Consider the following 144,179-nt stretch of genomic DNA (forward strand, 5'->3'; position numbering starts at 1 on the left):
TTGGATACTGCTGTGGCCCAGGAGGGACCAGGATGTCACCACTTTGATGAGGAGACAGAGGGAGCGCCCAGCAAGTCAGGGAGCCCTCGCATTCCGTCGACCCACGGGAGATTTCTTCAGAGCTTCCTGTGCAGAAAGGAGGCAGGCTACTCCCAGAGCATGCACCATCAGGAAACAGGTGAGAAAGCGGCAGGATCAGCGATACAAGGTTGCAGTAGTCGTCTTTGCTACTTTGTTGCGGTTTTGCAGCGTCCTGAGCAGTCAGCGGTCGATCCTTTAGCAGAAGGTGAAGAGAGAGATGCAGAGGAACTCTGATGAGCTCTTGCATTCGTTATCCAAAGAATTCCCCAAAGCAGAGACCCTAAATAGCCACAAAAGGAGGTTTGGCTACCTAGGAAGGAGGATAGGCTAGTAACACAGGTAAGAGCCTATCAGAAGGAGTCTCTGACGTCACCTGCTGGCACTGGCCACTCAGAGCAGTCCAGTGTGCCAGCAGCACCTCTGTTTCCAAGATGGCAGAGGTCTGGAGCACACTGGAGGCGCTCTGGGCACCTCCCCTGGGAGGTGCAGGTCAGGGGAGTGGTCACTCCCCTTTCCTTTGTCCAGTTTCGTGCCAGAGCAGGGCTGGGTGATCCCTGAACCGGTGTAGACTGGCTTATGCAGAGATGGGCACCATCTGTGCCCATCAAAGCATTTCCAGAGGCTGGGGGAGGCTACTCCTCCCAGCCCTGACACCTTTTTGCAAAGGGAGAGGGTGTAACACCCTCTCTCTGAGGAAGTCCTTTGTTCTGCCTTCCTGGGCCAGGACTGGCTGGACCCCAGGAGGGCAGAAACCTGTCTGAGGGGTTGGCAGCAGCAGCAGCTGCAGTGAAACCCCGGGAAAGGTAGTTTGGCAGTACCCTGGTCTGTGCTAGAGACTCGGGGGATCATGGAATTGTCTCCCCAATGCCATTGGCATTGGGGTGACAATTCCATGATCTTAGACATGTTACATGGCCATGTTCGGAGTTACCATTGTGACGCTATACATAGGTAGGGACCTATGTATAGTGCACACGTGTAATGGTGTCCCCGCACTCACAAAGTCCGTGGAATTTGCCCTGAACAATGTGGGGGCACCTTGGCTAGTGCCAGGGTGCCCACACACTAAGTAACTTGGCACCCAACCTTCACCAGGTGAAGGTTAGACATATAGGTGACTTATAAGTTACTCAAGGGCAGTGGTAAATGGCTGTGAAATAACGTGGACGTTATTTCACTCAGGCTGCAGTGGCAGGCCTGTGTAAGAATTGTCAGAACTCCCTATGGGTGGCAAAAGAAATGCTGCAGCCCATAGGGATCTCCTGGAACCCCAATACCCTGGGTACCTCAGTACCATATACTAGGGAATTAAAAGGGTGTTCCAGTATGCCAATGTGAATTGGTGAAATTGGTCACTAGCCTGTTAGTGACAATTTGGAAAGCAGAGAGAGCATAACCACTGAGGTTCTGATTAGCAGAGCCTCAGTGAGACAGTTAGTCATCACACAGGGAACACATACAGGGCACACCTATGAGCACTGGGGCCCTGGCTGGCAGGGTCCCAGTGACACATACACTAAAACAACATATACTGTATACAGTGAAATATGGGGGTAACATGCCAAGCAAGATGGTACTTTCCTACACAACCCCCCCCAAACGAAGGACAATAAGACTAGCCATGACCTGATGAATTCTCTAGAGGGATTCATTCCCACTCCTAAACCTCTATCAATGCAGAGACTCCTTAAACCCTTCCAGTTAAGGTGGTCATAAGCTGAGCTGACCAAGTTAGTAGAAGTTCCTACATCAGACATGATAGAAAAGGTTTAGGGACAGATAAAAGAGAGAAAATGTTTCAGGACTTTTTAAGGAAACAGAAAAAAAACTTTTTCAACTTTTTAGAATCTTTTTGAAAGTTTAGGAGTACTTTTCAGCACTTAGCAGATAGTGTAAGAGAAGAAAAGCAAAACTTTTTGGTTAGGTGTACATACACTGAACTTGTTTGTATATTATTCTCTTATGAAAAGTACAATATGACAAAGTGGTAAGTAGTTACAAGTACTTATCCCACCGCTGCACAACCAATGTAGGAGGCTGGCCTGGCTTGTAGTGGGTACCAAGGGGTACTTACACTCTGTGCCAGGTCCAGTTATCCCTTATTAGTGTAGAAGAGGTGTTTCTAGCAGCTTAGGCTGATAGAAGGTAGCTATAGCAGAGCAGCTTAGGCTGAACTAGGAGACATGCAAAGCTCCTACTATACCACTGGTGTCATATGCACAATATCATGAGAAAACACAATACACAGATATACTAAATATAAAGGTACTTTATTTTTATGACAATATGCCAAAGGTATCTCAGTGAGTACCCTCTGTATGAATATGCCAAATATACACAAGATATATGTACACAATACCAAAAATATGCAGTAATAGCAAAAGGAAGTAATGCAAGCAATGTAAAACTACAGTAGATTGCAATAGGAGCACATAGGTATAGGGGCAACACAAACCATATACTCCAAAAGTGGAATGCAAACCACAAATGGACCCCAAACCTATGTGAGCTTGTAGAGGGTCGCTGGGGCTGTAAGAAAACAGTAAGGGTTAGAAAAATAGCCCACCCAAAGACCCTGAAAAGTAGGTGTAAAGTGCACCTATATTCCCCAGAGAGCACAGAAGTCGTGATAGGGGACTTCTGCAAAGAAGACCAACCCCAGCAATGCAACCAAAGTGGATTTCCGGAAGAGAGTACCTGTGGAACAAGGGGACCAAGTCCAAGAGTCGTGACAAAGTCGAGTTTGGGCAGATGCCCAGGAAATGCCAGCTGAGGGTGCAAAGAAGCTGCCACCGGATGGTAGAAGCTGTGGATTCTGTAAGAACGAAGAGGACTAGGAACTTCCCCTTTCGAGGATGGATGTCCCATGTCGTGAAGAAGCTTGCAGAGGTGTTCTCACGCAGAAAGATCGCAAACAAGCCTTGCTAGCTGCAAGGGTCGCGGTTAGGGTTTTTGGATCATGCTGTGGCCCAGGAGGGACCAGGATGTCGCCACTTGGATGAGGAGACAGAGGGGGTGCCCAGCAAGTCAGGGAGCCCTCGCAGAAGCAGGCAGCACCCGCAGAAGTACCGGAACAGGCACTTGCAAGAGGAGTGAACCGGAGCTCACCCAAAGACACAAAAGGGAGTCCCACAACGCCGGAGGACAACTCAGGAGGTTGTGCACTACAGGTTAGAGTGTCGGGGACCCAGGCTTGGCTGTGCACAAAGGAAATCCTGGAAGAGTGCACAGGAGCCGGAGCAGCTGCAAATCACGCGGTACCCAGCAATGCAGTCTAGCGTGGGGAGGCAAGGACTTACCTCCACCAAACTTGGACTGAAGAGTCACTGGACTGTAGGAGTCACTTGGACAGAGTTGCTGAGTTCCAGGGGCCACGCTCGTCGTGCTGAGAGGGGACCCAGAGGACCGGTGAAGCAGTCTTTTGTTGCCTGCGGTTGCAGGCAGAAGATTCCGTCGACCCACGGGAGATTTCTTCAGAGCTCCTGGTGCAGAAAGGAGGCAGGCTACCCCCAGAGCATGCACCATCAGGAAACAGGCGAGAAAGCAGCAGGATCAGCGATACAAGGTTGCAGTAGTCGTCTTTGCTACTTTGTTGCGGTTTTGCATGCGTCCTGAGCAGTCAGCTGTCGATCCTTTGGCAGAAGGTGAAGAAAGAGATGCAGAGGAACTCTGATGAGCTCTTGCATTCGTTATCCAAAGAATTCCCCAAAGCAGAGACCCTAAATAGCCAGAAAAGGAGGTTTGGCTACCTAGGAAGGAGGATAGGCTAGTAACACAGGTAAGAGCCTATCAGAAGGAGTCTCTGACGTCACCTGCTGGCACTGGCCACTCAGAGCAGTCCAGTGTGCCAGCAGCACCTCTGTTTCCAAGATGGCAGAGGTCTGGAGCACACTGGAGGACTCTGGGCACCTCCCCTGGGAGGTGCAGGTCAGGGGAGTGGTCACTCCCCTTTCCTTTGTCCAGTTTCGCGCCAGAACAGGGCTGGGGGATCCCTGAACCGGTGTAGACTGGCTTATGCAGAGATGGGCACCATCTGTGCCCATCAAAGCATTTACAGAGGCTGGGGGAGGCTACTCCTCCCCAGCCCTGACACCTTTTTCCAAAGGGAGAGGGTGTTACACCCTCTCTCTGAGGAAGTCCTTTGTTCTGCCTTCCTGGGCCAAGCCTGGCTGGACCCCAGGAGGGCAGAAACCTGTCTGAGGGGTTGGCAGCAGCTGCAGTGAAACCCTGGGAAAGGTAGTTTGGCAGTACCCGGGTCTGTGCTAGAGACTCGGGGGATAATGGAATTGTCTCCCCAATGCCAGAATGGCATTGGGGTGACAATTCCATGATCTTAGACATGTTACATGGCCATGTTCGGAGTTACCATTGTGACGCTATACATAGGTAGGGACCTATGTATAGTGCACGCGTGTAATGGTGTCCCCGCACTCACAAAGTCCGGGGAATTTGCCCTGAACGATGTGGGGGCACCTTGGCTAGTGCCAGGGTGCCCACACACTAAGTAACTTAGCACCCAACCTTTACCAGGTAAAGGTTAGACATATAGGTGACTTATCAGTTACTTAAGTGCAGTGGTAAATGGCTGTGAAATAACATGGACGTTATTTCACTCAGGCTGCAGTGGCAGGCCTGTGTAAGAATTGTCAGAACTCCCTATGGGTGGCAAAAGAAATGCTGCAGCCCATAGGGATCTCCTGGAACCGCAATACCCTGGGTACCTCAGTACCATATACTAGGGAATTATAAGGGTGTTCCAGTATGCCAATGTGAATTGGTGAAATTGGTCACTAGCCTGTTAGTGACAATTTGGAAAGGAAAGACAGAGCATAACCACTGAGGTTCTGGTTAGCAGAGCCTCAGTGAGACAGTTAGTCATCACACAGGGAACACATACAGGGCACACTTATGAGCACTGGGGCCCTGGCTGGCAGGGTCCCAGTGACACATACAACTAAAACAACATATATACAGTGAAATATGGGGGTAACATGCCAGGCAAGATGGTACTTTCCTACACAACCCCCCCCCCCCAAACGAAGGACAATAAGACTAGCCGTGACCTGATGAGTCTTCATTGTCTAAGTGGAAATATCTGGAGAGTCCATCTGCATTGGAGTGGGTACTCCCAGGTCTATGTTCCACTGTATAGTCCATTCCCTGTAGAGATATGGACCACCTCAACAATTTAGGGTTTTCACCTTTCATTTGTCTTAGCCAAAGTAGAGGTCTGTGGTCTGTCTGAACAATGAAGTGAGTGCCAAACAGGTATGGCCTCAACTTTTTCAGTGCCCAGACCACAGCAAAGGCCTCCCTCTCTATGGCAGACCAACGCTTTTCTCTAGGGGTCAACCTCCTGCTGATAAAAGCAACAGGTTGATCCTGGCCCTCAGAATTGAGTTGTGATAAGACTGCCCCTACCCCTAATTCAGATGCATCAGTTTGAACAATGAATTTCTTGGAGTAACATGGGCTTTTTAGGACAGGTGCAGAGCACATGGCCTGTTTCAGATCCTCAAACGCTTTCTGACAGTTAGCTGTCCACAATACCTTTTTAGGCATTTTCTTTGAAGTGAGGTCATTAGGAGGGGCTGCTATGGAGCCATAGGGGGTCATTCTGACCCTGGCGGTCATTGACCGCCAGGGCCAACGACCGCGGGAGCACCGCCAACAGGCTGGCGGTGCTCCCAAGGGCATTCTGACCGCGGCGGTACAGCCGCGGTCAGAAACGGAAAACCGGCGGTTTACCGCCGGTTTTCCGCTGCCCTGGGGAATCCTCCATGGCGGCGCAGCTTGCTGCGCCGCCATGGGGATTCCGACCCCCATACCGCCATCCTGTCCTTGGCGGTTTTGGCCGCCAGGAACAGGATGGCGGTAAGGGGTGTCGTGGGGCCCCTGGGGGCCCGTGCAGTGCCCATGCCAATGGCATGGGCACTGCAGGGGCCCCCGTAACAGGGCCCCACCATGATTTTCAGTGTCTGCCATGCAGACACTGAAAATCGCGACGGGTGCAACTGCACCCGTCGCACCCCTTCCACTCCGCCAGCTCCATTCGGAGCCGGCATCCTCATGGAAGGGTGTTGCCCGCTGGGCTGGTGGGCGGCCTTCTGGCGGTCGCCCGCCAGCCCAGCGGGAAACCCAGAATACCCGCGGCGGTCTTTTGACCGCGCAGCGGTATTCTGGCGGCTCCCGCAGGCCCTGCGGTTACCGCGGCCGGCGGGAGTCAGAATGACCCCCATAGTTCTTTATGAACCTCCTGTAATACCCAGTGAGGCCTAAGAAGGCTCTCACCTGGGTCTGAGTTGTAGGGGGAACCCAATCTATGATAGTTTGGATTTTCCCCTGAAGTGGTGCAATCTGTTCTCCACCTACAAGGTGTTCCAGATAAACCACTTTCTCCTGCCCTATCTGGCACTTTGAAGCCTTGACAGTGAGGCCTGCCTTTTGCAGGGCCTCCAAAACTTTCCATAGGTGGACCAGGTGATCATCCCAGGTGGAGCTAAAGACAGCTATGTCATCTAGATATGCTGCACTAAAAGCCTCCAACCCTTGCAGGACTGTATTCACCAGCCTCTGAAAAGTGGCAGGTGCATTTTTCAAACCAAAGGGCATTACTGTGAATTGGTAGTGCCCTCCAATAGTCGAAAATGCAGTTTTTGCTTTAGCATCCTCTGATAACTTGATCTGCTAATACCCTGCAGTCAAATCAAAGGTGCTTAGATACTTGGCAGATGCCAGTGTATCTATTAGCTCATCTGCCCTGGGTATAGGTTGAGCATCAGTTTTAGTTACCTGGTTGAGACCTCTGTAATCTACACAAAATCTCATTTCCCTTTTCCCATCTTTGGAATGAGGCTTTGGTACAAGTACCACAGGAGAGGCCCATGGACTATCAGAGTGCTCAACCACTCCCAGTTCAAGCATTTTCTGAACCTCTTGTTTTATGCAGTCCCTGACTTGGTCAGGCTGCCTATAGATCTTACTTTTGACAGGCAAGCTGTCTCCAGTATCTATAGTGTGCTCACACCAAGAAGTGGTACCTGGCACAGTAGAAAAGAGTTCAGAAAACTGACCCAGGAGATTTATGCAGTGGTCTTTCTGCTTAGCAGTAAGACAATCTGCCAAAACTACACCTTCCACTAGAGCATCTTGTTCTGTAGAAGAGAAGAGATCAGGGAGAGGGTCACTCTCTTCTTCCTGTCCTTCATCTGTTGCCATGAGCAGGGTGAGATCAGCCCTGTCATAGTAGGGTTTCAGGCGATTGACATGGAGCACCCTAAGGCGACTCCTGGCAGTGCCCAAGTAAACCAAGTAGGTGACTTCTCCCTTCTTTTCAACAATAATGTGGGGTCCACTCCATTTGTCTTGGAGTGCTCTTGGGGCCACAGGCTCCAAGACCCACACTTTCTGCCCTGGTTGGTACTGAATCAGATCAGCCTTCTGGTCATGCCATTGCTTTTGGAGCTCTTGGCTGGCCTGAAGGTTTTTGCTGGCCTTTTTCATATACTCAGTCATTCTGGATCTTAGGCCAAGTACATAGTCAACTATGTCTTGCTTAGGAGCTTTTAAAGGTTGTTCCCAACCCTCCTTTACAAGTGTTAGAGGACCTCTTACAGGGTGCCCAAATAGGAGTTCAAAGGGGCTGAAGCCCACTCCTTTCTGGGGTACCTCCCTGTAAGCAAAAAGGAGGCAAGGTAACAGGACATCCCATCTCCTCCTGAGTTTTTCAGGGAGTCCCATTATCATTCCTTTGAGAGTTTTGTTAAATCTCTCAACCAGTCCATTTGTTTGTGGATGATAAGGTGTGTGAATTTGTATGTTACACCACATTCCTTCCACATGGCCTTTAAGTATGCAGACATAAAGTTGCTACCCCTGTCTGATACCACCTCTTTTGGGAAACCTACCCTGGAAAAGATTCCCAGGAGGGCCTTTGCCACTGCAGGAGCTGTAGTGGTCCTTAGAGGAATTGCTTCAGGATATCTGGTGGCATGGTCCACTACCACCAAAATAAACCTATTGCCTGAAGCAGTAGAAGGGTCAAGGGGTCCAACTATGTCAACCCCCACCCTTTAAAAGGGAACCCCAACCACAGGCAGTGGAATAAGGGGAGCCTTTGGGGTTCCACCTGTTTTGCCACTGGCTTGACAGGTGACACAGGACTTACAAAATTCTTTTGTGTCCTCTGACATTCTAGGCCAATGAAACAGGGGGACAAGCCTATCCCATGTTTTCATCTGCCCCAAATGTCCAGCCAAGGGAATGTCGTGGGCTAGAGTTAGGAGGAACTCTCTGTATTGCAGGGGAATAACCAATCTCCTGGCAGCTCCAGGTTTTGGGTCCCTTGCCTCTGTATACAAGAGGTTGTCCTCCCAGTAAACTCTGTGAGAGTCACTGACATCCCCGTTTTGCTGTTTGACAGCTTGCTGTCTTAGACCCTCTAGTGTGGGACAAGTCTGCTGTGCCACACTCAGCTCCTCCCTGGCAGGCCACCCTCCACCCAAAAGCTCAGCAGTGTCTGCTTCCAGCTCCTCTTATGAAGGTTCTGCACAGGGGGGAAATTCTTCTTCCTCAGAAGTAGAATCCTCTGTAGATGGAGGGATAGTAGGTAGTGATTTACCTTTACTGACCCTAGCTTTAGGGAGCACTTGGTCCATTGTTCCAGGATCCAAGTCACACTGTCCTTTTTGCTTTTTGGCCTGAGCCCTGGTCAAAGCAAAAATATGCCCAGGAATGCCCAGCATTGCTGCATGAGCCTCCAACTCCACTTCTGCCCAAGCTGATGTCTCTAAATCGTTCCCTAGTAGACAGTCTACAGGTAAATCTGAGGCAACCACAACTTTCTTTGGACCAGTAACCCCACCCCCCCAGTTGAGATTCACAACAGCCATGGGGTGGCTAAGAGTGTTGTTATGAGCATCAGTAACTTGGTACTGGTGACCAAGTAGGTGTTGTTCAGGGTGGACCAGTTTCTCTATTACCAAGGTAACACTGGCACCTGTGTCCCTGTAGGCCTGAACCTCAACACCATTTATTAGGGGAAGTTGCTTGTACTTATCCATATTAAGGGGACAAGCAACCAAGGTGGGCAAATCAATGGCACCTTCAGAGACTAACACAGCTTCTGTGGTCTCCCTAACAAGACCAACCCCAACTAAATTACCAAAAGTGAGCCCAGCTACTCCCTTGGATTGGCTATTAGTAGGTTTGCTCCCCCCACCCCCTAGGGGCACTAGGTGTAGCAGTAGGGGTTGTTGTAGTGGGAGGCTTGGTGCTTTTCTTTGGACAACTGGCACCTTTTACTTTACATAAATAGCACCATGGTTTCTTTACTTGATTTGAAGAGGATTTGGACCCACCACATCCACCAGAGTGTTTTTGTGGGCCTGATGAAGACTCATTTTTAGATTTGTCCCCACCCTTGTCTGAAGACTTACCATCCTTCTTCTTGCCATCCTTGTCACCCCCTGTATGAACTTTTCTGTTCACTCTTGTTCTGACCCATTTGTCTGCCTTCTGTCCCAATTCTTGGGGAGAGGTAGGATCAGAGTCCACTAGATATTGGTGTAACAAGTCAGACACACAGTTATTAAGAATATGCTCTCTCAGGATCAGATTATACAGGCTTTCATAGTCAGAAACTTTACTGCCATGTAACCACCCCTCCAAGGCCTTCACTGAATGGTCAACAAAGTCTACCCAGTCTTGTGAAGACTCCTTTTTGGTTTCTCTGAACTTAATCCTGTACTGTTCAGTGGTTAAGCCATAACCATCCAGGAGTGCATTCTTTAAAACTGTAAAAGTATTGGCATCACTTTCCTTCATAGTAAGGAGCCTATCCCTACCCTTTCCACTGAAAGATAGCCATAGGATAGCAGCCCACTGCCTTTGAGGGATCCCCTGTACAACACAGGCCCTCTCAAATGCAGCAAACCACTTGTTAATGTCATCCCCCTCCTTGTAAGCGGGAACTATCTTATGCAGATTCCTAGAATCATGCTCTTTCACAGGATTACTATCTGTAATACTGCTGCTGCCACCATGGGGTCCAAACCCCAGCCTCTGCCTTTATTTTTCTAAGTCTAAAGTTTCCCTGTCTAGAGCCAGCTGTTGCTGTTTAAGCTTCAGCCTGGCCTCTTCCACTCTCAACCTATTGAGCTCCCTTTCTAACATTCTGTCATCAGGGTGGGTGGGTTGGGCATGCTTAGACACAGAAGAATGGTGTGACTGGACAGAGGGATAAATGTCCCTAACAGTTGGCACTCTAACAACTTGACCTTCAGGAATTATAATCCTACTGTGATGAGAACTCACATTAGTACCAGTTATGCTAGGTGGTCTGCTAAGGGGCAAGTTGGCAAGAATACCATCTAACATTCTTCCTGGGGCTACCCCAGAATCAGAGTGTGAACCATCTGCTAACTTCTCAACTGATGTGCCAGCTAAGGCCTCATCATTTTCAATGAGCATGTTAATCAACAATTCTCTAGAGGGATTCTTCCCTACCCCTAAACCTCTATCAATGCAGAGACCCCTCACACCTTTCCAGCTAAGGTGGTCATAAGCAGAGCTGATCAGATCAAGAGTAGGACCTGTACCAGACATGATAGAAAAAGGTTTAAGGGACAGAAAAAGAAAGAAAGAGTTTCAGAACGTTTTAAGGAAACAGAAAAAAAACTTTGTCAACTTTTTAGAAACTTTTAGAAAGTTTAGAGGTACTTTTCAGCACTTAGCAATAGAGTAAGAGAAGAAAAACAAAACCTTTTGGTTAGGTGTACATACACTGAACTTGTTTTGTATATTTTTCTCTTATGAAAAGTACAAAATGACAAAGTGGTAAGTAGTTACAAGTACTTATCCCACCGCTGCACATCCAATGTAGGAGGCTGGCCTGGTTTGTAGTGGGTACCAAGGGGTACTTACACTCTGTACCAGGACCAGTTATCCCTTATTAGTGGAGAAGAGGTGTTTCTATCAGCTTAGGCTGATAGAAGGTAGCTATGGAGAGCAGCTTAGGCTGAACTAGGAGACATGCAAAGCTCCTACTATACCACTGGTGTCATATGCACAATATCATAAGAAAACACAATACACAGATATACTAAAAATAAAGCTACTTTATTTTTATGACAATATGCCAAAAGTATCTCAGTGAGTACCCTCAGTATGAGGATGCCAGATATACACAAGATATATGAACACAATACCAAAAATATGCAGTAATAGCAAAAGTAAGTAATGCAAGCAATGTAAAACTACAGTAGATTGCAATAGGAGCACATAGGTATAGGGGCAACACAAACCATTTACTCCAAAAGTGGAATGTGAACCACGAATGGACCCCAAACCTATGTGAGCTTGTAGAGGGTCGCTGGGGCTGTAAGCAAACAGTGAGGGTTAGAAAAATAGCCCACCCCAAGACCCTGAAAAGTAGGTGTAAAGTGCACCTATATTCCCCAGAGAGCACAGAAGTCATGATAGGGGAATTCTGCAAGGAAGACCAACACCAGCAATGCAACCAAAGTGGATTTCCGGATGAGAGTACCTGTGGAACAAGGGGACCAAGTCCAAGAGTCACGACAAAGTCGAGATTGGGCAGATGCCCAGGAATTGCCAGCTGAGGGTGCAAAGAAGCTGCCACCGGATGGTAGAATCTGTGGATTCTGCAAGAACGAAGAGGACTAGTAACGTCCCCTTCGGAGGATGGATGTCCCATGTCATGAAGAAGCTTGCAGAGGTGTTCCCACGCAGGAAAACCGCAAACAAGCCTTGATAGCTGCAAGGGTCGCGTTTAGGGTTTTTGGATGCTGCTGTGGCCCAGGAGGGACCAGAATGTCGCCATTTGGATGAGGAGACAGAGGGGGCACCCAGCAAGTCAGGGAGCCCTCACAGAAGCAGGCAGCACCCGGAGAAGTACCAGAACAGGCACTTGGAAGAGGAGTGAACCGGAGCTCACCCGAACACACAAAAGGGAGTCCCACAACGCCGGAGAACAACTCAGGAGGTTGTGCACTGCAGCTTAGAGTGTCGGGGACCCAGGCTTGGCTGTGCACAAAGGAAATCCTGGAAGAGTGCACAGGAGCCGGAGCAGCTGCAAATCACGCCGTACCCAGCAATGCAGTCTAGCGTGGGGAGGCAAGGACTTACCTCCACCAAACTTGGACTGAAGAGTCACTGGACTGTAGGAGTCACTTGGACAGAGTTGCTGATTTCCAGGGACCACGCTCGTCGTGCTGAGAGGGGACCCAGAGGACCGGTGATGCAGTCTTTTGTTGCCTGCGGTTCCTGGGGGAAGATTCCGTCGACCCACAGGAGATTTCTTCAGAGCTCCTGGTGCAGAAAGGAGGCAGGCTACCCCCAGAGCATGCACCACCAGGAAACAGGCGAGAAAGCGGCAGGATGAGTGATACAAGGTTGCAGTAGTCGTCTTTGCTACTTTGGTGCGGTTTTCAGGTGTCCTGAGCAGTCAGCGGTCGATCCTTTGGCAGAAGGTGAAGAGAGAGATGCAGAGGAACTCTGATGAGCTCTTGCATTCGTTATCCAAAGAATTCCCCAAAGCAGAGACCCTAAATAGCTAGAAAAGGAGGTTTGGCTACCTAGGAGAGAGGATAGGCTAGTAACACAGGTAAGAGCCTATCAGAAGGAGTCTCTGACTTCACCTGCTGGCACTGGCTACTCAGAGCAGTCCAGTGTGCCAGCAGCACATCTGTTTCCAAGATGGCAGAGGTCTGGAGCACACTGGAGGATCTCTGGGCACCTCCCCTGGGAGGTGCAGGTCAGGGGAGTGGTCACTCCCCTTTCCTTTGTCCAGTTTTGCGCCAGAGCAGGGCTGGGTATCCCTGAACCGGTGAAGACTGGGTTATGCAGAGATGGGGACCATCTGTGCCCATCAAAGCATTTCCAGAGGCTGGGGGAGGCTACTCCTCCCCAGCCCTGACACCTTTTTGCAAAGGGAGAGGGTGTAACACCCTCTCTCTGAGGAAGTCCTTTGTTCTGCCTTCCTGGGCCAGGCCTGGCTGGACCCCAGGAGGGCAGAAACCTGTCTGAGGGGTTGGCAGCAGCAGCAGCTGCAGTGAAACCCCGGGAAAGGTAGTTTGGCAGTACCCGGGTCTGTGCTAGAGACTCGGGAGATCATGGAATTGTCTCCCCAATGCCAGAATGGCATTGGGGTGACAGTTCCATGATCTTAGACATGTTACATGGCCATGTTCGGAGTTACCATTGTGACGCTATACATAGGTAGGGACCTATGTATAGTGCACGCGTGTAATGGTGTCCCCGGACTCACAAAGTCCGGGGAATTTGCCCTGAACGATGTGGGGGCACCTTTGCTAGTGCCAGGGTGCCCACACACTAAGTAACTTGGCACCCAGCCTTCACCAGGTGAAGGTTATACATATAGGTGACTTATAAGTTACTCAAGTGCAGTGGTAAATGGCTGTGAAATAACGTGGACGTTATTTCACTCAGGCTGCAGTGGCAGGCCTGTGTAAGAATTGTCAGAGCTCCCTATGGGTGGCAAAAGAAATGCTGCAGCCCATAGGGATCTCCTGGAACCCCAATACCCTGGGTACCTCAGTACCATATACTAGGGAATTATAAGGGTGTTCCAGTATGCCAATGTGAATTGGTGAAATTGGTCACTAGCCTGTTAGTGACAATTTGGAAAGCAGACAGAGCATAACCACTGAGGTTCTGATTAGCAGAGCCTCAGTGAGACAGTTAGTCATCACACAGGGAACACATACAGGGCACACTTTTGAGCACTGGGGCCCTGGCTGGCAGGGTCCCAGTGACACATACACTAAAACAAAATATATACAGTGAAATATGGGGGTAACATGCCAGGCAAGATGGTACTTTCCTACACTGGTCAGACCAGACGTTAAAATGAGGCCCACACACCAGTATTTAATTTAAGGAACACATACAGAAGGAGAATTGGCAACCCCCTGGAGAACATGGAACTTTTAATGCTCCAGCTTGGCACACAACACAGATGACAGTGATGACAACAGGTCCCACCAGCACCAATGCAGTAACCCCAAACACCACCACAGCAGCCACAAAGGCAGTGTAGAAAGCGAGAGGAGATATTTCAACAGCGCACAACCATCCTTGCCCTCGGAAACAAGATGTCATCAGAACCTACCGTTTGAAGTGAGAGTCCATTGTACACCTGCTGCACCACATTGCGCCAGATATCAATGGTGTAAACTCTAACAGCCATTCCACCTATGACCAAACTCCTGGCCGTCCTCCATATGCTGGCGTCAGGATCATTCTAGACTACAGGCGCACAAGTGGCTGGCATCTCCCCTCCATCCTTCTTGGCCTACCTATCAAAGGTTCTGGACGCAATCATCTCCATCACACCCCACCACATCCGCTTCCCCAACAACCAGCAATCGCAGCAGGAGACCAAGCAAGGTTTCTACCAAATTTCTGGTTTCCTGCTTGTGCTGGGTGCACTGGACTGCACCCAACTTGTGCCACCCGCTGCAACAGAACACCTCTACAGGAACTGGGAACACACCCATTCTATAAATGTGCAGGCCATTGTGGACCACCTTGGGTTCATCAAAAGCATTCTAGTCAAATTTCCTGGCAGCGTCTATGATGCCTACATATTCCTGCACTCCACCATCAGTGAGGGGTTCCAGGATGGGCAATACGGTAATGGGCTGCTCGTAGGTAAGCCACCATACAATCATTACACAGACAAAACACCAACCTTGTAGGACAAACAATACATACGCCACACTAAACATACATAGACGGTGGAACACAGATGTACAGGCAACAACACATTGTAGGAAAGTACCATCTTGCCTGGCATGTTACCCCCATATTTCACTGTATATATGTTGTTTTAGTTGTATGTGTCACTGGGACCATGCCAGCCAGGGCCCCAGTGCTCATAAGTGTGTCCTGTATGTGTTACCTGTGTTATGACTAACTGTCTCACTGAGGCTCTGCTAATCAGAACCTCAGTGGTTATGCTCTCTCATTTTTTTCAAATTGTCACTAACAGGCTAGTGACCAATTTTACCAATTTACATTGGCATACTGGAACACCCTTATAATTCCCTAGTATATGGTACTGAGGTACCCAGGGTATTGGGGTTCCAGGAGATCCCTATGGGCTGCAGCATTTCTTTTGCCACCCATAGGGAGCTCTGACAATTCTTACACAGGCCTGCCACTGCAGCCTGAGTGAAATAACGTCCACGTTATTTCACAGCCATTTTACACTGCACTTAAGTAACTTATAAGTCACCTATATGTCTAACCTTTACCTGGTAAAGGTTGGGTGCTAAGTTACTTAGTGTGTGGGCACCCTGGCACTAGCCAAGGTGCACCCACATTGTTCAGGGCCAATTCCCCGGACTTTGTGAGTGCGGGGACACCATTACACGCGTGCACTACATATAGGTCACTACCTATGTGTAGCTTCACAATGGTAACTCCGAATATGGCCATGTAACATGTCTATGATCATGGAATTGCCCCCTCTATGCCATCCTAGGCATTGTTGGTACAATCCCATGATCCCACGGGTCTGTAGCACAGATCCGGGTACTGCCAAACTGCCTTTTCAGGGGTTTCACTGCAGCTGCTGCTGCTGCCAACCCCTCAGACAGGTTTCTGCCCTCCTGGGGTCCAGCCAGGCTTGGCCCAGGAAGGCAGAACAAAGGACTTCCTCAGAGAGAGGGTGTTACACCCTCTCCCTTTGGAAAATGGTGTGAAGGCAGGGGAGGAGTAGCCTCCCCCAGCCTCTGGAAATGCTTTCATGGGCACACATGGTGCCCATTTCTGCATAAGCCAGTCTACACCGGTTCAGGGACCCCTCAGCCCTGCTCTGGCGCGAAACTGGACAAAGGAAAGGGGAGTGACCACTCCCCTGACCTGCACCTCCCCTCGGAGGTGCCCAGAGCTCCTCCAGTGTGCTCCAGACCTCTGCCATCTTGGAAACAGAGGTGCTGCTGGCACACTGGACTGCTCTGAGTGGCCAGTGCCAGCAGGTGACGTCAGAGACTCCTTCTGATAGGCTCCTTCAGGTGTTGCTAGCCTATCCTCTCTCCTAGGTAGCCAAACCCTCTTTTCTGGCTATTTAGGGTCTCTGCTTTGGGGAATTCCTTAGATATGAATGCAAGAGCTCATCAGAGTTCCTCTGCATCTCTCTCTTCACCTTCTGCCAAGGAATCGACTGCTGACCGCGCTGGAAGCCTGCAAAACTGCAACAAAGTAGCGAAGACCACTACTGCAACTCTGTAACGCTGATCCTGCCGCCTTCTCGACTGTTTTCCTGGTGGTGCATGCTATGGGGGTAGTCTGCCTCCTCTCTGCACTAGAAGCTCCGAAGAAATCTCCCGTGGGTCGACGGAATCTTCCCCCTGCAACCGCAGGCACCAAAGAACTGCATCACTGGTACCCTGGGTTTCCTCTCAGCATGATGAGCGAGGTCCCTTGAATCCAGTAACTCTGTCCAAGTGACTCCCACAGTCCAGTGACTCTTCAGTCCAAGTTTGGTGGAGGTAAGTCCTTGTCTCCCCACGCCAGACTGCATTGCTGGGAACTGCGACTTTTGCAGCTACTCCGGCCTCTGTGCACTTCCGGTGGAAATCCTTTGTGCACAGCCAAGCCTGGGTCCACAGCACTCAAACCTGCATTGCACGACCTCCTGAGTTGTCCTCCGGCGACGTGGGACTCCTTTGTGTAACTTCAGGTGAGCACCATTTCACTCCTCTTCGTAGTGCCTGTTCTGGCACTTCTGTGGGTGCTGCCTGCTTTTGAGAGGGCTCCTCGTCCTGCTGGGCGCCCCCTCTGTCCTCTGACGCAATTGGCGACATTCTGGTCCCTCCTGGGCTACAGCAGCATCCAAAAACCCTAATTGCACGACTTGCAGCTAGCAAGGCTTGTTTGCGGTCTTTCTTCAGGAAAAGACTTCTGCACGTCTCTCCACGGCGTGGGGCATCCATCCTCCAAAGGGGAAGTCTCTAGTCCTTGTCGTTCCCTGCAGAATCCTCTGCTTCTACTGTCCAGTAGCAGCTTCTTTGCACCCACAGCTGGCATTTCCTGGGCATCTGCCCATCTCCGACTTGCTTGTGACTTTTGGACTTGGTTCCCTTGTTCCACAGGTACCCTCGTTTGGAAATCCATCGTTGTTGCATTGCTGATTTGTGTCTTTCCTGCAGAATTCCCCTATCACGACTTCTGTGCTCTTTGGGGAACTTTCGTGCACTTTGCACTCACTTTTCAGGGTCTTGGGGTGGGCTATTTTTCTAACCCTCACTGTTTTCTTACAGTCCCAGTGACCCTCTACAAGGTCACATAGGTTTGGGGTCCATTCGTGGTTCGCATTCCACTTTTGGAGTATATGGTTTGTGTTGCCCCTATCCCTATGTGTCCCCATTGCATCCTATCGTAAGTATACATTGTTTGCACTGTTTTCTAATACTATACTGCATATTTTTGGTATTGTGTACATATATCTTGTGTATATTTGCTATCCTCATACTGAGGGTACTCACTGAGATACTTTTGGCATATTGTCATAAAAATAAAGTACCTTTATTTTTAGTATATCTGTGTATTGTGTTTTCTTATGATATTGTACATATGACACTAGTGGTACTGTAGGAGCTTCACTCGTCTCCTAGTTCAGCCTAAGCTGCTCTGCTAAGCTACCATTATCTATCAGCCTAAGCTGCTAGACACCCTATACACTAATAAGGGATACCTGGGCCAGGTGCAAGGTGTAAGTACCCCTTGGTACTCACTACAAGCCAGTCCAGCCTCCTACATTGGTTGTGCAGCGGTGGGATAAGTGCTTTGTAACTACTTAGCACTTTTGTCATTGTACTTTTCATAAGAGAAAAATATACAAAACAAGTTCAGTGTATGTACACCTAACCAAAAAGTTTTGCATTTCTTTTCTCACTTCTTTTCTAAAAGTGCTGAAAAGTACCTCAAACTTTCTAAAAAGTTCTTTAAAAGTTTTAAAAGTTTTTTTTCTGTCTTTCTAAAAGTTCTGAAAAACTTTTTTTTTCTCCTTTTCCTATCACTTAAACACTTTCTAAAATGTCTGGCACAGGCCAAACTGTTGATCTGTCCAAACTTGCTTATGATAACCTTAGCTGGAAAGATGCAAGGAGTCTCTGCATAGAAAGAGGTTTAAGTGTAAGGAAGAATCCCTCTAGAGAACTGTTGGTAAATATGCTTGTTGAACAGGATAAGGTCAGAGCTGGCACTCCTGTGGAAAAGTTAGCTGATGGTTCCCACTCTGATTCTGGGGCACCCCTAGCAAAAGATGTGGGAGGGAAACTTCCAAGCCTGCCCCCTAGCAAGCCACCTAGCATAGCTGGTACTGATGTAGAGTCACACCATACTGATAGTGTTGTCTCACATCACAGTAAGAGTATCCCTTCTCATCATAGTAGAAGTGCTGTTTCTGTTAGTCAAGCTATTAGGGTGCCTCTGTTAGGGCCAGGTCTCCTTCTGTTCTATCTCAGCATACTTCTGTCTCTAGACATGCCTCACCCACCCACCCTGATGACAGAGTGTTAGAAAGGGAGCTCAATAGATTGAGAGTGCAACAAACCAGACTGAAGCTCAAGAAGCAACAGCTGGATTTGGATAGGCAGTCCTTAGAGGTGGAAAGGGAAAGACAGAAATTGGGTTTAGAAAACCATGGTGGCAGCAGCAGTATTCCCCACAGTCATCCTGCAAAAGAGCATGATTCTAGGAATCTGCACAAGATAGTTCCCCCTTATAAGGAGGGGGATGACATTAACAAGTGGTTTGCTGCACTTGAGAGGGCCTGTGTTGTACAGGATGTCCCTCAAAGGCAGTGGGCTGCTATCCTATGGCTATCATTTAGTGGAAAGGGTAGGGATAGGCTCCTTACTGTAAAAGAAAGATATGCCAATAATTTTGCAGTTCTTAAGAATGCACTCCTGGATGGTTATGGCTTAACCACTGAACAGTACAGGATGAAGTTCAGAGAAACCAAAAAGGAGTCTTCACAAGACTGGGTAGACTTTGTTGACCATTCAGTGAAGGCCTTGGAGGGGTGGTTACATGGCAGTAAAGTTACTGATTATGAAAGCCTGTATAACTTAATCCTGAGAGAGCATATACTTAATAACTGTGTGTCTGATTTGTTGCACCAGTACCTGGTGGACTCTGATCTGACCTCTCCCCAAGAATTGGGAAAGAAGGAAGACAAATGGGTCAGAACAAGGGTGAACAGAAAAGTTCATACAGGGGGTGACAAAGATGGCAACAAGAAGAAGGATGGTAAGTCTTCTGACAAGGGTGGGGACAAATCTAAAAATGAGTCTTCATCAGGCCCACAAAAACACTCTGGTGGGGGTGTGGGTCCAAATCCTCTTCAAATCAAAACAAAGAAAACAAACCATGGTGCTATTTATGTAAAATAAAAGGCCATTGGACAACAGATCTCAGTTGTTCAAAGAAAAGCACCAAACCTCCTACCACTACAACCCCTACTGCTACACCTAGTGTCCCTACTAATAGCAGTGGTGGTGGGAGCAAACCTACTAATAGCCAATCCAAGGGAGTAGCTGGGCTCACTTTTGGTAACTTAGTTGGGGTTGGTCTTGTTAGGGAGACCACAGAGGCTGTGTTAGTCTCTGAGGGGGCTATTGATTTAGCCACCTTAGTTGCTTGTCCCCTTAACATGGATAAGTACAAGCAACTACCCCTAATAAATGGTGTTGAGTTTCAAGCCTACAGGGACACAGGTGCCAGTGTTACAATGGTAATAGAGAAACTGGTCCACCCTGAACAACACCTACTTGGTCACCAGTACCAAGTAACCGATGCTCACAACACACTTAACCACCCCATGGCTGTTGTAAATCTCAACTGGGGGAGGGTTACTGGTCCAAAGAAAGTTGTGGTTGCCTCAGATTTACCTGTAGACTGTCTACTTGGAAATGATTTAGGGACATCAGCTTGGTCAGATGTGGAGTTGGAGGCCCATGCAGCAATGCTGGGCATTCCAGGGCATATGTTTGCTTTGACAAGGGCTCAGGCCAAAAAGCAAAAAGGACAGGGTGACTTGGATCCTGGAAGAATGGACCAAGTGCTCCCTAAAGCTAGGGCTAGTAGAAGTAAAGCACTACCTACTATCCCTCAATCTACAGTGGATCCTTCTTCTGAGGAAGAGGAATTTCCACCCTGTGCAGAACCTACACCAGAGGAGCTGGAAGCAGACACTGCTGAGCTTTTGGGTGAAGGGGGGCCTGCCAGGGAGGAGCTGAGTGTGGCACAGCAAACCTGTCCCACACTAGATGGTCTAAGGCAGCAAGCTGTCAAACAAGCAAATGGGGATGTCAGTGACTCTCACAGAGTTTACTGGGAGGACAACCTCTTGTACACTGAAGCAAGGGATCCAAAACCTAGAGCTGCCAGGAGATTGGTGATTCCTCAGGAGTACAGAAAGTTCCTCCTAACTCTAGCCCACGACATTCCCTTAGCTGGACATTTGGGGCAAATGAAAACTTGGGACAGGCTTGTTCCCTTGTTTCATTGGCCTAGAATGTCAGAGGACACAAAGGAATTTTGTAAGTCCTGTGAAACCTGTCAAGCCAGTGGCAAGACAGGTGGCACTCCAAAGGCACCCCTTATTCCACTGCCTATGGTTGGGGTTCCCTTTGAAAGGGTAGGGGTTGACATAGTTGGCCACCTTGACCCTCCTACTGCTTCAGGCAATAGGTTTATCTTGGTGGTAGTAGACCATGCCAGCAGATATCCTGAAGCAATTCCTCTAAGGACCACTACAGCTCCTGCAGTGGCAAAGGCCCTCCTGGGAATCTTTTCCAGGGTGGGCTTCCCAAAAGAGGTGGTATCAGACAGGGGAAGCAATTTCATGTCTGCTTCCTTAAAGGCCATGTGGAAGGAGTGTGGTGTGACATACAAGTTCACTACACCCTATCATCCACAAACAAATGGACTGGTGGAGAGATTTAACAAAACTCTCAAAGGCATGATTATGGGACTCCCTGAAAAACTCCTCAGGAGATGGGATATCCTTTTACCATGCCTCCTTTTTGCTTACAGGGAGGTACCCCAGAAAGGAGTGGGCTTCAGCCCCTTTGAACTCCTATTTGGACACCCTGTGAGAGGTCCTCTAACACTTGTTAAGGAGGGTTGGGAACAACCTTTAAAAGCTCCAAAGCAAGACATAGTGGACTATGTACTTGGCCTCAGATCAAGGATGGCTGAGTACATGAAAAAGGCCAGTAAAAACCTTCAGGCCAGCCAAGGGCTCCAAAAGCAATGGCATGACCAGAAGGCTGTTTTGGTTCAGTACCAACCAGGGCAGAAAGTGTGGGTCTTGGAGCCTGTGGCCCCAAGAGCACTCCAAGATAAACGGAGTGGACCCCACACAATTGTTGAGAAAAAGGGTGAAGTCACCTACTTACTTGACTTAGGCACTGCCAGGAGTCCCCCTAGGGTGCTCCATGTCAATCGCCTGAAACCCTACTATGAAAGGGCTGATCTCACCCTGCTCATGGCAACAGATGAGGGACAGGAAGAAGAGAGTGACCCTCTCCCTGATCTCTTCTCTTCCACAGAACAAGATGCTCTGGTGGAAGGGGTTATACTGGCAGATTGTCTTACTGCTGAGCAGAAAGACCACTGCATAAATCTCCTGGGTCAGTTTTCTGAACTCTTTTCTACTGTGCCAGGCACCACTTCTTGGTGTGAGCACACTATAGATACTGGAGACAGCTTGCCTGTCAAAAGTAAGATCTATAGGCAGCCTGACCATGTCAGAGACTGCATAAAACAAGAGGTGCAGAAAATGTTAGAACTGGGAGTGGTTGAGCACTCTGAAAGTCCATGGGCCTCTCCTGTGGTACTTGTACCAAAACCTCATTCCAAAGATGGAAAGAAGGAAATGCGGTTTTGTGTAGACTATAGAGGTCTCAACCAAATAACCAAAACTGATGCTCACCCTATACCCAGGGCAGATGAGCTCATAGAAACACTGGCATCTACCAAGTATCTAAGCACTTTTGACTTGACTGCAGGGTATTGGCAGATCAAATTATCAGAAGATGCAAAAGCAAAAACTGCATTTTCAACCATTGGAGGCCATTACCAATTCACAGTAATGCCTTTTGGATTGAAAAATGCACCTTCAACTTTTCAAAGGTTGGTGAATACAGTCCTGCAAGGGCTGGAGGCTTTTAGTGCAGCATATCTGGACGATATAGCTGTCTTTAGCTCCAGTTGGGATGATCACCTGGTCCACCTATGGAAAGTTTTAGAGGCCCTGCAAAAGGCAGGCCTCACTATCAAGGCTTCAAAGTGCCAGATAGGGCAGGGGAAGGTGGTTTATCTGGGACACCTGGTAGGTGGAGAACAGATTGCACCACTTCAGGGGAAAATCCAAACTATTATAGATTGGGTTCCCCCTACTACTCAGACCCAGGTGAGAGCCTTCCTAGGCCTCACTGGGTATTACAGGAGGTTCATTAAGACCTATGGTTTCCTTGCAGCCCCTCTTAATGACCTCACATCCAAGAAAATGCCTAAAAAGGTATTGTGGACAGCTAGCTGTCAGAAAGCTTTTGAGGAGCTGAAGCAGGCCATGTGCTCTGCACCTATCCTGAAAAGCCCCTGTTACTCCAAAAAATTCATTGTCCAAACTGATGCATCTGAATTAGGGGTAGGGGCAGTCCTTTCACAACTTAATTCTGAGGGCCAGGATCAACCTGTTGCTTTTATCAGCAGGAGGTTGACCCCTAGAGAAAAGCGTTGGTCTGCCATAGAGAGGGAGGCCTTTGCTGTGGTCTGGGCACTGAAGAAGTTGAGGCCATACCTGTTTGGCACTCACTTCATTGTTCAGACAGACCACAAACCTCTACTTTGGCTAAAACAAATGAAAGTTGAAAATCCTAAATTGTTGAGGTGGTCTATATCCCTAAAGGGAATGGACTATACAGTGGAACATAGACCTGGGAGTACCCACTCTAATGCAGATGGACTCGCCAGATATTTCCACTTAGACAATGAAGACTCATCAGGTCATGGCTAGTCTTATTGTCCTTCGTTTGGGGGGGGGTTGTGTAGGAAAGTACCATCTTGCCTGGCATGTTACCCCCATATTTCACTGTATATATGTTGTTTTAGTTGTATGTGTCACTGGGACCCTGCCAGTCAGGGCCCCAGTGCTCATAAGTGTGCCCTGTATGTGTTACCTGTGTTATGACTAACTGTCTCACTGAGGCTCTGCTAATCAGAACCTCAGTGGTTATGCTCTCTCATTTCTTTCAAATTGTCACTAACAGGCTAGTGACCAATTTTACCAATTTACATTGGCATACTGGAACACCCTTATAATTCCCTAGTATATGGTACTGAGGTAACCAGGGTATTGGGGTTCCAGGAGATCCCTACGGGCTGCAGCATTTCTTTTGCCACCCATAGGGAGCTCTGACAATTCTTACACAGGCCTGCCAATGCAGCCTGATTGAAATAATGTCCACGTTATTTCACAGCCATTTTACACTGCACTTAAGTAACTTATAAGTCACCTATATGTCTAACCTTTACCTGGTAAAGGTTGGGTGCTAAGTTACTTAGTGTGTGGGCACCCTGGCACTAGCCAAGGTGCCCCCACATTGTTCAGGGCCAATTCCCCGGACTTTGTGAGTGCGGGGACACCATTACACGCGTGCACTACATATAGGTCACTACCTATGTGTAGCTTCACAATGGTAACTCCGAATATGGCCATGTAACATGTCTATGATCATGGAATTGCCCCCTCTATGCCATCCTAGGCATTGTTGGTACAATCCCATGATCCCACGGGTCTGTAGCACAGACCCGGGTACTGCCAAACTGCCTTTTCAGGGGTTTCACTGCAGCTGCTGCTGCTGCTAACCCCTCAGACAGGTTTCTGCCCTCCTGGGGTCCAGCCAGGCTTGGCCCAGGAAGGCAGAACAAAGGACTTCCTCAGACAGAGGGTGTTACACCCTCTCCCTTTGGAAAATGGTGTGAAGGCAGGGGAGGAGTAGCCTCCCCCAGCCTCTGGAAATGCTTTCATGGGCACACATGGTGCCCATTTCTGCATAAGCCAGTCTACACCGGTTCAGGGACCCCTCAGCCCTGCTCTGGCGCGAAACTGGACAAAGGAAAGGGGAGTGACCACTACCCTGACCTGCACCTCCCCTGGGAGGTGCCCAGAGCTCCTCCAGTGTGCTCCAGACCTCTGCCATCTTGGAAACAGAGGTGCTGCTGGCACACTGGACTGCTCTGAGTGGCCAGTGCCAGCAGGTGACATCAGAGACTCCTTCTGATAGGCTCCTTCAGGTGTTGCTAGCCTAACCTCTCTCCTAGGTAGCCAAACCCTCTTTTCTGGCTATTTAGGGTCTCTGCTTTGGGGAATTCCTTAGATAACGAATGCAAGAGCTCATCAGAGTTCCTCTGCATCTCTCTCTTCACCTTCGGCCAAGGAATCGACTGCTGACCGCGCTGGAAGCCTGCAAAACTGCAACAAAGTAGCGAAGACGACTACTGCAACTCTGTAACGCTGACCCTGCCGCCTTCTCGACTGTTTTCCTGGTGGTGCATGCTGTAGGGGTAGTCTGCCTCCTCTCTGCACTAGAAGCTCAGAAGAAATCTCCCATGGGTCGACGGAATCTTCCCCCTGCAACCGCAGGCACCAAAGAACTGCATCACCGGTACCCTGGGTCTCCTCTCAGCACGACGAGCGAGGTCCCTTGAATCCAGCAACTCTGTCCTAGTGACTACCACAGTCCAGTGACTCTTCAGTCCAAGTGTGGTGGAGATAAGTCCTTGGCTCCCCACGCCAGACTGCATTGCTGGGTGCCGTGACTTTTGCGGCTACTTCGGCCTCTGTGCACTTTCGGCAGAAATCCTTTGTGCACAGCCAAGCCTGGGTCCACAGCACTCAAACCTGCATTGCACGACCTCCTGAGTTGTCCTCCGGCGACGTGGGACTCCTTTGTGTAACTTCAGTTGAGCACCCTTTCACTCCTCTTCGTAGTGCCTGTTCCAGCACTTCTGTGGGTGCTGCCTGCTTCTGAGAGGGCTCCTCGTCCTGCTGGTCACCCCCTCTGTCCCCTGACGCAATTGGCGACATCCTGGTCCCTCCTGGGCTACAGCAGCATCCAAAAACCCTAACTGCACAACTTGCAGCTAGCAAGGCTTGTTTGTGGTCTTTCTTCAGGAAAATACTTCTGCACGACTCTCCACGGCATGTGGCATCCATCCTCCAATCGGGAAGTCTCTAGCCCTTGTCGTTCCTACAAAATCCTCAGCTTCTACTGTCCAGTAGCAGCTTCTTTGCACCCACAGCTGGCATTTCCTGGGCATCTGCCCATCTCCGACTTGCTTGTGACTTTTGGACTTGGACCCCTTGTTCCAAAGGTACCCTTGTTTGGAAATCCATCATTGTTGCATTGCTGATTTGTGTCTTTCCTGCAGAATTCCCCTATCACGACTTCTGTGCTCTTTGGGGAACTTTAGTGCACTTTGCACTCACTTTTCAGGGTCTTGGGGTGGGCTATTTTTCTAACCCTCACTGTTTTCTTACAGTCCCAGCGACCCTCTACAAGGTCACATAGGTTTGGGGACCATTCGTGGTTCGCATTCCACTTTTGGAGTATATGGTTTGTGTTGCCCCTATCCCTATGTGTCCCCATTGCATCCTATTGTAAGTATACATTGTTTGCACTGTTTTCTCATACTATACTGCATATTTTTGGTATTGTGTACATATATCTTGTGTATATTTGCTATCCTCATACTGAGGGTACTCACTGAGATACTTTTGGCATATTGTCATAAAAATAAAGTACCTTTATTTTTAGTATATCTGTGTATTGTGTTTTCTTATGATAATGTGCATATGACACTAGTGGTACTGTAGGAGCTTCACTCGTCTCCTAGTTCAGCCTAAGCTGCTCTGCTAAGCTACCATTATCTATCAGCCTAAGCTGCTAGACACCCTATACACTAATAAGGGATACATGGGCCTGGTGCAAGGTGTAAGTACCCCTTGGTACTCACTACAAGCCAGTCCAGCCTCCTACACACATATGCTACATGCCACACTACACCTCATTCATTGTGCATCACACACACCCATATTTACATAATTCAACCACAACCTGACTAGCACACCATATGAAGGACAGGTGGAGCTATGTATTCTTTGCCATGAAAAGCTAGGCCTCAACCATCACAAGTGTCCACTGGTTGATAACTAATTACTGATCCCACACATATAACACCTAACAATTAATAGCTCAGCTATGAGATTGGCATTGGCCATGTCAATGTAAAGAACAATGCACAGCCCCACATTTGCCGCACAGGAGCAATAATGACTAGGGCGCCATCATTGCCTGACTACAACCCTTCTACACAGTTGTATGCCATTGAATGTAACAGTCATATCAAACATGTTGTGGTCGATTGTATGTACCTAGTTTATGACTTGCACACTTACATCTGATTTCTCTGCACAAATGTACCACTTCAAATGTACAGGCCTGATATTGTATATCAGAGTATGCACAAAAGTCTTCTTTATACTCATGAAAATGTATTTGTATCACATGATCATACAGAGACTCAAATGACCTTCAGATGTGTTTCCACATACGGATCATAGGTGGCACTGATATGACTTGCTAAAAGTACTACCACAGGATGGATAGGAAAAAAACATTTTCCTGTTAGAAAAACCATCACCCACCAAGATTACCCCTTGGTGCATGCTTCATCATTGAGTTTCTTCCCGTTCTGCTATGGAGCGGGGCATGCTACGACCTACAAGATACATGGGAGCACTGATGTAGTCTCTTCAACGTGAATCACAGGAGGGATAGGAGTGGTGGGGGGTCCTCAGTGAGTTAAAAATACCTGCCTCCTAGTAATTTCAATGATTTAATCGATCTCTTGGAGGTGGTATGATTAAAAAGGGTGCTGCAGAAGTGGGGGATGTAATGTACCTGACTTCCTAGTCTACATGTTTCAGAGCCTTACTCCTAGGCTCCTCTTCAGGACCAAGGTGGACTCCCTGGTACCACTCTTTGTTTGACTACCTCTAATGAAAGCATAAATAATACATGTTCTGTGATATGGTGCAAATCACCTAACTAATGTGGTGCCAAAAGGTGATACATATAGTTTATGGTGTCCGTCATTGATGTCTGTAGAAATACAAGATAGGCATAGTTATCATAGCCCCCATTTGTATTGGGCCACTATACATGTTGTTTGTGTGTGTGGTGTAAATTTTTAGCTAACTGCACCCCACTTGTGGAAAACGGCACTAGCGAATATCAGGAATGAGAGACCAAAGTACTCTCAAAATTGTAATTGTAATTGTCATTGTATTTATATAGCGCTTACTACCCCTGAGGAGGCGTTGAAGCGCTTTTCAGCGAGTAGCACGCTACTCCGGAACCCAAAAGGAATTAGTGGTGGATTAGTATAGGAAAATATGAGCTCAGTTTTAGTATTTTTATGAGTTAATTTGAGCAGAGGATATGTGAGTTTATTAGGTGGTTTGACTTGAGTAATGGAGGGATAGAGGAGGGAAGAAGCCAAAAGTGTTCATTGGGAGTTTATAGTAATAGGATGAGTCTTTGGATGAGTAAAGGAGAGATGGAGGAGGGAAGAGTCTGTGGAAAATGTTAGGTAGATCATAGTAGCAGGAGGGGTTTTGGATGAGTCAAGGTGAGATAAATGAGGGAGAAATTATTAGGGTTGTTTTAGAGATCATGGTAGTAAAGTGAGGTTTGGGTGAGCTAGATGTGGGAGAGGAGGGAGGAGCCTAGGCAGGGTTATTTTGGAGATGAAAGTAGTAGAATGGGTTTGGGAGGAGTCAGAGTGGAGATGGAGGAAAGATTGATAGATACATGACATATCTGTGATATTTTTATTCAATATTTTATTTTTCTTTAATTTATTTATTTATAATTTGAGCTTTATTTATAGATTTTGGTTTTATTTATACACACACATGTGTATATATGTATATATATAGATATATATATATATATATATATATATATATATATATATTCACATACATACACATATTTAATCGTGAGTAAATATACGCTTGTTAAACAGGTTTAAAGAGTATGAGTGTAGTTTATTGTTATGACATAGTAGCGATACATATTTCCTAAAGAACTATACATATCTAGAATATACACATTTTCAGATTTAAAACGTTTATCAACATAGGCATACACGGTCCATTGCTGTTTTAATATGGTGGTTATGAAGCAAAGAGCCAACTCTTGAGTAGTCTTCTGAAGACAAGATAGTTGTCAGTCAGTCAAAAACTTTATTCGGCAATTGCCATAAAAGTGCAAACCAAGACACATTTACCAGTCTGTAAATAATATAAGATAAAATAAGACTTAAAACCATTACTAAAAACACCGCATGAGCATCCAAGATAGTTATCTGTGGATCTTATATTTGGGAGTAATGAATTCCATAGTTTGGCTGCTTGAACTGAGAAGGATGTACTACCTTTAGTCTATTTCTTGTATGGTGATGTTCTAAGGTGGGGTGCCAATCTTGAGCGGAACTTTCTTTGTTGAATGTATTTGGTTTTTTAGTTTCTGATAAATACGGTCCTGTTCCATGTATAGCTTTGTGGATTCAACAATACAAGACCACCAAATAGCACACGTGGTGCATGCGTAATCTACTTGGTAGTATTTCGACTCTCATATCACAGCTCCTCCCGGAGGGGGGTGTGCTTGTAGTCACACTGTAAAGATTTGGCAAAGTTTCGTATCTGTAGTGCGATGTAAACAATGTTCAAAAGGCACTTACTTCCTCAAAGCGACACTCCCGCTCTGTACCTAATGCTCACCTTCCCGGGGTCAGAATCTTGAAAGCTCACATGAGAGCTGAGTTTAAATGTGCATCAGCCCTTGCATCTCGGCACGCTAAAGCGTGCAGCACTAGACCGCTAACTTCCCCAAGATGGAGTCCTCCCGTGGAACGAAGGGGGGTCCGCAAGGACCCTAAAAGTATGTATTCCCTGTGAGCGCCTGTAATTGAACAGAGGCCATTGGTGCTTCAGGGGCTTACAGAGGCAGAACTGGGGATTCCCATATCGTTTTGATAATTACTTGGGAGTTTCTTTCTTGTGTTTTACAAAGCGTTACTCGTTCCCTTCTTACAGTGATGGTGATGTATATGTGAGTGGCTAATACTTATTGATGAGGGTTAGCTCTTTGTGACACTATGGAATGTAAAGGAGTGAGATGGACATAGGACCTTTTGCGCTGCCTCAGTGTACCATTCATTTTAAGAGATGTGTATCCGACTAATGATTAATGTGATGTTAATACTTCATCAGCTGTCTCTAAGGTATGTTCTCATTGAGGCCAATTTGATGTGTGCGTAATGTATAGACTCATCGTTGTTCTTTTTCGAACGGTGTAGATTCATAATTAATCTCTTTATGGTGTTCTAGGATAACCCACTGGTATTCCCCCACTGTGTGTGCTTTCTCTTTGAAATGAGTGGATATTTTAGTCGTAGCCCATCCACATCTCAGGTTACTACGATGTTTGCAGATGAGAATCTTAACCTTGCGGGTGATCATCACCACATAATGTAGGTTGCATGGACAAGTGACCATGTATACTGCTCGCTGAGTGCTAAAATTGGAGAAGTCTCTAATATTCAATGTTGTGCTGTTGATAAAGGTGACCTGTTTAGTGACCTTTGTTAGATGGCACGCATTACAGTTCCCACATGGATAATGTCCATTGGGTAGTGGTAGGTAGTTGACATCTTCTGATTTACTACAAAGATGGTGTGGGCGAGTGTGTAAAAGCATATCTCTAAGTCTCTTTCCCCGTTTATGTGAAAAAATGGGTTTGGGAATATTTAATGAGCCACTATGGAGGATGCGCCAATGTTTGTTGATGATCTTGCTTCCTTGATTGGAGGCTATGTTAAATGTTGTGATACATATTGGTCTTTCCCCCTTCAGTTTTTGGTTCCAGAAGGGCATCTCTGTTTTTATTGAGAGCTCGCTTCATGGCTCGGTTGATTTTTCTTGGGGGGTATTCCCTAGTCTCCAGTTTAGATGCTAGACTCTGGGCTTGTTTTTTGTAATCTGATATCTCTGGGAAATTGTAGGAAAGAACCATCTTGCCTGGCATGTTACCCCCATTTTTCATTGTATGTATGTTTGTTTTTGCCTATGTCATGGGGATCCTGCTAGCCAGGACCCCAGTGCTCATAAAGTGTGCCCTGTATGTGTTCCCTTTGTGGTGCCTAACTGTATCATTGAGGCTCTGCTAACCATAACGTCAGTGTTTGTGCTCTCTCTGCTTTTAAAATTGTCACTGCAGGCTAGTGACTAATTTTACCATTTCTGATTGGCACACTGGAACACCCTTATAATTCCCTAGTATATGGTACCTAGGTGCCCAGAGTATTGGGGTTCCAGGAGATCCCTAGGGGCTGCAGCATTTCATTTGCCACCCACAGGGAGCTCAGACAATTCTTACACATGACCCCCACTGCAGCCTGAGTGAAATTACGTCCACGTTATTTCACAGCCATTTTACACTACACTAAAGTAACTTATAAGTCACCTATATGTCTAACCATCACTTAGTGAAGGTTAGGTGCAAAGTTACTAAGTGTGAGGGCACCCTGGCACTAGCTAAGGTGCCCCCACATTGTTCAGGGCAATTTGCCCGGAATTTGTGAGTGCGGGGATACCATTACACATGTGAACTACATATAGGTCAATACCTATGTGTAGCTTCACAATGGTAAGTCCGAACATGGCCATGTAACATGTCTAGGATCATGGAATTGTCGGGGAGGACAATTCCATGCATCCCTGGGGCTCCACCCTGGACCCCGGGTACTGCCAAACTAGCTCTCTGGGGTTTTCTCTGCAGCTACCGCTGCTGCCAACCCTCAGACAGGTTTCTGCCCCCCTGGGGCCTGGGCAGCCAGTCCCAGGTAGGCAGAACAAAGGATTTCCTCTGAGAGAGGGTGTTACACCCTCTCCCTTTGGCAATAGGTTAAGGTCCTGAGAGGAGTAGCCTCTCCTGGCCTCTGGAAATGCTTTAAAGTACACAGATGGTGCCCTCCTTGCATAAACCAGTCTACACTGGTTCAGGGATCCAACAGCCCATGCTCTGGTGCGAAAATGGACAAAGGAAAGGGGAATGACCACTTCCCTGTCCATCACCACCCCAGGGGTGTTGCCCAGAGCTCCTCCAGTGTGTCCCAGACCTGTGCCATCTTGAATCCAGAAGTGTGAGGGCACAATGGAGACCTCTGAGTGGCCAGTGCCAGCAGGTGACATCAGAGACCCCTCCTGATAGGCTCTTACCTGGTTAGGGAGCCAATCCTCATCTGAGGGCTATTTAGGGTCTCTCCTGTGGGGTTCTCTTCAGATGCAAGAGCTCACCAGAGTATCTCTGCACTTCCCTCTTCGACTTCTGCCAAGGATCAACCGTTGACTGCTCCAGGACTACCAGCAACATTGTAGTGCCTCATCCTGCCAGCTTTCTCAACTGTTTCCTGGTGGTGCATGCTCTGAGGGCTGTCTGCCTTCACCCTGCACTGGAAGCCAAGAAGAAATCTCCTGTGGGTTGACGGAATCTTCCCCCTGCCCTTCCCCCGGCCCTTCCCCCACAAATGGTGCTTAGGGCCAGGGCAGAAGCCCATTCTGATGAGAATGTTGAGGAGGAGGGTCCAGAGGATGGCCCCTGAAAGGATTTTTTGCCATTAGTGGAGGTTGTTACCACTGTGATTGTGCCCCTTGCAAACCAGGGAGCAGTGTCTTTGATCAGGGCCTGACCGCAGAGGAAAGGAGAGAGACTTACAAATGGCAAGGTTGAAAATTGAAGCTCATCAGGAGGAGAGGAGGGAGGGCAGAAGCAAAAGCAGATGAGAGAGGCTCGGGTGAAAATAAATTGTTATTGTCTCATGAACTGAGTCTCAAGGAGCTGGAGATCAAGGAAAGACAGTCTGAGTCAAGCAGTGATGGTGGCAGCATACATTCAGGACCTGTTGGGGAGAAAATGGTTTGTATACCCAAAAGTGTGGTGTCAAGTTATGTGGTGGGAGATGACATTGATAACTGGTTGGCCACCTATGAAGTTGCATTAAGGGCTCATGGGATCTTTGAGGAGCAATAGGGGGCAGCCTTGTGGTTTTATGTACAAGCAGTGGGGAGGGACACACTCCTTACACTAGATCCACATATTCAAAATGTATATGCATCCATGAAAACCAAATTACTGGGCAAGTTTGGGTTGGCTCCTGAAAAATACCGTCAGAGGTTTAGGCACAGCACCAAACTTTCCACACAGACTTGGGAAGACTGTTTTGATTTCTCCAAAAAGGCACTGAACGGATGGGTGCGGGCAGCAAAGTAAATGATTACAAAGGATTACATGATTTGATTCTGAGAGAGCATATGCTCAGTATTTGTTTTCCAGCACTTAATAGACAGTAAGCTGACTGATCTCAGGAGGCTTGCTGAGGAGGCAGACCTGTGGGCTACCACCAGAGTGTCCAGAAAGGTATCTGGGGTACACCCAAAAAGGTGGTCAGGGTTCCCACCAGATGAAAGAGGAGGTAAACAGACTTAAAGATAAGGAACTCTGAAAAGGCCCCCACTCCAGACCAAGATTGAAACTATTAAGGCCTGGCAACCACCAAGAACACAGACAGAGGTGATAGCCTTTTTAGGCCTCACCAGCCAGTTCTGTAGATTTGTCAAGGGCTATGGATCCAGTGTGTCACTGTAGGAGGCTGGCCTTGTTTCAAATGGGTACCTTGGGTACTTACACCTTATACCAGGTCAAGTTATCCCTTATTCATGAGGTAGTAGTGTTTTAGCAGCGTAGGCTGTTAGAGGTAGCTATAGCAGAGCAGCTTAGGCTGAACTAGGAGACATGCAAAGCTTATGCAATACCACTTAAATTTACACAGTACTAATACACAAGCAAAGACAATACTCAGTGTTACCAAAAATAAAGGTATTTATTTGGGTGACACAGTACCAAAAATATCTTAGAGACAATACTCTTTCTGGAAGTAAGTATTATACACAATATATACACTAGACACCAAAACTAGACAAGTAAGTAGTCATAGAACAATGCAAACAATAGGAAATGCTTTAGATTGCAATGGGAGAAAATAGGTCTAGGGGCAACACAAACCATACACTAAGAAAGTGGAATGCGAATCACAAATTCCCCCCTAGAAAAGTGTAGTGTGTGCAGAATCACTGGGAGGGTAAGAATACAGTAAAAAAAAAAAATTCCCAGAGCCCAGAAAAGCAGGCGTAAAGTAGTGCAAGTTTCCTTAGGACACACTGCACATCATGATTGGGATTTTGCAGTAACCAACCAAGTCTGCAAACAACAACTGCTGGATTCCTGGACCTTAAGACCTGCAAGAGAAGGGGACCAAGTCCAGAAGTCAAAAGATGTTCCAGGAAGGGCAGGAGCCCCTGCCAACCCAGAAGAGGGTGGAAAAGAAGAGTCCCTGGTTAGTTGAAGACTGCAGAAATGCACTGTAACCCTAGGAAGATGTCAGTGCGTTCATGCATGATGCAAACGATGTCCCATGAAGTGGACATGGATGCAGATGTAATTTTGTGTTGTAAGTTGCCAATAATCCTTGGTTACGACAAAAGTGCATTTTGCGTCAAAATGGTGCTGGATGGACCCAGGAGAGGCCAGGGGGCCTCAACTCTGTGCGAGGATTGAAGAGGGAGCTCTCAGCACTGTAGAGAGCCCTAAGGATGCCAGACAGCACCCACAGGAGTCCCAGGACACAGGGACAAAGGAGGTGCAAAACGTGGTTGGTGCAGCACAACAAAGGAAGGTCCCATGCCGCAGGAGAACAACTCAGTGAGTTGAGCATCACAGGATGGAGCGCTGGGGACCTGGGCCAGGCTTTGCACAAAGAGATTTTGCAAATAGTGCACAGAGGCCTCAGGAGGTGAAGAAGACGCAGTACACAGGGGAAGCGTCGCTTTCAGGGAAGGCAAGGTCTTACCTCCTCCAAATTGTGTCAGTTGGACCTCAGGACAGTGTATTTCGATGGGTTCCACCCTCTGTGTCCTTAGGATCACGCTTGTCACTGTGAGAGTAGTCCAAGGGCACTGGCCGTCACCTTGGAAGGTACCTGTGTGAGCAGGAGAGTGACTCCGTCACCCCACGAGAGATTTCTTCGGTCCTTCTGGTGCAGGATGAAGACAGTGAATCCTCAGAGTGTGCACACCGTGGAAACTGTTGCAGTTGCTGGCTGGAGCTGAAGTTGCAGAGGAAAAGTATCACTTGTGGATACTTTGTTGCTGTTACAGCAGTTTCTGGAGCAGGCTGCTGTTGATCCGAGGTCAGAGGATGAAGTCGTAGTTGCAGAGGATTCCTGAAGGAAACATGCAAGCAGAATCTGAAGAGAACCCACAGGAGAGACCCTAAATAGACCTGCTGGCACTGGCCACTCAGAGCCCTCCAGAGTGCCCCCACACCTTGCAAAGCAAGATGGCCAAAGTCTGGGACACACTGGAGGAGCTCTGGGCACCACTCCTGGGGTGGTGATGGACAGGGGAGTAGTCACTCCCCTTTCCTTTGTCCATTTTCACGCCAGAGCAGGGGACAAGGGGTCCCTTAACCGGTGTAGACTGGTCTATGCAAGGAGGGCACCATCTGTGCCCTTCAAAGCATTTCCAGAGGCTGGGGGAGGCTACACCTCCCCATTCTGTAACTCCAGTTTCCAAAGGGAGAGGGTGTAACACCCTGCTCTCAGAGAAAATGCATTGTTCTGCCTTCCTGGGACTGGGCTGCCCGGACTCCAGGAGGGCAGAACCCTGTCTGTGAGGTGGCAGAAGCTGTAGCTGTAGCTGCAGTACAAGTGTCTGAGAGCTAATTTGCCAGTACTGGGGGTCCATAGTGGAGCCCCCAGGATGCATGGAATTGGCTCCCCAATTCTAGATTTGGAATGGGGGAACAATTCCATGATCTTAGACATGTTGCATGGCCATATTCGTAATTACCATTGTGAAGCTACATATAGGTATTGACCTATATGTAGTGCACGCTTGTAATGGCGCCCTGCACTCAAAAAGTCCTGGGAAACGGCCCTGAACTATGTGGGGGCACCTTTGCTAGTGCAAGTGAAGGTTAGACATATAGGTGACTTATAAGTTACTTAAGTGCAGTGAAAATGACTGTGAAATGATGTGTGGGTTATTTCATGCAGGCCGCAATGGCAGTCGTGTGTAAGGGTTTGTCACAGATGGACACAGCGCCAGCGTAGCGACCAGAAATTCAACGTACAGCCCACTGGATCGACGCACAGCCGAGCCGGAACGGCACAGCTACACTTCCAGAGACGAATCGGCGCAGCACCTGCCGTGCAGTAGATATTTTCACGCAACGCCTGAACAAAGTATAGATTTGTTTATGCAAGGAGGGCACCATCTGTGCCCTTCAAAGCATTTCCAGACGCTCTGGGAGGCTACCCCTACCAAGCCTGTAACACCTATTTCCAAAGGTAGAGGATGTAACACCCTCCTCCCAAAGGAAATGCTTTATTCTGCCTTCCTGAGACTGAGCTTCTCAGACCCCAGGAGGGCAGAACCCAGTATGTGAGGTGGCAGCAGGTGTAGCTGCAGTGCAAGGGTCCATGGTGGAGCCCCCATGATGCATGGCATTGGCCCTCCAATTCCAGATTTGGAATGGGGGAACAATTCCATGATCTTAGACACCTTACATGGCCATATTCGGAGTTACCATTATGAAGCTACTTTTAGGTATTGACCTAAATGTAGTGCACGCATGTAATGGTATCCCCATACTTATCAATTCTGGGGAATTGGCCCTGGACAGTGTGGGGGCACCTTTGCCAGTGCAAAGGTGCCCTCACATTTAGTAACTTTGCACCTAGCCTTCAGTAAATCGAGGTTAGACATATAGTTGACTTATAAGTTACTTAAGTGTAGTGAAAATGGATGTGAATTAGTGTGTGCACTATTTCACGTGGGCTGCAGTGCCAGTCCTGAAGAAGGGTTTGTCTGAGCTCCCTAAGGTGGGCAAAAGAAATGCTGCAGGCCATAAGGATCTCCTGGAACCCCAATGCCCTGGGTACCTAAGTACCATATACTAGTGACTTATAAGGGGGGTCCAGTGTGCCAATTGGAATTGGAATTGGAATATGAAGTCACTAAACTATACTATACTAAACTACAGTGACTAATTATAAGCAGAGAGAGCATATGCACTGAAGTTCTGGTTAGCAGGACTTCAGTGACACAGTTAAGCACTACTGACAACACACACACATTAGGCCACAAACTATGAGCTCTGGGGTCCTGACCAGCAGGATCAGAGTGAGACAGGCACATCATACTGACAAACAAGAAGAAATTGGGGGTAACATGCCAAGAAAGATGGTACTTTCCTACTGTTAGTGTTAGGTTAGTGTAGGTATGTAGTTTAGATAGGATACGTGGTTTTGGGGGGTGGGTTTTTACTTATTACTATGTGTTACTAGTTTGGTGGGTGAGTGGGGTGTCATGTTTGGCTATATTTGTGTGTTAAAAAAATAAGAAAATATATATATATATTTTTTTAAACTACAAAAAAATATTTGTTTACATTTAGTTAGTATATGTGTAGCAGAGGTATATGCTCTCCTGCATGTGTCTTGGAACTTAAAGTGGTGGGGAGGCAATGTGTGTGGTATTAAATGGGTTAGGTAAGGTTAGCATAGGGCAGTTAGCTGTTAGTTAGTTGGTTGTTGGTTAAGTATAGTTAGAATAAGTTAGTTTAGGTTAGGATTTGTTTTCTTTCTTTCTTTAGTTTAGTTACATATTTAATAAACATTGTTGGGTACTCCTGTACTTTTTGTGTCATAAGCTTGTGTCTCAGGGTCTTCCCATGAGTGCGCAGTAGAAAACTGTGTGTTGGCCTAGGGATTCCGTCCTGCCTCCAAATCCCTCTCTTGACATGTTCATCACCTATTTACAACTGAACTGTCATACTGGAAGCAACAACACATCTACTTGTCCATGCATCTGCCATCCAGTGTACCCACCACTCAAGGTGACTATGTTTAATTTGTATTGGACAGGTAGGTGCGGTAATTCAGTAGTCAGTGTTAGGGTACTGTGAAGGAATGTTGGATACTGTAGCACATCTGAAAACAGCCTACATTTAAAATCTAACCTGCTAAACTGACCAGTGGCAATCACAGATGAGATTAAGTACCTCTCTCTCACAGCAATGTGTTCTACTGGTACTCCAGGCTGATGATATTGCCCAGGAACTGTTTCACAGCCATTCCTGCCATATTTAGTGAGTGAAGCATAGATGTGTTCTACTATTTTTACATACTCTGTGAATATCTTGTAGGGGATCATACCAGCATTGACATTTATCATATAGGAACCTTGTGTGTAGTTATGCGCCCCATATTCCTGCACCCTCGTACTGACACTCTGTGACTAATGACATGGTTCCACACATCACAATTCCTAAGTGCAGTAGATGCGTCACAATACACAAAGAAATGCAGTTTGTGTAAGAGGTGTTTATAGTGTAATAGTAAAATATTTACAATTTCCAGGTCAGTGACTCCATTAGTGAACTCCATACAATTGTGACACAACACAAGTCCAGGGTTGAGGGGTATGTCATGGGACATGCATGGGTAAAGTTTCATTAAGTTTGGAGGAACATGATTTGGCAATTTGTAGGTGAGAGACAATGACATTCCATAGCAGACAGGTCAGAGGTGTGTCTTTGAAGAGTGCACATATCCAACTTTGCTAACACTGGCATGATTTCAAGCACAGGACAGAGGAAAACACTGCCCATGTTCCATGGTCTGGGGCTACCAGGAACTCTTACGGATAAAGATGATCTGTTCCACATCTTCATCCTCCGATGTGTGTGGTATCTCCTCTGCCCTTGATGGTGGTGGTGGAGAGGTAGAGAGGGCCACACACACACTTCGGTGGTTGGAGTACCAATTCCTGGCAGCTACCATCTGTTACACTGCATATGGTATCACTGCACAAGGAGGAACTGTTGTTTTTTTAGTATAGCAGCAACATCCGGGTAGTAGGCAGGCATGTCTGCCCTGAGGGAGACCAGTTCCCACTGCGTGGAGTCCATTTTGTTTTCAAGCACACTGCTGCCAGTTTGGGAGGGCAGTTGTTGTGGCATCTCCCTCATGGCCACAGCTATGTCCCTCAGACACTGCTGGACTCCATACAGTAGGGAGTGTGTGCCTCATTTGGCTGCAGTCTGTTCATTGGCCGTGACAAGGCACGTACGCATATCCTCTAGGCTGGCTGCCACAGTCTCCATCCCCACCCGCACCTCCTTGGCCAGCTCCTAGTAGGTTCTTACCACTGTCCAATCAAAGCTGGTCCCTGGGTCCTCGGAGTCCTCAGCTGTGTTGGTGCTGGCAGGTCGTACTATTGATGTGGTGGGTGGGACATCTGCGACGGCTGGTACATCATGCATCCTCCTTGTGACTGGAGGTGGTGTCTGGAGGGATACGTGGACATCTTGGAGGGTCTCTTGGCTGATGGTTGTCAGCTGGTCATCCAGGAACTCCACGCATGTACCTACGCCTTGATAGTGCCATGCACCATAACACATACACAACGAGGACACATGTCAATCACCAGGCATAAATACCTACATGTACACATGCAGCACATGGGATGGATGGCATGTATAATGACTGTGCCTCTGGTTGTTCTACACAACATCCCTTGCATATGGTCATACTAACCCTAACAACATGACAAAGACTTCAAAGACTAGGTAGTCAGTTAGTACCATTCCTGGGGTAAAGTCTTGGTGGTGTCCCTTGCCGTAACACCTTGCAACTGCCTTGCCTCATTGCCCAAACACATGTGTACTGCATCTCACAGCACACAATTCATTGCAACCGTCCCAACAGTACCCAGACATGTGCCGTAGAACCACCATCCCGCACATTGACAACACATCCACATAAGGCAGCTACCACTCCATCATGCAATCAGCATGCCCCTGGGTGCAGGGAATAATTAACTGAACAGGTGATGGGGTTATAGCACGCTGATCTTGCATCATTGGTAACATGCCACTACCCAGACAAACTAAACTGGTGTAGTGTTAAACAGCACATCTTGATGCTGAACAGAAATGTGCCACTACAGAAAATATGTACAACAGATAGCAAACAGTAGGTCACAACAGTCACATCCCGAGCCTGCAACTACTCTGACACAACTATGTTGGACACATATGAAGGGGGAAATAAACACACAGATACAACTCATGGGATATGACTGTGAATATATTGGCATTTAATTCCACATCAATGTGTGGGGGATGGTGCATGGGCAAGTCCGGTGTTGGTAAGACTGCCAGTGCAGTGTACCCTTTGCGGTTGGCATTATGAGTCACACATTGGGATGGTGGGTGGAAATCTGTCTGCTCATGGTAGCTCTGTGGGGCACTTAGTACAACATTGTTGATAGATCAAAAAGAGTCAGTGCCAGTTTTGGGGTGCACTTGGTGTGACAGGACACACTGCACTTGGCCCTGCAAATCAGGCAGTAGATAGGGCAAAGGGACATGCCATGGGACCCCTTACACTGCCCATGCAAGGTGCGTGGGCAGTGCAGGGGCACCCAGAGGCACACCATACACATCACCACCAACCTTTGCACTGGGGTTTCACCGCCATTCAAAGGCGGGTGGAAATGTGGAAACAGACCTGGAGGTTAGCGTGGAACGTGATTCTTCTCTGGTGTCACAGGACAGCTGGCGTTGCCAGTCTGTAAGCTGCTGGAAACCAGCCAGTGCCAGGCCATTGGCCCATGGGGCATTCCCCATTGACAACAGTTGCCACAACCACCTGTGCTGTTGGGGCTGGTCAAATAGACAATGGCAGTCAGGTGCCCATAGGGCTGACGCACTTGAAATGGGGGACCAGTATGACTATCTGCACAATCACCATCAAACTAGCTTCAGAGCCTGACCTAAGCTCAACTCCTGTTAACTGGCTATGTCCATAGACCCACTTACCATCAGACCCTGTCACATACATAATGATGTACACAGCAAAAAGCTTATACCCATGCTTGTCATTCCGGGCTTTACCCCTGTTCCTGTGTCAAATAAGCTGCACTGCCACCATGCTGCATCTCATGTGTCATAGTGCAAGGAGGGCTACATAGAGGGCAGTGTAGGAGGATGGCCTGGCTTATAGTGGGTACCTTGTGGTACTTACACATTGTGCCAGGTCCATTTATCCCTTATTAGTGGATTAGAAGTGTTCTAGCACCTTAGGCTGATAAAGGTAGCTATAGCAGAGCACTTAGGCTGAACTAGGAGACATGCAAAGCTCCTACTATGCCACTTATATCACTTAGCACTATATCATAAGAAAACACAATACTCAGAGTTACTAAAAATAAAGGTACTTTATTTTAGTGACAATATGCCAAAAGTATCTCAGAGGATATACTCCCTTAGGAGGAAAGTAATATACACAAAATATACACACAAACCAAAATCAGATAAGTAAACAGTTAGAAAAGTAGTGCAAACACTGTAGAACATAATAGAATGCAATAGGAGACAATAGGCCCAGGGGCAACACAAACCATATACTCCAAAAGTGGAATGCAAACCACGAATGGACCCCAGGCCTAGTGCAGTGTGTAGATGGTTGCTGGGTGTGTAAGAAAACACTATAGGTGTCCAAAATACCCCAACCCAAGACCCTGAAAGGTAGGAGTAAAGTTACCCTACTACCCCAGAAAGACAGTAAAGTCGAGATAGGGGATTCTGCAAAGACAACAACTGACTGAAAAGCACAGAAGATGGTTTCCTGGACCTGAGGACCTGCAAAAGAAGGTGACCAAGTCCTAGAGTCACACAAGTGTCCGGGGGGGGGGGGGCAGGAGCCCACTAAATCCCGGATGAAGGTGCAAAAGGGCTGCCTCTGGGTGGAAGAAGCCGAAGATTCTGCAACCACGGAAGGTGCCAGGAACTTCTCCTTTGGTCAAAAGATGTCCCACGGCGTGCTGGAGGATGTAGAGTTGTTTCCAAGCAGCAGAAAGTCTGCAAAAAAGCCTTGCTAGCTGCAAGAGTCACCAATGAAGGTTTTGGGTGCTGCCAGGGCCCAGGAAGGACCAGGAGATCGCCCCTTGGAGGAGGAGACTGAGGGGGTGCTCAGCCACACAGAGAGCGCACACAGAAGCAAGCAACACCCGCAGAAGCACCTGAACAGGTCTTCAGAAGACCTGAGCATGGCGGTTGCCTCAGCACAACAAAAGAGGGCCCACAGAGTCGGAGTCCAACTCAGCAAGTTGAGCAATGCAGGGCGGAGTGCTGGGGACCTGGGCTAGGCTGTACACAAAGGAAGTCTTGCAAAAGTGCACAGAAGCCCTAGTAGCTACAGTCCACGCAGTACACAGGATTACTGTCTGGCGTGGCGAGGCAAGGACTTACTTCCACCAAATTTGGACAGAAGGGCCACAGGACTGTCTGAGACACTTGGACCCAACTCCTGTGTTACACGGACCATGCTCGTCAAGAAGAGAGGGGACCCAGGGGACCAGTGATGCAGAAGTTTGGTGCCTGCGTTGGCAGGGGGAAGATTCCGTCGACCCATGGGAGATTTCTTCTTGGCTTCCAGTGCAGGGTGAAGGCAGACAGCCCTCAGAGCATACACCACTAGGAAACAGTTGAGAAAGCCATCAGGATGAGGCGCTACTTGCTACTATGTTGTGGTTTTGCAGGCGTCCTGGAGCAGTCAGCGGTCGATCCTTGGCAGAAGTCAAAGAGAGAAGCAGAGGAACTCTGGTGAGCTCTTGCATTCGTTATCTGGTGAGAAACCCACAGGAGGGACCCTAAATAGCCCTCAGAGGAGGAGAGGCTACAGAGAGAGGTAAGCACTTATCAGGGGGGGTCTCTGACGTCACCTGCTGGCACTGGCCACTCAGAGGTCTCTATTGTGCCCTCACACTTCTGCATCCAAGATGGCAGAGGTCTGGGACACACTGGAGGAGCTCTGGGCACCTCCCCTTGGGAGGTGCTGGTCTGGGGAGTGGTCACTCCCCTTTCCTTTGTCCAATTTCGTGCCAGAGCAGGGCTGGGGGATCCCTGAACCAGTGTAGACTGGCTTATGCAAGGAAGGCACCATCTGTGCCCTTCAAAGCATTCCCAGAGGCCAGGAGAGGCTACTCCTCCCAGGTACTTCACCCCTGTTTTCAAAGGGAGACGGTGTAACACCCCCTCTCAGAGGAAATCCTTTGTTCTGCCTTGCTGGGACTGGGCTGCCCAGGCCGCAGGGGGGCAGAAACCTGTCTGAGGGTTGGCAGCAGCGGTAGCTGCAGAGAAAACCCCAGAGAGTTAGTTTGGCAGTACCCGGGCTCTATGCTGGAGCCCCGGGGATGCAGGAATTGTCCTCCCAATACCAGAATGGTATTGGGGTGACATTTCCATGATCCTAGACATGTTACATGGCCATGTTCGGAGTTACCATGGTGACGCTACATATAGGTATTGACCTATATGTAGTGCACACGTGTAATGCTGTCCCCACACTCACAAAGTCCGGGGAATTTGCCCTGAACAATGTGGGGTCACCTTGGCTAGTGCCAGGGTGCCCTCACACTAAGTAACTTTGCACCTAACCTTCACTAAGTGAGGGTTAGACATATAGGTAACTTGTAAGTTACTTAAGTGCAGTGTAAAATGGCTGTGAAATAACGTGGACGTTATTACACTCAGGCTGCAGTGGCAGTCCTGTGTAAGAATTGTCTGAGCTCCCTATGGGTAGCAAAAGAAATGCTGCAGCCCATAGGGATCTCCTGGAACCCCAATACCATATACCTAGGTACCATATACTAGGGAATTATAAGGGTTTTGCAGTGTGCCAATCAGAATTGGTCAAAATAGTCACTAGCCTGCAGTGAAACTTTTAAAAGCAGAGAGAGCATAAACACTGAGGTTCTGATTAGCAGAGCCTCAGTGATACAGTTCAGCACCACACAGGGAACACATACAGGGCACACTTTATGAGCACTGGGGTCCTGGCTAGCAGGATCCCAGTGACACAGGCAAAATCAAACATACATACAGTAAAAATGGGGGTAACATTCCAGGCAAGATGGTACTTTCCTACAACCCCACCCCCAAACGAGGGACAATAAGGCTAACCTTGCCCAGATGAGTCTTCATTGTCTAAGTGGAAATATCTGGAGAGTCCATCTGCATTGGAGTGGGTACTCCCAGGTCTACGTTCCACTGTATAGTCCATTCCCTGTAGGGAGGTGGACCACCTCAACAATTTAGGGTTTTCACCTTTCATTTGTTTTAGCCAAAGTAGAGGTTTGTTGTCTGTCTGAAAAATAAAGTGAGTACCAAACAGTTATGGTCTCAACTTTTTCAGTGCCCAGACCGTAGCAAAGGCCTCCCTCTCTATGGCAGACCAGTGCTTTTCTCTAGGGGTCAACCTCCTGCTGATAAAAGTAACAGGTTGATCCTGGCCCTCAGTATTAAGCTGAGATAGCACTGCCCCAACCCCCAATTCAGAAGCATCAGTATGGACTATTAACTTTTTGGATTAGCAAGGGCTTTTTAGGACAGGTGCAGAGCACATGGCCTGTTTGAGCTCATCAAAAGCTTTTTGACAGCTAGCTGCCAACAATACCTTTTTAGGCATCTTCTTACTAGTGAGGTCATTAAGAGGAGCTGAAATGGAGCCATATGTCTTAATAAACCTCCTATAGTACCCTGTGAGGCCTAAAAAGGCTCTCACCTGGGTTTGATTTGTAGGGGGAGCCCATTCCATAATAGTCTGGATCTTCTTCTGCAGCGGTGCAATCTGTTCCCCACCTACCAGGTGGCCCAGGTAAACCACTTTCCCCTTCCCTATCTGGCACTTTGAGGCCTTGATAGTGAGGCCTGCCTTTTGCAGGGTCTCCAAAACTTTCCACACGTGGGCCAGGTAATCATCCCAGGTTGAGCTAAAGACAGCGATATCATCTAGATATGCTGCACTAAAAGATTCCAACCCTTGCAGGACTGTGTTCGCCAACCTTTGAAAATTTGCAGGTGTATTCTTCAGACCAAAGGGCATAACAGTGAATTGATAGTGCCCTCCAATGGTTGAAAATGCAGTTTTGGGTTTAGCATCTTCGGATAATTTAATCTGCCAATACCCTGCAGTTAAATCAAAAGTGCTCAGATACTTGGCAGAAGCCAGTGTATCAATGAGATCATCTGCCCTCTCTATAGGGTGAGCATCTGTCTTGGTTACTTGGTTGAGCCCTCTCTAGTCAACACAAAACCTCATCTCTCTTTTTCCATCTTTACTGTGAGGTTTTGGAACAAGCACCACTGGACTGGGCCATGGGCTTTTTGAAGGCTCAATCACTCCTAATTCTAAAATTTTCTGAACCTCTTTTTTAATGCAGTCCCTGACATGGTCAGGCTGCCTATAAATCTTACTTTTGATAGGTAAACTGTCTGCAGTATTGATTGTATGCTCACACCAAGTAGTGGTACCTGGTATCAGTGAAAAGAGTTCAGAAAAATGACTTAAAAGATTTATACAGTTATCTTTCTGCTCAGCAGTAAGACAATCTGCAAGTACTACTCCCTCCACTAAGCCATCAGCTTCAGTGGTGGAGAAGAGATCAGGGAGAGGGTCACTCTCTTCTTCCTGCCTCTCATCAGCTGCCATGAGCAGGATGAGATCAGCCCTGTCATAGTAGGGTTTTAGCCGGTTGACATGGAGAAATCTAAGGGGACTCCTGGAAGTGCCCATGTCTACCAAGTAGGTAACCTCACCCTTTTTCTCAACAATTAGATGGGGTCCACTCCATTTGCCCTGGAGTGTTCTTGGGGCCACAGGCTCCAATTCCCACACCTTCTGTTCTGGGTGGTACTTGGTCAGGATAGCCTTCTAGTCATGCCATTGCTTTTGCAGCTCATGGCTGGCCTGAAGGTTTTTACTGGCCTTTTTCATGAACTCAGCCATTCTTGATCTTAGCCCAAGTACATAGTCCACAATGTTCTGTTTAGGAGCTTTTAAAGGTTGTTCCCAACCCTCCTTCTCAAGAGCAAGGGGACCTCTCACAGGGTGCCCAAAGAGGAGTTCAAAGGGGCTAAAGCCCACTCCTTTTTGAGGTACCTCCCTATGAGCAAAAAGGAGGCAAGGAAACAGGACATCCCATCTCCTTCTGAGTTTTTCAGGGAGTCCCATTATCATACCTTTATGAGTTTTGTTAAACCTCTCAACCAGACCATTTGTTTGTGGATGTAGTGAACTTGGATGTTACACCACACTCCTTCCACATTGCTTTGAGGTATGCAGACATGAAGTTACTACCTCTGTCTGACACCACTTCCTTAGGGAAACCCACCCTGGAAAAGATTCTTAGGAGGGCCTTTGCCATTGCAGGATCTGTAGTGGTCCTTAAGGAGATGGCTTCAGGATACCTAGTGGCGTGGTCCACTACCACAAGGATAAACCTATTGCCTGAAGCTGTTGAATGGTCAAGGGGGCCAACTATGTCAACCCCTACCCTTTCAAAAGGGCACCACAACCACTGGAATTGGAATTAAGGGGGCCTTTGGAGTGTTACCAGTCTTGCCACTGGCTTGGCAGGTCACACAAGAGCAACAAAACTCTTTGGTGTCCTCTGACATATGAGACCAGTGAAACAGAAGAACAAGTCTGTCCCAAGTTTTACTTTGGCCCAGAATTCCAGCCAAGGGAATGTCATGTGCCAAGGTAAGAAGAAACTCTCATGAATTGCAAGGGGATGACCAATTTCCTGGCAGCTCCAGGTTTAGGGTCCCTTGACTCAGTATACAGGAGGTTCTCTTCCCAATACACCTTATGGCTATCACTGACATCCCCATTCTGCTGCTTGACAGCTTGCTGTCTCAAACCCTCTAGTGTGGGAGAGGTCTGCAGTGCCACACTCAGCTCTTCCCTAGCGGGCCCCCTGCACCCAAAAGGTCAGCAGTGTCTGCTACCAGCTCATATGGTGTATGTTCTGCACAGGGAGAAGATTCCTCTTCCTCAAAAGGGGAATCTTCTGGTGAGGGAGGGATAGTGGGTAAGGATTTACCCTTCCTACCCCTAGCTTTTGGGAGCACTTGGTCCATTGTTCCAGGATCCAAGTTTCCCTGTCCTTTTTGCTTTTTGGCCTGAGCCTTTGTTAAAGCAAAAATATGCCCAGGAATGCCTAGCATTGCTGCATGAGCCTCCAAGTCCACTTCAGCCCAAGCTGATGTTTCCAAATCATTGGCTAGTAAGCAATCTACAGGTAATTCAGTGGCTACCACAACTTTCTTTGGACCAGTAACCCCCCCCCCCACAGTTAAGATTCACAACAGCCATGGGGTGGCTAAGTGTGTTATTGTGAGCATCAGTCACTTGGTACTGCTGACCAAGTAGGTGTTGATCAGGGTGAACCAGTTTCTCTATAACCATAGTTACACTGGCTCCTGTGTCCCTGTAGGCCTCAACCTCAATACCATTAATTAGGGGTAGTTGCTTGTACTTACCCATATTAAGGGGACAAGCAACCAAGGTGGCAAAGTCAATGCCACCATCAGAGACTAAAACAGCCTCTGTGGTCTCCCTAACAAGACCAACTCCAACTACACTGCCAATAGTGAGCCCAGCTACACCCTTGGATTGGCTATTTGTAGTAGACTTCCCACCACCATTGCTATTACTAGGGGCACTAGAGGTTGCAGTTGGGGTTGTGGTAGTGGGAGCCTTGGTGTTTTTCTTTGGACAAGTGGCATCACTTGCCCTATGGCCTATTACTTTACATAAATAACACCATGGCTTTTTCTGATTGTGAGAAAAGGATTTGGACCCACCACCCCAGAGGATTTTTGTGGGCCTGATAAAGACTCAGAATGTTTTTTATATTTGTCCCCACCCTTGTCAGAAGACTTACCGTCCTTCTTCTTGCCATCCTTGTCACCCCCTGTATGAACTCTTCTGTTCACTCTTGTTCTGACCCATTTGTCTGCCTTCTTTCCCAATTCTGCGGAGAAGTCAGATCTGAGCCTCCCAAGTACTGGTGCAACAAATCAGACACACAATTGTTAAAAATATGCTCTCTCAGGATTAGATTATACAGGCTTTCATAGTCAGTCACCCTACTGCCATGTAACCAACCCTCCAGGGCCTTCACTGAACAGTCTACAAAGTCTGTCCAGTTTTGAGAGGACTCTTTTCTGGGGTCTCTGAACTTAATCCTGTATTGTTCAGTGGTTAAGCCAAATCCATCCAAGAGTGCATCTTTCAAAACTTTGTAGTTATTAGCATCACTTTCTTTGACAGTAAGGAGCCTATCCCTACCCTTACCATTGAAAGATAGCCAAAAGACAGCAGCCCACTGGCTTTGAGGGACCAACTGTACCATACTAGCCCTCTCAAGTGCAGCAAACCACTTGTTAATGTCATTCCCCTCCTTGTAAGGGGGGACTATCTTATGCAGGTATCTGGAATCTTGCTCTCTAACAGGATTACTATCAAAACACTGCTGCTCCCACCATGGGGAACTAACCCCAACCTCTGCCTTTCCCTTTCCACATCCAGAGATTCCCTGTCTAAGGCCAGCTGCTGCTGTTTAAGCTTCAGCCCTGCCTCTTTCAACCTCAGCTTTCTGAGTTCCCTTTCCATTAAGGTATCCTCAGGGTTGGAGTCTTGGGAATTCTGAGACACAGAAGAAATGTGGGAATTGGCAGAGTTGGACCTGTCCCTAACTGACTGGCCTTTAGGAGTAAAAGGTGCCCTACTAATGTGTGACCCCCTCCTACTACCAGTGTCACTAGATGGCCTGTTAGCTGACAGGTCCTTGGAAGAAGCCTCCCCAGCATCCTCAGGGGACTCCTCTGAGTCTAGCTGGGTATCCCCCTCCTCTACCTCCTGATCCCGGGATGGGGCAGACTGGTTCTGGTCACTTTCTAGGAGAAGGCTTAGGAGAAGATCTTTTGTAGGATTCTTACCAATTGCTAAACATCTTTCTATGCAGAGAACACTCAAACTTTTAAAAGTTTAGATTCCCATATGTTGCCTGGAAAACTTCGGAGTAAGCACTACTTCAGACATGATAGAAAAGGTTTAGGACAGAGAGAGAAAAAGGTTTTGGAACTTTTAAAAGAACAGAAAAAAAAACTTTTTCAAACTTTTGAAAGTTTTCAGAAACTTTTCAGAAACTTTTTGGAAAGTTTTAGAGAAGGAAAGTTAAAACATTTAGGTTACTGTGTATATTCTGAAGTATTTGGTATATGTTTTTTCTTATGAAAAGCACCAATGACAAAGTGGTAAAGCAGTTACAAGTACTTATCCCACCGCTGCACCACCAATGTTGCAGGCTGGCCTAGCTTATAGTGGGTACCTTGTGGTACTTACAACTTGTGCCAGGTCCAGTTATCCCTTATTAGTAGATTAGAAGTGTTCTAGCAGTTTAGTCTGATAGGGGTAGCTATAGCAGAGCAGCTTAGGCTGAACTAGGAGACATGCAAAGCTCCTACTATACCACTTATATCACTTAGCACTATATCATCAGAAAACAGAACACTCAAGAGTTTCTAAAAATAAAGGTACTTTATTTTAGTGACAATATGCCAAAAGTATCTCAGAGGATATACTCCCTTAGGAGGTAAGTAATATACACAAAATATACACACAAACCAAAATCATGTAAGTAAACGGTTAAAAAAGTAGTGCAAACACTGTAGAACACAATAGAATGCAATAGGAGATAATAGGCCTAGAGGCAACACAAACCATATACTCCAAAAGTGGAATGCGAATCACAAATTGACCCCAGACCTAGTGTAGTGTGTAGAGGGTCCCTAGGAGTATAAGAAAACACTAAGGGTGTCCAAGATACCCCACCCCAAGACCCTGAAAAGTAGGAGTAAGTTTACCCTTCTACCCCAGAAAGACAGTAAAGTCGAGATAGGGGATTCTACAAAGACAACAACTGACTGCAAAGTACTGAAGACGCATTCCTGGTACTGAGGACCTGCAAAGGAAGGGGACCATGTCCAAGAGTCACACAAGTGTCCAGGGGGGCAGGAGCCCACTAAACCCTGGAAGAAGGTGCAAAAGGGCTGCCTCCGGGTGGAAGAAGCCAAAGATTCTGCAACAACCGAAGGTGCCAGGAACTTCTCCTTTGGTTGGAAGATGTCCCACTGCGTGCTGGAAGATGCAGAGTTGTTTCCACGCACAAAGAGTGCAAACAAGCCTTGCTAGCTGCAAGAGTCACAATTGAAGGTTGTGGGTGCTGTCAGGGCCCAGGAAGGACCATGAGGTCACCCCTTAGAGGAGGTGACAAAGGGGGTGCTCAGCAACTCAGAGAGCCCATGCAGAAGCAGGAAGCACCTGAACAGGTGTTCAGAAGATCTGAGCATGGAGGTCATCTCAGCACAACAAAAGAGGGTCCCACGGAGTCGGAGTCCAAATCAGCGAGTTGGGCAATGCTGGACGGAGTGCTGGGGATCTGGGCTAGGATGTGTACAAAGGAAGTCTTCCAAAAGTGCACAGAAGCCTTTGCAGCTGCAGTTTACACAGTACATAGGATTACAGTCTGGCGTGGGGAAGCAAGGACTCACTTCCACCAAATTTGGACAGAAGGGCCACTGGACTGTCGGGGACACTTGGACCCAACTCCTGTGTTCCAGGGAGCACGCTCGTCAAGATGAGAGGGGACCCAGAGGACTGGTGATGCAGAAGTTTGGTGCCTGCGTTGGCAGGTGGAAGATTCCGTTGACCCACTGGAGTTTTCTTATTGGCTTTCAGTGCGGGGTGAAGGCAGACATCCCTCAGATCATTCACCACCAGGAAACAGTCGAGAAAGCCGGCAGGATGAGGCGCTACAATGTTGCTGGTAGTCTTCTTGCTACTTTGTTGCCATTTTGCAGGCGTCCTGGAGCAGTCAGCCGTCGATCCTTGGCAGAAGTCGGAAGAGAGAAGTGCAGAGGAACTCTGGTGAGCTCTTGCATTCGTTATCTGGTGAGAAACCCACAAGAGAGACCCTAACTAGCCCTCAGAGGAGGATTGGCCACAGAGAGAGGTAAGCCCCTATCAGGAGGGGTCTTTGGCCACTCAGAGCTGTCCATTGTGCCCTCACACCTCTGCATCCAAGGTGGCAGAGGTCTGGAACACACTGGAGGAGCTCTGGGCACCTCCCCGTGGGAAGTGCTGGTCAGGGGAGTGGTCACTCCCCTTTCCTTTGTCCAGCTTTGCGCCAGAGCAGGGCTGGGGAGATCCCTGAACCGGTGTAGACTGGCTTATGCAAGGAGGGCACCATCTGTGCCCTTCAAAGCATTTCCAGAGGCCAGGATAGACTACTCCTCCCATGCCCTTCACACCTATTTCCAAAAGGAGATGGTGTATCTAGGCTGCCCAGGCCCCAGGGGGGCAGAAACCTGTCTGAGGGTTGACAGCAGTGGTAGCTGCAGAGGAGACCCCGGAAAGTTAGTTTGTCAGTATCCGGGCTCTATGCTAGGAGACCCGGGGATGCATGGAATTGTCCCCCCAATACCAGAATGGTATTGGGGGTGACAATTCCATGATCCTAGACATGTTACATGGCCATGTTCGGAGTTACCATTGTGACGCCACATATAGGTATTGACCTATATGTAGTGCACATGTGTAATGGTTACCATGCATTCACAAAGTCCGGGGAATTTTCCCTGAACAATGTGGGGTCACCTTGGCTAGTCCCAGGGTGCCCTCACACTAAGTAATTTGCATCTAACCTTCACTAAGTGAGGGTTAGACATAGAGGTGATTTATAAGTTACTTAAGTGCAGTGTAAAATGGCTAAGAAATAACATGGACGTTATTTCACTCAGGCTGCAGTGGCAGTCCTGTGTAAGAATTGTCTGAGCTCCCTATGGGTGGCAAAAGAAGTGCTGCAGCCCATAGGGATCTCCTGCAACCCCAATAAGCTGGGTACCTAGGTACCATATACTAGGGAAATATAACGGTGTTCCAGTGTGCCAATGAGAATTGGTAAAAGTAGTCACTAGCCTGCAGTGACAATTTTAAAAGCAGAGAGAGCATAAACACTGAGGTTCTGATTATCAGAGCCTCAGTGATACAGTTAGGCACCACACAGGAAACACATACAGGGCACACTTTATGAGCACTGGGGTCCTGGCTAGCAGGATCCCAGTGACACAGGCAAAAACAAACATACATACAGTAAAAATGGGAGTAACATGCCAGGCAAGATGGTACTTTCCTACAGGGAGGATATAGGTGTGTAAGAAGGCGAATCCACCTTCACAGATAGAAGATGAAATGGAACTCTGCTATGTCCATGAGTGCTATACAAAGTAGCACACATACATAAACATCAACATGTGGAGCTATCAATGGTAACAAGATCAAAGGTGGTCATTACAACATTGGTGGTAAAAGCCGCTTACCGCCGTGCAGAAGACCGCCAACACACCGCTACGGCCGCGGAATTCCACTACGGCCATTATGACCCAAAGGCCGGAATCCGTCAAAATCTAGACACCCACACAAGTCCGCCACACCAAAGGTCAGTGATAAACTGGCGATAAGAAATCCTCCACCATCATGCCAACAGGAATACGCCCACACTATCACGACCCACGAATCCACGCAGCGGTCTTTCAACCGCGGTATTCCATTGGCGGTACACAGCGATGCGCTCAAAATACACACTCATTTACAAAACACATCCACATTGGACAATTTGAAATACACACACCTGATACACATACACACACCCAATACAATATAAAACACACACCCACATTACCCACAAACCCCTACGACAACACTTGCGACAGAAGGCCAGAGAGAGACACCACCATCTACAAACGAGCATCTCAACACCATCACCCACATAACATCTACGCACCTCACACAACACACCACTAAATGTCACCCCACACATCACAACACACACCACCTCACACATCACCCATACCACCCCATGGCACCACAAAGACACCCCAGGTTCTCTGAGGAGGAGCTCAGGGTCATGGTGGAGGAAATCATCCGGGTAGAGCCACAGCTATTCGGATCCCAGGTGCAGCACACCTCCATAGCTAGGAAGATGGAGCTATGGCGAAGAATCGTGGACAGGGTCGATGCAGTGGTACAGCACCCAAGAACCAGGGATGACATCAGGAAGAGGTGGAACGACCTACAGGGGAAGGTGCGTTCCGTGGTCTCAAGACACCACATCGCGGTACAGAGGACTGGCGGCAGACCCCCACCTCCTCCCCCACAACTAACAACATGGGAGGAGCAGGTCTTGGCTATTCTGCATCCTGAGGGCCTCGCAGGAGTAGCTGGAGGAATGGACTCTGGTAAGTCAAATCTTTACTACTATATCCCCCCACCCTACCTGCATGCCATCACATACCCCCACTCTCGCCCTCACCCCCATCACTCCTACTCCTCACACATGTCCCAATATCACAACTCACCCATCCCAAACCCAAGCCCTGCATGCAACACCAAAGCATGGACATGCATCACCAAAGCATGGCCACTGCACATACCCATACACCCCCTAAACCATCATCACACAAGGTCCCACAAAAGAATGCAAGCACTGGGGTACACGGTCACCCACCCATTGCACACCATGGCATACACACATGCAATAATCATGCATTTAACCCCCTGCAGGACCCCTACCCAACGTCACCGGACAGGAGGGTCCAGACATTTCCACTCCACCCACAGGAGAGGTCCACAGTGATGACAGCACCTCCGTCCAACTGGATCTAGACGACCAGCCCGGCCCATGTGGGACCTCGGGACAGTTAGTTCCCCTCTCACTGGCACAGGCCACTACAGGGCTTCCCCCCTCTGGAAACACCAGCACAGCACCCACCCAGCGGGCCCATACCTCTGTCCCCAGGACACATCAATTAGCAGTGTGTCCACCACTACAGGGAACCCAGGATAACCCACCACCCCAACAACAACAGGGACCTGGGGGCTGTGGCAGTGGGCACATGGTTCAGGGGAGAGAGCCACAGGAACACAGGGGAACTGGGAGGGCTGCTGTGAGACAGGGGAAGGACAGGCCCAGGGAACCCACTCTCCACAAGGCCCCCTCCAACATCATGGGAGCCTACCACCTTTCCCAGGAGACGATGGCAACGGTACTGGCTAAGTTTCAGGAGACCCAGCGGCTGCAGGGGGAACAGTATTTGGGCTTCAGGGAGGAACTCAAATCCATCAATTCCACCCTGGGCCCCATTGTAGGGGTGCTGAAGGAACTCGTCAACACCAGGAGGGACACTGTGGCACAACAAGGGGCCCCTGATACTAGCCTGGATGATTGTAGGAGGCTGGACTGGCTTGTAGTGAGTACCAAGGGGTACTTGCACCTTGCACCAGGCCCAGTTATCCCTTATTAGTGTATAGGGTGTCTAGCAGCATAGGCTGATAGATAATGGTAGCTTAGCAGAGCAGCTTAGGCTGAACTAGGAGACGAGTGAAGCTCCTACAGTACCACTTAGTGTCATATGCACAATATCATAAAAAAACACAATACACAGTTATACTAAAAATAAAGGTACTTTATTTTTATGACAATATGCCAAAGTATCTTAGAGTGTACCCTCAGTGAGAGGATAGAAAATATACACAAGATATATGTACACAATACCAAAAATATGCAGTATAGTCTTAGAAAACAGTGCAAACAATGTATAGTTACAATAGGATGCAATGGGGACAAATAGGGATAGGGGCAACACAAACCATATACTCCAAAAGTGGAATGCGAACCGCGAATGGACCCCAAACCTATGTGACCTTGTAGAGGGTTGCTGGGACTATTAGAAAATAGTGCGGGTTAGAAAAATAGCCCACCCCAAGACCCTGAAAAGTGAGTGCAAAGTGCACTAAAGTTCCCCCAAGGACATAGAAGTCGTGATAGAGGAATACTGCAGGAAAGACACAAACCAGCAATGCAACAACGATGGATTTCCAGTCGAAGGTACCTGTGGAACAAGGGGACCAAGTCCAAAAGTCACAAGCAAGTCGGAGATGGGCAGATGCCCATTAAATGCCACCTGTGGGTGCATAGAAGATTCTACTGGACAGAAGAAGATGAGGTTTCTGCAGGAACGAAAAGGCCTAGAGACTTCCTCTTTGGAGGATGGATCTCACACGCCGTGGAGAGTCGTGTAGAAGTGTTTTTCCGCCGAAAGACTGCCAACAAGCCTTGCTAGCTGCAAATCGTGCGGTAAGCGTTTTTGGATGCTGCTGTGGCCTAGGAGGGACCAGGATGTCGCAAATTGCGTCAGAAGGGAGAGGGAACGTCGTGCAAGACAAGGAGCCCTCTCAGCAGCTGGTAGCACCCGGAGAAGTGCCAGAAACAGGCACTACGAGGATGCGTGAAATGGTGCTCACCCGAAGTTGCACAAAGGAGTCCCACGTCGCCGGGGACCAACTTAGAAAGTCGTGCAATGCAGGTTAGAGTGCCGTGGACCCAGGCTTGGCTGTGCACAAAGGATTTCCACCAGAAGTGCACAGGGGCCGGAGTAGCTGCAAAAGTCGGGGTTACCAGCAATGCAGTCTGGCGTGGGGAGGCAAGGACTTACCTCCACCAAACTTGGACTGAAGAGTCACTGGATTGTGGGAGTCACTTGGACAGAGTTGCTGGATTCAAGGGACCTCGCTCGTTGTGCTGAGAGGAGAACCAAGGTACCGGTGATGCAGTTCTTTGGTGCCTGCGGTTGCAGGGGGAAGATTCCGTCGACCCACGGGAGATTTCTTCGGAGCTTCTAGTGCAGAGAGGAGGCAGACTACCCCCACAGCATGCACCACCAGGAAAACAGTCGAGAAGGCAGCAGGATCAGCGTTACAGAGTTGCAGTAGTCGTCTTTGCTACTATGTTGCAGTTTTGCAGGCTTCCAGCACGGTCAGCAGTCGATTCCTTGGCAGAAGGTGAAGAGAGAGATGCAGAGGAACTCGGATGAGCTCTTGCATTCGTTATCTAAAGTTTCCCCAGAGACAGAGACCCTAAATAGCCAGAAATGAGGGTTTGGCTCCCTAGGAGAGAGGATAGGCTAGCAACACCTGAAGGAGCCTATCAGAAGGAGTCTCTGACGTCACCTGTTGGCACTGGCCACTCAGAGCAGTCCAGTGTGCAAGCAGCACCTCTGTTTCCAAGATGGCAGAGGTCTGGAGCACACTGGAGGAGCTCTGGACACCTCCCAGGGGAGGTGCAGGTCAGGGGAGTGGTCACTCCCCTTTACTTTGTCCAGTTTCGCGCCAGAGCAGGGCTAAGGGGTCCCTGAACCGGTGTAGACTGGCTTATGCAGAATTGGGCACATCTGTGCCCATGAAAGCATTTCCAGAGGCTGGGGGAGGCTACTCCTCCCCTGCCTTCACACCATTTTCCAAAGGGAGAGGGTGTAACACCCTCTCTCAGAGGAAGTCCTTTGTTCTGCCATCCTGGGACAAGCCTGGCTTGACCCCAGGGGGGCAGAAACCTGTCTGAGGGGTTGGCAGCAGCAGCAGCTGCAGTGAAACCCCAGGAAAGGCAGTTTGGCAGTACCAGGGTCTGTGCTACAGACCACTGGGATCATGGGATTGTGCCAACTATGCCAGGATGGTATAGAGGGGGCAATTCCATGATCATAGACATGTTACATGGCCATATTCGGAGTTACCATTGTGAAGCCACATATAGGTAGTGACCTATATGTAGTGCACGCGTGTAATGGTGTCCCCGCACTCACAAAGTCCGGGGAATTGGCCCTGAACAATGTGGGGGCACCTTGGCTAGTGCCAGGGTGCCCTCACACTAAGTAACTTTGCACCTAACCTTTACCAGGTAAAGGTTAGATATATAGGTGACTTATAAGTTACTTAAGTGCAGTGTAAAATGGCTGTGAAATAACGTGGACGTTATTTCACTCAGGCTGCAGTGGCAGGCCTGTGTAGGAATTGTCAGAGCTCCCTATGGGTGGCAAAAGAAATGCTGCAGCCCATAGGGATCTCCTGGAACCCCAATACCCTGGGTACCTCAGTACCATATATTAGGGAATTATAAGGGTGTTCCAATAGCCAATGAAAATTGGTGAAATTGGTCACTAGCCTGTTAGTGACAATTTGAAAGAAATGAGAGAGCATCACCACTGAGGTTATGGATAGCAGAGCCTCAGTGAGACAGTTAGGCACCACACAGGGAACACATGCATATAGGCCACAAACTTATGAGCACTGGGGTCCTGGCTAGCAGGGTTCCAGTGACACATAACAAACATATTGAAAACATAGGGTTTTCACTATGAGCACTGGGCCCTGGCTAGCAGGATCCCAGTGAGACAGTGAAAACACCCTGACATACACTCACAAACAGGCCAAAAGTGGGGGTAACATGCTAGAAAGAGGCTACTTTCTCACAATGATGAACTGCCCACCACCTCCACCGGTGCTAGTGGACAGGAGGCACCGCCACAGGACCACCACACCAGCACCCCACCCCCTGCAGAGGGAGAACCACCCCGCAAATGGTCCCTGAGATCCAGGACAAAGACAGAGAACGAAGCCAAGACCCCCACCAAGAAATGAGAGCACCCAGATTGTCATCCATTTTTCCCACCTTGTCACCCTGCCGATACTTAAACTGCCCCAGCTCCACTTCCTATGCCCCTTTGGACAATGCACCTGTGAGACTAAGAAACTGGACTCTGCCATGGACATTCCTCCACCATCACCCCTCACCGTTTTACCACCCCCTCCAATATTGAGCACTTAAATAAACACCCATACAGCACAAAAAAATCTGGAGCCTGTCTGTGATTTCAAAATAGTGTATTAGCAAGTACAGTGCCAAAATACTCTTTCAAATGTAATGTCAACATACCTATGTCACACAGCTCTAGTCCATGAGGAAACAAAGCAGATGTCACACAGTGGGACCCACATCTGTGAAATCGAAAGGGAAAGTGACAGCTCAGTGACCATAAACTGGGTGAAAATGACAGACAGTAGAGAGGTAGTAGATTTAAATTAGATGTAGCAGGCAGGTTTGTCTTCTTACCTGTGTCTCACTGGAAGCATTGCAGGATCACCGTGTTCCTGATGTTGATGTCCTCTTCTTCTGCTTCCTCGTCTTCACCGTCCACAGGCTCCACAGCTGCTGCAACACCTCCATCTGGACAATCCTCCTGCAGAAAAGGCACCTCTCGTCGCAAAGCCAAGTTGTGAAGCATACAGCAGGCCACGATGATCTGACATACATTCTTTGGTGAGTAGAATAGGGAACCACCTGTCATATGGAGGCACCGGAACCTGGCCTTCAGGAGGCCGAAGGTCCTCTCTATAATCCTCCTAGTTCGTCCACGGGCCTCATTGTAGCGTTCCTCTGCCCTTGTCGTGGGATTCCTCACTGGGGTCAGTAGCCATGATAGGTTGGGGTAACCAGGGTCACCTGCAAATGTCGAGGGACAACTGTTAGACACACACTAACTCAGAGGGACATCCACAGACCCAGACAACTATTCCCACTGATTTGGGTCCATGTGCTCACGTAATAGCCACACCCGGTGCCTCTGGAGTTGCCCCATCACATAAGGGATGCTGCTATTCCGCAGGATGTAAGCGTCATGCACTGAGCCAGGAAATTTTGCATTAACATGGGAGATGTACTGGTTTGCCAAACACACCATCTGCACATTCATGGAATGGTAACTCTTCTGGTTTCTGTATACCTGTTCACTCCTGCGGGGGGGGGACCAAGACCACATGTGTCCCATCAATGGCACCTATGATGTTGGGGATATGTCCCAGGGCATAGAAATCACCTTTCACTGTAGGCAAATCCTCAACCTTAGGGAAAACGATGTAGCTCCGCATGTGTTTCAGCAGGGCAGACAACACTCTGGACAACACATTGGAAAACATAGGCTGGGACATACCTGATGCTATGGCCACTGTTGTTTGAAAAGACCTACTTGCTAGGAAATGGAGTACTGACAGCACCTGCACTTGAGGGGGGATTCCTGTGGGATGGCGGATAGCTGACATCAGGTCTGGCTCCAACTGGGCACACAGTTCCTGGATTGTGGCACGATCAAACCTGTAGGTGATGATCACATGTCTTTCCTCCATTGTCAACAGGTCCACCAGCGGTCTGTACACCGGAGGATGCCGCCATCTACTCACATGCACCAGCGGACGGTGCCTATGGAGGAGAATAGCGAGCAGAGAGTCAACCAACTCTGAGGTATGTAAACACAGCTTACTCTGAAAATATTCAGAAATATAATTTTGCCTAGGTATGTGTGACGCAGTCAAAAATAAAGCCATGTGGGCCCCTGAAATGGTGGCTGCCTGACCTGTAAGGTGGGACAAGGGGATATGAGGTAACTGCTCTGGCATTGTACACCGTCGCGGTAGGCGGTCGAAGACCGCGGTGCAATTCTGCATTGGTTAACATTGGACCCTATGGGTCCCAGGAGCCAATGACGATGTATGCCGGCGGTGACGGTACGCACCGCCGCGGAAGTGACCGCCATTTTCTCTCTGTTCAATCACTCGATACCCGATCTTCGACAGGAGAGGACCTACACTGCAAGTGCTGCTGTGACCTCAGTCTGGAAGAGACAATGGCTCGTGTGTCTGGGGAAAGGGCCCCTGCCTTCAGCACGGAGGAGTTGGAGAAACTCGTGGATGGGGTCCTCCCCCAGTACACGCTACTCTACGGTCCTCCAGACAAACAGGTAAGTACACTGTGAGCATGCTGTATGGGCAATGCTTGTGTGGAGTGGGGTGGATGAAAGATAGGGGGGGTGAGAATGAGGCGTGAATGAAACGACGGTGAGTGCATGTGCGTCATGTCAAGGGTAGGGATGCAGTCCAATGACTGTGACGGTGCAGTTGGTAGTTACTACTCTTTTTCCCCTGGACAATTCCTGTAGGTCAGTGCCCACCAGAAGAAGGACATCTGGTGTGCCATTGCCAAGGAATTCCGGACCCTGGGGGTCTACCACAGACGGAGCACCCACTGCCGGAAAAGATGGGAGGACATTCGCCGCTGGAGCAAGAAGACGGCGGAGGCCCAGCTGGGGATGGCCTCCCAACGTGGGAGGGGTGTCCATCGAACCATGACCCCCCTGATGTTCAGGATCCTGGCGATGGCGTTCCCAAAGTTGGATGGATGCTTGAGGGCATCACAGCAGCCACAAGGGGGTGAGTACACTCTCATTCGGCTGGTTCAGCACGCATTGTAGGTGTCTGGGTTGGGTAGGTGGGCTGTGGGTTCCCTTAGGCCAGGCCGAGTTTGGTTGTTAAGTTCCCTTCTTCAGGCAGGCCCTGTGGCACCCCACCCCACCTGTGTACAGTGCCAACTACACCTAGTCAGGCTCCTGTGACATCCATGTGTGCAGAAATCGGCCATAGCCTTGTAAACCATGTCCCAGGGATTGAATAGTGGACCCCAAGTGCGCGGCGTAGTGCAGGGGGCTTCTGTGTCTGTCGTGTTCACCAACGGTAGCAGTATTGCATGCACTCAACATGTCTTTCTTCTGTCTTCCACCACCCTTTTTGTGGTCTCCCTGTTCTTGTGTGTATTAGCATTTTCAGGCGGAGGAGCAGTGGCACCAGAGCAGGAGGGAGTTGCATCCCACATGGCCCTGGGGGGAGAGACTACGCACTCCGAATTCACCAGTGGGACGGAGGGCGAGGGGAGCTCCGCGGTGGGGACAGGAGCTGACACCAGTGAGACGGACTCCTCCTCGGATGGGAACTCCCTTGCAGTGGCAGCACTATCTGTGCCCCCGCATCTACAGGTACAGCCGCCACCCCACCTACCAGCACCGCCCTCCCAGCAGCCTCTCAGCTTTTGTCCCGTGCCCGCTCACCCAGGAGGGTGGGCATCATCTTCGCCCCAGGCACCTCAGGCCCTGCCCCAGTCACCCCTGCTTCACTCAGTGAGGAGGCCATTGACCTCCTCAGGTCCCTCACTGTTGGGCAGTCTACCATTTTGAATGCCATCCAGGGTGTAGAGAGGCAGTTGCAACAAACTAATGCATTCCTGGAGGGCATTCACTCTGGTCAGGCAGCCCTTCAGCAAGCTTTTCAGACTCTGGCTTCAGCACTGATGGCAGCAATTGTCCCTGTCTCTAGCCTCCCCTCTCCAACTTCCTCCACCCACACCCCTGTACCTCAGCCTATCCCAAGCACACCATCAGACCAGCATGCACACACCTCAACACACAAGGGAAGCTCTGGCAAACATAAGCACCACACATCCCATAGGCACTCACGCAAGCATCAGACCCATGCAGACACACCAACATCCACTGCCTCCACTGTGTCCCCCTCCTCCTTGTCTCCCTCCTCCCTCCCTGTCTCGTCTCCACTCACACCTGCATGCACTACATCCTCAGCCACTACGTCCATCACCAGCACAAACACCACCACACCCTGCTCATGTGTAGTCATCACCCCCACTACCATTCACACATCCCCTGTGTCCTCTCCCAGTGTGTTTGTGAGCCCACCTCCCAAGGTACACAAACGCAGCCGCACACCCACCCAACAGCCATCCACCTCACAACAGCATCCAGCCCATGCACCTTCACCCAAAGTCACCAAACGTACACCTCCTACAACCACTACCTCTTCCTCCACTCCCAAACCCCCTCCATCTACCTGTCCCAGTGTTCCTAAGAAACTTTTCCTGTCCAACATTGACCTCTTTCCCTCACCTTCCCCACCCCTTCAGTCTCCTAGGGCCGGACTCACCAGGTCTCAACCTAGCACCTCAGCCACAACATTGGCGGGACCAGAGGTGCCAGTAGTCACGGGATTATGGAGTGCACCAGGCAGCAGGGCAGCCAGTGTGGCAAGGAGCCACAGCACAGACAGTCCCCCACCTGTCAAGCATCAAAAGTTGGCCAGTGCCCTGTGGGAGAGGGGAAAGAAATCAGCCACCATAGCCGCTCCCAGGGGTCCAGTTAGGAGTGTGGAGACAGCTGCCACACCATCCAAGGTGGGGAAGGGGCACAGTAAACCCGGCAAGACTGGGAAGATCAGCAAAGCGGACAAGACCGCCAGCAGCCCCACTGCCACAGACAGGACCGCCAGCAGCAGCCACACTGCTCAGGAGAAGACCGCCAGCAGCAGCCACACTGCCCAGGAGAAGACCGCCAGCAGCAGCCACACTGCCCAGGAGAAGACCGCCAGCAGCAGTCCCGCTGCCCAAGAGGCGACCGCCAGCAGCCACACTGTCCAGGAGAAGACCGCCAGCAGCAGCCCGCTGCCCAGGAGGCGACCGCCAGCAGCCCGCTGCCATAGACAGGACCGCCAGCAGCAGCCACACTGCCCAGGAGAAGACCGCCAGAAGCAGCCCCGCTGCCCAGGAGGCGATCGCCAGCAGCCCTGCTGCCACAGACAGGACCGCCAGCAGCATCCACACTGCCCAGGAGAAGACCGCCAGCAGCAGCCACGCTGCCCAGGATGCGACTGCCAGCAGCCCCGCTGCGACAGACAGGACCGCCAGCATCAGCCACACTGCCCAGGAGAAGACTGCCAGCAGCAGCCCCGCTGCCCAGGAGGCGACCGCCAGAAGCCCCGCTGCCACAGACAGGACCCCCAGCAGCAGCCACACTGCCCAGGAGAAGACTGCCAGCAGCAGCCCGCTGCCCAGGAGGTGACCGCCAGCAGCCCCGCAGGCCAGGACAAGACCGCCACCAGCTGAACCGCTGCCAAGGACACCACCGCCAGCAGCCCCACAGGCCAGGACAAGACCGCCACCAGCTGAACCGCTGCCAAGGACACCACCGCCAGCAGCCCCACAGGCCAGGACAAGACTGTCACCAGCTGAACCGCTGCCAAGGACACCGCCGCCACAAGCACCGCTGCCAAGGACACCGCCGCCACCAGCACCACTGAACAGGACAAGACCGCCACAAGCTCCGCTGCCAAGGACACCACCGCCACCAGCACCGCTGAACAGGACAGGACCACCACAAGCACCCCTGAACAGGACACCGCCACCACCAGCACCGCAGGTCAATGAGCGCCAAAAGCTCTGACACTACTGAGACCGCCACGAGCAGGATGAAGCACTCTGGGCACAAAGCTCCCTCCAGAACCAATGGAGAAGAGCATCCACTACCTCTGTCCTTGGCAGGATGAAGCACTCTGGGCACAAAGCCCCCTCCAGAACCGGTGGAGAATGTTATCCACTTGAGAGACTGTGGCTTTGAACTCCGCAGGATTGAACAGTGGGCAACCCACCCACTGTAGAGACTTGTGAGACTGTGGCTATGCACTCCTCAGGATTGAACAGTGGGCAAAACACCCACTGTAGAGACTTGTGAGACTGTGGCTTTGCACTCCCCAGGATTGAACAGTGGGCAAACCACCCACTGTAGAGACTTGTGAGACTGTGGCTTTGCACTCCCCAGGATTGAACAGTGGGCAACCCACCCACTGTAGAGACTTGTGAGACTGTGGCTTTGCACTCCACAGGATTGAACAGTGGGCAACCCACCCACTGAAGAGACTTGTGAGACGGTGGCTTTGCACTCCCCAGGATTGAACAGTGGGCAACCCACCCACTGTAGAGACTTGTGAGACTGTGGCTTTGCACTCCCCAGGATTGAACAGTGGGCAAACCACCCACTGTAGAGACTTGTGAGACTGTGGCTTTGCACTCCCCAGGATGCAGCAGTGGGCATGGAGCCCCCTCGTGGATCTGGCGTTGTGCACTCAACCGGCTGAGGTGCCCCCCATCCCTTCCCCCTGAGGTGCCTGTTTTATTTCCAACTGATGCCCCTGCAGTGTTCTCTCCATCTTGTTTGGGTGTTGAGTGTGGGCCTCGACCATGCCTTTTGGGCCCAGTGATCCATGGACTATGATGGTGGAATCCCTTGGACTTGTGTTCTTGATGTATATAATTGTATATAGTATAAATGTATATATTTGTAAATATTTTTGTTGTAGGTAATTGAATATATCACACTTATTCGACTCATTTCCTTTTGGCCTTGCATTCTTCCAGGTGGGGTTGGGGGTTGTAACTGTTATGTGTCAATATGTATTAGCGTGTGTGTTGTAGTGGTTGAGGGTGGGGGTGCGGGTGTTGCGTGTGTGTTTCACTGTTTCTTCCCTCCACCCTCCCCTGTGTCGTAGGTGCAGTACTCACCGTTGTCTTCGCCACCGGCGTTCGTGCTCCTGGTAGAGGAACAGGAAGATAAAGGCTGGCAGAATCTGGAGCTCCAGTTCCATGGCGTCCTGATTCCTCGTGGGGTGTGTAGAGGTGAGCGTTTTCCCTTCGAAGTCCTGTTTCCGCCGTATTTTTGTTCGCGGTGAATCCGCCCCAGAAAAGGTGGCGGATTGGTGGGTTGTAATAGTGTGGGCGGTACATTGTCCTCTGCCTGTCTGTTGGCGGTTACCGCCGCGGTGTTTGTTTGTACCGCCGTGGCGGTAGGAGTGTTAAAGTGGCTGTCTATGTTGGCGCTTTTCGCCACGGTTGTAATCCAAAATATTTTACCGCCGGCCTGTTGCCGGTTTTACCACGCTTTAACACCGACCTCTAGGGTTGTAATGACCCCCAAAGTGTCCTGGCAATGCCATCCCTGGGGTGGTGCAAGGTCTCAGCACTGCATTGGTGTATATGAAACATGTAAGACTGGGACAGGGGAAAATTGCCATGTGTGATGCTGTGGCATCAGCACAGCAACACCTATTGCAAGGCCTCACCATGCAAATGGAAGGATAGGGAGGGTTGATAACGACAAGATGGGGTCAACCCACAAAAAGGATATACATCACACGTAGAAGATATTACACAGCCAATTAAACCATCTGGGCTTCCCTTCATGTGACATGCAGGTGGGGCATAGGGCTGGTAGACTGCAACCATTATGTACAGTAAACAAAGTTTGGGAACTAAGATGACAATGAGCCTCCAATAGCAAGTCAGTGACATCCCAACTGCCACAACAGAGATAGACTGATTTTACACCATCTGATTGTGGAGGATGATGGCTCTCCTGCGGATCTGCCTGTCCTATAGTACCCCAATGACCTGGATGACCAGCTGACACCCATCAGCCAAGAGACCCTCCAAGAAGTCCTCAAATCCTCCAGACACCACCTCCAGTCTCAAGGAGTAGTATTAATGTAGCAGCCCTCCCAGAGGCCCCACCTAACACCCCAATAGTATGACCTGCCAGCACCAACACAGCTGAGGACTCTGGGGACCCAGGGACCAGCACTGAGAGGACAGTGGTAGGAGTCCAGCAGGAGCTGGCCAAGGAGGAGCAGGTGGGGATTCAAACTATGGCAGCCAGCCTACAGGTTTGCACACTAGCATCATTATGCCACTGAACAGACAGCAGCCAAATGAGGCACACACTCCCCAATGCATGGAGTCCAGCAGTGTCTGAGGGACATAGCTGATGCAATGATGAAGAGGCCACAGCAACTGCCCTCCCAAACTGGCAGCAGTGGGCTTGAGGACAAGCTGGACTCCGTGCACCGGGAAGTGGCTTCCCTCAGGGCAGACATGGCTGCCTACCACATGGATGTTGCTGCTATCCTAAAAAATCAGAAGCTCCTCCTTGCTGCAGTGATGCCATAGGTAGTTCCACGGATGGCAGCTGCCGGGAAATGGGAGTCCACATCTCCAACCACTGAAGTGTGTGTGGCCCCTTCTACTTCCCCACCACCACCATCAAGGGCAGAGGAGAGACCACACACATTGGAGGATGAAGATGTGAAACAGATCATCTTCACCCGTAGGAGTTCCTGGTAGCACCAGCCGATGCCACATGGGCAGTGATTTTCCTTTGTCCTGTGTGTGACATCATGCCAGTGTTAGCATAGTTGTATATAAATGCACTCTTCACTGACACACTGTTGACCTTTCTGCTATGGGCTGTAATTGTCCCTCTCTTTTCAATTGGCAATTCATGTTCTCATGCATTGAACAACACTCTACCCAGGCATGTCTCAGGACATGTCCTTCAATCCTGGACTTGTGTTGTGTCACAATTGTATGGATTTCCCTAATGGGGTGACAGACCTGGATATTGTAAATATTGCACTACGTCACTTGTAATAAACACCACCTCCACAACCAGCATGTCTTTGTGTTGTGACACATCTACTATGCTTAGGAATTGTGATGTGTGTTACGTCTTTAGTCACAAAGTGTCAGTACAAGAGTGCAGGAATATTGTGGCACATATCTATGTACAATGTTCCAACATGATGAACAACGATGCTGGTCTCATCCCCTACAAGCAATTCACTGAGTATGTCAAAATTGTTGAACACATGTATGCTTCAGCCACTACATATATCAGGAATGGCTGTGAAACAGTTCCCGGGCAATATCGTCAGCTGTGAGTACCAATAGAAGGTATGAAACACAGCTACTTAAATTCATCTGTAATTGCCAGTGGTCAGTTTAGCATGTCAGAATGAAAATGTAGGCTGTTGCCAGATGTTCCACAGTGCCCAACATTCCTACACAGGACCCAAACAATGACAGCTGAATTATCACACATACCTGTCCAATACAAAGTTAACCTAGTCACCTTAAGTGGTGGGTACACTGGATGGCAGATGCGTAGACAAGTAGATGTGCTGTAGCTGCCAATGTGACGGCTCAATTGTAAACAGGCAATGAACATGTCAAGAGAGGGATTTGGAGGCAGGACGGAATCCCTAGGCCAACACACAATTTTCACTGTACACTCATGGGAAGACCCTGAGACACAAGCATATGTCACGCGAAGTAAGGGAGTACCCAAAGATTTTTAATAAGAATAAAACTAAAGGAATAAGAATGAAGAAAACCTATCCTAACCTAACCTTTCCTAACTATACTGAACTAACAACTGACCCTAACTACCCTATGCTAAATTTACCTAACATGTTTAACAACACACCCTAAACATTGGCCCCCACCTCCCTTATATTACGAGACACATGCAGGACAACATATACTAAACTACACATCTACTAACTAAGTGTAAACAAATATATATTTCTTTAGTATTTTTTTATTTTTTATTTTTATATATTTTCTTTCTAAACCCACCCGCAAACCCACTTATCCTAACTAAGCAACTAACCTAATCTAACATGACATTAACCCCCTAAAACCCACTATAAAACATTAAACCAAATGAGGAGGGAGGGGACAGAACTGTGGAACTAGGGGTCACAGTCACAAAGCCTATTACAGCTGTGCCCTCTTCAGGTTTTTTTTGATGAACTTAAGTCTTTTTGTGTTTGCTGCCACCTCCTTCTCCTGGCTTTCCAACTTTTTCAGGACCAGTGTTATCCCTCTATATGATCATTTTCATCTCTATGGCAGCAGGTGGTATGTGCTGTGGTACCGACGTGGCTGGTGTTACAGCCAGGGCTGTAGTGGTGATGGCAGCTGTGCCCCCCTGCACAGCTGTGGAGCTTGGTCCTCTCTGTGTGGCCACTGCCAGAGTGGATCCCCCTTCGGTGAATGCCCACCATTCCCCAGTGGATCTCTCTCTGCGATAACAGCGTACCATCCTCCGGAACCCAGATTCCACTGCCAGGATGTGTCTATAGCGGACTGCCCTCTTCTGGAATGCCCTCAGTTCCTCATTGTTCATGTTGGCAGCTGTTAAATTGAGACAGGCAACCATCAGTGTCAGCATTGTGTGGAGTATGTAAAGATTATTAGCTAACACTCTACATCTAATTGCACATGCACTCCAACTCACACTCCGGAAAAGACAATGACCCTGATAAATACAACAACAATGCTAACTTAGCATCATTTCATTGACAATAAAGCGACGCACAACAAGATTAGGAACCAAACCAAATTAGATGTGCATTGATTTTGTGCCATGTGTAACAATGCAAAGGCAGCATCAACTTCACATAGATCAGGCCCAAATTTCAACATCTGTGTCAGTTTTCAACCATACCTCACCAGTAACTTGAATATGTTCCTGAGACTATAGGATGCAGCTGGTAACCATAAAAGGTCAGTGTTGATAGGTACGCATGCAAGCCCGATCAATATGACTGTCACCTACACTGTGAGCATCACATCTACCTACAAATTTGTTGTTCCTCTCCCCCTGTGCCTAAGGGGGGATGGCCATGCAATCCATCATCTCAACTGTCCTGGTCATCCACCAAGGCATGCCCAGTCATACATGGAGTCAGGGGTGGACCATATGTTAGGAAGGCTGCCAACTGGTATCCATTGGTCTATCACATCTATATTCATGTGTCTAGGTGTAGACACCCATCAATACTTGATCTGCCAATACAATTCCTTACACACCCATATTCATGCCAGCGCATGTTTGGCTTTGACCTATTACATTCCACATAAGTGTTACGTAAATGGAGTACAAAGTATGGAGCACCATGCTGGGGGACAATTGCCCACCCAGTCCTACATATACATTATAATACAGGGATGCACCAAATTGTGTTCAAAATGGTTCATCACTGTGTTGTGAGAATGACGGTGTGTCCAAGTGCCAATATTCTCACAGCGTTGCACTTCTTAGTCTCATATGGCCTAAATGTGGTTTGTCATCACCTTGTTTACACAATGCTGCCCATTGAGTACCATGAGCCTCACAAGATATGACTCTCCCCGTGTATGGGGAACCATTAAATGGGACATAATGTCACCATCCAGCCTACTTACATATATGATCATTTGACAGCTCATCACATCTGGCATTGTGTGCAACACACTTGACTCACTCATACCAAACCCTCAATTACTACACAGGACAGACATTAACATGCTTATTGGATACATCTACGTCTTCAAATCTTGCCACTTCACTGATGGTGTAGGGGAGGTCCACCTGTAAGATATGGATGGAAAACCATGCTTAGAGTCATAGCACTGTCACTACTGGTGGACAACATATTTCAGTGTGTAATATTTTAGAGAAGTGAGCAAGTTATCCTGGTGTAAAACAGTGCAACAGACACATGTAGGAAAGTACCATCTTGCCTGGCATGTCACCCCCATTTTTCACTGTATATATGTTGTTTTAGTTGTATGTGTCACTGGGACCCTGTTCTCCAGGGCCCCAGTGCTCATAAGTGTGCCTGAATGTGTTACCTGTGTAGTGACTAACTGTCTCACTGAGGCTCTGCTAATCAGAACCTCAGTGGTTATGCTCTCTCATTTCTTTCAAATTGTCACTGACAGGCTAGTGACCAATTTTACCAATTTACATTGGCTTACTGGAACACCCTTATAATTCCCTAGTATATGGTACTGAGGTACCCAGGGTATTGGGGTTCCAGGAGATCCCTATGGGCTGCAGCATTTCTTTTGCCACCCATAGGGAGCTCTGACAATTCTTACACAGGCCTGCCACTGCAGCCTGAGTGAAATAACGTCCACGTTATTTCACAGCCATTTTACACTGCACTTAAGTAACTTATAAGTCACCTATATGTCTAACCTTTACCTGGTAAAGGTTAGGTGCAAAGTTACTTAGTGTGAGGGCACCCTGGCACTAGCCAAGGTGCCCCCACATTGTTCAAGGCCAATTCCCCGGACTTTGTGAGTGCGGGGACACCATTACACACGTGCACTACATATAGGTCACTACCTATATGTAGCTTCACAATGGTAACTCCGAATATGGCCATGTAACATGTCTATGATCATGGAATTGCCCCTTCTATGCCATCCTGGCATAGTTGGCACAATCCCATGATCCCAGTGGTCTGTAGCACAGACCCTGGTACTACCAAACTGCCCTTCCTGGGGTTTCACTGCAGCTGCTGCTGCTGCCAACCCCTCAGACAGGCATCTGCCCTCCTGGGGTCCAGCCAGGCCTGGCCCTTGATGGCAGAACAAAGGACTTCCTCTGAGAGAGGGTGTTACACCCTCTCCCTTTGGAAAATGGTGTGAAGGCAGGGGAGGAGTAGCCTCCCCCAGCCTCTGGAAATGCTTTCTTGGGCACAGATGTGCCCAATTCTGCATAAGCCAGTCTACACCGGTTCAGGGGACCCCTTAGCCCTGCAATGGCGTGAAACTGGACAAAGGAAAGGGGAGTGACCACTCCCCTGACCTGCACCTCCCCTGGGAGGTGTCCAGAGCTCCTCCAGTGTGCTCCAGACCTCTGCCATCTTGGAAACAGAGGTGCTGCTGGCACACTGGACTGCTCTGATTGGCCAGTGCCACCAGGTGATGTCAGAGACTCCTTCTAATAGGCTCCTTCAGGTGTTAGTAGCCTATCCTCTCTCCTAGGTAGCCAAACCCTCTTTTCTGGCTATTTAGGGTCTCTGTCTCTGGGGAAACTTTAGATAACGAATGCAAGAGCTCATCCGAGTTCCTCTGCATCTCTCTCTTCACCTTCTGCCAAGGAATCGACTGCTGACCGCGCTGGAAGCCTGCAAACCTGCAACATAGTAGCAAAGACGACTACTGCAACTCTGTAACGCTGATCCTGCCGCCTTCTCGACTGTTTTCCTGGTGGTGCATGCTGTGGGGGTAGTCTGCCTCCTCTCTGCACTAGAAGCTCCGAAGAAATCTCCCGTGGGTCGACGGAATCTTCCCCCTGCAACCGCAGGTACCAAAAAGCTGCATTACCAGTCCCTTGGGTCTCCTCTCAGCATGACGAGCGAGGTCCCTCGAATCCAGCAACTCTGTCCAAGTGACTCCCACAGTCCAGTGACTCTTCAGTTCAAGTTTGGTGGAGGTAAGTCCTTGCCTCACCTCGCTAGACTGCATTGCTGGGAACCGCGACTTTTGCAGCTACTCCGGCCCCTGTGCACTTCCGGCGGAAATCCTTTGTGCACAGCCAAGCCTGGGTCCACGGCACTCTAACCTGCATTGCACGACTTTCTAAGTTGGTCTCCGGCGACGTGGGACTCCTTTGTGCGACTTCCGGTGAGCACCGTTTCATGCATCCTTTTAGTGCCTGTTTCTGGCACTTCTCTGGGTGCTACCTGCTGCTAAGAGGGCTGCTTGCCTTGCTCGACGTTCTCTCTCTCTCCTGACGCAATTTGCGACATCCTGGTCCCTCCTGGGCCATAGGAGCATCCAAAAACGATTACTACACGATTTGCAGCTAGCAAGGCTTGTTGGCAGTCTTTCGGCGGGAAAACACTTCTGCACAACTCTCCACGGCGAGTGGGATCCATCCACCATAGAGAAAGTCTCCAGCCCTTTTCGTTCCTGTAGAAACCTCAGCTTCTTCTGTCCAGTAGAAGCTTCTTTGCACCCACAGCTGGCATTTCCTGGGCATCTGCCCATCTCCGACTTGCTTGTGACTTTTGGACTTGGTCCCCTTGTTCCACAGGTACCCTCGACTGGAAATCCATCGTTGTTGCATTGCTGGTTTGTGTCTTTCCTGCAGTATTCCTCTATCACGACTTCTATGTCCTTGGGGGAACTTTAGTGCACTTTGCACTCACTTATCAGGGTCTTGGGGTGGGCTATTTTTCTAACCCTCACTATTTTCTAATAGTCCCATCGACCCTCTACAAGGTCACATAGGTTTGGGGTCCATTCGTGGTTCGCATTCCACTTTTGGAGTATATGGTTTGTGTTGCCCCTATCCCTATGTGTCCCCATTGCATCCTATTGTAACTATTCATTGTTTGCACTGTTTTCTAAGACTATACTGCATATTTTTGGTATTGTGTACATATATCTTGTGTATATTTCCTATCCTCTCACTGAGGGTACACTCTGAGATACTTTGGCATATTGTCATAAAAATAAAGTACCTTTATTTTTAGTATAACTGTGTATTGTGTTTTCTTATGATATTGTGCATATGACACTAAGTGGTACTGTAGGAGCTTCACTCGTCTCCTAGTTCAGCCTAAGCTGCGCTGCTAAGCTACCATTATCTATCAGCCTATGCTGCTAGACACCCTATACACAAATAAGGGATAACTGGGCCTGGTGCAAGGTGCAAGTACCCCTTTGTACTCACTACAAGCCAGTCCAGCCTCCTACATTGGTTGTGCAGCGGTGGGATAAGTGCTTTGAGACTACTTACCACTCTTGTCATTGTACTTTTCATAAGAGAAAAATATACAAAACAAGTTCAGTGTGTGTACACATAGCTAAAAAGTTTTGCATTTCCTCTTTTCACTCTTTTCTAAAGTGCTGAAAAGTACTTCTAAACTTTCAAAAAGTTCTTAAAAGTTTTAAAAGTTTTTTTTTCTGTCTTTCTAAAAAGTTCTGAAAACTTTCTTTCTCTTTTTCTATCACTTTAACTCTTTCTAAAAATGTCTGGCACAGGCCAAAATGTTGATCTGTCCAAACTTGCATATGACCACCTTAGCTGGAAAGGAGCAAGGAGTCTCTGTGTAGAGAGATGTTTGAGTGTAGGGAAGAATCCTTCCTTGGAACTGTTACTTAACATGCTTAGAGAACAAGATAAGGCTAAAATTGCCCCATCTGTTGAAAAAGTAGCTAATGGTTCCCAATCTGATCCAGGGACTCCCCCAGGAAAAAGTTCAGGAAAGAAACTTCCTAGCCTGCCCATTACTAGACAGTCTAGCATAGTTGGTAATGATGAAGAGCCACACCATACAAATAGTGTTGTCTCACATCATAGCAAAAGCATTTATTCTCACCACAGTGGTACTGATGTTTCTGTTAGCCAAGCTGTTAGGGTGCCCTCTGTAAGGGACAGGTCTCCTTCTGTTCATTCCCATCATACCTCTGTATCTAGGAATGTCCCTCCCACCAACCCTGATGACAGATTTTTAGAGAGGGAACTCAATAAGTTGAGGGTGGAACAAACCAGACTGAAGCTTAAAAAGCAACAGCTGGATTTGGATAGGCAGTCTTTAGAATTAGAGAAGAAAAGACAGAAGTTGGGTTTAGAAACCCATGGTGGCAGCAGCCGTATTCCCCATAGTCATCCTGCAAAAGAGCATGATTCCAGGAATCTGCACAAGATAGTTCCCCCTTATAAGGAGGGGGATGACATTAACAAGTGGTTTGCTGCACTTGAGAGGGCCTGTGTTGTACAGGATGTCCCTCAAAGGCAGTGGGCTGCTATCCTATGGCTATCATTTAGTGGAAAAGGTAGGGATAGGCTCCTTACTGTGAAAGAAAGTGATGCCAATAATTTTACAGTTCTTAAGAATGCACTCCTGGATGGTTATGGCTTAACCACTGAACAATACAGGATAAAGTTCAGAGAGACCAAAAAGGAGTCTTCACAAGACTGGGTTGATTTCATTGACCATTCAGTGAAGGCCTTGGAGGGATGGTTACATGGCAGTAAAGTTACTGATTATGACAGCCTGTATAACTTGATCCTGAGAGAGCATATTCTTAATAATTGTGTGTCTGATTTGTTGCACCAGTACTTGGTGGACTCTGATCTGACCTCTCCCCAAGAATTGGGAAAGAAGGCAGACAAATGGGTCAGAACAAGGGTGAACAGAAAAGTTCATACAGGGGGTGACAAAGATGGCAACAAAAAGAAGGATGGTAAGTCTTCTGACAAGGGTGGGGACAAATCTAAAAATGAGTCTTCATCAGGCCCACAAAAACACTCTGGTGGGGGTGGTGGGCCAAAATCCTCCTTTAATCAAAACAAAGAAAAGAAACCATGGTGCTATTTATGTAAAGTAAAAGGCCATTGGACAACAGATCCCAGTTGTCCAAAGAAAAGCACCAAGCCTCCTACCACTACAACCCCTACTGCTACACCTAGTGTCCCTACTAATTGCAGTGGTGGTGGGAGCAAACCTACTAATAGCCAATCCAAGGGAGTAGCTGGGCTCACTATTGGTAATTTAGTTGGGGTTGGCCTTGTTAGGGAGGCCACAGAGGCTGTGTTAGTCTCTGAGGGGGCTATTGATTTAGCCACCTTAGTTGCTTGTCCCCTTAATATGGATAAGTACAAGCAGCTACCCCTAATAAATGGTGTTGAGGTTCAGGCCTACAGGGACACTGGTGCCAGTGTGACTATGGTCATAGAGAAACTGGTCCACCCTGAACAACACCTACTTGGTCACCAGTACCAAGTAACCGATGCTCACAACAACACACTTAGCCACCCCATGGCTGTTGTAAATCTCAACTGGGGGGGGGGGTTACTGGTCCAAAGAAAGTTGTGGTAGCCACCTATTTACCTGTAGACTGTCTACTAGGAAATGATTTGGAGACATCAGCTTGGTCAGATGTGGAGTTGGAGGCCCATGCAGCAATGCTGGGCATCCCAGGGCATATTTTTGCTTTAACTAGGGCTCAGGCCAAAAAGCAAAAAGGACAGGGAAGCTTGGATCCTGGAACAATGGACCAAGTGCTCCCTAAAGCTAGGGCTAGTAGAAGCAAACCACTTCCTACTATCCCTCCCTCTACAGTGGATTCTACTTCTGAGGAAGAAGAATTTCCACCCTGTGCAGAACCTACACCAGAGGAGCTGGAAGCAGACACTGCTGAGCTTTTGGGTGAAGGGGGGCCTGCCAGGGAGGAGCTGAGTGTGGCACAGCAAACCTGTCCAACACTAGAGGGTCTAAGACAGCAAGCTGTCAAACAGGCTAATGGGGATGTCAGTGACTCTCACAGAGTTTACTGGGAGGACAACCTCTTGTACACTGAAGCAAGGGATCCTAAACCTGGAACTGCCAGGAGGTTAGTGATTCCTCAGGAGTACAGAAAGTTCCTCCTAACTCTTGCCCACGACATTCCCCTAGCTGGACATCTGGGGCAAATGAAAACTTGGGACAGGCTTGTTCCCCTGTTTCATTGGCCTAGGATGTCTGAGGACACAAAGGAATTTTGTAAGTCCTGTGAAACCTGTCAAGCCAGTGGCAAGACAGGTGGCACTCCAAAGGCACCCCTTATTCCACTGCCTGTGGTTGGGGTTCCCTTTGAAAGGGTAGGGGTTGACATAGTTGGCCCCCTTGACCCTCCTACTGCTTCAGGCAATAGGTTTATCTTGGTGGTAGTGGACCATGCCACAAGATATCCTGAAGCTATTCCTTTAAGGACCACTACAGCACCTGAAGTGGCAAAGGCCCTTCTGGGAATATTTTCCAGGGTGGGCTTCCCAATGGAACTAGTATCAGACAGGGGAAGCAATTTCATGTCTGCATACTTAAAGGCCATGTGGAAGGAGTGTGGTGTAACTTACAAGTTCACAACACCCTATCATCCACAAACAAATGGACTGGTGGAGAGATTTAACAAAACTCTCAAAGGCATGATTATGGTTCTCCCTGAAAAACTCCGCAGGAGATGGGATATCCTGTTACCATGCCTCCTTTTTGCCTACAGGGAGGTACCCCAGAAAGGAGTGGGCTTCAGCCCCTTTGAACTTCTTTTTGGACACCCTGTTTGGAGTCCACTCACACTTGTAAAGGAGGGTTGGGAACAACCTTTAAAAGCTCCTAAGCAAGATATTGTGGATTATGTACTTGGCCTCAGATCAAGGATGGCTGAGTATATGAAAAAGGCCAGTAAGAACCTTCAGGCCAGCCAAGAGCTCCAGAAGCAATGGCATGACCAGAAGGCTGTTTTGGTTCTGTACCAACCAGGGCAGAAAGTGTGGGTCTTGGAGCCTGTGGCCCCAAGAGCACTCCAAGATAAATGGAGTGGACCCCACACAATTGTTGAGAAAAAGGGTGAAGTCACCTATTTAGTTGACTTAGGCACTGCCAGGAGTCCCCTTAGGGTGCTCCATGTCAACCGCCTGAAACCTTACTATGACAGGGCTGATCTCACCCTGCTCATGGCAACTGATGAGGGACAGGAAGAAGACAGTGATCCTCTACCTGATCTCTTCTCTTCCACAGAACAAGATGCTCTTGTGTAAGGTGTAGTTTTGGCTGATTGTCTTACTGCTGAGCAGAAAGACCATTGCATAAATCTCCTAGATCAGTTCTCTGAACTCTTCTCTACTGTGCCAGGTACCACTTCTTGGTGTGAGCACACTATAGATACTGGAGACAGCTTGCCTGTCAAAAGTAAGATCTATAGGCAGCCTGACCATGTCAGGGACTGCATAAAGCAAGAGGTGCAGACAATGTTAGAACTAGAAGTGGTTGAGCACTCTGAAAGTCCATGGGCTTCTCCTGTGGTACTTGTACCAAACCCCATTCCAAAGATGGAAAGAAGGAAATGCAGTTTTGTGTAGACTATAGAGGTCTCAACCTGGTAACCAAAACTGATGCTCACCCTATACCCAGGGCAGATGAGCTCATAGATACACTGGCATCTGCCAAGTATCTAAGCACTTTTGATTTGACTGCAAGGTATTGGCAGATCAAATTATCAGAAGATGCAAAACCTAAAACAGCATTTTCAACCATTGGAGGACATTACCAGTTCACTGTAATGCCTTTTGGATTGAAAAATGCACCTGCCACTTTTCAGAGGTTGGTGAACACAGTCCTGCAAGGGCTGGAAGCTTTCAGTGCAGCATATTTGGACGATATAGCTGTCTTTAGCTCCAGCTGGGATGATCACCTGGTACACCTATGGAAAGTTTTGGAGGCCCTGCAAAAGGCAGGCCTCACTATCAAGGCTTCAAAGTGCCAGATAGGGGAGGGTAAGGTGGTTTATCTGGGACACCTTGTTGGTGGGGAACAGATTGCACCACTTCAGGGGAAAATCCAAACAATTATTGATTGGGTTCCCCCTACTACTCAGACTCAGGTGAGAGCCTTCCTAGGCCTCACTGGGTATTACAGGAGGTTCATTAAGAACTATGGCTCCATTGCAGCCCCTCTTAATGACCTCACATCCAAGAAATTGCCTAAAAAGGTATTATGGACAGCACACTGTCAGAAAGCTTTTGAGGAGCTGAAGCCGGCCATGTGCTCTGCACCTGTCCTGAAAAGCCCTTGTTACTCTAAAAAATTCTATGTCCAAACTGATGCATCTGAATTAGGAGTAGGGGCAGTCCTATCACAGCTTTATTCTGAGGGCCAGGATCAACCTGTTGCTTTTATTAGTAGGAGGTTGACCCCTAGAGAAAAGCGTTGGTCTGCCATTGAGAGGGAGGCCTTTGCTGTGGTCTGGGCACTGAAGAAGTTGAGGCCATACCTGTTTGGCACTCACTTCATTGTTCAGACAGACCACAAACCTCTACTTTGGCTAAAACAAATGAAAGGTGAAAATCCTAAATTGTTGAGGTGGTCCATATCCCTACAGGGAATGGACTATACAGTGGAACATAGACCTGGGAGTAGCCACTCCAATGCAGATGGACTCTCCAGATATTTCCACTTAGACAATGAAGACTCATCAGGTCATGGCTAGTCTTATTGTCCTTCGTTTGGGGGGGGGGTTGTGTAGGAAAGTACCATCTTGCCTGGCATGTCACCCCCATTTTTCACTGTATATATGTTGTTTTAGTTGTATGTGTCACTGGGACCCTGTTCTCCAGGGCCCCAGTGCTCATAAGTGTGCCTGAATGTGTTACCTGTGTAGTGACCAACTGTCTCACTGAGGCTCTGCTAATCAGAACCTCAGTGGTTATGCTCTCTCATTTCTTTCAAATTGTCACTGACAGGCTAGTGACCAATTTTACCAATTTACATTGGCTTACTGGAACACCCTTATAATTCCCTAGTATATGGTACTGAGGTACCCAGGGTATTGGGGTTCCAGGAGATCCCTATGGGCTGCAGCATTTCTTTTGCCACCCATAGGGAGCTCTGACAATTCTTACACAGGCCTGCCACTGCAGCCTGAGTGAAATAACGTCCACGTTATTTCACAGCCATTTTACACTGCACTTAAGTAACTTATAAGTCACCTATATGTCTAACCTTTACCTGGTAAAGGTTAGGTGCAAAGTTACTTAGTGTGAGGGCACCCTGGCACTAGCCAAGGTGCCCCCACATTGTTCAAGGCCAATTCCCCGGACTTTGTGAGTGCGGAGACACCATTACACGCGTGCACTACATATAGGTCACTACCTATATGTAGCTATACAATGGTAACTCCGAATATGGCCATGTAACATGTCTATGATCATTGAATTGTCCCCTCTATGCCATCCTGGCATAGTTGGCACAATCCCATGATCCCAGTGGTCTGTAGCACAGACCCTGGTACTGCCAAACTTCCCTTCCTGGGGTTTCACTGCAGCTGCTGCTGCTGCCAACCCCTCAGACAGGCATCTGCCCTCCTGGGGTCCAGCCAGTCCTGGCCCAGGATGGCAGAACAAAGGACTTCCTCTGAGAGAGGGTGTTACACCCTCTCCCTTTGGAAAATGGTGTGAAGGCAGGGGAGGAGTAGCCTCCCCCAGCCTCTGGAAATGCTTTTTTGGGCACAGATGTGCCCAATTCTGCATAAGCCAGTCTACACCGGTTCAGGGGACCCCTTAGCCCTGCTCTGGCGTGAAACTGGACAAAGGAAAGGGGAGTGACCACTCCCCTGACCTGCACCTCCCCTGGGAGGTGTCCAGAGCTCCTCCAGTGTGCTCCAGACCTCTGCCATCTTGGAAACAGAGGTGCTGCTGGCACACTGGACTGCTCTGAGTGGCCAGTGCCACCAGGTGACGTCAGAGACTCCTTCTGATAGGCTCCTTCAGGTGTTAGTAGCCTATCCTCTCTCCTAGGTAGCCAAACCCTCTTTTCTGGCTATTTAGGGTCTCTGTCTCTGGGTAAACTTTAGATAACGAATGCAAGAGCTCATCCGAGTCCTTCTGCATCTCTCTCTTCACCTTCTGCCAAGGAATCGACTGCTGACCGCGCTGGAAGCCTGCAAACCTGCAACATAGTAGCAAAGACGACTACTGCAACTCTGTAACGCTGATCCTGCCGCCTTCTCGACTGTTTTCCTGGTGGTGCATGCTGTGGGGGTAGTCTGCCTCCTCTCTGCACTAGAAGCTCCGAAGAAATCTCCAGTGGGTCGACGGAATCTTCCCCCTGCAACCGCAGGTACCAAAAAGCTGCATTACCGGTCCCTTGGGTCTCCTCTCAGCACGACGAGCGAGGTCCCTCGAATCCAGCAACTCTGTCCAAGTGACTCCCACAGTCCAGTGACTCTTCAGTCCAAGTTTGGTGGAGGTAAGTCCTTGCCTCACCTCGCTAGACTGCATTGCTGGGAACCGCGACTTTTGCAGCTACTCTGGCCCCTGTGCACTTCCGGCAGAAATCCTTTTTGCCCAGCCAAGCCTGGGTCCACAGCACTCTAACCTGCATTGCACGACTTTCTAAGTTGGTCTCCGGCGACGTGGGACTCCTTTGTGCGACTTCGGGTGAGCACCATTTCACGCATCCTCGTAGTGCCTGTTTCTGGCACTTCTCCAGGTGCTACCTGCTGCTAAGAGGGCTCCTTGTCTTGCTTGATGTCCCCTCTCTCTCCTGACACAATTTGCGACATCTAGGTCCCTCCTGGGCCATAGCAGCATCCAAAAACGCTTACTGCACGATTTGCAGCTAGCAAGGCTTGTTGGCGGTCTTTCAGCGGGAAAATACTCCTGCACGACTTTCCACAGCGAGGGGGATCCTTCCACCAAAGGGGAAGTCTCCAGCCCTTTTCGTTCCTGTAGAAACCTCAGCTTCTTCTGTCCAGTAGAAGCTTCTTTGCACCCACAGCTGGCATTTCCTGGGCATCTGCCCATCTCCGACTTGCTTGTGACTTTTGGACTTGGTCCCCTTGTTCCACAGGTACCCTCGACTGGGAATCCATCGTTGTTGCATTGCTGGTTTGTGTCTTTCCTGCAGTATTCCTCTATCACGACTTCTATGTCCTTGGGGGAACTTTAGTGCACTTTGCACTCACTTTTCAGGGTCTTGGGGTGGGCTATTTTTCTAACCCTCACTATTTTCTAATAGTCCCAGCGACCCTCTACAAGGTCACATAGGTTTGGGGTCCATTCGTGGTTCGCATTCCACTTTTGGAGTATATGGTTTGTGTTGCCCCTATCCCTATGTGTCCCCATTGCATCCTATTGCAACTATACATTGTTTGCACTGTTTTCTAAGACTATACTGCATATTTTTGGTATTGTGTACATATATCTTGTGTATATTTCCTATCCTCTCACTGAGGGTACACTCTGAGATACTTTGGCATATTGTCATAAAAATAAAGTACCTTTATTTTTAGTATAACTATGTATTGTGTTTTCTTATGATATTGTGCATATGACACTAAGTGGTACTGTAGGAGCTTCACTCGTCTCCTAGTTCAGCCTAAGCTGCTCTGCTAAGCTACCATTATCTATCAGCCTATGCTGCTAGACACCCTATACACTAATAAGGGATAACTGGGCCTGGTGCAAGGTGCAAGTACCCCTTGGTACTCACTACAAGCCAGTCCAGCCTCCTACAACACACCACTGCAAACACACAATGACACTGACACTCAGGTGAGTGAGAGCCACACATATGCACACTTACACTGGGCCTGAGACTCATGTAGTGCTACACCAGTGCTTCAGGCTTGTCCTGCAAGGCACCCAGAGGCACTTTGTGATGGACATGTGACTCAATTATTAGTTTGCAATGATCATGCGTTGAGTAATCCAAGACTGATGTGGCAAAGTTGCCTGATGATATCAAATGCCCCATTTACAGTGCCCCCTAAGGCGGGTAAGCTCCCTTTGATAACGTGATGGCAGGGATCATGTGAGTGAAATTATGACAATGTAGCGCTATACATGCATTGCCCTACTTTGTTGACACAATCCAGTTAAATATGGTAGGCTGGTGGTGTCTTGGCATATCATACATGACACTATGCCGGGGCGCAGGTATCTCCATGGCCCATGAAATGTGTGACTTAGTGATGGTTGTGCATGACTCACCAGCCATCTGACCTGCATTCGTATTATGGTAGGACATGTGAACTCCATGTCTAGACTGGCACAGCTATGCTTCATTCTGGTTGCATGCAACCTGTCCCCATGCATTGCATGCACCACTCCAACACATCTGCTACTGTCATTCAAGAGTGGTGAACAGTAAATAGTATGCCAATGGGAGACTCACCAACAGGGCCACCGATCACCACACCAAGATGATCAAACAAATCCTGCTCCCTGTCCACCAGATCTGCCCAGCGATACTTCAGCTGCTGCTCATTCCTGGTGCTCTGAAATACCCTCTTCAGGTGGTGGAGCAACTTGCCCCACCACAACCACCTCGCCTCGGTCCAGTAACCTCCAACATCAATAACAGGTAGTGGGCTACCAGCCACAATGAAGCCACCTAACTCCTTCTCTCCCATCCTTGTCAACATCCTCATACCAGACATATTATCCAGGTACAGGTTGATGACAACAGCAATCAAAATGAATATAAAGGATACTTAAGGCCCAATAATTAATCCCAACTTACCCAACTTAACAACAATCCCTGACAGACACCCCACAGTACAAGTACAATTATAGACAAAAAACACACACATTTACAGACACTGGGACAAAGTACAGACAAAAATAGAAAAAACACAACAGGAGGGACACCACAAGCTACAAAACGCAGGAAAATCACACCACCAACTCCAGGACACAACCACACAGTCAAAAGAGGCACAAACTGTAATGAGAAAGTGAGAGTACACCCACTGTACCATGCCTGTAAACAGGATTTCCTATTACATCACTTCCTGTCCCCGTGCATCACATTTTCTGATATGGGTGTACCTATTTGACGCCTGTGATATTTGCATGAATGTTTTGAAAGCATGACCTATGTGTGTCGTTTTTATTGACGCATTACCTTTATGCGTAAAATTCACTGAAAATCAGCATTGAGAAGAGTGCAAAGGTGGAATTCACGCGAAGGGCCCAAGTGTCATATACTTTGCGTTTGCAGATGTTTTAGACGCATTTGCGTCAATTGTTTTGACTCAATTCCTGATTGCGTGATTTTGTTCCATTGTCTATGGATGCCCCGTGTATCAACATACAAATGAAATGGACTCTGGTACAGTGTGGCATATTGTACATGGCCACATGTGGTAGTCCATGCAACAATGTGATGAGGGTGTGATTGGTCTGTTACACCGATGTGTGTGTTCCAGAGTCAACAACATGCAAATAGTTGCACATCGTGCATATGTATACATGTGTGAAAACAGTGTATCCACATATGTATGGCTGTCAGTACAGTAAAAGAGTTCTGGTTTCTGATTGTGAATTGTGTTTACTTATGTGATGTGTGCAGTTGTCTTTCAGAGCATAACATTTAAGGCTACATACACAGCTCAGAAATTGTTGATGATGGCTGATCAATCCTACCTTGGAAATGTTAGCCGACAACTGTCTCGCTATGTGGATTTTGAGTTCATGGTGACTTGTGTGTTGACTACACTTATGTCTGACATATGTACATATTTGGTACATACTTTGATTGACACACTCTGCCTGCATTCCTCCCATATTATGTTTTGTTCACAAATGTTCGATTAAACTCATTACATTTAGCAAGGGTTCTTGTTTTTGTGTGCTCGTCCTGCATCCCTAGCTGCATATGTTCTCATCCATACTGATGTGCATTCCACAGACGTGTCCATGCAAAGTGTGAGGTTATGTGTACCCTGTGTCAGGATTGGGCCACATGGCAGTGGCAGGACTGATTGCCGTGGATGTACTGCGCAGGCCCAAATACTTCCCTTTCATGTCGTACCTGGGCTAATCATGATGACCATTGTTACCAATGATGTCCCCTCCTTGTCACACATGCTCCATGCAGCCATTGCAACTCTCACACTAAGTTCTGACAGTGGTCTGTTCCAACATTACTGTCTTTCACAATTTTGACATCCCCTGCCTCATTGTGAGGCCCTTGTTTCCTTCCTATTTCCCTCCTAATTGGACATTTTGTACTTGTGTGTGATGAGCTATTGCTGTACAAGTTGGCAACGTGGATGTAATTCATTTGTTGTGGTCCATGGATTGTGTCCTTCACTTGTCACACATGAGGCTATTGTGATGTGTGTGATGGTAGCAGTACAATCTTACGCATCACATGTGATGTTGCAACACTACTTTTCAGTTTAGTATTTTTAATATACTCCCTGAGGTTAGACTCACAACCTATATTGTCCATCCATCTATATGTCGTGGAGATTGAAGAGACCAAAGCAGGAATTGGTGTAAAAGTGAAGTATTTATTTACAAAATTGACAAGTTGATTTAAGTGGTTCTTAAGTGAAAAGGTTCTCAACTATGTGCTGTCTGCGTTGTGTCCCAGCAGCTGTGTTTTGCTGTTCCCCATCCATTTCTACACCACCATCCTCCTCCTCCTGCTCAGGCAGGTTATCAACCTGGTCATACATAATCCTGAGGTATATGTTGTGGAGATTGAAGAGAGAAGGGTCTAGCGTCAAAATATAAATATGATGTTGTATTTGCGCTGTATTAGCATTAAAAAAGTCGCTAATTCAGCGTAAATAGAGTATAAATATGTCTCTAAATGTTTTCTTGTTTCAAAAGCATGTGCTGCTTACATCTGCATGCAAGTCCCATGAGCTTCAACTTACGAAAATTCAGAAAATTGTAGCTGCTCACCTGTGGTTTATCTTGTCATTATTGACATTCATGTATATATGTTCTAATTATAGCTTTTTAGTGCTTTTATGTTTTTATTGTTAGGCTTTTTGCCACCTTTGAACCAGCAAGGGGAATCCAGCAGCCTCATTAGAATAATGAGAGCCCAGTGACAATTTCATGATAAATTATAAGATCAATCAACATATGGGGACTGATATAGAGTATGGTGGATGCCAGATATCACATTCACCCTGATTACCATTTCCATAAGACATAATGGAATTGTAATACAGTGGATTGAATAGCCATCACATTTGTGAGAGACTAACCTCCTCTGCCAAACTCTAAATCAGGCCCATAGTCTATATTGCTTGGGTAATTGTCTCTTCTAAAAGTCGATTTGGCACATTGGTCTGATGGAGAGCATTCATTGCAGGCTCTTAGGCTTTAGGTCCGTGGAAGCTTTGCCAGTTTTAAAGTGGTTTCACTTATCACCTTTCTTCTTTGTTTAAATAGGGAAAGTACTCTCCAGATCTTATCTTCTTCTCTTGTGAATTCCACCATAAGAGCAAAGGGATCAAAGAATTATTGAAATTTCCCATCATGATCTCATTCCTTTGTGATATTATCTAGGGTTTTTAGTGTCAGGTATTCTTTATTATGTGATGAAATTCTAATATAAAAGTTTGCTAAAATGTATGGATTCCCTGGTTTATGTATCAATCTAAGAGTCTCATTATGAGTGTTGTGATTCGAGGGCTGCCACACTCGCTTTGACGGCGGGACAACCACAACTTTGGCAGTCCGACCACCCAATTACAACCCTGGCAGGCAGACCTGCTAGGGATCCGCCATCGCTGGCCTAATTATGATTCTGGTGGTCACTAGACCGCCAGACTCATGGTGGCAGTCTGGGCCGTCGCTGCAATGGCAGTCTGAACGCCACATTACGACCTTGGTGGTCCGATCACCAGGTACCGCCCTCTCAACATCAGTGATCCAGACTGGCTGACAGTGGGTGCAGGTTGCAATCAGCCAGGGCAGTGTTGCACCCAGCACCGCCTGGTGATCACAACCCGGTTCTCTGCCAGCCTTTTCATGGCAGTTTCATTGCCATGAAAAAGCTGGCAGACAACAGTTGCAGGGGGCCATAGGGGGCCCCTGCACTACCCATGCCTGTGGCATGAGAGTGCGGGTTCCCCCTCCCCATAACCCTGGTAATGTGCACTATCTATTGTGCGGACAGTGCACATGCGGGGAGCAGCATTGCCGCAGGCTTGATCACGAGCCAGTGGCAATGCTGCTGCCACATTCTCGCTGGGCTGACCGACAGAAATCTTGGTTTCTGAACCTCAGTCCAGCTGGAAACTCATAATGGGGCTGGTGGGGAGTTCACCGCTACAGGCACCCTTTCAGGAGTTTGGCGGACAGGTGTTTATAGTATTTCAGAGTATTTTCCTTTGGGATCATGGATGGCAGTAGGATCATACTTGGGGCTATCTGGATGTTAGTGGTTCTCAACAAAAAAAACATTCATTGAAATATTATCAACTGCCTCGGCTAGTGCTTTTGACCCAGCATCAGTAGTTGAATATTTCACTCTAGACTTGTTTGCAAATCAAATCAAATCAAATCAAATCATTAACATTTATAAAGCGCGCTACTCACCCGTGCGGGTCTCAAGGCGCTAGGGGAAAAGGGGGGGTTATCGCTGCTCGAACAGCCAGGTCTTTAGGAGTCTCCGGAAAGCGGAGTGGTCCTGGGTGGTCCTGAGGCTGGTGGGGAGGGAATTCCAGGTCTTGGCCGCCAGAAAGGAGAAAGATCTCCCACCCGCTGTGGAGCGGCGGAGGCGAGGGACAGCAGCGAGTGCGAGGCCAGAGGAGCGGAGGAGGAGGGTGGGGACGTAGAAGTTGAGGCGTCTGTTGAGGTATTCCGGTCCCTTGTCGTGGAGGGCTTTGTGTGCATGGGTGAGAAGTCGGAAGGTGATCCTTTTGCTGCCTGGGAGCCAATGCAGGTGTCTCAGGTGTGCGGAGATGTGGCTGCTGCGGCGTACGTCGAGGATGAGGCGGGCCGAGGCGTTTTGAATGCGTTGCAGGCGATTTTGGAGTTTGGCTGTGGTCCCGGCGTAGAGGGTGTTGCCGTAGTCCAGTCGGCTCGTGATGAGGGCGTGGGTCACGGTTTTTCTGGTGTCGGCGGGGATCCAGCGGAAGATCTTGCGGAGCATGAGGAGGGTGAGGAAGCAGGCGGAGGACACGGCGTTGACTTGCTTGGTCATGGTGAGAAGAGGGTCCAAGATGAAGCCGAGGTTGCGGGCGTGGTCTGTGGGGGTCGGTGCGGTGCCGAGGGCCGTGGGCCACCAGGAGTCGTCCCAGGCGGACGGGGTGTTGCCGAGGATGAGGACTTCCGTTTTTTCAGAGTTCAGCTTTAGGCGGCTGAGCCTCATCCAATCTGCGACGTCCTTCATACCCTCTTGTAGGTTGGTCTTGGCGCTGGCGGGGTCCTTGGTGAGGGAGAGTATAAGTTGGGTGTCGTCGGCGTAGGAGGTGATGATGATGTCGTGCTTGCGTATGATGTTGGCGAGGGGGCTCATGTAGACATTGAAGAGTGTCGGGCTGAGTGATGAGCCTTGAGGTACGCCTCAGATGATCTCGGTGGGTTCTGAGCGAAACGGAGGGAGGTAAACTCTTTGGGAGCGGTTTGCGAGGAAGGAGGCGATCCAGTCCAGGGCCTGGCCTTGGATCCCGGTGGAGCGGAGGCGGGTGATTAGGGTGCAGTGACAGACGGTGTCAAAGGCAGCCGAGAGGTCGAGAAGAATGAGGGCGACTGTTTCACTGTTGTCCATCAGGGTTCTGATGTCGTCTGTGACTGAGATGAGGGTGGTTTCAGTGCTGTGGTTGGTTCGGAATCCGGTTTGTGAGGGGTCGAGCAGGTTGTTGTCTTCCAGGAAGGTGGTCAGCTGTTTGTTGACGGTCTTCTCTATTACTTTGGCTGGGAAAGGCAGAAGAGAGATGGGGCGGAAGTTTTTCAGGTCGCTCGGGTCAGCCGTAGGTTTCTTTAGTAGGGCGTTGACTTCGGCGTGTTTCCAGCATTCGGGGAAGGTAGCAGAAGAAAAAAAAGAGTTGATGACGGTCTGGAGGTGCGGGCGATGATGTCGTCGGCTTTGTTAAAGATGAAGTGCGGGCAGGGGTCCGAAGGGGCGCCGGAGTGGATAGAGTTCATGATGGATTTGGTTTCTTCCGTGTTGATGTGGGTCCAGTTTTTTAGGGTGATGGCCGGGGATGCGGGTTCGGTGGTGTTTGGTTGGGTCTGGTGTCCGAAGCTGTCGTGGAGGTCGCTGATCTTGCGATGGAAGAAAGTGGCGAGGGATTCGCACAAATCCTGTGAGGGCGTGACGGTGTTGGCGCTGGGGTTGGAGAACTCCTTGACGATGCTGAAGAGTTCTCTGCTGTTGTGGCTGTTTTTGTCCAGTCTGTCGGTGAAAAAGTTCCTTTTGGCAGCGCGGATCAGGTGGTGGTGTTCGCGGGTAGCGTTCTTGAGGGCGGTCATGTTGTCAGCGGTGTGGTCCTTGCGCCAGGCTTTCTCAAGGGCGCGACAAGTTTTCTTTGATTCTTTGAGGGTGTCAGAGAACCAGAGAGGTTTTTTGGTGTTGGTCTGTCGATGCATGCGTTTGAGGGGAGCAAGGTTGTCTGCGCAGTTGGAGATCCAGTTTGTGAGGTTGAGGGCTGCGTCGTTGGGGTCGGTGGTGAGGGTGGGTTGGTTGGCGGCGAGTGCGGAGAAGAGTTGCTCTTCAGGGATCTTGTTCCACTGTCGACGAGGAATGGGTTGAGTGCGGAGGTGGCGGGTCTCGCGTCGGAATGTGAAGTGGACGCAGCTGTGGTAGGTCCAGTGTAGGGCGGAGGCGTGGCTGAAGAAGACGTGTTTGCTGGCGGAGAAGATAGGGTCGAGCGCGTGTCCGGCGATGTGGGTGGCGGTGTTCACCAGTTGTTTGAGGCCGAGGTTGTCGAGGTTGTCGAGCAGGGTGGTGGTGTTGGGGTCGTTGTTTTGTTCCAGATGGAAGTTGAGGTCGCCTAGGAGGATGTAGTCCGGTGAGGCGAGGGCATGCGGGGAGATGAAGTCGGCGATGGCGTCGCTGAAAGGGGCGTGTGGTCCGGGAGGACGGTAGACGAGGGATACTCTGAGGGTGGTCCTCGGGTCGGTGCGAATCTGAAAATGCAGGTGTTTAGCGGCGAGAGGGGTGTCTTCGGTGGAGGTGGTGACGCTGATGGAGTCTTTGAAGACGATGGCGATACCTCCTCCTGCTTGGTTGGTGCGGTCTTTCCTGGAGATCTTGTAGCCTTCGGGGATGGCGGGTGGCGATGTCTGGAGCAGAGGAGGCGTTCATCCAGGTCTCCGTGATGAAGGCGACGTCCGGTGCTGTGGAGTCCAGGAGGTCCCAGAGTTCAACGGCGTGTTTGTGGACGGAGCGAGCGTTGACTAGGATGCATTTGAGGTGGTTGATGACGCGTGGGCTTGTGGTCGTGGTAGTTGCGTGGTGGAAGATGCGTTTGCAGGAGTTGCAAGCAAAGAGTCCATGGGTGCGTTTGGGGTGAGCTTGGAAGCAGGTGTTGGAGCGTCCTGGGTTGAGGGCATGGAGGGTGGTGGTGTCGTAGCAGATCAGCGGGGCTTGGGAGAGCTGGGACCAGGGGTCGTGGCGCTGGGCGCGGGCCAGGCGCAGACGGGCGCAGACGGGCTTGCCTCTGGTGCGCCTCTGGCGCGATCGCGCAGCGGCCGCCATATGAGGTAGGAGGGGGGGAGGGGTCAGTTGGGGGCGAATGGGAGCTGGGGGGTGGGGGCGTGCAGGAGGTCGCGGTGGGAAAGCGCGAGGGGTGGGACAGGTAGAGTGAGAAGAGCTGGGGGAGGGGGGTTTAAGGGTGGAGGGGGGTGAGTGTTAGGAGGTTTAGGAGATTAGGGAGAAAGATAGGAGTAGGGTTGTGAAGATAGGGGAGGGGGGGTTGTAGAGGTGGGTGAGGGTGAGAGGTAGAGTGAGAGGATAGGAAGATAGGTAATAGAGGGGGTGGCGGGAGGGGGGGAGAGATAGAGAAATAGATAGAGAAAATAGGTAGATAGAGAAATCGATAGATAGAGAAATAGATAGAGAGATAGGAAGATAGGAGGAGGTGGAGAGTGAGGGAGTTAGATAGTGGGATAGAGAGATAGAGAGATAGGTAGATAGGAGGAGTGAGGGAGGTAGATAGTGAATGGGTTAGATAGGGGAGATAGAGGGGGGATGCGAGTGAGGGAGGGGGATGAGGCAGGAGCAGGAGGGCAGGCACGGGGAGAAGAAGACGGAGGAGGCAGAAGAGCCGAAGGCAGAAGACAGAAGACCAGAAGACCGGAAGAACAGAAGAACAGAAGAACAGAAGACCGGAAGGACAGAAGACCGGAAGAACAGAAAAAGAGGAAGACCGGAAGAACAGAAGAAACACAGAAGAACACAGAAGAACAGAGAAGAACACAGAAGAACACAGAAGAACACAGAGGAACACAGAAGAACACAGAAGAACACAGAAGAAGATACAGAAAACGAAGAACAGAGGGCAGAAGACCACAGAAGAAGATGAGGAAGAGGAGAAGAAGAGAGAAGACGGGGAAAAGAAGAGTACAGAAGAAGATTACAGGCGAGGAGCGAGGAGGAAGAACAGAGAAGAAGAAAAGAAGAAAAGAAGCAGGAGAGAGGGTGAGTAGCGCGGGGCAGAGCGAGGGGCTGGGAGGTGGGGGGTACTTACTGTGAGGTGGGTCTCAGGAACTCAGGAACCTGGAGGAGCTGGAGGAGCTGCAGCGGCAGGGGGAGCGACCTACCCTTGGGTCAAGGGTCTCTACCACTGTCGCGCAGCGGCCGCCATATGAGGTAGGAGGGGGGGTGGGGTCAGCTGGGGGCGAATGGGAGCTGGGGGGCGGGGCGCGCAGGAGGTCGCGGCGGGAAAGCGCGAGGGAGGGGGGGACAGGTAGAGTGAGAAGAGCTGGGGAGGGGGGTTTAAGGGTGGAGGGGGGTGAGTGTTAGGAGGTTTAGGAGATTAGGGAGAAAGATAGGAGTAGGGTTGTGAAGATAGGGGGGGTTGTAGAGGTGGGTGAGGGTGAGAGGTAGAGTGAGAGGATAGGAAGATAGGTAATAGAGGGGGTGGCGGGAGGGGGGGAGAGATAGAGAAATAGATAGAGAAAATAGGTAGATAGAGAAATCGATCGATAGAGAAATAGATAGAGAGATAGGAAGATAGGAGGAGGTGGAGAGTGAGGGAGTTAGATAGTGGGATAGAGAGATAGAGAGATAGGTAGATAGGAGGAGTGAGGGAGGTAGATAGTGAACGGGTTAGATAGGGGAGATAGAGGGGGGGATGCAGTGAGGGAGGGGGATGAGGCAGGAGCAGGACGGCAGGCGCGGGGAGAAGAAGGCGGAGGACGCAGAAGAGCCGAAGGCAGAAGATAGAAGACAGAAGACCAGAAGACCAGAAGAACAGAAGAACAGAAGAACAGAAGAACAGAAGACCGGAAGAACAGAAGACCCGAAGAACAGAAGAAAGAAAGACTGGAAGAACAGAAGAAACAAAGAAGAACACAGAAGAACACAGAAGAACACAGAGGAACACAGAGGAACACAGAAGAACACAGAAGAACACAGAAGAAGATACAGAAAACGAAGAACAGAGGGCAGAAGACCACAGAAGAAGATGAGGAAGAAGAGAAGAAGAGAGAAGACGGGGAAAAGAAGAGTACAGAAGAAGATTACAGACGAGGAGCGAGGAGGAAGAACAGAGAATAAGAAAAGAAGAAAAGAAGCAGGAGAGAGGGTGAGTAGCGCGGGGCAGAGAGAGGGGCTGGGAGGTGGGGGGTACTTACTGTGAGGTGGGTCTCAGGAACTCAGGAACCTGGAGGAGCTGGAGGAGCTGCAGCTGCAGGGGGAGCGACCTACCCTTGGGTCAAGGGTCGCTACCACTGTCGCGAAGCGGCCACCATATGAGGTAGGAGGGGGGGAGGGGTCAGCTGGGGGCGAATGGGAGCTGGGGGGCGGGGGCGTGCAGGAGGTCGCGGCGGGAAAGCGCGAGGGAGGGGGGGACAGGTAGAGTGAGAAGAGCTGGGGGAGGGGGGTTTAAGGGTGGAGGGGGGTGAGTGTTAGGAGGTTTAGGAGATTAGGGAGAAAGATAGGAGTAGGGTTGTGAAGATAGGGGAGGGGGGATTGTAGAGGTGGGTGAGGGTGAGAGGTAGAGTGAGAGGATAGGAAGATAGGTAATAGAGGGGGTGGTGGGAGGTGGGGAGAGATAGAGAAATAGATAGAGAAAATAGGTAGATAGAGAAATCGATAGATAGAGAAATAAATAGAGAGATAGGAAGAAAGGAGGAGGTGGAGAGTGAGGGAGTTAGATAGTGGGATAGAGAGATAGAGAGATAGGTAGATAGGAGGAGTGAGGGAGGTAGATAGTGAACGGGTTAGATAGGGGAGATAGAGGGGGGGATGCGAGTGAGGGAGGGGGATGAGGCAGGAGCAGGAGGGCAGGCGCGGGGAGAAGAAGACGGAGGAGGTAGAAGGGCAGAAGATAGAAGACAGAAGACCAGAAGACCGGAAGAACAGAAGAACAGAAGAACAGAAGAACAGAAGAACAGAAGACCAGAAGAACAGAAGACCGGAAGAACAGAAGAAAGGAAGACCGGAAGAACAGAAGAAACACAGAACAACACAGAAGAACAGAGAAGAACACAGAAGAACAGAGAGGAACACAGAGGAACAAAGAAGAACACAGAAGAACACAGAAGAAGATACAGAAAACGAAGAACAGAGGGCAGAAGACCACAGAAGAAGATGAGGAAGAAGAGAAGAAGAGAGAAGACGGGGAAAAGAAGAGTACAGAAGAAGATTACAGACGAGGAGCGAGGAGGAACAACAGAGAAGAAGAAAAGAAGAAAAGAAGCAGGAGAGAGGGTGAGTAGCGCGGAGCAGAGCGAGGGGCTGGGAGGTGGGGGGGACTTACTGTGAGGTGGGTCTCAGGAACCTGGAGGAGCTGGAGGAGCTGCAGCGGCAGGGGGAGCGACCTACCCTTGGGTCAAGGGTCGCTACCACTGTCGTGCAGCGGCCGCCATATGAGGTAGGAGGGGGGGAGGGGTCAGCTGGGGGCGAATGGGAGCTGGGGGGTGGGGGCGTGCATGAGGTCGCGACAGGAAAGCGCGAGGGAGGGGGGGACAGGTAGAGTGAGAAGAGCTGGGGGAGGGGGGTTTAAGGGTGGAGGGGGGTGAGTGTTAGGAGGTTTAGGAGATTAGGGAGAAAGATAGGAGTAGGGTTGTGAAGATAGGGGAGGGGGGGTTGTAGAGGTGGGTGAGGGTGAGAGGTAGAGTGAGAGGATAGGAAGATAGGTAATAGAGGGGGTGGCGGGAGGGGGGAGAGATAGAGAAATAGATAGAGAAAATAGGTAGATAGAGAAATCGATAGATAGAGAAATAGATAGAGAGATAGGAAGATAGGAGGAGGTGGAGAGTGAGGGAGTTAGATAGAGGGATAGAGAGATAGAGAGATAGGTAGATAGGAGGAGTGAGGGAGGTAGATAATGAACGGGTTAGATAGGGGAGATAGAGGGGGGTATGCGAGTGAGGGAGCGGGATGAGGCAGGAGCAGGAGGGCAGGCGCGGGGAGAAGAAGACGGAGGAGGCAGAAGAGCCGAAGGCAGAAGATAGAAGACAGAAGACCAGAAGACCGGAAGAACAGAAGAACAGAAGAACAGAAGAACAGAAGCCCGGAAGAACAGAAGACCCGAAGAACAGAAGAAAGGAAGACCGGAAGAACAGAAGAAAGACAGAAGAACAGAGAAGAACAGAGAAGAACACAGAAGAACACAGAGGAACACAGAGGAACACAGATGAACACAGAAGAACACAGAAGAAAATACAGAAAACGAAGAACAGAGGGCAGAAGACCACAGAAGAAGATGAGGAAGAAGAGAAGAAGAGAGAAGACGGGGAAAAGAAGAGTACAGAAGAAGATTACAGATGAGGAGCGAGGAGGAAGAACAGAGAAGAAGAAAAGAAGAAAAGAAGCAGGAGCAGGAGAGAGGGTGAGTAGCGCGGGGCAGAGCGAGGGGCTGGGAGGTGGGGGGTACTTACTGTGAGGTGGGTCTCAGGAACTCAGGAACCTGGAGGAGCTGGAGGAGCGTTGGTGTATGATGGATACTTATGGACTGATTGGAATAACATAGTTTCAGACTGAAGGGTGTCAAATTGAGTTGAACATACACTGTTAGATAATATTTACACATTATCCATGTCGCAGGAAGTTACATATTCAACCATAATTTCCTACTAAGTTGTTGATTGGCCTGTTGGCTTATTTTTTTTTATGTTTTAGCACCTGATTTAGAACTTAGTGGAAGGGTTACTCCATCACAAACATGACATCATATTACGATGTCCATCGGATATAATTGTATTGTGAAACAGCAGACGGGATATCCCTCATGTTTGTGATGGAGTAACCTTATCCACCAAACTCTAATCAGGCTCTCAGTCTTTTTCATAAAGATTTCAGCATTCTTTCTCCCTCTAATTTCAATCTAATTGTGTCTTCAATGCATATTCTACTTTTTCTTTTAGGCCATCCATATTCCTAACTGTGCAGTTTAAGCTGTTTCTTTGAGAGGTATCACCTGTAGGACAAGTAGCTGCTTTTCGTTTCCCCAGTAAGGTTTACAATGTTTTTACAGAGACAAGTATACAAAGTCACAGTACCTTGACTCCTTGGGGAGTTAGTGAATACCTTTGACCTCATGAACTAGAGCCCTGCCTTATCCTGGCTTTGACTAGTACAGTGGGACCTGTCTTTAACTTGTGCTTTGCCCTGGGTGTGGCCTGCATCCATCCCGCTTAGCGGGTGTTGTGCTGACAATTTGTACCACTATGCCATCCTCCCCCTTAGCCCCTTCTCCTAATAATTAAGGTCTCCTAGGACTATAAGTCCCTAAGCAGAAAAACAGGATTTGCCACAATATAAACTCAATAGTCTATCAATATTTTCTTCCTGCTCCAAGAACCTTTTCCTTGTTGTTCACCCATTGCTTGTCACACATTGTTCTCCATCCTTTTGCCACTTCCTAGGATGGAGAAAATGCATTTTGTAACTGATGTCATAAGCATGGCTGTCATCTCTATCTCTTCTGTGTACAATAGCTTGGTTTTCCATGTGTTTTGAATACTATGATTGTGATGCCAGGGGCTACTAGCACCTGTGTATCCCACAATATTGAACCTTGATTTCTTATAGTGCAGTGATCTTTTGCATTGGCTGACAGGGAATTGAACAAAATATTGATTAAAAAATATTGAGAAACCAAAATATTGTGTCAAAAATATTGAGAAGTACAAATATTGTGGATAGGAATATCAAGAATATTGTTTTAAGTGTTGCTTATAATATCAGTTAAAAATGTCATATTTGAATAAAATATATTTTGTGTTATTTTATATGTATTTTATTGTAATGTGTTTGACCTTATGTGATTAGTTATTTTTTTTGTGTGTGTTTAATAAGATAATTTATTAATTGAAAAGTTAATTTTTTTAATTTCAATTGTAGTAGTGTGTAAAATTAGTGCATTTGTTATTTCTTTTTAGTAGAAGGATGTTGGGTCTTTAGTGGATAGGAAAAGTCAATGTTTTAATTTAAATGCAATATACTGTATATATTTTTTTTCAAAGCTAGACAAATTTATATGGTAAAAATAGGATCGTTATTTTTCAATTATTAAACTTTCAATAAAAACATGTGTTTATACATTTTAATGTAGTGATACATATAGGCGGTCATTACAACATTGGCGGTAAAAGACGCTTACCGCCGTGCAGAAGACTGCCAACACACCGCCGCGGCCACGGAAAACCGCCACAGCCATTATGACCCACAGCACGGAATCCGCCAAAATTCAGACACCCACACAAGTACGCCACACCAACGGTCAGTGATAATCTGGCAAAAACAAAACCTCGACCGTCACGCCAGCAGAAATATGCCCACACTATCACAACACATGAATCCACTCAAAATACACACACATTTACAAAACACAGCCACATTGGACAATTCGAAATACACACACCTGATACACATACACACACCACTCCCACACACCCAATACAATATTTAACACACACCCACATCACCCACAAACCCCTACGACCAAAAATCACGAACGAAGGCCAGAGAGAGACACCACCATCAATAATACTAGCATCCACAGGCACACAACACCATCACCCACATAACTTCCACGCACCTCACACAACACACCACTACATATCAGCACACTTATCACCACACACACCTCCCCACACATCACCCACACCACCCCATGGCACGGCAAATACACCCCAGGTTCTCGGAGGAGAAGCTCAGGGTCATGCTGGAGGAAATCGTCCGGGTAGAGCCACAGCTATTAGGATCACAGGTACAGCACACCTAAATTACAAGGAAGATGGAGCTATGGTGAAGAATAGTGGACAGGGTAAACGCAGTGGGACAGCACCCAAGAAATCGGGAAGAGGTGGAATGACCTACGGGGGAAGGTGCATTCTGTTGTCTCAAGACACCATCTGGTGGTTCAGCAGACTGGCGGCCGACCCCCACCTCCTCCCCCACAACTAACAACATGGGAGGAGCAGGTCTTGGCGATTTTGCATCCTGTGGGCCTCGCAGGAGTAGGTGGAGGAATGGACTCTGGTAAGTCAAATCTTAACTATTACATCCCCCACCCTACATGCATGCCAGCACATACCCCCACCCTCACCCTCACCCCCATCGCTCTAACTCCTCACAAATGTCCCAACATCACAAACCACACATCCTAACACCAAGCCCTGCATGCAACAACAAAGCATGGACACCCATCACTAAAGCATGCCCACTGCACATACACATACACCCCCTAAACCATCATCACACAAGGTCCCACACAGGAATGCAAGCACTGGGGTACACGGTCACCCACCCATTGCACACCATGCCACAAACATATGTAATAAACATCCTTTTCTACCCCTGCAGGACCCCTACCCAACGTCACCGGACAGGAGGGTCCACACCACCAACCGAAGAGGCCCACAATGATGACAGCACCTCTGTCCAACTATATCTAGATGATCAGCACGGCCCATCGGAGACCTCGGGACAGTCGGTTCCACACACCCAGTAACAGGCCACCACAGAGCTTCCCCCCTCTGGAAACACCAGCACAGAACCCACCCAGCGTGCCCATACCTCCGTCCCCAGGACACGTCAATCAGCAGTGTGTCCACCACTACAGGGAACCCAGGCTAACCCACCACCCCAACAACAACAGGGACCTGGGGCAGTGGTAGTGGGCACACGGTCCAGGGGACGGAGGCCCAGGAACACAGGGGAACTGGGAGGGCTACTGTGCAACAGGGGGCGGACAGGCCCAGGGAACCCACTCTCCACAAGGCCCACTCCTCCATCATGGGAACCTACCACCACTCCCAGAAGACGATGGCAACGGTACTGGCCAAGTTTCAGAAAACCCAGCGCCTGCAGGAGGAACAGTATATGGGCTTCAGGGAGGAACTCAGAACCATTAATTCCACCCTGGGCACCATCGTAGGGGTGCTGAAGGAAGTACTCAATCCCAGGAGGGACACTGTGGCACAACAAGGGGCCCCTGACACTAGCCTGGATTTGAACTGCCCACCACCTCCGCCGGCGCTAGTGGACAGGTGGCACTGCCACTGGACCACCACACCATCACCCCACGCCCTGCAGAGGGATAACCACCTCGCAAACGTTCCCTGAGATCCAGAAACAAGACAGAGAAGGATGCCAAGACCCCCGCCAAGAAATGAGACCACCCTGATTGTCATCCTACTGTCCCACTTTGTCACCCTGTCCATACTTAAACTGCCCGAGCTCCACTTCCTATGCCCATTTGGGCAATGCACCTGTGAGGCTAATAGACTGGACTCTGTCATGGACATTCATCCGCCATCACCCCTCACCATTTTGCTACCCCCTCCAATTTTGAGCACTAAAATAAACACCCTTAAAGCACAAAACAATCTGGAGTCAGTCTGTGTTTTCGGAATACTGTATTAGCAATTACTGTGGCAAAAAGCTCTTTCATTTGTAATGTCAACATACCTATGTCACACAGCTCTAGTCCACGAGGAATCAAAGCAGATGTCACACTGTGGGACCCAGATCTGTGAAATCGTAAGGGAAAGTGACAACTCAGTGACCATACACTGGATGAAAACGACAGACAATAGAGAGGTAGTAGTGTTTAAGTACATGTGGTAGGCAGGTTTGTATTCTTGCCTGTGTTTCACTGGAAATATTGCTGATCACTGAGTCCCTGTTGTCCATGTCTTCTTCCTCTGCTTCCTCGTCTTCACTGTCCACAGGCTCCACAGCTGCAACAGCACCGCCATCTGGACCATCCTCCTGCAGAAAAGGCACCTGTCGTCGCAAAGCCAAGTTGTGAAGCATACAGCAGGCCACGATGATCTGGCACACCTTCTTAGGTGAGTAGAAAAGGGATCCACCTGTCATATGGAGGCACCTGAACCTGGCTTTCAGGAGGCCGTAGGTCCGCTCGATCACCATCCTAGTTCACCCATGGGCCTCATTGCAGCGTTCCTCTGCCCTTGTCCTGGAATTCCTCACAGGGGTCAGTAGCCATGACAGGTTGGGGTAACCAGAGTCACCTGCAAATGGCGAGGGACAACTGTTAGACACACACTAACCTGGAGGGGTATCCCCAGACCCAGACAACCATTCCTACTGACTAGCTTCCAGGTGCTCACCTAATAGCCACACACGGTGCCTCTGGAGTTGACCCATCACATAAGGGATGCTGCTAATCCCCAGGATGTAGGCGTCATGCACTGAGCCAGGGAACTTGGCATTCACATGGGAGATGTACTGGTCGGCCAAACATACCATCTGTACATTCATCGAATGATAGCTCTTCCGATTTCTGTACACCTGTTCACTCCTGTGGGGTGGTACCAAAGCCACATGGGTCCCATCAATGGCACCTATGATGCTGGGGATATGTTCCAGGGCATAGAAATCACCTTTCACTGTAGGAAAGTCCTCCACCTGAGGGAAAACGATGTAGCTCCGCATGTGTTTCAGCAGGGCAGACAACACTCTGGACAACACGTTGGAAAACATGGGCTGGGCCATCCCTGATGCTATGGCCACTGTTATTTGAAATGACCCACTTGCAAGGAAATGGAGTACTGACAGCACCTGCACTTGAGGGGGGATTCCTGTGGGATGGCGGATAGCTGACATCAGGTCTGTCTCCAACTGGGTACACAGTTCCTGGATTGTAGCACGGTCAAGCCTGTATGTGATTATCACATGTCTTTCCTCCATTGTCGACAGGTCCACCAACGGTCGGTACATCGGAGGATGCTGTCATCTCCTCACATGTCCCAGCGGACGGTGCCTATGAAGGACAACAGCGAGCACAGAGTCAAACTACTCAGAGGTACGTACCCCCAGCTTACACAGAACACCAATCATAATCTAAAAAGTGGCCTGTATTTGTGTTGAGTCTAGGCCTAGGTATGTGTGACACAGTTGAAAATGAAGCCATGTGGGCCCCTGAAATGGTGGCTGCCTGACCTCTAAAGTGGGTCAATGGAATGTGAGGTATCTGCGCTGGCGTTGTACACCGTTGCGGTAGGCGGTTGAAGACCACGGCGCAAAGCTGCATTGGTTAAAATTGGACCCTATGGGTCCCAGGAGCCAATGACGATGTACGCCGGCAGTGACGGTATGCACTGCCGCGGACGTGACCGCCATTTTCTATCTGTTCAATCACTCGATACCTGATCTTCGACAGGAGAGGACCTACACTGCAAGTGCTGCTGTGACCTCGGTCAGGAAGAGACAATGGCTCGAGTGTCTGGGGAAAGGGCCCCTGCCTTCACATCGGAGGAGTTGGAGAAACTCGTGGATGGGGCCCTTCCCCAGTACACACTACTCTACGGTCCTCCAGACAAACAGGTAAGTACACTGGGAGCATGCTGTATGGGCTATGCCTGTGTGGAGAGGGGGGATGCAAGAAGGAAGGAGGGAGAGTGCAGCGTGCATGAAACGACCGTGAGTGCATGTGCCACATGGCAAGGGTAGGGATGGGGGCCAATCACTTTGACGGTGCAGTTGGTAATAAGTTTCTCTTCCCCCTGTACAAATCATGTAGGTCAGCGCCCACCAGAAAAAATATATTTGGCGTGCCATCGCCAAGGACATCCGGGCCCTAGGGGTCTACCACAGACGGAGCACCCACTGCCGGAAAAGATGCGAGGACATTCGCCGCTGAAGCAAGAAGACAGCGGAGGCTCAGCTGGGGATGGCCTCCAAACGTTGGAGGGGTGCCCGTCTGATGTTCTGGATCCTGGCGGTGGCGTACCCGGAGTTGGATGGGCAATTGAGGACATCACAGCAGCCACAAGGGGGTGAGTACACTCTCATTCTGCTGACTTTGCGCGCAGTGGAGGGGTCTGGGCGGGGGAGGTGGGCTGTGGGTTTCCCTAGGCCAGGGCGAGTTCCGTAGGCAAGGTCCCTCCGTAAGGCAGGCCATGTGGCACCCCACCGCACCTCTGTAGAGTGCCAACTATAAATAGTCATGCCCCTGTGTCATCCATATGTGCAGATGTCATCCATAGCCTAGTAGGACATTTCCCAGGTGTTGAACAGTGGAGCCCGAGAGCGCGGCATAGTGTAGGACGCTTCTGTGTCTGTTGTGTCCGCCAATGGTAGCGGTAATGCATGCGCTCAACATGTCTTTCTTCTGTCGTTCCCCCCCCTTTTTGTGGTCTCCCTGTTGTTGTGTGCATTAGCATCATCAGGCGGAGGAGCAGTGGCACCGGAGCACGAGCGGGCTGCATCCCACATGACCATGGAGGGCCACACTACGGAATCGGACTTCACCAGTGGGACGGAGGGCATGGGGAGCTCAACAGCGGGACAGGAGCTGAGACCAGTGACACTGACTCGTCCTCTGATGGGAGCTCCCTTGTGGTGGCAGCAACATCTGTGCCACCCCATCTACAGGTACAGCCACCACCCCCCTTCCAGCACCGCCCTCCCAGCAGCCCCTCAGCATTTGCCCCGTGCCCGCTCACCCAGGAGAGTGGGCATCACCTTCGCCCCAGGCACCTCAGGCCCTGCCCCAGTCACCCCTGCTGCCCTCAGTGAGGAGGCCTTTGACCTCCTCAGGTCCCTCACTGTTGGGCAGTCTACCATTTTGAATGCCATCCAGGGTGTAGAAAGGCAGTTGCAACAAACAAATGCATTCCTGGAGGGCATTCATTCTGGTCAGGCGGCCCTTCAGCAAGCTTTTCAGACTCTGGCCTCAGCACTGATGCCATCCATTGTCCCTGTCTCTAGCCTCCCCCTTCCAACTTCCTCCACCCAGACCCAATCCCCTGTACCTCAGCCTATCCCAAGCACACCTCTAGACCAGCATGCACACACGTCAACACACAAGGGAAGCTCACACAAACATAAGCACCACACATCCCACAGGCACTCACGCAAGCATCATACCCATGCAGACACAACAACATCCACTGCCTTCACTGTGTCCCCCTCCTCCTTGTCTCCCTCCTCCCTCCAAGTCTCGTCTACACTCACACCTGCATGCACTACCTCTACAGCCACTACTACCTTCACCAGCACACCCACCACCACACCCCGCTCACGTGCAGTCCCCACCCCCACTACCATTCACACATCCCCTGTGCCCTCTCCCAGTGTGTCTGTGACGCCCCCTCCCAAGATGCACAAATGCAGGCACACACCCACCCAACGCCCATCCACCTCACAACAGCCTCCAGCGCATGCACCTTCACCCAAGGTCAGCAAATGAACACCTCCTACAACCACAACATCTTCCTCCACTCCTAAACCCCCTTCAGCTACCCGTCCCAGTGTCTCCAAAAAACTTTTCCTGACCAAGCTTGAACTGTTTCCCACACCTCCCCCACCCCGTCCGTCTCCTAGGTCCCAAACTAGCACCTCAGCCACAACATCTCCGGGACCAGTGGTGCCTGTAGTCACCGGAATCTGGAGTGCACCGGCCACCAGGACAGCCAGTGTGGCACAGAGCCAGAGCACAGACAGTCCCCCACCTGTGAAGCATCAGAAGTTGGCCAGTGCCCGGCGGGAGAGGGGGAAGACTCCAGCTACCAAAGCCGCTCCCAGAGGCACAGGTGGGAGTGTGGAGTCAGCTGCAACACCTTCCAAGGTGGGGAAGGGGCAGAAGAAACTCAGCAAGTCTGGGAAGAGCAGCACGGTGGAGAAGACCAGCATCATCCCCACTGCCCAGGAGGCCACCGCCACCAGCCCTACTGGTCAGGAGGCCACCGCCAGCACCAGCCCTGCTGCCCAGGAGGCCAGCACCAGCCCAGCTGCCCAGGAGGCCACCGCCAACACCAGCCCAGCTGCCCAGGAGGCCACCGCCAACACCGCCAGCACCAGCCCTGCTGCCCAGGAGGGCACCGCCAGCACCAGCCCTGCTGCCCAGGAGGCCACCGCCACCAACCCTGCTGCCCAGGAGGCCACCACCAGCACCAGTCCTGCTGCCCAGGAGGCCACAGCCGTCATCCCCGCTGGGACAAAGATAACCGCCAGCACAAGCCCCGCTGGGACAGGGAGGACCGCCAGCACAAGCCCAGCTGGGCCATGAAGGACCGCCAGCACAAGCCCAGCTGGGACAGAGAGGACCGCCAGCTCAAGCCCCGCAGGGCTAGAGAGGACCCCCAGCACAAGCCCCGTTGGGAACATGAAGAACCGCCAGCAGCTGAGTCACTGCAAAGGAGCCCGCGGCTCCAAGCACCGCTGAACAGGGCACCGCCGTCTCAAGCACCGCTGAACAGGGCATCGCCGTCTCAAGCACCGCTGAACAAGGCCACGCCGTATCAAGCACCACTGGCCCATGAGCGCCAAAGACAGTGACGCTACTGAGTCCGTCACAGGCAGAATGAAGCACTCTGGGCACCATGCCCCCCCCCAGAACCAGTGGAGAGATCCATCCACTACCTCTGTCCTTAGCAGGATGAAGCACTCTGGGCACCATGCCCCCTCCAGAACCAGTGGAGAGATCCATCCACTACCTCTGTCCTTAGCAGGATGAAGCACTCTGGGCACCATGCCCCCTCCAGAACCAGTGGAGGGATCCATCCACTACCTCTGTCCTTAGCAGGATGAAGCACTCTGGGCACCATGCCCCCTCCAGAACCAGTGGAGACATCCATCCACTACCTCTGTCCTTAGCAGGATGAAGCACTCTGGGCACAAGGCCCCCTCCAGTACCAGTGGAGACTGTTATCCACTTGATAGACTGTGGCTTTGCACTCCCCAGGATGGAAGAGTGGGCAACCCACCCACTGTAGAGACTTGAGAGACTGTGGCTTTGCACTCCCCAGGATGGAAGACTGGGCAACCCACCCACTGTAGAGACTTGAGGGACTGTGGCTTTTCACTCCACAGGATTGGGGTGACAATTGGGGCATTGGGGTGACAATTCTATGATCTTAGACATGTTACATGGCCATGTTCGGAGGTAGTGACCTATGTACAGTGCACGTGTGTAATAGTGTCCCCGCACTCACAAAGACCGGGGAATTTGCCCTGAACGATGTGTGGGCACCTTGCCTAGTACCAGGGTGCCCACACACTAAGTAACTTTGCACCCAACCTTCACCAGGTGAAGGTTAGACATATAGGTGACTTATAAGTTACTTAAGTGCAGTGGTAAATGGCTGTGAAATAACGTGGACGTTATTTCATGCAGGCTGCAGTGGCAGGCCTGTGTAAGAATTGTCAGAGCTCCCTATGGGTGGCAAAAGAACTGCTGCAGCCCATAGGGATCTCCTAGAACCCCAATACCCTGGGTACCTCAGTACCATATACTGGGGAATTATATGGGTGTACCAGTATGCCAATGTGAATTGGTAAATGTATTCACTAGCCTGTTAGTGACAAATTTGGAAAGCAGAGAGAGCATAACCACTGAGGTTCTGGTTAGCAGAGCCTCAGTGAGACAGTTAGACATCCCACAGGGAACACAGACAGGGCACATACGTATGAGCACTGGGGCCCTGCCTGGCAGGGTCCCAGTGATACATAGACTAAAACAACATATATACATTGAAATATGGGGGTAACATGCCAGGCAAGATGGTACTTTCCTACAGCGGTGGCCTCCTGGGCAGCAGGGCTGGTGCTGGCGATGGCCTCCTGGACAGCTGGGCTGGTGCTGGCGGTGCCCTCCTGGGCAGCAGGGCTGGTGCTGGCGGTGGCCTCCTGGGCAGCAGGGCTGGTACTGGCGGTGGCCTCCTGGGCAGCTGGGCTGGTGCTGGTGCTGGCGGTGCCCTCCTGGACAGCAGGGCTGGTGCTGGCGGTGGCCTCCTGGGCAGCTGGGCTGGTGCTGGCGGTGGCCTCCTGGGCAGCAGGGCTGTGCTGGCAGTGGCCTCCTGGGCAGCAGGGCTGGTGGAGGTGGCCTCCTGGGCAGCGGGGATGATGGCGGCCTTCTCCGCCATGCTGCTCTTCCCAGACTTGCTCCGTTTCTTGTGCCCCTTCCCCACCTTAGAAGGTGTCGCAGCTGACTCCACACTCCCACCTGTGCCCCTGGGAGCGGCTTTGGTGGCTGGAGTCTTCCCCTTCTCCCACCGGGCACTGGCCAACTTCTGATGCTTCACAGGTGGGGGACTGTCTGTGCTGTGGCTCCATGCCACACTGGCTGCCCTGGTTGCCGGTGCACTCCAGATTCCGCTGTCTACAGGCACCACTGGTCCCGGAGATGTTGTGGCTGAGGTGCCAGTTCGGGACCTAGGAGACGGATGGGGTGGAGGAGGTGTGGGAAAGAGGTCAAGGTTGGACAGGAAAAGGTTTTTGGAGACACTGGGATGGGTAGCTGGAGGGGGTTTGGGAGTGGAGGAAGATGTTGTGGTTGTAGGAGGTGTTCATTTGCTGACTTCGGGTGAAGGTGCATGTGCTGGAGGCTGTTGTGAAGTGGATGGCTGTTGGGTGGGTGTGTGTCTGCATTTGTGTATCTTGGGAGGGGGCGTCACAGACACACTGGGAGAGAACACAGGGGAGGTGTGAATGGTAGTGGGGGTGGTGACTGCACGTGAGCGGGGTGTGGTGGTGGGTGTGCTGGTGATGCTAGTAGTGGCGGTAGAAGTAGTGCATGCAGGTGTGAGTGTGGACGAGACTGGGAGGGAGGAGGGAGACGAAGAGGAGGGGGACACAGTGGAGGCAGTGAATGTTGGTGTGTCTGCATTGGTATGATGCTTGCGTGAGTGCCTGTGGGATGTGTGGTGCTTATGTTTGCGTGAACTTCCCTTGTGTGTTGACATGTGTGCATGCTGGTCTAGAGGTGTGCTTGGGGTAGGCTGGGGTACAGGGGATTGGGTTTGGGTGGAGGAAGTTGGAGGGGGGAGGCTAGAGACAGGGACAATGGCTGCCATCAGTGCTGAGGCCAGAGTCTGAAAATCTCGCTGAAGGGCCACCTGACCAGAATGAATGCCCTCCAGGAATGCATTTGTTTGTTGCAACTGCCTTTCTACACCCTGGATAGCATTCAAAATGGTAGACTGCCCAACAGTGAGGGACCTGAGGAGGTCAAAGGCCTCCTCACTGAGGGCAGCAGGGGTGAGTGGGGCAGGGCCTGAGGTGCCTGGGGCGAAGGTGATGCCCACCTTCCCGGGTGAGCGGGCACAGGGCAAAGGCTGAAGGGCTGCTGGGAGGGCGGTGCTGAAAGGGGGGTGGCGGTTGTACCTGTAGATGGGGGGTGGCACAGATGTTGACGCCACCACAAGGGAGCTCCCATCAGAGGGCGAGTCCATGTCACTGGTCTCAGCTCCTGTCCCCACCGTGGAGCTCCCCTCGCCCTCCGTTCCACTGGTGAAGTCCGATTCCGTTGTGTGGCCCTCCATGGCCATGTGGGATGCAGCCCCCTGGTGCTCCTGTGCCACTGCTCCTCCGCCTGATGATGCTAATGCACACAAGAACAGGGAGACCACAAAAAGGGGGGGATGACAGAAGAAAGGCATGTTGAGTGCATGCATTACCGCTACCGTTGGCGGACACGACAGACACAGAAGCCCCCTGCACTACGCCGCGCTCTTGGGCTCCACTGTTCAATTCCTGGGAAATGTCCTACTAGGCTATGGACGACATCTGCACACATGGATGACACAGGGGCATGACTAGGTGTAGTTTGCACTCTTCAGAGGTGCGGTGGGGTGCCACATGGCCTGCCTTTACGGAGGGACCTCGCCCTGGCCTAGGGAAACCCACAGCCCACCTCCCCCACCCAGACCCCTCCACTGTGTGCAAAATCAGCAGAATGAGGGTGTACTCACCCCCTTGTGGCTGCTGTGATGCCCTCAAGCGCCCATCCAACTCCGGGAATGCCACCGTCAGGATCTAGAACATCAGGGGGGGGTCATGGTGCGACGGGCACCCCTCCCACGTTGGGAGGCCATCCCTAGCTGAGCCTCCACCGTCTTCTTGCTCCAGCAGAGAATGTCCTCCCATCTTTTCCGGCAGTGGGTGCTCCGTCTGTGGTAGTCCCCCAGGGTCCGGACGTCCTTGGCGATGGCACGCCAAATATATTTTATCTGGTGGGCGCTGAACTACATGAGTTGTACAGGGGGAAGAGAAACTTATTACCAACTGCACCGTCAAAGTGATAGGCCCCCATCCCTACCCTTGCCATGTGGCACATGCACTCACCGTCGTTTCATGCAGGCCGCACTCTCCCCCCTTCCTTCTTACATCCACCCCTCTCCACACAGGCATAGCCCATACAACATGCTCCCAGTGTAATTACCTGTTTGCCTGGAGGACCGTAGAGTAGCGTGTACTGGAGGAGGACCTCATCCACGAGTTTCTCCAACTCCTCTGATGTGAAAGCAGGGGCCCTTTACCCAGACACTCGAGCCATTGTCTCTTCTAGACCGAGGTCACAGCAGCACTTGCAGTGTAGGTCCTCTCCTGTCGAAGATCAGGTATCGAGTGATTGAACAGATAGAAAATGGTGGTCACTTCCACGGTGGTGCGTACCGTCACCGCCAGCGTACATCGTCATTGGCTCCTGGGACCCATAGGGTCCAATGTTAACCAATGCAGCATTGCGCCGCGGTCTTCGACCGCCTACCGCGACGGTGTACAACGCCAGCGCAGTTACCTCACATCCCATTGACCCACTTTAGAGGTCAGGCATCCGCCATTTCAGGGGCCCACATGGCTTCATTTTCAACTGCATCACACATACCTAGGCCTAGACTCAACACACATACAGGCCACTTTTTAGATTATGATTGGTGTTCTGTGTAAGCTGGGGGTACGTACCTCTGAGTAGTTTGACTCTGTGCTCGCTGTTGTCCTTAATAGGCACCGTCCGCTGGGACATGTGAGGAGATGGCGGCATCCTCCGGTGTACCGACCGTTGGTGGACCTGTCAACAATGGAGGAAAGACATGTAATAATCAAATACAGGGTTGACCGTCCCACAATACAGCAACTGTGTACCCAGTTGGAGCCAGACCTGATGTCAGCTATCCGCCATCCCACAGGAATTCCCCCTCAAGTGCAGGTGCTGTCAGTACTTCATTTCCTTTCAAGTGGGTCATTTCAAACAACAGTGGCCATAGCATCAGGGATGTCCCAGCCAATGTTTTCCAACATGTTGTCCAGAGTGTTGTCTGCCGTGCTGAAACACATGCAGAGCTACATCGTTCTCCCTCAGGTGGAGGATTTTCCTACAGTGAAAGGTGATTTCTATGCCCTGGGACATATCCCCAACATCATAGGTGCCATTGATGGGACCCATGTGGCTTTGGTACCACCCCACAGGAGTGAACAGGTGTACAGAAACCGGAAGAGTTATCATTGGATGAATGTACAGATGAGATGTTTGGCTGACCAGTACATCTCCCATGTGAATGCCAAGTTCCCTGGCTCAGTGCATGCCGCCTACATCCTGCGGAATAGTAGCATCCCTTATGTGATGGGTCAACTCCAGAGGTGTGTCTATTAGGTAAGCACCTGGAAGCTAGTCAGTGGGAATGGTTGTCTGGGTCTGGAGATATCCCTCCAGGTTAGTGTGTGTCTAGCAGTTGTCCCTCGCCATTTGCAGGTGACTCTGGTTACCCCAACCTGTCATGGCTACTGACCCCAGTGAGGAATCCCAGGACAAGGGCAGAGGAACAATACAATGAGGCCCATCGGCGAACTAGGAGGGTGATCAAGCAGACCTTCGGCCTCCTGAAAGCCAGGTTCAGGTGCCTCCATATGACAGGTGGATCCCTATTCTACTCACCAAAGAAGGTGTGCCAGATCATCATGGCCTGCTGTATGCTTCACAACTTGGCTTTGCGACGACAGGTGCCTTTTCTGCAGGAGGATGGTCCAGATGACGGTGTTGTTGCAGCTGTGGAGCCTGTGGACAGTGAAGACGAGGAAGCAGAGGAAGAAGACATGGACAACAGGGACTCAGTGATCCAGCAATATTTCCAGTGAAACACAGGTAAGAATACAAACATGCCTACTTCATGTACTTAAACACTACTACCTCTCTACTGTCTGTCGTTTTCACCCAGTGTATGGTCACTGAGTTGTCACTTTCCCTTACGATTTCACAGATCTGGGTCCCACAGTGTGACATCTGCTTTGATTCCTCATGGAGTAGAGCTGTGTGACATAGGCTTTTTGCCACAGTAATTGCTAATACAGTATTCCGAAATCACAGACTGACTCCAGATTGTTTTGTGCTTTAAGGGTGTTTATTTTAGTGCTCAAAATTGGAGGGGGTAGCAAAATGGTGAGGGGTGATGGCGGAGGAATTTCAATGGCAGAGTCCAGTCTATTGGTCTCACAGGTGCATTGCCCAAATGGGCATAAGAAGTGGAGCTGGGGCATTTTAAGTATGGACAGGGTGACAAAGTGGGACAGTAGGATGACAATCAAGGTGGTCTCATTTCTTGGTGGGGGTCTTGACATCGTTCTCTGTCTTGTTCCTGGATCTCAGGGACCGTTTGCGAGGTGGTTCTCCCTCTGCAGGGGGTGGGGTGCTGGTGTGGTGGTCCAGTGGTAATGCCTCCGGTCCACTAGGGACGGCCGAGGTGGTGGGCAGTTCATCGTCCAGGCTAGTGTCAGGGGCCCCTTGTTGTGCTGCAGTGTCCCTCCTGGTGTTGAGTACTTCCTTCAGCACCCCTACGATGGTGCCCAGGGTGGAATTGATGGTTCTGAGTTCCTCCCTGAAGCCCATATACTGTTCCTCCTGCTGGCACTGGGTCTCCTGAAACTTGCCCAGTACCGTTGCCATCGTCTCCTGGGAGTGGTGGTAGGCTCCCATGATGGAGAAGAGGGCCTCGTGGAGAGTGGGTTCCCTGGGCATGTCCGCCCCCGTAACACAGCAGCCCTTCCAGTTCCCCTGTGTTCCTGGGCCTCCATCCCCTGGACCGTGTGCCCACTACCACTGCCCCCAGGTCCCTGTTGTTGGGGTGGTGGGTTAGCCTGGGTTCCCTGTAGTGGTGGACACACTGCTGATTGACGTGTCCTGGGGACGGAGGTATGGGCCTGCTGTGTGGGTGCTGTGCTGGTGTTTCCAAAGGGGGGAAGCTCTGTGGTGGCCTGTGACTGGGTGTGGGGAACCGACTGTCCCGAGGTCCCCGATGGGCCGGGCTGGTCATCTAGATCCAGTTGGACAGAGGTGCTGTCATCACTGTGGGCCTCTTCGGTTGGTGGTGTGGACATGTGTGGACCCTCCTGTCCGGTGACGTTGGGTAGGGGTCCTACAGGGGTATAAAAGGATGTTTATTACATCTGTGTGTGGCATGGTGTGCAATGGGTGGGTGACCGTGTACCCCAGTGCTTGCATTCCTGTGTGGGACCTTGTGTGATGATGGTTTAGGGGGGTGTATGTGTATGTGCAGTGGGCATGCTTTAGTGATGGGTGTCCATTCTTTGTTGTTGCATGCAGGGCTTGGTGTTAGGATGTGTGGTTTGTGATGTTGGGACATTTGTGAGGAGTTAGAGTGATGGGGGTGAGTGTGGGGGTATGTGCTGGCATGCAGGTAGGGTGGGGGATGTAATAGTTAAGATTTGACTTACTAGAGTCCGTTCCTCCATCTACTCCTGCGAGGCCCTCAGGATGCAGAATCGCCAAGACCAGCTCCTCCCATATTGTTAGTTGTGGGGGAGGAGGTGGGGGTCCGCCGCCAGTCCGCTGAACCGCCAGGTGGTGTCTTCAGACCACGGAACGCACCTTCCCCCGTAGGTCGTTCCACCTCTTCCTGATGTCCTCCTGATTTCTTGGGTGCTGTCCCACTGTGGTCACCCTGTCCACTATTCTTCGCCATAGCTCCATCTTCCTTGCAATTGAGGTGTGCTGCACCTGTGATCCGAATAGCTGTAGCTCTACCCAGACGATTTCCTCCACCATGACCCTGAGCTCCTCCTCCGAGAACCTGGGGTGTCTTTGCCGTGCCATGGGGTTGTGTAGGTGATGTGTGGGGTGGTGTGTGTGGTGATAAGTGTGCTGATATGTAGTGGTGTGTAGTGTGAGGTGCGTGGAAGTTATGTGGGTGATGGTGTTGTGTGCCTGTGGATGCTAGTATTGTTGATGGTGGTGTCCTCTCTGGCCTTCGTTCGTGATTTTTGGTCGTAGGGGTTTGTGGGTGATGTGGGTGTGTGTTATATATTGTATTGGGTGTGTGGGAGTGGTGTGTGTATGTGTATCAGGTGTGTGTATTTCGAATTTTCCAATGTGGCTGTGTTTTGTAAATGTGTGTGTATTTTGAGCGCGGCGGTGTGTACTGCCAATGGAATACCGAGGTTGAAAGACCGCCGCGTGGATTCGTGTGTCATGATAGTGTGGGCGTATTTCTGTTGGCATGACGGTGGAGGTTTTGTTTTCGACAGTTTATCACTGACCTTTAGTGTGGCAGACTTGTGTGGGTGTCTGAATTTTGCCGGATTCCGTGCTGTGGGTCATAATGGCGGTGGCGGTTTTCCGTGGCAGTGTGTTGGCGATCTTCTGCACGGCAGTAAGCGCCTTTTACCGCCAATGTTGTAATGACCGCCATAGTGTCTTCTGAGTACTTTTTATTTTACTTTACTTTTTGTTTTATTTTATACAGAAAATATTAAGTGTGACTATAGAATACTGAATGTCTATGAATGTCTATATAAACTCTTAAGGACTGATTCCAACTTTAGCGGCCTCACTGCTAGCCTGCGGCAGTGGCAGTTGGGGAAAGGCAGCCAAGCCAACGGCATCCTGTCTGCTGAATTCTGGCCTCACAGCACAGCTGTTGGTGTGTTGGCATCCCAGTCATGGTGGCGGCAAGGTTTGGCTATAGTGATAGCCTGAAGCAGCATCGGAGGCTGTGATTGAACATTAGCTCACAGCCTGGAAGTGAATATTCACCCTAGGGCCATTGATGTTGCCTTACCCTGCTTTTTCATCGACCTTCACCTGGCAGGAACCCCGCCAGGTGAAGGTCAGTGGAAAGGCAGGTACTGATTAGCCTTGCTGCTCATATGGCTGGCTCACCCCTCAATGACTGCCACCATGGTAGCAGCATAGCCCACAGTGGTGGTAGTCTGGAGGCGGTGTCACATCCACTATCATTATCTGGTGGCAGGACCGCTGAGGAGGCGGTGGTCTGACCACCTAAAACGCAACAGTGGGACTCATTCTGCCATTATCGTAGTCAGCCCTATATTATTCAAAACCTTCCTCAAATTGGAAGGGTTTAGAGCGGGAGTAGTATAAGTTGCCCCTTTAGTGTCCAACACGTTCCCTAAATTAGTTCAGATTGTAAAGGGAACAGTAAATGTCACCCCTTTAGTGCCCAACAGCTTTACCAAAATTATTTAAGGCCTTATTACAAGACTGGCGGTATGAAGACTCTGATGTCTCCCAGTGGTTGTCAGACCAACCCGACTGTGGCAGTCTGTCCATCTGGTGGGCAGACTTGCTAATCTACCACTATCCCTGCATGGATCAGGGATCACAATGGGTTGATGACTGTACTGGTTGTAATCAGCCCGGGTGTCGCTGAACTTAACGCCGTCCTGCTGATTACAACCTTGTTTTCTGCCAGCCTTTTTATGGCGGTCTGACTGCCATGAAAAGGCTGGCAAAGAACAAGTCCAGGTAGCCACAGGGGGCCCCTGCACAGCCCATGTGGTATGGTAGTGCTTGGGTTCCCCTGTCTAGCACACTTGTAAGACAGTGTACAGTTCGAGGGTGCTGGTGCCCCCTGTGTGTGGCAACATTCCCACTGGCTCAGTTATGAGCCAGCAACAATGCTGTCAATTCTTTCCCACTGGGCTGACCAGTGGAAACCTTGATTTCCACCGAACATCCCAGTGGGAAAGTCGTAATAGGGCAGGAGGGGAGGTCACCAGCACTGCAGCGATCTCCCCATCAGGAGTTTGGCAGACGAATGATTCCACTCGCCAAACTCATGGAATGAGGTTGGAGTGGGAATAGCAAATGTTGCCCCTCTAGTGTCCAAACACCTTCCCCAAAATGGTTTGAATTTGAGTGAGTACTGTAAATGTGGTCCTTTAGTGTCCAACACTTTCCCTTAAATGGGCTAAATTGGGTTTAGAATAGTAAAGTGAGCCTTTTAGTGTCTAATAGTAAATGGCACATGTCTAATCTGTAACTCCTTCTCCAAAATGGGTTTGTTATTAGAGTGGTTATAGTAAATGTCACCCCTTCATTGTCCTAAACTTTCTCAAAAATGGGTTACATTGAGTAGGAATACTGAATTGAAAACTTTAAGGGCCTCATTATGAGTTTGGGGGTCTGGCCGCCAAACTACCATGGTGGCGGCTGCCAAAAGGCTGCCATGTTGGCAGTCAAACAGACCGCTGTATTACGAATTACACAGGCAGGACTGCTAAAGCCCAGCCAAAAAACTGACTGCACCAGGATTCTAGAATGCGGGAAAGAGGTGGTCCCATTACCAGCACCACCAGCTCATCAAACAACCACAAACCTATTATGACTCACAAATCACAATAGCGGTTCTTCCATGGTGGACAAACAATTTTAGTGCAAATCGTGAAGGTCACCTCAGTATAACACAACACCACATTGCACATTGGATGGATTCAAAATCCACATAGCTGACAATCATCCACACACCTGACACATCTACAAACTGCACTGAAAACCACACGCCTTCACAAACACAGTCCTTTGCATCAACAACGTCAAACACAGAAGCTAGAGCCTTATAAGCAGACACACACAGTACCATAGATTAGGCCCCCTCCACACTTTACCACACTTTAAATACCACTCATCCCACACCTGGACAACACACCCACCACACAAAATAGTACCTCTACACATCACACACAGACAGTCACCCTTTCACATCACAACACCCACAACTCATCATCTGTTTTTTAACTTTTCTGTGTCGGGGACCACCACAATGTCTCCACAGAAACATCCCTGTTTCATTGACGATGAGTTAAGGGTCATTGTTGATGAAATTATCAGAGTAGAGCAACACTTATTTGGAGCCCAAGTCCAGCAAACTTCTATTGCTCTGAAAATGGAAATGTGGCAAAGAATAGTTGATTGGGTGAAATCTATAGGCAGCTATCCACTCACAAGGGATGATATCAGGAAGAGGTGGAATGACCTCAGGGGGAAGGTGTGTTCCATGGCCACCATGCACCAGCTGGTAATCACCAAGATTGGTGGTTGTCCCTCACCACCAGCCCCATCATTCACATTATGGGAGGAAAAGGTCTTTGACATTCTACATCCTCAGAGCTTGAGACGAATACCTGGTGGAGTCAAGTCTGGTAAGTCACAACACAAAATATTGTCACCCAAATGTATTGGCATGCATGCTCACTGATCACCTTTTGCCACCTTAACAGCCAACTCAGTCACTACCCCTGTGTCCAACTGTCAGGATACCCCTGTTTGTCATCTCACATGTAACTCAACTTGGGGCATAGTATCTGTGTATGGCGTGGGTAGTACATGGACTGACAGCACTGCAACTCCCAGCAGGCACTGTTCCACTGTTAACAAAACGAAAACAGTGAACCACAATGTAAATTGCCTTGCATGTCAACTAAACAATGGAGTAAACACTCCTGAATGCTCCACAACTGCACAGTCTGAGGCAATGAAAGCAATGCTATGGACCTTCTACGTCCCATTAACTATTGAACTATACTCACTTGGAGGGGAGGTCTCACATGTACGCAGTGTGATGTACTTGGTGTAACCTAACATATATGGCCAGGTAGAATGAACTCTCTTAATCTGATGGCCAGGTCAATATCCACATGACATTGTGTAGCTGTCTGTTGACTCAGTAGTTGTTAGAAATGGGGTCGCTGGTTGGCAGTTAGTTTGCACTCTGTCCAAGCAGGAACCCTCACTCTAGTCAGAGCAATGAAGATACATACTTAGATAACACCTGCTCACCCCCTTGGTAGCTTGGCATAAGCAGTCAGGCTTATCTCAAAAGCAATGTGTGCAGCATTTGTACCAACAGACACAGTAATACAGTGAAGACACAACAAAATAGGCAATATTTATCAAACTCAAACAAGACCAAAACTACAAAAATCCAACATGCACAAGTACAGTTATGAATTTTCTAAATAAAAAGAATTTTACTCCATAGAAAACAATGGAAACATTGTTACACAAAGTACCTAGTTTGCATCAAAAATAAAGCAGCATGGGCGAACGTGCGTCGGAAAAGTCAGTGAGGTATCAATTTCTTACTCGCAAGCGAGGCCGTGCATTGTTTCTTCTCCAGTCGGGTATGCGATGCATCATTTTTCTCTCCCGCAAAACAGTGATGCATCGATTTCCATATGGGGCACCTCGGATTCGTGCAGGTTCATGATGACTTTGATGCTCAGCGATGTTGCGTGTGAAATCCGGCTGCAAGGGATGATGGAAAACCGCACTGCATGGGGATTGCATTGTTTTCAGCAGCCGCAAGTGGGTGTTTGAATTATTTCTCCAGCCGCGATGCAGGTGATGCATCGATTTCCCAGCCATGGTGCAGGTGGTCAATCGATTTCAGTCGAGAGGTCAGTGGCACATCAGTTTTACAGGCAGGTTGCAGGTGGTGCTTTGAAATTTTCCCTGCACGGCTTCCTGTACGTGGACTTCAGTCCTTGTTCTACCAGCTTCACCTTTCAAGGGCCAAGGGACTGGATAGGGCACCCTTTGCCAGGGCAGGAGTCTCAGCAGAGAGTCCAATTGCTTGCAGACAAAGTCTTTGAGGGCCCTGAGACTCCAAAACAGGAGGCAAGCTCAGACCAAGCCCTTGCGGATACTTCACAAGCAGGAATGTACCACAAAGTCCAGTCATTGTCCTCTTTCAGGCAGAAGAAGCAACTGCAGGCAAACCCAGTGAAGCACAGTCACAGGCAAAGGTACAGTACTCCTCCTCCTTGGCAGAGGTTCCTCTTGGTTCCAGAAGTATTCTAAGAATATGGGCTTCTGGGTCCACTGCTTATAACTCTTTCTGTCTTTAAAGCAGGGAAACTTCAAAGGAAAGTCTCAGTTGTTCACAAGATCGTGTTTTGCCCAGGCCTGGCCCCAGATACACCAGGGGGCTGGAGACTGCATTGTGTGAGGACAGACACAGCCCATTCAGGTGTAAGTGACCACTCCTCTCTCCACTCAAACAGTCCAACTGTCAGTCTGACCCAGGCAGGGAGTACACAAGCAGGCAGAGTCACAGAATGGTTTAAGCAAGAAAATGCCCACTTTCTAAAAGTGGGATTGTCAAACTGACAATTTAAAAACCAACTTAACCAAAAGATGCATTTTTAAATTGTGAGTTCAGAGACACCAAACTCCAAATTTCCATCTGCTCCCAAAGGGAAACTGCACTTAAATGATATTTCAAGGCAGCCCCCATGTTAAGCTGTGAGAGGGATAGGCCTTTGCAGCAGTGAAAAACAAATTTGGCAGTATTTCACTGTTAGGACACCAGTACATGTCCTACCTTTAACATGCAATGCACCCTACCCATGAGGCTACCTGGGACCTACCTTAGGGGTGCATTACATGTGTAAAAAGGGACGGTTTGGACCTGACAAGTGGGCACACTTGCCAGGTAATATTGGCAGTTGAAAACTGCATAAACAGACATTGCAGTGGCAGGTCTGAACCATGTTTTCAGGGCTACTCGTGTGGGTGGCACAACCAGTGCTGCAGGCCCACTAGTAGCATTAGTTTTACAGGCCCGGGGCACTTCTAGTGCACTTTACTAGGAACGTACTAGTAAATTTAATAAGCCAATCATTGAAAAGCCAAAAACACATACAATTTACACAGGGAGTGCTTGCACTTTTGCACTGGTCAGCAGTGGTAAGGTGCCCAGAGTACCAAAAATAGCAAAAACAGAGTCCAGCACACAGACAAGACATGGGAAGCAGAGGCTAAAAAGACTGGGGAGACCACGCCAAGGATGCCAGGTCTAACAGTAATAAAGTACTGCTAACTGGGAGGCACCATTAAACAAATAAAGCTAGACAGCTGGCAAGTTTTGACTCAGTGAACAGACATCCAACTGTCAAGATACTCTAAAATCCTGTAGCAATGTGAGGTAAATAGGAATTGCCTGTACACAGTATATATAGTCTCCATTATCGAAAGCAAGTGTCACTGTCATATGCAGGGATCAAGCAAAGCCAATCTGTATATGGTGGAAAACATATCTACCTGTCAAATTTGGTACCATATGTTAAATGACAATCTATGTCTGTCTGTTCTACATCTTCAACAGGTCTTCTTGCCTTTGGGACCAAGAAGAGATATTCGAAATAGCTACTCCCCCCCCTCAGTGAGGAGAGCACTCCTGGATGTGGGGACAATGAGGACATCCCTGGCCCATCTGTGCTACCTGGTCAGACCACAACTGTCAGCCTCACCCTGGCCACATCGACTCCTCCCAGCCCTGTTGCATTACATCCCAGGCGAGCAGTTGCCCTCAATCCTGTGTCCCAAGGACAGTTACAACTATAATGTGCCCCAGAGTACAAGTACCAGAGTCCCAACTCAAAAATCTTGACAGTGAGGGACTAGTGGCAGTAGGCAAACTGTGCCAAGGGCACAGACACATGGGGATAGGGTGCGTGGAAGGGATGGTGTGGACCAGCAGCTTGAGGCTGCTAGGGATACTTCTGGCCAGGACAACATCTCCCTAGTCTTAGAAGCCTACCAACAATCTCAAGCCGTGATGGGCCAGGTACTTGCCAATATGGGGGAGATGGGGCAGAGGGAAAACAACCAGGAAGTCATGCAACAGTGGAAGGCCCTCAATGCCAACATGGTCTCCCTAACAGGGGTGCTGAGAGAAATCAACACCACTCTGAGCAGGGTATGTCCACAACACCTGACTACTTCCATTGGCCAAATAACACCAGCTCCTTCAAAATCTGTGGCAGCCAGTGGAATGGAGGATCTGCCAGGTGAAGGACATGCCTCAGGCACCCCTGTCTCTGTAGCTCAAGATCCTCCCCACAAGCTTGAACGTCCACCAAAACAATCAGGAGGTGCTGATGCCAAACTACAACCACTGCCAGGAAGTGATCCTCAAATGATTGATTCCCTTTTTTTGCCACAGATGCATCCTGTTGACTCTTCTACAACCAGTGTCTAATTTACAGGGATAGTAGGACAATGGACTTGATAATTCAAATGCTGTGGCAGCTACCCTAATGAGAACATCCACCATGACTGAAACCTTCACTATTTGAATCTTATTTCTTTGTTCACATTCATCATAATGTCCTGTGTATGTGTAGACAAACACAACGAAAACACAAATTATGTTATGTTTGAGAGTCACTTATCATCTTTGGTGAACAGTTAACCGTTAAATATTTTGCATGCACATGAACAACTCATATGAAGGAAATGTGAGAAGGGATATGTCACAGGTACTGTCATGCCTGAGTTCAATACAAACACAATGGCAGAAGTGGAGAATAATCAATCCTCTTTTATTGTACCTGCTGCACATAGGCTGACCAAATATCAGGGATCTCAGAGTAAAGTAAGTCTTTACTCCCTTTCTCATCTGCATAGGTGTCAGTAACTAACATCTCCTAGACCACTGAAGAAAGGGACATGTCAGACTTTGTCCTTTTGAATAGGCAAACAGATTGGTGGAAATTATCATCAGCTAAACCCTAATCACATACCCATACCATATCTACCAAATGCACATACCTATTAATAGAGTCAGCGGTCAGTACAACTTTCCCTAGTCAAGGAACCTTCCAATTTCCATGGTCAGGTATCTGTAGGCATGCTACTCACCCATGCCAGTCCTGATACACATGCACAGTGGCCTGCAATGAGGAAAAACAGTGACAGCTACATTGAAGTCAAATAATGACATTACCAAAACAATGAGAATGTTGAGTAAATGGATTGCACAGGAGACATGTTTCAAAGACACATAGGGGGTGATTCTGATTCTGGCGGGCGGCGGAGGCAGTCCGCCAGAATTCTGCCCCCAAAATACCGCGCTGCGGTCAAAAGAGCGCGGCGGGTATTTCAAGTTTTCCCCTGGGCTGGCGGGTGGCTGCCAAAAGGCCGCCCGCCAGCCCAGGGGAAAACGACCTTCCCACGAGGATGCCGGCTCGTAATCGAGCCGGCGGAGTGGGAAGGTGCGACGGGTGCATTTGCACCCGTCGCGTATTTCACTGTCTGCCAAGCAGACAGTGAAATACTTGTAGGGGCCCTCTTACGGGGGCCCCTGCAGTCCCCATGCCAGTGGCATAGGCACTGCAGGGGCCCCCAGGGGCCCCGCGACCCCCCCTACCGCCATCCGGTTCCCGGCGGGCAGACCGCCGGGAACTGGATGGCGGTAGGAGGGGTCGGAATCCCCTCGGCGGCGCAGCTAGCTGCGCCGCCTTGGAGGATTCAACAGGGCAGCGGTACACTGGCGGGAGACCGCCAGTGTTGCCGGTCTGACCGCGGCTTTACCGCCGCGGTCAGAATGCCCTGCGGGGCACCGCCGGCCTGTCAGCGGTGCTCCCGCCGACCCTGGCCCCGGCGGTCTAAGACCGCCGGGGTCAGAATCACCCCCATAATCACATACATGACATCATTGGACCCAGATAACAAGACAAACAGGTCTATTGTGTGGAACATAACACTGCCATCACACTGTCCTGACAGATTGGGCATGGGACTTATACACCACCAAAATTATATAACACAGTACTTGTCCACTTCATATGTCAGAATAGCTAAACCCACCTGCCATTGACACAAGTCAGTAATTTCCACATGAGGATAGCATTGCGAAGAGCTCTGGAAGGAAACAGTGGTGAACAAGGAGTTTAGGCTGGTAGAGGGAAACATGACCTAGAAATACTTGTTCCAAATTCAATGGTTTCACAGATGTGCATTTTGACTACCCCTAACAAAGGCGATTATCATTAGAGTCACAACTCCATGTCCTAATTTGCTTGAAAACCTGAGCTGTATACTTCTAGGCAACAAATAGACTGTCTGAAGGTCATACAAAGACCCTTCTCAAACATTCCTGACCCACATACTACCCCAATGAGTCAGTCACATTACAGACCATCACATACTAACACTCAGGTGAAGTACTGATTGATGAGATCTGCACCTTTATCCTGGTCAGTGTCATCCTCACTTGGCATTTCTGCATTCTCACCTGGTGGGACTGCTGGCTACCCCTCATCTCGGATGTATGGGATCTGATGCCTGAGGGTGAGGTTGTGGAGCATGCAGCAGGCCACAATAATCTATCACTTTGGCAGGTGAGTAGAGGAGAGCTCAATCAGACGTTTCAATGCTATGGCGTTGTGTCTTTATTAGTCCAAAAGTCCGCTCCACAACATGCAATGTCCTTCCACGGGCCTTCTTGAAGCTGACTTCCTCTGGCATGGTTGGGTACCTGACTGGTATAAACAACCAGGGACTGTTTAGGTAGTCAGAGTCTCTTGTAAGTAATTGTTATATGAGTTCAAACAATAGTCTAGGGCATCATTACATTTGGCAGCAGACATAGCAAACTAACACAAATGATATTTGTGATGTACCAACCAGCCAGGGCCTCTCTGGGTAAACTTGTGTCGCCAACTGTGGTATGGTACTGTTCCACATGATGAAGGCATCATGAACTGAACATGGGTACTGTGCACATTCTTGGGAAATGTAGAGGTCCACCAAACAGACTACTGGGACATTTATGGAGTGGAAGTTCTTCCTGTTCCGATAGGCCTGTTAATTGTCAAGTGGGAAAACCAAGGCTACATGGGTACCATCTGTGGCTTCCACTACATGTGGGATATGCGTCAAACCATAAAAATTTGCCTTACATGGGTCACATCCTCATGTTGTGGAAATTGGATGTAGTTGTCCAGGTGTTTCAACAATGCAGACAGAACAGCCTTCAAGACCAGACTGAACATAGGCTGGGACATCCCTGCTGTTAGGGCCACTGTATTTTGGGAGGAGCCTGTGGTTATGAAGTGCAGCACTGACATGACATACAATGGGTGGTGTGCCATTAGGATGACAAATGGCATGCATCAAATCTGGCTCCAACTGAGGACAGAGATCCACGATTGTCTGCCTATCCAGGTGGTAAATCTGAATCACAAGTCGATCCTCCATGGTCAATAGGTCTGATAGTGGATAGTGCACTGGAGGTTGTCTGACCCTTCTCATTCTAGGGTAACAATGTGAGAAAAAATAAGGAAGTATGGGCCAGATGTATTATCACGGCCCTTTGCGATTCGGTAATAGCGATTTTTTAGAAATCGCTATTACCAACTCGCAAAGTGCCATGTATCACATTTGCGATTTGGTAATAGCGATTTCTTAAAAATTCCAAATGCTATTACCGAATCGCAAATTGCGATACCGGACCCATTCGCAGCTATGGGCCTGTTGGCCCATAGATGCAAAATTTTGCATTTCCAAAAATGCGATTTCTGAACCAGAAATCGCAATTTTGGAAATGCAAAAGGCCAGGGTGCTGGGGGCCTAAGGCCTCCTCTCCTGCACCCCAAAATATTTTTTTTCAACATGTAAGGTACACACATGCCAAAAGTGCATGTGCGCTTTACATGTTAAATCTAAAAATGCAGTTTTACTGCATTTTTTTATTTTGCACCAGGTTAGCACCTGGTTGCAGACCATGGTATTTTGCATGTGCAAAATGCCATTCTGTGAAAAATCGCAGTTTGCGATTTTTTGCAGCATTGCCTTGCGACCTGGATTTTGCGAATCGCAAATTGCGATTCGCCACACCCAGGTCGCAACGCTAGAAATCGCAATTTTAGCGATTTCTACTTTGTGGTCTGCGAATGCCTTTCATGCATTGCAGACCACTATTTTGCACTCACAAACGGGCGATTTTACCGTTTGCGAGTGCAAAATATTTTCATACATCTGGCCCTATATCTAGCACTCATTGTGTCCCTTGTGTCAATACATATATCACATATAATGATGTAACATGCCATATGATACAGTTGAAACATGGTACACTGCACATATCAGTGTTAATAATTGCATATAAGTGATATGTCATCCTCTTGCCTCCATTATGACATGGAAATGTAAACTGATGCCTCAGCGAGTCTCTGTGATACTGCCATTTAACTGGCCATTTCATTAAAAAGTCACTGTCAAGAGGGTGCTGGCTGTGCCACCAAAGATTCCTGAATTTTAGCAAGATAAAATAACAACATGTCCCTTCCTTCTGGACAATCATCCGTTTGGTCAATGCCAACACTGTATATAATGCAAGTAGATATGTTTTCCAACTGGTGACACATCACAAAATTAACTTTTCTGACCATCTAAGGGCTTTAAAATTGTGACTGCCTGTCCTGCCATACTGCACAATATGACATGACAGCCAGCGGATGTCGTCATGGCGGTAGGCAGTTGCTACTGTGGCAGACATTCCCATTGGAACTCATTGCTGCTTGTGGTGGTCTTCATCCAATTGCCGTATCTGCCGGCGGTGACGGTCCTGTACCTGGCGGAGGTGTCGGTTTGCGGTTGAAATGACACAAAGACCCCCACTTCCTGAAGCAGCATGTGGGTGTATGTGTATGTGCATAGGTGCACAAATGTAAAGGCTTGCATGTTTGTGTGCACAGCATGTGACTCCCTTGTATGTTGTCCTGGCAATATGGGCTTTAATGTAGTGTGGCTGAGTTCTGTGGGGACCATATGCAGCTTTAGATTATCAGAGTCTATGGATGTATGTGTGCAATCTCTGCTATTTTGTGAAGCTGTCACCTGACAGTTTCTATCATATGGTATATCGTGTTCCTCATCAATAATATGTGAATTGCTCAACACACTGCTTTCATACCTGGTCAGTGCAGCTGGTGGTTGTGATGGGCACCCTTGTGGGAGTGTTAGCAGTAATGTCCCCGTATTCAATGTCTGTTATGTACCGTTGGTGGACAGGATGGGCAAGACAGTTTGTCATTGGCTTCTTGGACTGACTGGTAGTTAAATCTGCCTGTTTTTGTGTGGCACTTGTGTACATGATATACAATCTTGTTCTTTGCATCCATGAAGGTCAATGCCCATCAGAAGAAGGGGATTTGGCATGTCATCACCAAGTAGGTGTGAGGGCTGGGGATCCACAGCCAGCAGAGCACCCACTGTCGGAAGAGGTGGGAGGACCTGAGACGATGGGACCGGAAGATCGCAGAGGCCCAGCTGGGACTGTTCTTTCAAAGAGGGCAGAGTGCCCATTGGACCATGACCCCTTCTAATGGCACGGATTGTAGTGGTGGTCTACCCTGAGTTGGACAGGTATTTGGGGGCAGCACAGCAGCCACAAGGGGGTAATTACATACCAAACACATGTTTGTCCTTTTAACAGATGATTGAGTGAAGGATATTAGCTCTTACAATGTGGTAAGTGTAGTGTGTCACAGATCTTCTGTGATCACATTGATGTACAGGAGTCATGTATTGGTATCAGGTGTGCACATACATTTTGTTTTGAGACACAGTACTCAACTGTGGGGGGCCCTCAGTCCTGTAGCACACAATGGAACACATATGACGGTGTGTTTTGGGTTCAAGTGATCTGTTTTTAATACCCTGGTGGGTGTTAGTTCCTTCCAACAGATCACCCCTCCTAAATGCCATGGTAGAAAGGAGGGTTGGTTCTTGCACTTTGTCATCTGCTATGTTTTGGGAGGTATGTCTAAGTGTGATTTGAAGTTGGGTACGGGCAAGTCATCTCCAGTGGTTAACGGTTTCTAATGTGCCACAGCATTATGTGATGCAGGGGTGTCCATCAGACATGTCACATGACATCCATAGATAACATCTTCACACCGGTTGCAAGGTACATCCCGTTGGTAAGTGTGGAATGTACTGTGGCATGTGTGATGTCCCATCCGAATTGACAATATGCATGTTGGTTACCAGTGTGCCTATGCTACATCTCCACAGGTACACATATGTGGGTATCAGATGTAAGAATGTGATTGCCATGCTGATGTTCTGATTGGAGACACTTGACAGATAGCTTGCCCATGGTGTACTTGTGTAGATATGATACATTGGCAGGAGTTGTCCACTAACAGCAATGGCTTAGACAGTAATGTGTCACTATCATGTGTAATGTTGAGGACAAATTGCATGCCTCACTGTTGGATATTATCATGTGTACTTTCTGTAGCTATGTAGAAATGACAAATGAGGGTAGGGTGTTTGGGAACTTCCTGTTTGACAACAAACATATGTGGTCCAATTGTGGTAGTTCTTAATCACTTGGGTGTAGGTTGGTAAGTGTGACTTGATTGTTGGCTTGTGTCATGGCTGTTGTACAAGTTATGTTAGCAGCGCTTATGCTTTTCCTCTGGGAATCCACCAGACAGATGCCAGGCCTGCCATATCTGATATGCGTGTGGTGATGCTACTTCTCATTCTGTGACAAAATGGTATACTCATGTTGGTTTTAGCAAGGTCTGTTTCCCTACTTCCTGTCCAGCACAGTAGTTTCTTTGATACATATACAATATAGTAAGCTGCTAATTGTGTGGGACCTTGGTGTGAGGTTACTTGGTCCTCACATGACTATTATTGTTTGTCTTCTGGAGACATTTTTCATACATTGCTTGGACCTGGTCCATTGTCACTTCTTGCAACATCACAATTGGTGTATGTGTGTGTCACATGTGTACTGCCTCCTTGACAACATTTCGCAGGTGTGACATGTAGAATGTCAGATGGTATATGTGCATTGTTATTTGGTTGAATCTATGTCACTTGATGTAAGTATGGTTTGTTTGAACCAGGCCTTCCTGCCTTTACTTGGCAACATATGTTATTGCCTGGTACATGACATCTGGGTGATGAATTTGTCTAGTAAGGATTGGGTCTATATATTTGTTAAGCTACCTTACAATGGGAATATGTTGCTTGTCTACTGGTTGACTATGTTGTTGTGATTAGGCCACCTGCATTAAATGGAACAGTCACCTAGTCATGGTATAATCAGTGTGATTTGTCAACTTCATTCATGGTACTGTAGGTTTCAGTTACCTTGCTTTGCTGGTGTGTGACAGTTGAGAAACTGAGGGAGATGCATAGTATTGTGTTGTTTACATGATGCTGGCACTTCGCTGGAAATTCCTGCGCTGGGGTCAGTGGGCATGATGGTATATGATTTCTGTTTGATTTGTAATGGAAATTAATCATGTGTATGTGAGGGCCCTACTTCACCATCTATTTTTAGCATCAACAGCCGCAGGTGAAAGAGATAGGGAACAGCTAAGTGGGGACACTTATGGCCACGGGACCTGCAGTCACAACACCACAGATACGGAGGGACCAAGTGGCCCAGAGGGCAGGGGAGAGCAACATCTTCATCTGAGACCTCCTCCAGTGGGCACTCCCTAGTGGTGGCAGACCAACGGGGAACCACTCATATACCGTCTCTGTCTGCCGCCCCCAGTTCTATCTCCTCCCTCCCTGTAGCTCCTCACCCATTTAGCAGTGCCTTCTCATCCAAGAGGGTGAGTGTCTCCTTTGCCACAGGCACCTCTGCCCCTGCCCCTGTTCCCCCTGCTGCCCTCAGTGAGTGTTCCTTTCCAACATTACCTTTTCCCTACTCTTCACCCTGTGACATACAGAAAAGAACTGTTCCCCTCCCCAAGGCCATCCCCTCCACCTCCAAGGTCTCCACAATCCCCCCTGGTAGCATCCACACCCCTCCCAAGAAGGTACCCCCCTCTCAAACCAAAGTCAATCCCCCTCCCAAGCTCAACCCCCTCTCCCTTACCACACCCAAGAATCCCTGAGGTGCCTCTCTACCCCCTTGATTCTCCTACTTGTGGAGGTTACATGGCAGTCAGGAGTCAAGTTGGGGCATTGTTTTGTGCCGTTCATGCAAACAATGTACATATGGACTGGCCAGTGGCCTTGGACTTCAATCTTTTTTTAAAGAAAATAATATAGTATAACCAACCAGTTGTTGGTTTTCTGGTTACATCTTTGTCTTACATTGCCTTTCCTAGATTTGAGTTGTTCCTGGCTGACATTGTTTGTGTGGCAGTATTTACTTGCTTGTGCTGCTTGCTGCTTCATGTATCATTTGAGCAGTATGTGAAGTTCTGTGCAGTGCTGTTGTTCCCCAGGGATAGGGTGGGTGTTGTGTGATAGGTATGTGTATGTAGCTGAAATGTTGGTGTCATGGTACTGTGTTGTGTTTGTTGTGATATATGTTTGTTGTTATGCTGTGTTGCTTTGTCTGTTTTTAATGTTTGAGACTGAGGCCCTCATTACAACCCTGGCGGTAAATGCCACATACTGCAGTGCTGACGCATGCCAAGACACCATGACCACAGCGGTAATCTGCCATGGGTATTATGACCCACACATAGAATCCCGCCACTATACAGACACCCACACAAGTCCCCCAGACCAAAGGTCAGTGATAAACTGGCGATAGCCAAACCCACACCGTTACGCCAACAGGAATACGCCCACAGTGTCACGACCCACGAATCACTGCAGCAGTCTTTTAATTGCGGTAAACCATTGCCGGTACATACCGCTGCGCTCAAAATACACACACACTTACAAAACACAACCACATTGGACAATTCAAACTACACACATCTGACACACATACACACACCACACCCACACACCCAATCCAATATAAAACACACACCCACAGTGCCCACAACCCCTTCCAGCAAAAAAAAGATAGCAAGCAGAGAGAGACAAGCAAGGAGCACCCACTCAATCAGAGGCACAGAACACCATCACCCATACACCATTCACGCACATCGCAGAATACACCACAGCACATCACCCCACACATCACCCCACACATCCCCACACATATCATTCACACCACATCAATGGCACCCCAAAGACACCCCAGGTTTTCAGAGAAGGAGCTAAAGGTCATGGTGGAGGAAATCATCCTTGTGGAGCCACAGCTATTCAGATCACAGGTGCAGCAGACGTCCATTGCTAGGAAGATGGAGCTATGGTGGAGGATCATGGACAGGGTCAAAGCCGTGGGACAGCACCCAAAAACCAGGGATGACATCAGGAAGAGGTGGAACGACCTACGAGGGAAGGTGAGTTCCGTGGTTGCAAGATACCAGATTGCTGTACAGAGGACTGGCAGTGGACCCCCACCTCCTCCCCTACAACTAACAACATGGGAGGAGCAAGTCTTGGCAATCACGCATCCTGAGGGCCTCGCAGGAGTAGCAGGAGGACTGGACTCTGGTAAGTTAAAATATTTACTACTACATCCCCCACCCTACCTGCATGCCATCACGTACCTCCACCCTCACCCTCACTCCCATCACTCCATCACCTCACATTTACCCCACAATCACAACCCACCCATCCCAAAACCAAGCCCTGCAACACTAATGCACGGACCCCCCATCACAGACCTGCATGGACACCCATCACCAAAGCATGCCCAGTAAGGAGACTCACCCAGCCCACAAAATCACCACTCACACAAGGCCAAGCTGACAGGGAAAGCACAATCATACAGGGAAACACACATATGTACAAGATGGCACACGCAGATACATTAACAATGCATTTGCATCCCAACAGGATCCCTACTCAACGTCACTGAAGAGGAGGTGGCAGCTACATCCAGTCCCCCCAAAGAGGCCCACAGTGACGACAGCAGCTCTTCACTCCTGGATCAGGATGACCAACCTGGCCCATCAGGGGCCTCTGGACAATCGGTTCCCCTGCCACAGTCCCAACCCACCACAGAGCTGCCCCCCTCAGGAAACACCAGCACAGCACCCACCCAGCGGCCCCATGCCACTGTCTCCAGGACACATCAATCAGCAGTGTGTCTACCACTACAGCGACCCCAGGCAACGCCACAAACACACGATGATCAGGGACCTGGGGTCAGTGGCAGTGGGCGCAAGGTTCAGGGGACAGAGGAACAGGACAACAGGGAAGCTGGGAGGACTGCTGTGCGACAGGGGGAAGACAGGCCCAGGGACCCAACTCTCCATGAGGCCCTCTCCAACATCCTGGAAGCATGCCACCATTACCAGGAGACCCAGCGGCTGCAGGAGGGACAGTACCTGGGGAAAGAGGCTACCTTCTACAATGTCCAACGGATTACTGAAATGCTGAGTGAAGTTACAGTGTCTTACCTGTGTGTCACTGGAAGTACTGCTGTATTATGTCTGTTCTGTTGTCAACATCTTCTTCCTCTGCTTCCTCTTCATCACTGTCCACAGGCTTCACCGCTGCCACACGACCATCTCCAGGCACATCCTCCTGCAGAAAAGGCACCTGCAGTCTCAAGGTCAGGTTGTGCAACAAGCAGCATCCAATGATGATCTGGCACACCTTCTTGGGTGAGTAGAACAGGGATCTACCTGTCAGATGGGAGGACCGGAGTCTGGCCTTCAGGAGGCCAAAGCTTCTTTCTATAATTCTCCTGGTACGCCCATGTACCTCATTGTAACACTACTCTGCCCTTGTCCTGGCATTCCTCACTGGGGTCAGTAGCCATGAAAGGTTGGGGTAACCAGAGTCACAGTAAATATAGGGTAACAACTGTTTGATGAACACTAACCCTTAGGGGCAATCCCATACCCAGACACCAACATTTACTTGGTGGGGACCTTTGGCTCACCTATTAGCCACACCCGTTGCCTCTGCAGTTGGCCCATCACATATAGGATGCTGCTATACCTCAATATGAATGCATCATGCACAGAGCCAGGATATTTGGCATTCACATGGGAGATGTACTGGTCCGCCAAACACACCATCTGCACATTCAGAGAGTGATAGCGTTTTCTATTCCTGTAAACCTGTTCATTTCTCCGGGAGGGGGACAAATGCTACATGTGTACGATCAATGGCACCAATGATGTTGGGGATATGTCCCGGGGTATAAAAGTCAGCCTTCTCTGTGGCCAAATCCTCCACCTGGGGGAACACGATGTAGCTGCTCATGTGTTTCAGCAGGGCAGACAACACTCTGGTCAACACGTTGGACAACATTGCCTGGTACATCCCTGATGCCATGGCCACGGTAGTTTGAAAGGAACCGCTTGCCAGGAAATGGAGCACTGACAGGACCTGCACTAGAGGGGGGATACCTGTGGCCTGGCGGATAGCTGACATCAGGTCTGGCTCCAATTGGGCACACAGTTCTTGGACTGTGGCACGATCAAGTCTGTATGTGATGATAATGTGTCTGTCCTCCATTGTTGCAAGGTTCACCAGGGGTCTGTACACTGGAGGATGCCACCATCTCATATTCTGCATCAGCGGTTGAAGCCTATGGAAGAGAACGGTAAGCAGAAGGTCATATTTCCACATTTATTGCACTAATGTTGATTAATTTTCTTTTCAGAAGCAGTATGTGAACTCGAGAGTCAGTTGATGTGCCAATGTCTGCTGTGACTCAGTTAGGTGCCATGCCCTGTGCCCCCCTGAAATGGCGGCTGCCTGACCTGATAAGAGGGACAAGTGAAAATGAGGTAAGTGCGCTGGCATTGTGCGCCGTCGCAGTAGGTGGTCGTTGACCACCGCGCAACTTTGCATTGGTATTATGGGGCCCTATGGGTTCCAGGAGCCAATGGTGATGTATGCCGGTGGTGACGTTACACGCCGCTGCGGACGTGACCACCATTTTATAACTATTCACTCACTTGCTACCTGACCGTCAACAGGAGAGGACCTACACTGCAAGTGCTGCTGTGACCTCTGTCTGGAAGGGACAATGGCTCGAGTGTCTTGGGAAAGGGCCCCTGGAGGAGGAGTTGGAGAAACTGGTGGATGGGGTCCTACCCCAGTACACATTACTCTACGGTCCTCCAGACAAATAGGTGAGTACACTGCGAGCATGATGCATGGGCCATGAATGTTTAGAGTGGTGTGGATGTAACCACATCTTGGGGGGTGCTGAGGCGTCCTGGCCTGAGTGCTGCATGTGAGGTGGTCAGTGTATGTGCGTCAGGGCATGGGTGGGATCTGGTGGGCAATGAGTATGACAGTCCGGGCGGGTGAGTAATTTCCTTTTCTGCTGGATTTTCCCTCCGGGTCAGCACCCACCAGAAAAAGGGTATTTGTGCGTTCCATCGCCAAGGAAGTGCGGACCCTGGGGGTCTTTCACAGATGGAGCACCCACTGCCACAAGAGATCGGAGGACCTGTGCCAATGGACAAAGAAAACAGCAGAGGCCCAGCTGGGGCTGGCCTCTCAACGTGGAAGGGGTGCCTGTCGCACCAGTACCGCCCTTATGTTCTGCATCCTGGCGGTGGCCTATCCGGAGTTCGATGGGCGCTTGAGGGCATCACAGCGGCCACAAGCGGGTGAGTATAGATTCTTAAAGCTGACTTTGCGCGCGTTAGGAGGTAGCTGGGTGGGGGATGTGGGCTGTGGGTGCCCCTAGGCCAGGGTGAAAATTGCAGTGTAGGACCCTTGTTGGACAGGCTCTGGCGCACTCCTACCCCAATGGTGTAAGTGGTCATCTACTACTGGGCAGGGTCCTGTGGGTTTCAGTTATGCAGATGCTGGCGTTATGCATTGTACCCCAAGGGCTGGTGACTGTCTCAGTAAATGGCTGGGCATGACCTAGTGGATAGGGCTGCTCCCTATGTGTAGTGTACACCTCCCAGCAGCCCCTCAGTGTGTTTCCTGTGCCGCTCACCCAGGAGGGTGGGCATCTCCTTCACCCCAGGCACCTCAGGCCCTGCCCCAGTCAACCCTGCTGCCCTCAGTGAGGAGGCTATTGACCTTCTGAGATCACTCACGGTTGGGCAGTCAAACAAACAACAAACAAATGCATACCTGAAGGGCATTCACTCTGCTGTGGCAGCCCAACAGAGAGCATTTCAGCCTCTGGCCTCAGCACTGATGGCAGCCCTTGTCCCTGTGTCCAGCCTCCCCTCTCCAACTTCCACTACCCAGACCCAATCCCCTCAACCTCAGCCCATTCCAAGCACACCTTCAGACCAGCATGCACCCAAATCACCACACAAAAGTGGCTCAGGCAAACATGAGCACCACACTTCATCTCACAGGCACTCACACAAGCACCATGCCCATGCACACACACCAAAATCCACTGCCTCCACTGTGTCCACCTCCTTGTCCACCTCCCTCTCAGAAGGGGGTACTCTCACACCTGCATGCACTACATCTTCATCCACTACTTCCATCACCAGGACGCCCATCACAACACAGCCCTCACAAGCAGTCACCACCCCCACAACCATGCACACATCCCCTGTGTCCTCTCCCAGTGTGTCTGTGACCCCTCCTCTCAAAGTGCACAAATGCAAGCACCCACCCACCCAACAGACATCTGCCTCACAACAACATCCAGCCCATGCACATTCACCCAAACTCAGCAGATGTACACCTCCCACAACCACTTACTCTTCCTCCTCTCCCAAACCCTCTCCATCTTCCCCACCAAGTCGGCGGATGCTGTGGTACCAGCAAATCCCAGAGGATCAAAGGGGGCACCCTCCAGGGCAGCCAGTGTGCCACCGACCCCTGCAAAGGACCAACCCATTCCCCCACCTGCCAAGGTGAAGAAGGGGCCAGCATGCTTCACGGCCAAGGAGCTCGACCCACCCAGCCAGGCCTCCTCCTAAACTCAAGCTGCCATTGCTAAGGTCCCAGCAGCATCTGCCAAGGTGAGGAAGGGGCAGAAATGCCAAGGCAAGGCACTTCAGGCCTCAGAGGCTCCAGGTGAGGGCCTGGTGCCCACCATCAGAACTGACAGCCCTGCCACCTGTAAAGCGGCAAGCACTGCCGCAGGCACCGCCGCAAGCACTGCCACCTGCAACGCCACCTGCACCGCCACCAGCACCGCCGCTGCCACAACAACTGTCAGCAGCAGCATCCCCAGTGGGCAGCCGTCCGAGGGTGCAGGAGATGGGCTGGTGTCTTCCTCCACCACTACCAGCACCTGCCCCACGGCCAGCACCAGCAGCATCTCGCCGCAAGCACCGCCACTTACACAGCCATCTGCAACGCCACCGGTCCCCCCACTGCCACAACAAATGTCAGCAGCAGCATCCCCAGTGGGCAGCCATTCGAGGCTGCATGAGACGGCCTGGAGCCTCCCACCACCACTGGAAGCACCCCCACCAGCACCGGCACTACCACCAGTTTGCAGCCTTAGTCGCCGCTGGATGGAATTTGGCCCTGCCTCCATGGAGTATTATGCTACCTGTTCTCTGCAAATCTCGTGCCTCAGACACCCAGTTGAAGGAAGGTGAACTGCCAAACCCCAAGTGCTGCATCACTGGGCACAAGGCCCCCTCCAGAACCAGTAGACAAATGCATCCACTATCCCTATCCTTGGCAGGATGAAGCAGACTGGGCACAGAGGCCCCCTCCAGAACCAGTGGAGAAATGCATCCACTATCCCTATCCTTGGCAGGATGAAGCAGTCTGGGCACAAGGCCCCCTCCTTAATCAGTGAAGAAATGCATCCACTATCCCTATCCTTAGCAGGATGAAGCAAAATGGACACAAGGCCCCCTCCAGAACCAGTGGAGAAATGCATCCACTATCCCTATCCTTGTCAGAATGAAGCAGACTGGGCACAAAGCCCCCTCCAGAACCAGTGGAGAAATGCATCCACTATCCCTATCCTTGGCAGGATGAAGCAGACTGGACACAAGGCCCCCTCCAGGACCACTGGAAGAAGCCATCCACTTGAGAGACTGTGTCTTTGTACTCCCCAGGACGAAGCAGTGGGTAAACCCCCCACTTAAGAGACGTGAGAGGCTGTGGCTTTGAACTCCCTAGGACCAAGCAGTGAGCAAATCACCCACTTGAGAGACTGTGGCTTTGCACTCCCCAGGACCAATCAATGGGCAAACCACTCACTTGAGAGACTGTGGCTTTGCACTCCCCAGGACCAAGCAGTGGACAAACCACCACTTGAGAGACTTGAGTGACTGTGGCTTTGCACTCCCCAGGACCAAGCAGTGGGCAAACCACCCACTTGAGAGACTGTGGCTTTGCACTCCCCAAGCCATCGCTGTGGGCATGTAGCCCCCCTCCAAGAGCAGTGGTGTAGTACCATCTTCCGGCTGAGGTCCCCCCCCTTCCCCTTTCCCCTGAGGTACCTGTGTGTTTACGACCTGATGCCCCTGCAGTGTTCTCTCCATATTGAGGCAGGAGTCAAGTGTGGGCTTGGCCCATGATTTTTGGCCCAGTGGGCCATGGACATTTGCAAAGGACAGTGTACAGCCTTCTGTACATATTGTAAATATTTGTAGATACTGTTTTTCTATTTGTTAAGTATATCTGCATATTTTATAATATCACTGTTTAAATCAATTCCTTTTGTCCTTGCATTCTTCCAGGGGGTAATGGCGTGTAAATGTCCTGTTGCTTCATGTGTTTGTGTGTATGGTGTTGTGGGTGAGGGTGGGGGTGGGGTGTTGCGTGTTGCATGTGTGTGTCACTCTCTTTCCCCCCCCTCCCCTGCGTGCTAGGTGCAGTACTCACTGTGGTCATCGCCGCCGCCTTTGATATTTGTTGTGTATGAGGAGGTAGACCAGCATTGGCAGGACCCGCAGTTCACGCTCCATGGCGTCCTGGTTCTTCGTTGGGTGTCGAAAGGTGAGTGGTTTCCCTTCCAAGTCCTGTTACCGCCGTGCTTTTGATGGCGTTGGTACTGCCCCGTAAAAGCTGGCAGATTGGGGGGTTGTGATAGGGTGGGCGGTGCATTGACTTGCGCCTGTCTGTTGGCGGTGACCGTCGCAGTGTTTGTTGCTACCGCCGTGACAGTGGGAGTGTTAAAGTGGCGGTCTGTGTTGGCGGTTTCCGCCGTGGTCGTGATCCCATTTTTTTACCACCAGCCTGTTGGTGGTATTACTGCTGCTTTATCACCGACTGCCAGGATTGTGATGAGGACCTGAGTCTATTGTGCATGGCGTGAGAGATTCAATATACTGTCTGTGTGTCAATTGCTAGGTTGCATGATGGTGTTGTTGTGTGTGTTCAATCACACATTGTTGTGCATCGTGTTATATGTGTGTCGAGTCCCTGGCCAGTGTTGGTTGTGAGTGTGTAACATGAGTTTGGAGTTGTGTTGATGTTATGAGTTTGTATGTTGAATGGGGATCTGTGAGGCTGGGCCTGTGCTGTGTTGTTGTGTGTAAATGTGTGGTATTGATGTGTAGTGAGTGTGGATGCTGCAGTGTGCGTGATGCGTATGTGAGGTGTACTTGATGCAGTATGTGAGTGCATGTGTCACTATGCTGTTATGTGTAATTGAAGCCCTTCAAGCTCCCCCCGTGGTATATAGTGTAACTGTACAAATGAGAACATTTCATGTATGTAACAGGTGAGTGTGTGCGCTTACGAATGTTGTTGTCCTCGTCGGCGATGTCTATGTTGTCTTTCCGCGAGCAGGAGCAGTGGGATGACATCTAGTTGTGGTTTCATTGCGGCTTAGAACGTGTATGAGTTCCTGGAGGTAAGTGTCTCCTTTTATACTGTTTGTTTCCACCTGTTGCTCCATGGTGGTTCAACCCAAGTGGTCACATTTCATATTGACTGTAGGCATCCTTCTAATAGGTTCAGCGGAAACATGGTCTTCGCCGGACTGTTTGTGCCTCCATTTGTCTGCGGCGGTCTGCCCTGCTTGGCGGTGCCAGCGGTGCTTTGGAGGTCTTCTGGGTGCACCACTGCCAAAATCATAATTTGGTGGTCTTCTCCGCTTGCCTGTTGACGGTCGGACTGCCACTGCCAACATGGCAGTCAGAGGACCATCAAATTCATAAAGAGGCCCTTAATGTTAATTTCCTTTGTTAAAATGTACTTCATTATCGTAGAAGAAGCTTACGATATTGAAATAGTATTGCTGATATTTAGAAAGATAATTTACATAGTAGTTGGTTGCATATTTGTAATAACTGACATTATTTACATATTTCCCTCAAATAAAGATATAAAATGCATAAGTAAACCTTGTTTGGTTATTAAATAAAAAATATGTCATATTGAATTGATACTGTATATTGTATATCTTTAAAAAAATATCTATAGTTTGACAATTTTTAACATTAATTCTGTTGTTTTGCACAAATATTTTTAACAGATGTTTACATAATTTGTTCAGTACATATTAAATAATTGGATATTTTTCCACTATTATTTAGTTATACTTTATAAGTTGTACATAATTTAAGAACGTTTTAACATTGTTTCTATGTTTAAAAGTTGTTAAATTATTATTATTATTTTTTTACCAGGATGGAGTAACACCAAAACAGAACAAAAAACATTGTCACTTTCAGAAAGAGAAACAAAACAAAATCAGCCAGGCTTTTCTAAGAAATAATCCCCCCAGATCAGTGAGAACTTTTTAGCGCTACCTACTCTGCTAGCGTATCTCATCTCCTGATCCCTGACTAGCGTCATCTTACAATGCCATTCTTGACTAGTAGGAGACAGCTCAGAACGCCAGTTTCTCAACAGAACAGACCTAGCAACCGCAGTGGCTATAAATACGAGCTTCTCCCATCTAGAAGAGAGCCTTGCCTCAGGATCGTAGCCCAAGCTCATTAACCGAATGCTGGGAGATATAGATACCGGCTCCATAGTTGTTAACATCGCAAACATTCCGTCGCAATATCCCTGTATACATCAGCATGTTGTAATCACATGGATCCAGCCTGCCACTCCTACTTCCTTACAGCGAAAACACATATCGGGATAGCCGGTCCCCATGCAAGACAGGGCTTGCGGGGTTCGATACAAAAACCATTTGCTGAAAATTATACTTCGGTGCCAGTTAGCCCCTCGAAGAATGGAAAAATTCAGACGATTAATGGTCTCCTAGCAATCCCTTGAAACCTCTAAGCCCTCCTGACGAGCCCATTTCCTCTGAGCTTTTGTCCCAAGATCTGCTTTGTCCCTGTCTGCCAGAAACCTTCTCCACGACCCCAGAGACCTTATCCCAGGAGGATTCACCAATTCTGTTACCAACGATTGGACGGTAACGATAGAATTGATGTCTAAATCCCATAAAAAATGTAACAAAATGTTATAAGATCCAGCCAACAAGAAATCATTTTTAACCGTGGTCAGAATATTTAATGGAGTTTCTCAGTTGTCCTTGGCGTGGAAATCCCCAATTTTACTGAATCCAGCGAGCTCCCACTTCCTTACTAACTCTTCATTAAGCTGAGCACCAGAGTGCAGCAAAATCTGTGAAAGAGGAGTGTCAAAATGTAAAAAAGGGATTGAATATTTTCTAAAGAAGTCTGATCTTCTCTTGAAAAACCATTTAAAAATCTTATAACGAACTTTTTTAGGCGATTTCGCCAAAAGTGTTGGCTTCCGAATATTATGCTCCCTACATATTAATACCCGAAAATCAATAAAAAACCTAGAGCCTGCCGAATGATTCATTTTAAAGGTGGCATAATGATGTGCAAAAATAGCAAAATAATAATCTTTGAAATTTGGCAAATATAGTATACTTAAAGTGGCTCGAGCCGTTCGGTTTTGCCAAATAAACGGGGGAAATAGAGATTCCAGTTTCTTAAAAATAAATTGCGTTAGAACACACGGAATAGCCGCAAACAAGGAAATTGAGTGGCAAGATTGACATCTTGATTAACGCAATTTGGCCTAATTTAGAGAGGAGGAGGGACCCCAACGAGCCAGCAGAGCCTTTGTTTTCTGAAGTAAAGGAGCAACATTTTTATTGTACAGGTCTCCTATATTGGCCGAGAAATAACTCCCTAAATATCTCTTTGGATTGGCATTTACACAGCCTATTAATTGAGGAAGGAGATTGATAGGAGAAGTGCCACAAATAATAATATCAGTCTTACTCATATTGATCTGATAGCCACCAATTTGCTCAAATTCATTAAATAGATTAAGGACCGCTTCTTGAGAAGAACGTTCTATATCTAAGAACATGATGATGTCGTCCGCATAAAAGTTGAATCTTTCCCATTGACTTTAACGGAGGTTGGATCTGAATATGTTGTCTAATTTTAATGGCTAGAGGCTCAATGAAAAGGGCAAGTAAATGGGGGATAAAGGACAACCCTGCCTAGTCCCTCGTTGTATTTGAAGATGGCCGAAGCACTTTGAGTTTATAATAATATTGGCCTTTGAGTTTGAGTACAACCCTTGAAATGACCTGAGAGGGTACCTTGAAAAAAGCATGTCACAAACAACCAAGTCAAATGCTCTTTCCGCGTCTAACAAAAGAATAATGGCAGGGACTTTATTAGAAGCAAAGTAATCAAGAGCCTTTGCTAAGAAATGTGTGTTTGTAGCCAGTTGTCGGCCAGCTATAAACCCATTATGATCGGGTTGAACCAGTTTATTAACTACCCCATTAAGCCTATTGGCCAAAAGTTTTATGATTATTTTATAATCTGAGTTTATCAATGAAATTGGACGATATGCGTTTGGATCCTCCATGTCCTTGTTTTTCTTAGGAAAGCTAACCACGTTTCCTGAATGCCAGGTCTTAGGAATCTGCTCGCCCCTCAGTAGGCCATTAATTAAAGCCAAAAAATCCTCGGCTAATGCATTTATGAAAGTCTTATAAAACTCAGCCGGGAAGCCATCCGGTCCACAGGCTTTCTCCGTGGGAAGATTCTTAACTACGTCTAGAAATTCTGGCTTCGTAAATGGCTGTGACAGTACCTCACAATTTTCCTCTGAGAGGCTGGGAATATCCATGTCCCACAGAAATTTCTCAATAGTCCTTGGGTCTATAACTGGGGCATAACTATAACTTTGTCTATAATGCTCCAGCATAATTTTATCAACGTCTCCGGGGTCAGTGCATCTAGCCCCGGTGACAGGACATCTTAGAGCGTGTATGATATTGCCAGCAATACGATCTTGAGCTTGCCATGCCAAACTTTTTCCTAAGAAGCTACTCTCTTCGTAGACCTTTTGTTTATCAGTCCGATATTCTATATACACCTTCTTAAAAAAGTTTTCTGCCAACGCCTTCTTGGCAGCTTCAAAAGACTTCCTATTAGTGTCCGATGGGGCATATAGATAGGCAGTTAAACACTTTTGAACTGCATCTTCTAATACAGCAATTTGCTGTCTCAAGAACCGTTTATCAGCTGCCTCTTTGGCGATTACCCAGCCCCTAAAGAAGGTCTTAAATGAATCCCAGACTACCGCTGGAGTTGAGGATCCCTGATTAAGTTGGAAAAAATCCCTTATTTCGGCCTGTGAAGTTTGTACCCACCCCTCATCCGAAAGGAGCTGAACATTAAAAATCCACCTTCTGGTCTGAACTGTATAAGCTGTGGAATAGAGAGACACTTCCAGCAGCAGAGAGGCATGGTCTGAAAGACCAGAGTGCTGAACCGACTGAGGTCCATAGCACAATGTTTCTGATATCAGAAAAAAATCGATCCGTGAGGAGCTTTTAAACCAAGTGGAAATACAAGTATATTCCCTCGCATCAGGAGTGTTCATTCTCCAGGGATCACAAAGCATCAAAACCTTAACATAATCTTTGAAGATTTTTGCAACTTTGGGTTTATGCTGTCTCTTACCCCTTACTGTGGTATCTAAAACTGGATCCTGAAGGAAATTGAAATCCCCTCCAATAATAATTTTGCCTGTCAATTGCAGGAGGGAGTGAAACAGGCCTATATAGGGGGCTGGGTCATCTAACAGAGGAGCATAAAAACTAACAAAGACAAATCTTTCCTCGGCAATTAAACACTGCACCCAGCACCAACGCCCATCAGGGTCAGAAAAAAAATCCAGTGGTTGTGTGTTGAGGGCTCTGGCTAAAAAGACTGCCACACCTCTGTGAGCCGCTGAAGCTGAACCTGCAGCGACTACTTTGAAATCAGCAAATTTTTTTAACATATGAAAATCCGGGACTTTATTAACCTGAATATGAGTCTCCTGAAGAAGTATAACTGAGGGATTTAAAGCAGTTACCCTTTTCTCGATTACGTATCTTTTCCTATGGTTATTTAATCCATTAACATTCCATTGATTTGAGCCTAGGCTTAGTCTGAATATCATCACCCCCACTCAGAAGTGAAATACACTGTCATAGACATAACAATCTTCTAGAGTGACAAAGACGGATCCTGGTGTCCATACCTCTCCCCCCAACTCCCCCCCTCCTTATCCCCCATCCCTCACCCTCAGTGGCCCACACCTGGAGCCCTCCCGTCTGGACAGCCGGAGGCCACTCCCCTCCCCCACCCCCTGCCCCCATCCTTCCCTAGCGTGGTGCCTTGTCATAGCACCCTAAGCCACAGACTAGAGAGACCAAAATAGCCTGAACATGTGTTGTGGGCGTTCTCAAAAACAGAACAAACAGAACAAAAAAATAAAAAAATAATAAAAGTCACACTCTCCTACAATATCATTATCTTCATGGTCCAATATGTCGCCCTAATAGTCTCTTATTAAGTTTTTTCCGCCCCGGCCCCACCACCCCTTATTCGTCCTGACTGCTCAGAATTCTGAATTACATGTAGCAAGGATTTAGCAGTATCCACTATGTGGATAAAATTCGAATGACCCTTAAAAAACACTTTAAGTTTGGATTGTTGCACAAGTCCAGCCTGAGCCCCTGCTTTTTGAAACGCCGGAATCATCCCTTTCAATTCTCTTCTCCGATGCGCAGCCACCACCGACATATCTGAGAAAATCTTGAACGCATAGTCTCCGGGAATCTGGAAGGTTTTAGTCTTAATTGCTTGCTGGAGAATCTGTTCCTTGATACAAAAATCGCCAAAGTTCACTAGAATAGTGCGAGGATATTTGGGGTTTGGTGGCTGGACTGCGGGGACCCGATGGGCCCGCATGATAGTGAGATCCGAATGCTTGTCCGTTGGTCCTAACAGAACATGACTTTTAATAAGACCAGTGACCAGATCTATCACTGTATGCCCGTTTTCACGGTCTTCAGGGACCCCGGTGAATCGCACATTAGATCTACGTGATCGATTTTCGGCATCATCTAGTCGAATCTGTAGATCTAACAGGTCAGCTTGACATTTTGACAGGGATGGTTCTATAGTCACATGGACATCCTCCAGGTCGGAAACACGCTGCTCGATATCCGTAATTCGTGAGTTAAGTTGCTGGATATTACTACAAATCAAGTTCAATTGTGATTCTGTTCTCTGATTGCATCGTCTTGAGAAACCTTCAGCATTTTTAATTCCCTTAGTATCTGCAGAAGTGAGTTTTCCGAGGGAGTGCCAGTGCTTGCCGTATCTTACAGCTCCTGAGAGAGAGACCCATTTTGACCATTGAATTCAGAAGGCACAGCAGGAATAGCAGCATGGGGGGGGAGGTCCAGCTGCTGTGTCTGCCCCGCCCCTGTTGCTTGACTCGTGCAATGGTAGAGAGGCAGAGCTGTCTACCTGAGGGGCAGGGGTGCAGCTGTTAATTAGTGCAGGGGTACACTCCTTATGGCTTTTCCCTGCCCCAAACAAGGGATAAAGGGGTTTGGAAGCTGAGTCCACGTCCATCGCCTGACCGCAAGAGGTCTCAGAGTTCTCAGAGTTCCATCTAGGGGTTGACTGGGTGAGCAGTGGAGAGCCTTTAACAAATAATCCCGGGCTAGGATCCAAATCAGCTGGTAGAGCCCTTTATTTGTCAGATGAACAGTCAGAGGTGAGGAGAGGGCTTGTCACGTTAGTCACAGAGGGTGGTAAATTAAGAGGTAGGGTTAGAGGTTAAATCTGTATCAGATAGTAGGGGAGGTACTAAAGCAGCAACCTTGTGCATATAATTATCCGAAGGTACAGGGCTTTTTGTTTTGGCAGTACGCGTTGTTCTAGGAACCCTGGCGACAGAACTTCCTGCGCCCAATGCATAATGTGGAGAGCGCCGCATCCTCCCAAAAATCACGGAGTAGCTGAGCTCCGGCAGAAAAGGACTCCTGTCCTGACCCTTCAGGTGTGATTAAATTAAATTATCAATAAAGCGTCAAGAAGTACCAGCAGATCATACCAGGGGTCAGCCTCAAAATCCATGCCTTAATGGATGATCTCCACTCTAATAGTTGCTTCAGAGGCAGAATAAACGATCATCTGTCTTGACCCTCTAAGGGTGACAGCGTCTGAGTATGGCTTAACGCAATCAGAATTCACAGCAGCATGACAGCCACCAAGAGATAGCTCTCTAGAAAATACACCCCCTGGCACACTGGCACAGTGACAATCAAGCTCCCCAACAAAAAACAAAAAAAGGGAGGTAATAATGAAAAAATATAATAGCACTGAACAACAGTCTTTTCAGGTTTCGGTTCAATCTCCCCGTTATTGCTTCGTTTCTCTCTCCTTTCCCCCAGTGGCTCCATAATCAGCCGAAATCGGTTAGTCCAAAACAATGTTTACAGCTGCCTCCCCTGGGACGTGTAAGTCTTTGTGTCCCGGTTGCCGCTGTGCTGTATGCCCCCACAGTCAATCACTCAGTTGGTAAGCCCAGCCGGCGCTCACTCGCCTCCCTGGAAACCGCCTGACTTAGCGTCCTCAATGTCCTGGAAACTGCTTGGTTTCCGCGTCCTAGAGACCACTAGACCGCGTGTCCTCGGCGTCTTGGAAACCACTTTGGCTCCACTTCCGCATTCGTCGGCATCCTGGAAACCGCACGGAGCCCACAGCGCGTCTGACTCCAACGCGTTCTCTCTGCGTCTGAGGATTAGCCACGGAGCGTGACGGGAGCTCCCGCGGCCATCGAGCACCTGGTCCAAAAGTTGTTACATTTTTAAACATTTTTTAAACATTTTTAACTTAAAAAGTTCAAGGTTTATTGATTGACCGAAAATGTGATCTCAACATCAAAAAATGTGCAAAATATCAAACATAAATACAAAATAAGCCACAATAGTTAAATATAACTAACAGTAAAATAAAAAGATACAAAAGACACAATTATTAAAAGAAGAACTAATGAGGTGGACCCCACTCTTCACTGTCATTTTGCCATAAAGTTTTGTCTGACAGACTATGATGCAAAAAGAAACTTTGAAACCTACACCAATTCCACTAGAGACAGATCACTCTTGCAGATTCTAAGGGCCATATTTATACTTTTTGACGCAAAACTGCGCTAACGCAGTTTTGTGCCCAAAAAATTAGCGCCGGCTAATGCCATTCTGAAGCGCCATGCGGGCGCCGTATTTATTGAATGGCGTTAGCCGGCGTTAGCCGACCGGCGCTGCCAGGTGTGCGTGAAAAAAAACGACGTACACCAGGCAGCGCCGGCGTAGGGAAAAATGGCGTTTGGGCGTCCCAAAATGGGGCAAGTCAGGCTGAGGCAAAAAAATCGTCTTAACCCGATTTGCGCCATTTTTTTTGGGTGCCCAGACGCCATTAACATGACTCCTGTCTTAGCAAAGACAGGAGTCATGCCCCCTTGCCCAATGGCCATGCCCAGGTGACTTCTGTCCCCTGGGCATGGTCATTGGGCATAGTGGCATGTAGGGGGGCACAAATCAGGCCCCCCTATGCCACAACATTTTTTTTTTTTAAATACTTACCACAACTTACCTTTTCTTCCCTGGGATGGGTCCCTCCATCCTTGGGTGTCCTCCAGGGGTGGGCAAGGGTGGCAGGGGGTGTCCCTGGGGGCAGGGGAGGGCACCTCTGGGCTCATTCTGAGCCCACAGGTCCCTTAACGCCTGCCCTGACCCAGGCGTTAAAAAGAGGCGCAAATGCGGTTTTTTTTGCCCCGCCCACTCCCGGGCGTCATTTTTGCCCGGGAGTATAAATACCACGCACATGCCTGGGAGTCATTTTTTAAGACGGGAACGCCTACCTTGCATATCATTAACGCAAGGAAGGTATTCATGCAAAAAAATTACGCTAACTCAATGAACTTTGGCGCAAGACGCGTCTAACGCCAAAGTATAAATATGGAGTTAGTTTTGCGTCGATATTGCGTCAAAAAAAACGACGCAATTTCGGTGCAAACGGAGTATAAATATGCCCCTATGTGCATCAACATGTACATTAACAATAAATGTTCCTCTGTTTCCTCAAGGGATTTCCAAATGCTACATCATAAGTGCTCCCAAATGCCTGGGTGCCCCATTACAACTTTGCTACTGGGCTGATCGATGGAAACCAAGGTTTCTGCTAGTCAACCCAGTGGAAAAGGTGCAGCAGCATAGTACCTGGCTCATAATTGAGCCAGTGGCAATGCTGTGGTGTACCAGCACCCTGGAAATGCATACTATCTGGACAGCTGACAGTGTGCATTTCAAGGTTGCTCAGCAGGGTGACCCCTGCACTGCCCATGCCCCCTGTGGCCCCTTACACTTGTTCTCTGCCATAATTTTCATAACAGCCAGACCGCCATGAAAAAGCTGGCAGAGAACAAGTTTGTAATCAGCACAGCAGTACTGACTTCAGTGCTCCCGTGGCTGATTACAACCACGACTGCCGTCATGCTGTCGGGATCACTGGTCCTGGCAGAGACGGAGGTCTTTTGATGGTCTGACCACCAAACTCTTAATTTGACGGTCAGACCATCAAAGCCGCAGCGGTCCTGACCAGCACCGCGAGTCTGGCGCTCAGATGACCACCGGACTCATATTTAGGCCACCAAGTGCATGGCAATGCATGGGCCCCCTTGGGCCCCGTGCACCCGTTCTCTGCTTGCCTTTTCATGGTGGTGCTACAACCATGAAAAGGCTGATAGAGAATGAGGTTGTAATCCCCACGGCAGAGCTGCTTACAGCACTGCCCTGGCAGATTAGGCCCTCCACCTACTTCCAGACAACTGGGATTACTGATCCTGGCAAAGCTGGCGGTTCACTGGTGACAAAGGAATGTTAAGGCCTGGCTAATGGGTATACTTGCTAGATCGAAATGACAGTTTAAAACTGTAAACACAGGCTCTGCAGTGGCAGGCCTGAGACATGTTTAAAGGTCCACTGACTGTAGAGGGGGGGCACAATCAGTGCTGCATTTAATTTACACACACATATAGGGGGTCATTCCGACTTTGGCGGGCGGCGGAGGCCACCCGCCAAAGTAACCCCGTCGGAAGACCGCTCTGCGGTCAAGAGACCGCAGGGGTCATTCCGACTTTCCCGCTGGGCCGGCGGGCGACCGCCAAAAGGGTGCCCGCCGGCCCAGCGGGAAAGACCCTGCAACAAGGAAGCCGGCTCCGAATGGAGCTGGCGGAGTTGCAGGGGTGCTACGGGTGCAGTGGCACCCGTCGCGATTTTCACTGTCTGCAAAGCAGACAGTGAAAATCCTGCTGGGGCCCTGTTAGGGAGCCCCTGCACTGCCAGTGGCATGGGCAGTGCAGGGGCCCCCAGGGGCCCCACGACACCCGTTCCCGCCATCCTGTTTCTGGCGGTGAAGGGGGTCGGAATCCCCATGGCGGCGCTGCAAGCAATGCCGCCATGAAGGATTCCCCCAGCCGGGGGAAATCCAGTGGGAAACCGCCGGACCCGGCTGGGAGACCGCGGCTTTATAGCCGCGGTCAGAATGCCATATGAAGCACCGCCAGCCTGTTGGCGGTGCTTCCGGCATCCTTCACCCTGGCGGTCATAGACCACCAGGGTTGGAATGAGGCCCATAGTGCACTTTACTAGGGGCTTACAAAATAAATGAAGTATGCCAATTGTGGATAAACCAATATCAGCACAGCACAGAGCACCTGCACCTTAACACTAATCAACAGTGGTAAAGGGCTCAGAAATTCAAAGCCAACTTAAATGAAATCAGCAAAAAATATGAGGGAAAAGGCAAATATTCTGGGTGTGACCCTGCTGAAAGGCTTGGGGCAGCAACTGTCTACCCAGTCTCTTAGGATAACTTCGGATGCTGGCTATGGTACTTCAGACAGGAATTTTTTTCAGTTGGGTTTTTAAAAAAATTACCCCACCCAGCAGTATTATTAGGTTTTAAAACAATAGTTTTTGTTTTTGATTGTCATATATCTTAGTGAATTTAATGTCAGTAAATAATTAATTTAACCAGGTATGAAAATCCTGCAAACATTTTTCTCTCCTCTTTCGTAACGTAAACATTTCACAAATGTACCTTGTCCAAAGAGCAATTGTTAGAAATGGGGTCTTTGGTTGACAGTCAGGTTACCCCCTGTTCAAGCAAGGACCCTCACGCTAGTCAGGGTAAAAGAGAATCACCCTCAGCTAACCCCTGCTTTCCCCCTTGGTAGCTTGGCAGAGCAGTAGGCTTAACTTCAGAGTGCTAGGTGTAAAGTATTTGTACAAACACACACAGTAACTTAATGAAAACACTAGAAAATGACACAACACCAGAAAAATAGGAAATATTTATCTAAACAAAACAAGACCAAAACGACAAAAATCCGACATACACAAGTCAAGTTATGAATTTTTAAAGATTAAACTAAAAAATAGCGCTTAGAAACAAAAATGCTTCGATGAGTTGTTAACATGGCGTCGTGATGGAGTCGTTCCCAACAAGCCAACACCAGCGGCGCCGGACACGTAGACCCCCAACTACAGTACCTTTGGTGAAGAGTGAAAACAAGCTGATGAAAAGTTGTGCAAAGCGTTGAATCCGCGCACTTCCATCGGCGTAGGTCACGACGTGCTGGGGCGACTTCCATGGAGTCGCGGACTTCAGCAGGGCTGCAGCGGCGTAGGGCCTGCGAAGAGCATCGCGTTCCAGCAAGGTCACGGCGTCGGGTACAGGCGGCGTCACCGGATTCAGCAGCAGCGTCGGTCCGAAGTTGTCCAAAGTCGATTTCCACCAGCTTTCTTTTCAGGGGCCCAGGGACTGGATAGGGCACCACTTGTCAGAGCAGGAGTCTCTCCAGAGAGAAGTCTTTGCTGTCCCTGAGACTTGAAGCAACAGGAGGCAAGCTCTAACTCAAGCCCTTGGAGATTTCTTCACAAGAGGGAAGGCACACAAAGTCCAGTCTTTGCCCTCTTACTCTGGCAGAAGCAGCACTGCAGGAAAGCTCCACAAAGCACAGTCACAGGCAGGGCAGCACTTCTTCCTCAGCTATTCAGCTCTTCTCCAGGCAGAGGTTCGTCTTGGTTCCAGAAGTGTTTCTAAAGTCTGTAGATTTGGGTGCCCTTCTTATACCCATTTTAGTCTTTGAAGTCACCTTTCTTCAAAGGGGACTCACACCTACTTGTGAAATCCTGCCTTGCCCAGGCAAGGCCTCAGACACACACCAGGGGGTTGGAGTCTGCATTGTCAGAGGCAGGCACAGTCCTTTCAGGTGAGAGTGACCACTCCACCCTCCCTCCTAGCAGAGATGGCTAATTAGTAAATGCAGGTTACACCCCAGCTCCCTTTGTGTCACTGTCTAGTGTGAGGTGAAACGCAACCCACCTGTCAAACTGACCCAGACAGGAAATCCACAAACAAGGCAGAGCCACAGAATGGTTTAAGCAAGAAAATGCTCACTTTCTCAAAGTGTCATTTTCAACCACACAATCTCAAAACCAACTTTACTAAAAGATGTATTTTAAAATTGTGAGTTCAGGGACCCCGAACTCCACATGTCCATCTACTCTCTAGGGGAATCTACACTTTAATCATATTTAAAGGTAGCCCCCATATTATCCTATGAGAGAGACACGCCTTGCAACAGTGAAAAACGAAGTTGGCAGTATTTCACTGTCAGGACATATAAACCACATTACTATATGTCCTACCTTATCCATACACTGCACCCTGCCCTTGTGGCTACCTAGGGCCTACCTTAGGGGTGCCTTACATGTAAAAAAAGGGAAGGTTTAGGCCTGGCAAGTGGGTACACTTGCCAAGACGAATTTACAGTGTAAAAATACACACACAGACACTGCAGTGGCAAGTCTGAGACATGATTACAGGGTTACTTGTGTGGGTGGCACAACCAGTGCTGCAGGCCCACTAGTAATATTTGATTTACAGGCCCTGGGCACCTCTAGTGCACTTTACTAGGGACTTAACAGTAAAAC

This window comes from Pleurodeles waltl, chromosome 6 (genome assembly GCF_031143425.1).
Source record: "Pleurodeles waltl isolate 20211129_DDA chromosome 6, aPleWal1.hap1.20221129, whole genome shotgun sequence".
NCBI classification, from domain to species: Eukaryota; Metazoa; Chordata; class Amphibia; order Caudata; family Salamandridae; genus Pleurodeles; species Pleurodeles waltl.